Here is a 116,930-nt window from a genome sequence, read left to right on the forward strand (position 1 = left end):
GGGGGCAGCCCGCAAGTGTCGCCATGCTTCCGGCGCCAACATAGCACGTCCACAACTTCCTAACCTGTACGTCTTTTGGAATGTGGGAGGAAACCGGAGCACCTGGAGGAAACCCACGCAGACATGGGGAGAACATACAAACTCCTTACAGACAGTGGCCGGATTTGAACCAGAGTCGCTGGTGCTGTAAAGCATTATGCTAACCACTGAAAAGTACATGCTGTAAGGCATTTATGCCACAGATGGTGATAAAGGAGAATGCAATAAATTTAAAATTACCAATAAATGTTGTAATGTAAAGAGATATTTCAAAACATTGCTGAGTGAGGGGGTAAGAAGCATATAGGAACAACTTCCACTATATCCTGATGAGCAGGAACAATACCTTAAATTGTGCAGAATTAGAAGTGGTTAGAAGACTAGGAGATAATGGGAGAAGGAGATTATGTTCCAGGAGAAGGAGATTATGTTCATACATTCATAGAGTTGTAGAGCACAGAAATGGGTCCTTTGGCCCACCATGTCCATGCTGACCTTTTTGCCCATCTACACGAATCCCATTTGACCTTATCATTCTACGTTTTGCCTATTTAAGTGTCTGTCTAAATGTTTTTTATACGTAGTAATTATACCTGATTCCAACATCTCCTCTGGCAGCATGTTCCAGATATCAACCATTACGTATAAAAAACTTACCCCTCAAATCCCCTCTGAAACTCCTTCCTCTCACCTTAAACCTGTACCCTCTTGATACAGTTACCATAGCAAAAAGATCTTGACTATCTATCCTATCTATGCCCCTCATGAACTAATATACTTCTATCAGGTCACTCCTCAGCCTGTTTTGCTCCACGGAAGACATGCCCAGCCTATCCAAACACCCCCCATAACTAAAGTCCTTCAATCCAGGTGAATCTCCTCTGCACTCCCTCCAGCGCAATCACTTTGTTCATATAGTGTGGCAACCAAAATGACACACAATACTCCAAGTGCGGACTAACCAGTGCTTTGTAAAGTTGCAGGTAAAGAGACATCTGGCAAGTGGGAGGCTTTTAAAAGTGAGATAGGGAGAGTTCAGGGCCAACATGTTCCTGTTAAAATGCAGGGCAAGGCTGGCAGGATTAGGGAACTCTAGTTGATGAGGGATATTGAGGTCAGGAAAAAGGAGGTTTAGGCAGTTGGGATCAAGCAAATCTCTTGAGGAGTTTAAGGGATGTAGGAGTATATTGAAGAGGGAAATCAGGAGAGCAAAAAGACAATACAAGAAAGCACTGTCAGATAAGGTAAAGGAGAATCCTAAGAGAGTCTATAAGTACAATGAGAGCAAAAGGGTAACTAGGTAGAGAATATGGTCCCTTAAGGACCAATGTGGTCATCTATGTGTGGAACCACAGGAAATGGACATGGTCTTAAATGAATACTTATCTATGGAGAAAATCGTGAAAGCTAGGGAATTCAGGGAAGAGAATAGTGATGTCTTGAAACATATCAACATTACAAAAGAGGAAGTGCTGATAGCCTTAAAGCACACAAAGGTGGATAAATCCCTGGGGCCTGACCAAGTGTATCCTAGGACATTGAGGGAAGGTAGGGAAGAAGTTGCTGGGGCCCTCTCAGCAACTCCTCACCTTAAATGCATGCCCTTCTGGTACTGGATTGCTCAATAATTGGAAAAAGATATTGCTTGTCCACCCTATCTATGCCCCTCATAATTTTATACACTTCCAACAGATCACCCCTCAGCCTCTGCTGCTCCAGAGAAAAGAGCCCAAGTTTGTCCAGCCTCTCCGGATAGCACATGCCCTCTAGTCCAGGCAGAATCCTAGTAAACCTTCTCTGCACCCTCGCTAAAGGCTCGCCATCCTTCCTATAGTGAGGTAACCAGAATCGTACGCAATACTCTAAATGCGGCCTAACCAGAGTTCTACAGAGATGCAGCATAACTTCTTGACTCAATACCTCGATTAATGAAAGCAAGCATTCCATAAGCTTCTTAACCACCCTATCTACCTGTGTAGCCACTTTCAATGAGCCCTGGACTTGCACCCCAAGGTCTCTCTGCGCTTCAACACTGGTCAGTGCTTTGAGTACAAAAGTTAGGACGTCATGTTACAACTGTACAAGATATTGGTGAGAACACATTTGGAGTATTGTGTGCAGTGCTGGCCGCATAGCTATAGGAAGGATGTCTTAAAGCTGGAAATGGTGCAGAAAAGATTCACAAGGATGTTACTGGGATGGAGAGCTTGAGTTATAGAGAGAGACTGGATAGGCTGGGGCTTTTTTCCCTGGAGCGTAGGAGGCTGATGGTGATCTTACAGAGGTATATAAAATCATGAGGGGCACAGATAAGGTGAATGATCACGGTCTTTTTCCCAGAGCAGGGGAGTCTAAAACTAGAGAGCATAGATATGGGGTGAGAGAGGAAAGATTTAAAGGAGACCTGAGGGGCAACTTCTTTACACTTGTAGGATGAACTGCCAGAGGAATTTGTAGAGGCAGATGGAATTATGACATTTAAAAGGCATTTAGAGAGGTACATGGATAGAAAAGATTTAGGGGGATATGGGGCAAACACAGGCAAATGTGACTAGCTTAGGTATGCAATTTGGTTGGCATGGATGAGTTGGGCCAAAGGACCTTTTTCTGTGCTGTATAACTCAATTACTCTGTGTCCCCCTCCCCACCACTATAACCCTATTCCTTTTACAACTTTTTGTTTTTTGCAATTTGCTTACATATCTATTCCTCTAATTCCTGATGTCCACTGGAAGGCCTATGGTATAATAACAGCAAAATGATTGCCCTTCTCTTTTACCTAAGTTCTATCTATATGGCCTCTTTGGCCAATCCCTCCAGGATATCCTCTCCACATACTGCTGTGCTACTCTCCTTAATCAACAGTGCAACACTCCCTCCTCTTTTGCATTTCCCTCTGTCATGCCTGAAATTTCTGTACCCCGGAACATTAAGCTGCCGATCCTGTCCTCACTCTTCTATTTCTGTGATTAAAATAATATCAAATTCCATATGCTGATCCAATATCGTAATTCCATGCGTTGATCAGAGAAATCAAACTGTCTATCTGTGGCAACTTTTCCTGGAAGTTGATAATACAGTCTGGGACCAGATCAGAGCACTTGGAGTACACATATCTTGGTTGAACACCACAACTAGTGCACTGGAAGAAGACAAGGGATAAAGAGATTGGTTTCTTTCCTCCCACAAACCCATCCTACCTTCCTGACTTGGCAAAGTGAAATGGAGAAAACAGACAGACACCCAAGTAAAACGAAGGAACAAAGTGAAATGGCAGGTGCCGAGAAGGATCAGAGACAAAATCAGAATACCAGGAGAGAGTGTGGCTGTAGGAAAGGTACATAATACAGACATGATGGAAAGCACTTCATGGGCAGGCAAAGTAGACAATATGCAAACCATCAGAGAACTGGGAGAAAAAAGAAGTAATAGGGATCATCCTTCTGAAACATGAAGAAAGAATGGCCCAGATTTACAGAATAGTGTGTTATGATGTGTATGAGGAGCCAGTTGGTAATGGAGCACAGCAATGATTTCCCAAAGGAATACATGAGCAGGTGGTTTCCTGATGCTTATTCGAAATCTGAATGATGGAAAAGATTCAAGGATTTAAAGAAAACATTGAGAACCTTCTGGAACAAAACACCTGCAGCTGCAATGGCACTAACTGAGTCTGATAGAAATTCTGATGCTGTATACTTCAAGACTGAAGCGCAGTCAAGAAAGTTACTCAAATTTAGTGAAAGCAGAATACCTGAATATGAAACTTCAAAGAAGCTGTGAAGAGTAGCAGCAAAAGTAAATCCAATGATAAGAATACAATTCAGAGTATGGAGATAAATTTCACAGCCAAGGTAGTAGGGATAGTCCAGGGAATTACAGACCGGTGAGCCTTACATCTGTGGTGGGCAAGCTGTTGGAAAGGATTCTTAGAGAGAGGATCTATGAGCATTTAGAGAATCATGGACTGATTAGGGACAGACAGCATGGATTTGTGAAGGGAAGATCATGTCTCACAAGCCTGACAGGATTCTTTAAGGAGGTGACCAGGAAGATTGATGAGGGTAGTGTAGTAGATGTCATCTACATGGATTTTAGTAAGGCGTTTGACAAGGTTCCGCATGGTAGGCTTCTTCAGAAGGTCAAGAGGGCATGGGATCCAGGGACGCTTGGGCAAGTGGATTCAGAATTGGCTAGCCTGTAGAAAGCAGAGGGTTGTGGTGGAGGGAGTGCATTCAGGTTGGAGGGCTGTGACTAGTGTTGTCCCACGAGGGTTGGTTCTGGGACCTCTACTTTTCGTGATATTTATTAATGACTTGGATGAGGGGGTAGAAGGGTGGGATAGCAAGTTTGCAGACGACACAAAGGTCGAAGGTGTTGTGGATAGTGTGGAGGACTGTAGGAGATTGCAGAGGGATATTGTTAGGATGCAGAGCTGGGCTGAGAAGTGGCAGATGGAGTTCAATCCGGAGAAGTGTGAGGTGGTACACTTTGGAAGGACAAACTCCAAGGCGGAGTACAAGGTTAACGGTAGGATTCTGGGTAGTGTGGAGGAGCAGAGGGATCTAGGGGTTCATGTCCATAGATCACTGAAAGTTGCCTCACAGGTGGATAGGGTAGTTAAGAAAGCTTATGGGATGTTAGCTTTCATAAGTTGGGGATCAAGTTTAAGAGCCGCAAGGTAATGATGCAGCTCTACAAAACTCTGGTTAGACCACACTTGGAGTATTGTGTTCAGTTCTGGTCGCCTCATTATAGGAAGGATGTGGAAGCATTGGAAAGGGTGCAGAGGAGATTTACCAGGATGCTGCCTGGTTTGGAGAGTATGGATTATGAGAAGAGACTAAGGGAGCTAGGGCTTTACTCTTTGGAGAGAAGGAGGATGAGGGGAGACCTGATAGTGGTGTGCAAAATATTAAGAGGAATAGAGTAGACAGCCAGCGCCTCTTTCCCAAGGCACCAATGCCTTGGGAAAGTAATGGGTTGGAAGTTCAAGGGAGATATCAGAGGGAGGTTTTTCACCTAGAGAGTAGTTGGGGCATGGAGTGTGCTGCCTGGGGTAGTGGTGGAGGCAGGTACACTGGCCAAGTTCAAGAGGTTGTTAGATAAGCATCTGGAGGAATTTAAAATAGGGGGATATGTGGGAGGAAGGGGTTAGGTAGTCTTAATGTAGATAGGTTTAAAGGTCGGCACAACATGGTGGGCCGAAGGGCCTGTATTGTGCTGTATTTGTTCTATGGTTCTATGGTTCCAACCCAGAAAGTGAACAAAGAGTGCAGGTTTCTCAGTAAGAGTCCAAAGGGAAAATATGTCTGCTAGGATGTCAGTGAGTATAAAACTGAAGAGAATCAGATATAAGAGTGAGATCACGAGGAGTGTTCCCTGTAGAGCAAGAGGCAAGCCAGGGTGAAATTGAGATGCAGAATCAAAGAGTTGCCACGGAAGGTTCTGGGAAGATAACACTTCAGCATCACCAGCATCCAGAGCAGATGAATGGAAGGTGCCAGACATATCTGCACTGTTGAGAAGGTCTCTGACGATTAAGATATCTATGATACAGATTTGCCACTGTATGTATGCAGAAGTTCCTGAATATAATAAGATTTACAAGTTCGTGACTGATATATGTTCATTTATTAGTGTGCATAACTTGTTGATGCAAATACGTTCACCTATTTTTATAGTATTTGTTTTCTTTTTAAAGGGGAAGGCAGAGTGGTATATTAGTAATGGCCTGTGATTCATGTACATTAGTTGTTATGTCCAACTGTAAGTTTAAGGTTGGTAGGGTCATTATTATCTCAAGAAACTATGTCACATGGTTAACTGTCACAACACATGTACCATGCTTTAGATTCAGTTGAGAATCTCTGTCACAATAAAGAGATATGTTTCCTTGATATCCTTAGTCTTAGAGTTATGTAACACTCCACAGTACAATACAAGAAGCCAAATAACACTACATCAAGAAATCTTCTCATTCATAATTGCAAAGAAAATTAGGTGGGGTGTAAAACAGGCTGCTGACTCATTATCAGCTCTTTTCCCTGTTGCGAAAGACCAATTTCACCCACAAATAATTAGATGGCAGCATACATCATAATTCCCATGCTATCCTGCAATATGCCTGAAAATTTTGTGAATCCACAAAAAAATCATTAAGAGCTGAAATATTGATGTAAATGTTGATTGCACATTTCTTTGTTACAGGTAACAAAGCTGGGTCCAGCCTGCAATCTCTACAACTCTGTGACATCTGCATCAATATGGACATTACTGACATAACTGCCTATGTTAATCATTTATCCTTTAAGATGTTATCCTTGTTCTGACAACCTATAGGACAAAGATGCAGGGTCAGATCTGATGCAGGACCTTGAACCAAGATGTTGACATACACCTTTTGCCTCCACAGATGCTGCTTGACCCGTTGAGTTCTTTCAGCATTCTGATTTTGTTCCAGATTCCAGCATCTGCAGTCTCTGTCTTCAGGACAAAGAAAATACCTGCAACTAATTTTGACCCTGCTAAGCTTCTAGTAACTCTGAACAGCTGTCTATACATTAAATTTTAATTTTAGTTATTAATGGCAGAATTTCCCATTCTCAGATTTCTGATCATGCAGAAGATTAAGTTTTCAGGATGTGATCATTTGAAAAGCTGATGAATTGATGAAAATCTGCCCCTTTTCACAAAAACTGCTTGAGATGGTTTGGAACACTATTGTACTAACATCAAAGGAAATGATTTGACATGATTTTCTTCATATGATTTCAGGTAAATTACGTACATGAAATGTCAGGTCCATATTATGATCTGCAACATTGTCAAATAGCTTAGAGACAATAAAAATGAAAGATTGCTCCACGAAAAGCTTTCAGGTGGATGTTGGTCCACAATTCCTCCAAGACAGTGGTGCTCATCCAATTCCAGACCTATGTGCATTCCAATTCCTTTCACTTTACTTAGTCATGCCTTCAGCTTTCTGGGCACCAAGCTCTGGAATTCCCTCCTGAAATCTCGTCTTTCTGTCTGTCCTCCTTCAAATCTACATCATAAAATCTACCTAACCAGCAATATATTGCCTATCTCTTCTAATATCTCCTTATATGGCTGAGCTGGGCTGACAACGCTCCAGTAGAGCACAAAGGGATGATATATTAGTATAAACGCGCAAAATCGGTGCAAGTTGTCATTGCTATCAATAGCATCAATAAAAATAGTTGCTACGGAAACAGGGTCAATAGCAATGGGAGTAACAATTGAGTTAATGAAATAGCGCACGTTACAGGAAGGCATATTGAGCATAGCGACAAGCAGATTTTCACTAACGACAAACTCGGCGATTTCACTCTATCACTGCGGAATATTTAAATGGGTATATGTATTTCAGGTTGCATTTTTGTTATAAGGTACACGGCTTTAAATATTCGGTGCAGTTCGATACTGAGTGCCAGGAATGCCCGAAAGGCAGAGATTTCATGATACTGATGCACTTTTAAAATTCACATATTGCCGTTGTTTTTATCCTAGGCTTCCAACGCAGAAGAAGTTACTAATAGACCATTACCTGTAAAACAAAATCACTTTCGATATTAGGAGCAGAATCGCAAATAAAAGTTGGACCTGGGCACTGCCTTGGCGACGGGTGGAGGACGCGGAGCATTGTGGGGTATTGGAGGAGGCTGTTTTGCGGGATGCGCCGCCCCTCCTGTCTTCCCCTGGAGCTGCTTGGGAGGGTCGCACACACATTCACGCAGAGTGCTAGCAGTGCCTGCGGGCGGCAGCAGTAGGCAGGCGGGCACTCCCTCGGTGACACGGGCGGCGCATTGAATGGGGACAATGGAACGGCGGTAGAATGGACAACAATCGCGCTCGTTCCTGAGTGGAACGGGCAACAATCGCGCGCGTTCCACAGTGGAATGGTGCAGGGCGCCGTGTTCGCTTTGCGCACTCGGCAACAGGCGGAGACAATGGAGATACAGCAGATGTGAGTGTGTTGTGCCGCCCGCGGCGTGGGCTCCGCCACCAGGCAGGGCAAGGGGCGGGCAGGCGAGGCGAACAGCCGGGAGAGGTACCGGGAATCCTTGCGTTGGAACAACAGGTGGCTCCTCCAGCCGGGGGAGACCCTGGTTAGGGAGAGACGCGTGGACTTCGGCTGTGAAGGAGCGGGCTTTTAAATGTGAAGGGATCTGGAGGCGAGTGGGGATTGGGGAAGAGTAGGCTGGTTTACTAGTGGAATGGTAATGTGATTGTCTTAAGATTTTTAGGAATTTTGTGTTAAGTGTATGGGAGAAGATGAAGAGAGGTAAAATTGAGGTTAGACTGAAGGGTCAATTCCACTGGAAATTTGATTTTGTATTTGGTTCAGGACACTTCTCCGTGGATGTACAGCAGCCGTTGCTATGGTGAATATTCTGTTGCACATGCATAGTTCTGTTTGTTGGACAGTATGTGAAGGGTTATAAACTAAAATTGGAATCAAATTTGGGATACAGGGTTAAGAATTTAGTTCTTTTTTTTAAAGCCCGCTGTATAACCCGATTTATAAGTGCAACGAAACAATGACGTTTCAATAAGGGCGCACCTTTTTGGGAGAAGATTATTTTTATACAGGACTGTATTATGTGTTTTTATTTGCAATGTTGATATTAGCATTTGAGAATATTATAATTTGATATACCTGGACTTTGAATATTCGCTCTTAATTTCAGTATGATTTGTTTATCCTGTCTTTTTGAGGCATGTTCGAAAGAAACACGTGTACAGCCTGAACTTTGAAGAATTGGTGGAAGCAATTTGAGAAGTTATAATACAGAAAGAATATCGGCATAATTATATCTATTGTATGATTATTTTCCCACCATACCAAACGTTTTATACTTCATGATATAATTTGTTTTGCTACCTACCTATATGCCTATCTTTTTAAAAAAATGTATGGTTAATATCCTATACATTCACAGTTCTGTAATGACCTAGCTTTGATCTCTGAATTGAGTAGTATGATCTTGGCCTCAATTATTGGAGACAGTGGGGAGATTGTGGAAGGGAATGTTCTGAATGATTTATTTTTGTGATCTTCACTTAAGGGCAAAACTGTAGAGTTTTTATTCCTAACTCTGGTCCTTTTAACCTTGGATGGAAGTACTTCTGCATGGATGTTGTCTCATAGGGAATGCAAGACCATCATCATCATCATCATCCTCCTCCTCCTCCTCCTCCTCCTCCTCCACCTTTCACTCCTCCAGTGGTCTGCCAACACTCATCAGTTAGGCTCCATTTGTTTTTCCCAAAAATGGTCATCTTGTGACATGATTAAAGTGGAAGAGAGCAACAAATAGAATTCTGAAAATGTAATTTCTAAAATTCTGTATGTTAGAGATATCTTGTGATCTGAAACAATTCTCCATGGTTACATGGAGATGAGTTTTTTGGACTTTAGGAAGGGAATGAATTTTCATTAAGCATTTTTTAGTTTTATTGGTTGCAATTTGTGTATACCAAGATCAATCTCGTTACTTCACTTTGTGATTTGAAAAAAAATAGCTGAATATGAAAATGAACTCTCATCCCATCCCAATTTAAGAAGAATTTTTCAGGATGTGGATCTGTGTTTGTATGGCTTTTCATGATCTTGCCCACAAGGCTTGGGCTTTTTGTTTTGTCTGGGGGTGGGCGGAAACTGAATGTCTGACTGCTTTCATTCTTCCCTCGCATCTTGGTTGCTAGTTAGTCCCTTAACACCAACACTACTTTCCTTGCCATCTCTTTAAGATTAAATAACTGAAATGTGTCAGCCGGGTATCAAATGTGTAAAAATTCTGTTTTGACAGGAATTACTCCCTTACAAGTCATTGGGAACTGCTTTCTACATTATAGATGTGACTTGATGTTTGCAATTGAAGGGATTTTAACATGCTATTAATTTGGTATGAATTGATTTTGGACATTGATATAAAAGTATCTTAGCTTTGTAATTGGATCCCAATGTAACTTGCAAGTGACCTGAAGCAAGGATATGTTAAGAGTATCCCTGCTACATATAACCAGAATGATCTGTATCTGTACTGGATGCAATAGAAATCCATAGTAGTGTCAAATCACATGGAGTCCATTTGGGTTCATTGTATACAAAGTATTCAACTAATTTAATTTCTGCTATTATAATCTCACTTGCTATTTCAAAATGTTAGGTATGTAGCATAGGACTGGAATACATACAGTGCGTAATTGCAAGATCCAGATGGCAGGAAAACTTGGGTATCTTGGCTGGGCATCATGTTGAGGCTAGTATCAGTAGTATACCTGCAGCCAAATATAGATTTCATTTTAGTGTGACGTGCTTAATGTAACCATTTGTATGCAGAAGAACAAAACCACAGATGGACTGGAGCTTAGAGTTCATATTGGTTGGTTAGGCTTAAATGCCTACATGGCCTTATAGGTAAAGACTCTTCTGAAGGAAGGGTCATTAATTTTTTTTTTCCTCCTAAAAGGAAGTAAGTTTAAAATCTTAAATGATGTTCAGTTGTAAAATTTGAACGTGATTAATTCCATATTAGTGTAATTCTGAGAATATATTCAGAAAAATTATTGGTTGTATTATTGGCAGCACAGTCCAGCAACTAGTAGAGCCGCTACCTCACAGCGCCAAAAACCCAGGTTCAATTCCTGACCTTGGTACTGTCTGTGTGGAGTTTGCACATTCTTCCCATGACTATGGGTTTTCGCTGGATACTCTGGTTTCCTCTTGGATCATTAAAAAAAAGTGAGATTTGGAAGATTAATTGGCTTCTGCAAATCGTGCCTGTGATGCAGGTGAGTGGTAGAACTGGGGGGAGTTGATGAGAATGTGGGGATAATAACAAATGGGATGAGTGTAAATGGCTAGTTGATACTCTGGGCCTGTTTAAGTGCTGCATCTCTGACTTGTGACCTGCTGTTTTTCTTTCTGCTGTTCTCTGTGGACCATTTTTCTGATCTCATGGTTTAATTTCACCCATGTGTTAATATTTTCAACTTCCAATAGCATAAGAACATAAATTGGGGGATGATGATGTTTGCATGTTGTACCTGTTTTACTTTACATGTTCTTTCTCCTTTTTGGCGGCTTGTGGATTTGTCAAGTAGTTTCCTACATTTATGCTTTGAAGTATTTGTATTCAAACTTGACTAATTGACAGAGATCTACCATCTGATTCAGAATGTTGTAGACTCAAACCCACTCCATGACTTGGAGTCATAGAGTTATACAGCACAGAAACTGACCCTTCAGCCCAACTCATCCATGCCGACTAAGATGCCCATCTAAGCTAGTCCCATTTTTGCCTGTGTTTGGCCCATATCCTTTCTAAACACTTCCTATCCATGTACCTGTCCAAACGTTGTTTATATCTTGTTATTGTACTTGCCTCAACCACTTTCTCTGGCAGCTCATTCCATATAGACACCACCCTCTGTGTGAAGAAGTTGTCCTTTGGGTCCCTTTTAAACCTTTCCCCTCTTTTCTTGAATATTCAACATATTGTGAGTCCTTCACTCGTTGTCAACTTTTTTGGCTTGGAATGTTAACCAAGGCTTAATTTGGATCACTGTTTATGTGGAAATAATTCCAAGCCAATGCAATTAAATTAATTTTCATGTTAGCATAACAGTGATCAACAGTGCTCATTGATGCTGTCGGATAAGTGAGACGGTAATGTGAGAATATGTGTATGCAGATAAGCCCAGAAGTCTGAAATTTGTGGACCAAGTCATCCTTTATTTTTTCCCCTTCTCAGTCCATACAATCGTATACCTTGAAATGAGATTTGGCATCAGTGATGTAAGAATGAGATACACCTCAGTACTAACATCGGAGGACGTTTTGTTTCTGCTACCCGTGAGCAGATAATGGAGAGCAAGGAAAGAGACTTAAAAAGCAGGACTTCCTGAGATTACTATCTTTTTATTACTTCCATTGCCATGTGATAACAAGCACAGGAATAAGAAGATAAAGGAAAGTGTGATTGGAGGGAGGGCTTTAGATTTCTGAGAATCAAAAATAAAATGCAGATGCTGGAAATCTGGAACAAAATCAAAAAATGCAGGAAACATTCAAGAGGTTAGGCTGCGTCTGTGGAAAGAGAAGCAGACTAAATGTTTCACGTCAACATCTCTTTGGAATTGGGAAAGGGAAGAAAACAAGTTGTTTTAATTTGCGGAGAAGATGAAGAGAGGAATAGATAGGACAAAAGGAATATATGCGATACGGTGAAGCTAGGTCCAAAAGGCTTAATGGGAACAGTTAGATGATGATTACACTTTTTTTATGTTGCTTATAGTAGAAACGTGGGATGTACCCAGAACCCTGCTATTAGCCACACATAACACAGACAAAGCTGTGTTATCACCATCTAACCGCCCCCCCCCCCCCCCCCCCCCCCCAGCCCACTTTTAGCCTGGCATTTGACCCATCATTAGATATGATATTGCCTTTGGTAGTGATGAGCACATTGAAGAGAAATTGGTCAAAGTTAGAAAAGTAGTAATTGGAATAAAAAGGCAACAGAAACAAAGACAAAAAGCAAAAGCAGTGAAAACATTTGCAACAATATAGATTACATGGCTGCTGGATGGCCAAAGCTGGGATGTGAATGTATAGGGATGGTTGGCATGTAGGAAGGACACGTAAAAAGGAGGTGGATTTGAGTCTTTACTAAGGTACAATATTAGTGTAACATTGAGAAATTATCTTGGCAGAATTGGAACTAGTTTGGTTTGAGCTAAGGAACAGAATAGGGCAGGAAATGTTGATGGGTGTTATTTATAAGCTGCCAAAAGCCTGATCTAATATTGAGCAATGTATGAAGCAGGATATAGAGCAGCTTATTTACAAAAAAAAAGTTCCTTTTAATGTACAGAAATCAAACAGCAAAAGTGGTCCATCTATCACTGACCAGAGCAATTAAAGACAGTATTAATTCCAAGGAAGTGGCTTACAAGAAATTGTAGTAGGCCTGAGGTTTGGGAACATTTTTGAACACTGCAAAGGTGGACCAAGAAACTAATAAAGATTAGGAGAGTAAACTAGCAAAAAAACTTAAAACAGTGTTGTAAGTGTTTCTATAGATGTTTAAAGAGGGAAAAGACCAGCAAATATGGGGCCCTTGCAGGTAGAGATGGGGAATTTATAATGGGAAAGAAGTGTCAAAGGGATTAAACAACCACTCCTCCTGGAAGAAGTTACAAAAAACCTTCCTAGAAGTACCAGAGATCCAAGGACCTAATGTGAATATAGAACTGAAAGGAAAAGGTATTAGTGAAAAAAGCAGAGCTGTGTGAGTGGGTAAGGACATGGTAAATGTAATATAACACAGAAAAATGTGATTACCAGTTTGCATAAAGCAGAAGAGCAGTGATTTTTTTAAATAGTGAAAGATCAGGTAGTGTTGATGTTCAAAAGGACCTGGAGGCCCTTGTACACAACTCATTGATAACTGATATGAAGCAAGTTGTTTTGGGGGGGTGGGTGGGTGTGGTTGGGAGTTGTCACACGTCAGTTGCATAGGCCCTTGGTGAGACTACACCTGGAGTATTGTGTAACATTTTGGTCTAATCTTGCCATGGAGGGCAGTGAAGAATCACTAGACTGGTTCCCACTATGGTGGACTTGCTGTATAGAGAAAGTGAGTAGACTGGGATTGTATACCTCAGACTTTGCAAGAATGAGAGGTGATCTCATTGACACGTAAAGCATTAAAGAGCTTCACAGGCTGGATGTTGGGCTGACTGAGGCCTGGCAGATGGGTCTGGATCCTGGGAATTTTGGTCCTGGAGTAAGAGTGGCCATTTAGGACAGCTATGAAAAGAAATTTCTTCATGCAGTGGTTGGTGAATATTTGGAATTGTCTATCCCAAAGGGCTCTGGAGGAAAATGTAGAAAAATGGTGTTGAGGTAGAACGATAGTGAGGTAAGCTTAAAGGGCCAAATGACCTACTCTTGTATTATGTTCCTATGGAAGGAGAGTGATCTGAAATGTGAGCTCTGTTTCTTCACAGATGTTTCCTAAGTACTGAGTATTTCTAGCATTTTTTATTTTTATTTCCAATTTCTAGCTTCTGAAATATTTTCCTTTTCAGTGGTCAAATTCCATCTTGGCAAGTAAAGATGGTGTAATTTATCTGAGGTGTGATTTATTGTCTATGTCTTTATTTTGTGTATATATATTTTTTAAAAAAATGAGGAAAAACTAAACACATCTTGCAGAAGATGTGGGAAGGGATATGCTTGACTTAATCTTCATTATAACTCCAAATATTGCTTTTGTTATTCCACAAACTGATTTTTTTCTTACTTTTTTTTCACTTTGTCAAGTACAAAAGGACTTGGGTTGGCAATCATATCTTGCTCCTCTGTAATTTGTATGTTTTACTCGATGTACTCTAGTGTGGGCAGTTTGGACAGTGTGGGATGCTTGTAAAATGATGTATGTGAGTGCATCCATTTTCAAGCTGAATATTTGAATTGGCCATTTCTAACATGGTGTTATGATAGTTTAATATTTTGAAGTTGTTGCTTCACTTCTCACACAGATAAATCAATTTTATGTAGAAGTGAGACAAAATAATGATGGTACTTTAAATATTTGCAATTTTGTGGTACTTTTAGTTACAATATAATTTGCAGGTGGCTTTATTTACAAAGCAGGTGCAAATATTCTATACAATATGCTCAAGTTTTGTAGAGAACGAAACAACAGTTTGTTTCAACTGGCTGCCACTTTGACCTGAAGTGGAAAGAAGTAGGGACTGTATCACTTTAAGCAGTACAGAAATGGGGGAAGAGAACGAGGACAGTGTGGTATGGAAGGCAGGACTGATTAAATCATAAAAGGATATTAATGCAAAATAAAAGAATGGTAATAATGAAACAAAACTTGGGGTTATCAGAATATTTGTCAACAACAACTGCGCCCCGCCCAAAAAAAAACTGGGAATAGTGGGTTGCTTGTAAAGTGATGTATGAGTGTCTCTCAGGGTTGAACTCTGTGTTGACCGCTGCAGAGGTTGCATATGGTGCTGTTGCTGGGGCTTTGCAGTGCTTCCTTGCAATAAGTTGGAGTGGGACAGGATTAATGGCAAGCATTTGGAAGTTTGGGTTTACACTTGTGGACTGAACAGAAATGTTCAGCAAAGTGTGATCACCCATTCTTTGTTTAGGGGTGAATTATGATAGAAGATGCAGTAGAAATAGCAGCTTTCATTAAAGATCACTGTTGCTGTCACCATCAAGATTGCCTCAATGGATATCTGTAATAGAAAAGCACTTGATACTGAAACCAACAATATTAAAGAGGAGGGCTTTGTGGTGACTTTTCATGTAGCAAACTGCATCAACACATTAGGCTTTGGTAATAAGTGTAAACCTCACCAAATACTGTATAAATATAGGATTATGCCATTAAAGCAAAAATAAGCTAGTCTGGTATCTTGACAGTCCCACTGGTTTGTGGAAAATTAATCTCTAATCACCCTCTGCTCACTATAACATTGGCCAAGGTTGTGATGGAATTCTTTGATCTTGGTGGGATGCAGTCTGGACTTTGACGAGCTATCGTGAGTGACTGCCACATAATACCAATATTCTTGATACCTGTATCACTTGCTCATTAACTCTATTGATGAGGTGATAGTTAGCTGAAATGGATTTGTCTTGCTTTTTGTGGATTGCATATAACCAGACAATTTTGCATGTTGTCTCATAGACACCAGTGTTATAGTTGTACAGCATGGCTAGAGCCATGATTGGTTTTAAAGTCTTTAGCATTACAGTCAGGATGTTGTCGAGGCCCACGTTCTTTGTTGGGACGGACCCTACTGAATAAGCCGCTTGCTTATTTTGTATCCTTTTCTCGCACCCCATGTCTGAGCATCGCAATAAAGGCCTCTGATATCTCACCTATGGTATCTCCCAAGGTTGTGAAAAAAATTGACAAAGAATAGTTTCTGGGATGAGGGATTACAGTTATTGGAGAGGATAGGTTTATTTTTCTATGAAGAGAAGACCAAGGGCAGATTTGATAGAAGTAAATAAAAATAATGAAAAGAATGGATAGAATGGTGTAAGGCTGCTCCCTTTGGCGGAGGACAAGGATAAAATAAAGGGGAGGAGAAGGAAGAGAGAAACAAATGACTGCAGATGCAGGAATCCAGATGAAAAACATGATGCTGGAGGAACTCATCAGGCCGGGCAGCACCCGTGGAGAAAAGCAGGCGGTCAACGTTTCAGATCAGGACCCTTCTTCAGGACTGAAGATTGACATGAGGAAAAACTTCTGTGTAGTGTGTGTGTGTGTGTGTGTGTGTGTGGCTGGAATCTGTAATGTACCGCCTGCAGATGTGTGCAGACTGATTCCATTGCCACCTGCAAGAAGGACTTGGATAAATATGGTGAAGAAATATTTGCAAGCTATGGATAAAGTGCCAGTGGGTGGAACTAGAGAGTCTCTCTGGGAGAGAGCAAGTGCAGACATGATTGGATAAGTTGCCCCTGTGCTATACCCATTCTGTGATTCTATTATCATACTTCCAACAATCAGAGCTATGTGTTCTGTTGCCCACACCAACCACAGCACAGGCCTGATTTAGGCCCTTGTTCACCAGCCATGGTCCCAAAATGCTCTCCTCTCCAATTCCAACCATTTCCATCTTTTGGGGGTGGGGGCAGGCTAACTCCCAACATCTAATACAAATCCACAGGCTCCCACAGCTTTCTTAATTATACTTTATCCAACCCTGCCCCATGCGCATTCCATTCTATTCTCTCAGACTCTTTGCCTCTTGCATTTGCTGCAATGATGAAACATTCTGCACAAGTGCCTTTCTTTAACTGTGGCTTTCCCCACTAGAGTAGACGGAATCCTTGATTGCATTTCATCTATTTCCCGTGCTTCTGCTCTCAACCCTTCTCCTGGGCAGAGAAAGGACTGCCCTTTAGTACATCGAGGTAGTAAAAAGGAATACAGAATATAGTTTTGCACTTAGTGAGAAAGTTCAGTGCAGGTAAACAAAGTGCAAGGACCATGATGAGCTAGATTGAGATCAAGAGTTCTAGCGTATGAGAGGTCTGTTCAACAGACTGATAACAGTAGGATGAAAGCTGTCTCTGACCCTGGTGGCATGTGCTGTCAAGCTTCTGTATCTTCTGCCTGATTGGGGGCGATGAGGGAGAAGAGAGAATGACCTGTGTGGGAGTGGTCCTTGATAATATTGTCTGTTTTCCTGAGGCAGCAGGAAGCGTAGACAGACAATAGAGGGGAAGCCAGTTTGCCTGATGGACTGGGCTGCGTTCATAACACTTTACAATTTCTTGCTGTCTTGGGCAGAGCAGTTGCCATACCAAGTTGTGATGCAGCCAAATAGGATGCTTTCTCTGGTGTATCTATTTAAAAATTGGTAAGAGTTATCGGGGACATACTGAATTTTCTTAGTCTTCAATGTCAAAGTCGAGTTTATTGTCATATGCACGTCTATGTATGCACAGGGGCAATGAAAAACTTACTTGCAGCACATCACAGGCACATAGCATCAGATAAGCAGCATTCACAAGAACTAAATTAAACATAAACACAATTTTTACAAAGAATACAATTGGAACAAAAATGAAGTCCATTTTAGTGTAAAGTGGTTGTAGTGTTGCTAAACTCTGGTGATTAACGTTGTGCTAGTCGGTTCAAGAATCGAATAGTTGAAGGAAAGTAGCTGTTCTTGAACCTGGTGGTGTAGGACTTCAGGCTTCTGATCTCCTGCCCGATGGTAGCAAAAAGAAGATGGTATGACCCAGATGGTGGGAATCTTTGGATGTTGCCTCATTGAGGCAGTGCCTCCTATAGGTATAATGGTGGGGAGGGATGGGCCTGTGATGTATTGGGCAGAGTCCACTACCCCTTGCAGCTTGTGTTTATGTGAATTTGAATTGCTGTACCAAACCACAATGCAACCAGGAAGTAGAAGCACTGGTGTGCTTTTTTTTGGCCATAGTGCCTACATGGCTGGACAAATGGTTGTTGATATTTATACCCAGGAACTTGAAGCTCTCAACCATCTGCACTTCAGCCCCATTGATACAGCCAGGGGTGTGTACTCCACCCTGCTTTCCTGAATTCAATGACCAGCTCCTTTGTTTTGCTGGGTTTACAGTTTCAAAGCAGAGTTGGGGGAAAGGAATAAGGTGTAAGACAAAGACTACATGGAGACAGGTTAAGACAGATCAAGTGATAAGGAGTATGAGTACTGATCATTAGTGTGACATTTTAAAGAACCAGTGAGAAAGGGACATAAGCATGATAATGGGAAATGATGAAAGAGCTGTTTACCTGAAGTTGGGAAACTCTCTTCGTTCCACAAAGTTGCAAAGTACCTAGACGGAAGATGGAATGATGTTCTTTACTTTGGGCCTGACTCTGGCAGTGTGGGAGCCACAGATAGAATAGGAGTGGAATTGAGAACTCGAGTGGTATGCAATGGGAAGTTCAGGATCACCCTGCAGGGCAGTGCTCTGCAAAGTGATCATTCAGTGTTCAATCACTCCAATGTAGAGGAAGCCACATTTTGAACACAATGCAGTAGACTAGGTCAGAAGATGTGCAGGTGAACTATTGCTGCATCTGTAATGATTGGGTACCTGGATGGTGGAAAGGGAAGTGGTGAATGGATGTGTTGATTTTCCTCCAGTTGTGTGGGGAAGTTGCCTTGGGATGGGGAATGGTGGCTGGGGATGGAAGACCAAAGCAGGGAGTCAAAAGTGAGAGCTCCCTGCAAAATGCAGAAAGGAGAGGGGAAGATGTAACTGGTGGTGGGATCATGTTTGAATTGGCAGAAATTGTGGCTTTGTGGGGTGGAAGATGAGTACTAGAGAGCTCCATCCATCTGTGAGCAGAATGTGTGGGGGAAAATGTGGTTTAGATCTCCACCACTATAGGAGAGGGCATGCCACATTTTGGAAACCCTTCTGCTGCCTGACCTGCAGAGTGTTTTCAAGCTAATTCTTGCCTGTTTCCAATTATCACCTACCACCCCCGGTCTCGCCTTCCCTCTAGCCTCTCTTTATACTGGCCATCTTCCCTCTACTCTCAGAACCTGATGCAGGGTAACCATCCGAAACGTTGACTATCCCTTTGCCTCTGCAGATGCGCTTGACCTGCTGAGTTCCTCCAACAGTTTGTCTTTTGATCTGGAACTTGGGGTTGCCCACTTGAGATGGAAGTATGTTGTACTTTTTCTCTTTCAGAAGGTTGAGTCATTGGTAAAGAAAATGGAAGTAGCATCTTTGAATATATTAAACAAGTTGATTCCTACCTGATAAGTAAGAGGGTGAAAGAATGACACAGATGGGAATGTGAGGTTACAATTGGATCAGCCATTATCTTATTAAAAAGGTGGGGAAAGACTCTGTGGCCAAGTGCCATACTCTTCAACTTTGTATATTTGTAATCCTGGAGAAGGATATTGTGAAATATTAAGAAGAGTCTGAAGTGACCTAGACAACAAACAGTAAATTCTGAAGAGGGCATTTAGGGATTCAGAAGCAGGCAAGGTGTATTTGCAAAGATGTGTTCATTCATGGAATGAATAATACATATCGAGTTTGTTTTTATCACACAAACATTTCAAAATGAAAATATCACCCTTGTGTATGGTGCCAAGTGAGGACAGAATGTTTACTGGGTGTGGATGCACTTCATGGGATGACTGCTTTGGATGAATAAACTGTAGAGGTTGGCTGGAATAGCATGGGAATGATTAATTGTGTGCTTGGGCAGGGAAGGCAGTGGTCTGGAGGTGAAGGTAGCAGTCCTTGAGGGCTGGAGAGGATATGGATTTGGTAGATCTGCACAGGTTGGACATGAAGCCAAGCTTGTGAAATAGTTGCTACAGGCCAGAGGCAGTGGTGTGGCAATCAGCAGTGAGATAGTTTGTTGTGGAGGCCAAGGATGATGCCTTTTGATGTGATTGTTAGCTGGAGGAAATTGGAGCATCAAGGATACCTGATAAGTAGCCCATTGTTGTACTGGAATTTCAGTTAAAGGCAAAATCAACATCAAAATCGACAAGAGATCATGTTAAATAAGGGTGAGGTTGTAATGAGCAGAGTAGACAAGTGAGCCAGTATTTTTGAATTTAGAGGTTATTGAACAAAATTTAGAGTGAACAGTATTGAGGGTAATGTACTCTAGTGGATTAAGGATGGTAATGGACAGAAAACAGTGTTTAGAGCGAATGGGGCTTTTTCATGTTGGGATGTTGTGATTAGTGGTGTTGGAACGGGGATCAGACTGGGGCTCTGGCTGTTTATAACTATGTTAATGATTTGGATGAGGGGATCCTGAGAAATGTATACTAATTGGCAGATTATATACTGCAATGTAGCACTATGGGGCCTGAGGAGAATGCAGCAAGGCTTCAGAGGGATAGAGATGGGTTAAGTGAATGGGCAAGCAATGGCAAAAGGCACAAGTTGAAAAATGAGGTCATCCATCTTTTTGGAGGTGGTTTAAAATTTTAGTGGTGAGAGGTAGAACGGTGGTGTTCAGGGGGACCTTGTATAATAAGCAGGTGTAGCAAATTGTTAGGAAGACAAATAGTATGTTGGCCTTAATTGCAAGAGGATTTGAGTATAAGAGTAGAGATATTCTTGCTGCAATTGTTTTGGGCCCTAGGGAGACCATTGTATAGAGATCTGTTCTGCAGACCTGGGAAGAATGAATTAACATAGAGGAAGTACAATGAATGTTCACCAGATTGATTCATGGTGTTTCTCATAAGAGCTTGAAAGCAGACTGTGCTTATACACTTTAGTAGAATGAAAGATGATTTCATTGAAACCTACGAAATTCTTACAGGGCTTAATAAGGTACATGTAGAGTTAGTTTCCTATGGTTAAGGTGTCTAGAACCAGGGATCACAAAATAAGAACAGACAGGGTTGAGAAGAAGTTTATTCACCCAAAGGAGAGTGAATCTTTGGAATCCTCTACCCAAGAGGGCAACAGAGACTTGGCTGAGTACATTCAAGAATGAGATTGATAGTTTTAGATTGTAATGGATCAAGGGGTGAGGGGTTAATGCAGGGAAGAAGCAGGTGAGTTAAAAGGCCTTACTGAATGTGGAGTTGGCATAAGTAGCTGAATGGCCTACTCTTCCATATTTTTGTGTTCTTCTGCTTCCCTATTAGGAAGATGATTTCTGTGAATGTTATAATCAATGCAGAATGTCAGTGGTGAAATTCTGGGATCTAGCTGATAGCATTTGATATATGTCTTGGATGGAAGAAAAATGGAAAATATTTTAATGATGAAGAATATACTTTTTTTTCTTTGTTAAGGTATGTGTTTTAAAGACTTAGATTCTCTTCCATTTCTTCTACTCCCTGGGCAAAAATTGAAATGTAAAATGAATGCAATTTTAAGTTTTTATATGAACAGTTGGAAAAATCGAAACTAGGAGTACCACATCCAATGAGAATAATATCCATGCAACTAAATCCAAATAATTTGATTTTGAGATAAACATTGATTTTCTTCTTGCCAGGAAGAATGACAGGTTATATTTGTAGAGTGTCTTTAACATTGTAAAGATATCTCAGAGTGATTCAGATAAGTTATCAGACAAAATACAGTATTGAGCCACATAGAAGAATTAGGATACATGACCAAAAGCTTGATCAAAGTGGTGGGCTTTAAAGAACAAACTTGGAGGCTGACAAGCGTGGTCCTTGGGCAGCATGGACATGACCAACAATTGTGAGTAATAAATTTAGGGATGTGCAAGAGGCTGGGAACTAGAGAAGAGCAGTGATGAATTAGAGCTGAGCTGTGCATCACTAACTAATTGTGTAGTTTGCTTCTTATTTTTGGATATCAGTTAACAGGTTTTTGCTGGGCAGTAATGCTGATAAAGCTGACCCATTTTAATAGTTTCAGCTAAATCAAGAAATGAGTAAAAAGGTACTGGTCCTGCACTTGAACCGTTTTTTTTGCACTGGCTTGCCACCATGCATAATTGTAGTTTGTTTGGAATAGGTTTCTGCTATATTATGTAATGTCATTCTTTGATCACGATGCCACCCACTTTTTGGGTGGGGGAGAGGGAGTGTTTAAGGGGCTCTGTTAAGGTAATACCAAGCATTTAATTTTGGTGGCTCAGTTTAATTCTTTTGTTTTGAGTTGTTGAATTTCTCTTTTCATATATTACAGCATCTTGTAAAGTATTTCACTAGCTCTGAAGCACTTGGGAGCTCCTGAGGCACTACGTTAATGCACTTTACATACATTTAAAACATTTCTAGGGACTTTTTTCCCCCAAAGTTAGTCTTTTTTTTACTCTACATGAAAACCTAGCAGTAGCATGGTAGTCATTGAAGATGCATATGATAATCAATTTTAATTGTTTGGCTAATCATGTTGTGCCAAAGCTAACTGAACAGTCATGTTTTACCTGTGAACAGATCTGCTCTGAAACAGATAGTTAATCCTAAATTTTGCTTACAGGTGCACAAAATTATGCCAACATAAACGCCATGATCCAAAGGATGATGTTTCTGAGAAACAGTGTCCAGTTACTGTGAATCCTCGTCATATGAAAAAAGCTTTTAAAGTTATGAATGAACTGAGAAGGTATGAACTAAATTAATCTTCTCCATGGCAGCTTGTCTCTGAATATCCACTGTGGTTCTGGGGGTTGAACCAAATTGTAAAGCCTGTAAAGCAAATTACAATTCTATCATCAGGGAATCTGCTGCCAGGTTTACTCCTTAGTACTGTCATGCAGTCATGGAGATATCTATTTTTACTTGTTCCTTTCCCTCCTTCGTGTTACAGTGGCATCTACTCTGATCTATTGGAGGCCTGGAGCTTAGTGAGGAATTAAGAGAATTAGCTCATTGTATGCCACCTAGTTGTGACATTTGTAATCTGAGCAGTTGTCTAGTTTATAAGAAATACAAAATCCTATGCAGTTTTTAAAAATTCAACATAAACTAGTTTGGTGGTGGTTTTAAAGAGGTTATTATTCCCTTGACAATACATTCTTACAAAACATTTCTGCACCAAAATTAAACAGTTTGCTCCAAACAAACTTCCTTCTACCTTTCTGCGTCGGATGATATCATGATATTCTTCTGTTTCCTACTCCTATGTGCTTATCCAGACTCCTTCTAAAAGCAAATATACACTCACCTTATGGTACCGAGTTTCATGATGTGATGACTCCATGGGGATACACGTTTCTTCTCAGTTTCCTTTTGGATTTATTTGTAATTACCTAATTCCGGTCTTGGCAGTGTGAAATTCTCTTCTTGAGGCCTACACTATTAAATCATTCTGTAAACTCAAAGGATTTCTATTAGTTGACCCCCTCAAATATTCTCCCTTTTGAGCCAACAGGGAGTGAAAAGAGCTCCTGTCTTGATAGGTGTAACCCCTCAGTTTTGATATCATTCTCATGAATTCTATTTATCTGTAATAAGTTTTCACATGTGCATCTTGTTAAACAATCTATGAACTTGCAATGTTCTGTTACTTTTTATTTGTGGGAGAAAAGATTCTGTGGTTTATTGCTCTGAGGGTAGGCGATTCTGAGTTGCACTGAGCAGAAACTTTTCCCTCTGCAGAATTGGTTATTTATATCAATCTTTGCAGTTTTTTTTAATATTCTGCATATTACTTGTTAAATGAAGGCCTGATATTTCTCCACAGAGGATCCTACTTGTGTGTGGTAAAGGGACTATCTCAATGATAATGGAATTCAAGGCAAAGGTTAACTGCATCTTGTATGCATGGTTTTGAGTGGGAGAAAAATAAAAAATCTTGCTGACTCATTGTCAAAATAGATTTCAATGACGTCAGAGGTTTTAATGTTCAGATTCCTACTATTTTTCCCTCAACGCCAACTCTTCAGGAAAATTGGAGTTCTTAATATAACAAAAGAAAAGATGATTCTTCTTGTTACTTAGTAGAACAGTTGGCAAGATCTCAAATTTGTGTCAACTGAGTGTCATGTGGGTGTGCCCTTAATGTTCCAGATGTTGCTATACAATGGCATTTTTCTGGGGTTATAGCAGAGAGACTTGATGTGATTGAAATCCATTTTTTTAAAATATCCTGAAGTACAAGTTTCCCCAATGTCCTGGTTGTGGTATTTTGTAAAATTTGAGAATGCTGGAAACACAGCAGATCAATCAGCATCAGAGAAGAGAGCAACAGAGTTGGTGTTCTTGGTGCTTTGTAAAATACAGCTATCAAGTAGTTACTAAGTCATGTTTCTGCATGCAGAAAATAGAAATAGACTGACATTACCTCATGCAATCTTGTGTTTCATTCATCTTAAATTGTGGGAGAAAAATAATTGCCCTGCCCCCTATTGTATTCTGATAAATTTTTGGCATAATTTTCTCCTTGGAAATATTTTGAGTACAATAATCAATTTCTGTATGTTTAGTTTAATTTCCAGACCAAATTCTGAAAGCCACACATGTGCGTTTTTTCCATGCTTGCTAATTCGTATCCAGGAAGCTGCAGGATGGAGTTGATTATAGCATTGGGTTTAATGTTGAACAGTTTCCTCAATTAACCTCCACTCTGCTTTCTTGCAGTCAGAATCTTTTGTGTGATGTAACACTTGTAGCTGAAGATACTGAGATTCCAGCGCACAGAGTCGTTTTGGCAGCCTGCAGTCCATACTTCCATGCAATGTTTACAGGTATTGTAGCACCAGTAATGGTGTGTTTTGTGTGTGATTTGATATGGTCAGTGACACATAGTATTGTTAATTAGGGGATCCAGTGCTCTAGCTCATGCTTTCCCACAATTGTTCCTTTGCTTTTTCTCTCGTGGTAAAATGTTGATGCCAGAATGGAATTTAAATGTTTCCCCAAAGGGAGGAAATGTTTGAAGACAGATCAATATAAGCAGCTTTGCTGCAGCTTCTAAGGTACTGGCTCAGAAGTAGCAAAGATCACTATTTGATCTCATCTGTGAAGTCCTCCATAATAGATCAACCTGTATGTGCTTTTTGGCTTTCTCTATTCCCCAGCCCAGGAGATGTCAACCATTAGCTAAGAGTAGCCTACTCAATCACACGTTTATTTGTAATATAGAATAATACAATGAGTAACAAGAGTGATGGTAAGGTCGTTTAATTGATTTCAGATATTTTGTTTCTATAATTGCTTGTTGAGAGATCCTCTTCTGAATTACAGAATTAATGATTTTCATTGTGAATGTTGTTTCAAGACATTTGAGTAGTTGTCTTAAGTTCTCAACTCTCAAAGACATGCTCAATTTGTTGCCTGCAGGGTTGGCTGAATTAGTAGCAATGTAGCATAATACTCTTATTCTGAAAGCTGACTCTACTTTAAAGGATCTATTTTGAAACGTGATGGAAAAAAATGCTACTGTCTGCCCAGGTTGTACCCTTGGGGGTTGTATTCCATCTGGGAAATGGAAGAATAATTATATGCACTCTTGGCTATTAAGGAGGCTTTTATTTGCACACAATTTTGCTGCAAAAGGCATGGGTCCAAATAGACACATCTGGAGATGAGAGTTTGCACCAAAACACACATTTTACTGGAGCTGCTGGCTGGAGGAACTCAGTGGGTGGAACAGCATCTGTGGGAGGGAAAGGAATTGTCGACATTTTCAGGTGGACACCCTGCAACAGGACTGAGAGTGGCAAGGGGAAATAGCCAGTATAAAGAGGAGAGGGAGAGTGGTGAGTCGGGAGCCAGAAGGTGATTGGTGGACCATGGAGGGTGAAGGATGATGGGTGGATTGAGCTAGGTAGGGGAGGGGTGATGAGTAGGAACGTGAGGGCTACCAGATTTTGAATCTGGAGTCTTCCTACTTATCACCCTTGCAGCTATATTCCTCACCAGGCTCCAACTGCCTTTGTTTTCTCCATCTGTCTTCCCCTCTCTGACTTGGCTCGATCTGCCTATCATCCTTCACCCCTCCTCAGACCACCAATCACCTCTGGGTCCTGTATCACCACTACCCTTCTCTGCTTTATACAGGCTATCTCCCTTCTCTACTCTTGGTCCTGATACAGGCTTTTGACCCAAAATGTCAAGTGGGGGGGGGGGTGGAATTCCTTTTCTCCCACAGATGCTGCTCAACCCACTGCATTCAAAGTTGAAAGTCAAAGTCAAGTTTATTGTCATATGCACGTACATGTATGCACAGGTGCAATGAAAAACTTACTTGCAGCAGCATCACAGGTACATAAGATCACATAAGCAGCATTCACAAGAAAAACATAAACTAAACATAAACTATGCACAATTTTTACCAAGAAATAACACAATTAGAACAAAAAAAAATCCATTTTAGTGCAAAGTGATCGTAGTGTTGCTAAACTCTAGGGTTGTGCCAGTGTGTTCAAGAACAGAATGGATAAAGGAAAGTTGCTGTTTTTGAACCTGGTAGTGTAGGACTTCAGGCTTCTGTACCTCCTGCTCAATGGTAGCTGTGAAAAGATGGCTTGGCCTGGATAGTGGGGATCTTTGGATGTTGTCTTCGTGAGGCAGCGCCTCCTGTAGATACTATTGATGATGGGGAGGGATGTGCCCGTGATGTATTGGGCAGAGTCCACTACTTTGCAGCTTCTTGCATTGCTGCGCATTTGAATTGCCGTACGAGACCATGATGTAACCAGTCAGGATATTTTCAATAGTATATCTGGAGGAGTTTGTTCGGTGACACCCACAATATTGTGCCTACCTTTAAACCTCGCCTAAGACTTTCTAACCCCTTCCTCCCACATATCCCTTTACTAGATAAGCATATGGAGGAATTTAAAATAATCTCTTGAATTTGACCAATGTACCTGCCTCCACCACTGCCCCAGGCAGCACATTTCATGCCCCAACCACTCTCTGGGTAAAAAAAAACTTTCCTCTGATTTCTCCCATTACTTTCAAGCCATGCCCTCTTGTGCTGAGCATTGGTGCCCTGGGAAAGAGGAGCTGGCTGTCTATCTATTCCTCTTAACATTTTGTATGCCTCTATCATGTCTCCCCTCAGCCGCCTCCTCTCCAATGAGTAAAGCCCTAGCTCACTTAGTCTCTCCTCATAATCCATACTCTCTAATCCAGGCAGCATCCTGGTAAATCTCCTCTGCACCCTTTCCAACGCTTCCATATGCTTTCTATAATGAGGCAACCAGAACTGGACACAGTACTCCAAGTGTGGTCTAACCAGAGTTTTGTAGAGCTGCATCATTACCTCGTGGCTCTTAAACTCTGTCCCCCGACTTATGAAAGCTAACATCCCATAAGCTTTCTTAACTACCCTATCCACCTGTGAGGCAACTTTCAGTGATCTGTGGATATGAACCTCCAGATCCCTCTGCTCCTCTACACTACCCAGAATCCTGCCATTTACCTTGTACTCCACTGTGGAGTTTGTCCTTCCAAAGTGTACTACCTCACACTTCTCTGGATTGAACTCCATCTACCACTTGTCAGCCCAGCTCTGCATCCTATCAATGTCCCTCTGCAATCTTCGACAATACTCTACACTATCCACAACACCACCGACCTTTGTGTCGTCTGCAAACTTGCCAACCCACCTTTCTACCCCCTCATCCAAGTCATTAATAGAAATCACGAAAAGCAGAGGTCCCACAACCAATCCTTGTGGGACACCGCTAGTCACAGCCCTCCAATCTGAATGCACTCCCTCCACCACAACCCTGTGCTTTCTACAGGCAAGCCAAATCTGAATCCACATGGCCAAGCTTCTCTGGATCTCATGCCCTCTGACCTTCTGAAGAAGCCTACCATGTGGAACCTTGTCAAACATGATAAACCTCCTTAACTTTCTTAGAAAGTAAAGATGCTGGTGCACCTTCCTTGTGATTGCATCTATATGCAGGGCCCGGGACAGGTCATCTGATATGTTAGTGCCCAGGAATTTAAAGGTGCTGACTCTCTCCACTCAATGTAGACTGGTGCATGTTCACCCTCCTTCCCCTTCTGAAGTCAACAATCTGCTCTTTCATTTTACCAATGTTGAGTGAGAGAGGGCATTCAACCAGGTGCCCTATCTCACTCTGGTAAGCTGACTCGTCACCCTGTGATTTGTCCAACAACAGTAGGGTCATCAGCAAATTTGTATATAGCATTGGAGCTGTGCTTAGCCACACAGTTGCATGTGTATGGAGAGTAGAGGATGGGGCTAAGCACGCAGCCTTGAGATGCACTTGTGTTGGTGGTCAGCGAGGAGGTGATGTTGTTACCAATCCTCACTGAAGTCTGCCAATGAGGAAGTCGAGTATCCAGTTGCAGAGGGAGGTACAGAGGCCCAGGTCTTGAAGCTTGATGATGAGTTTGGATGGGAGGATTGTGTTGAATGCCAAGCTGTAGTTGATGAATAACAACCTGATTTAAGAGTTCCTGTTGGCCAGAGCAGAGTGAAGAGCTGGAGAAATTGCATCTGCTGTTGACCTATTGTGGTGGTAGGCAAATTGAAGTGGATCCAGGTCATCTCTGAGGCAGGAGTTGATTCATGCCGTAACCAACCTCTTGAAGCACTTGATGTAAGCACTACCAGACTGTAGTCATTAAGGCAGTTTGTCTCCTCCAGCAGTTTGTTTGTTGCTCGAGATGCCAGTATCTGCAGTGTCTTGTGTCTCCACACATTTTACTGCAGAAGCTACATTGGAACAACCAGCCTGGAGTTTGAGCGCACTGATTTCTTGTGTGAATGTAATACAGCACAGAAATATGGTTACTTGTTCACCACGGGGAAAGAAAAATTGAAAGGTGAGCTGTTTCAGGTGACCCTTGTATGTTTGGTGCCTTTTCAGAAATATTTTGTGAGAAGTCCCAGAAGGGAAAAAATGGAGAAAATGTCTTAGCAGTATTTGTTATATTTATGAAGAATGATAGTTTAGGATCATGCACCAATAGCATAGTTGTTTCTCACTAAATAAATGTGGTTGAATATATGCAATTTATTTTATGCAAATTGTTTTTAAGTTACTTGTGGGTTTGGATACTGAAGCCCATTAAGTAACTCTGCTGGTAGTATTTTGGTCACAACGTTGCTGATTCTCAATTTCTCAACTATTTTCCCATTTGGCTCACTTGTTTACGTTATTATTTGGCACTTACTACTGCAGTTTTGTTTTGTCAACTGAATTTTTGTTGTAAAAGTCATAAATGCCAACTAGTTAGTTTAGTGATGTGAATTATGAATAATATAGGAATTTAGGATTGGGTCATCAACGTGTTGGATGTGGAATGACAGATGGATGAAAACACTATTTCAAATAGTTGAACTGTATGCTTATCTTCACTCTTTTTCTGTGTGCTTTTTAAAATCTTGACAAGTAGTCTTCTAACTGATCTTAGATAACTCTTTCTGATGGTTTCTCAAGCAATCATTTAAGTGTGGAGACCACAATTTTCAAGAAGTATGTCAGCTCGGCTATAAGACTTTTTAAATTCAGTTTTGTGTTTAAACTTTTTATTTATACAGCATGTTAACAGGCCCTTCTGACCCAACGAGCCTGCACTGCCCAATTTACACCCATGTTAACCTACTAACCCGTATATCTTTGGAATGTGGGAGGAAATCGGAGCACCTGGAGGAAACTCATGCGGTCATGGGGAGAATGTAGAAACTCCTTACAGACGGCGGCGGGAATTAAATCCTGATTGCTGGCATTGTAATAGCGTTGCACTAACTGCTACGCTACCGTGCTGCCTTCCAGTATGATTTTAATACTTTAAATCCTTCATTTTAATTATCTTTTTCTTTGAATATAATATTCTTAAGATTGCTTTAGTATACGTCCCTTTTGTGGGATGGGATTGGTATTGGTTTATTGGGGAAGAAAGAGCAGCAATATTTGGCCATGTGATACCTTGACCTGGCTCTATCATTGAGCAGGGTCTTGGTGGATCTGATTTTCGCCCTGGCTCCACTTTTCTGCCTTTGCCTTCCCAAGATGCTTAAAAATCTGACTTTCTCAGCCTTGAATATATTCAATGATATAAGCCTCTACAGCTCTTGGGTAGAAAATTTCAAAGATTTGTGATTCTCTTTAAGTTTTTTCCTTGTTGATTAAGTGGATGTTTTGTTTTAAATGTAGATCTCTTGTTGTTAAGTCTCTTTATAATCTCCATTTCTGGTCTTCCTAATTCCAATACCCCTATGTTAACAGTTTCAGGTAAGGGAACACCTGGATCCCTCTACAGCAGCATTCTGTAATCTCCCTCTCTTTAAGAACATGTTGCTTTGCTCTTCCACTAAAGTGGATGACCTAACATTCCCCCACTGTTTACCAATTTTTGTCCACTCACTTAACCCATGTATGTTCCTTTGCATCCTGCTCGCATTTTACTTCCCTGTCTACTTCTGTGTCTTCAATAAATTTGGCTGCAACATTCTCAGTCTAATGAAAATTAAAAATAATCACAGGTGTTGGATGTCTGAAGTAAAAATAGAAATTTTAGAAACATTTCAGCTGGTCAGGCAGCATCTGTGGAATGAGAAATAGAGTTAATGTTTGGGTTGAAGACACGTTACAAGATTTTCATCAAAATTAATAATATAGATGGTAAATAGTTGAGTCCAGCCCAAATTCCTGTGGCACCCTACTTATTACATCTTGCCAACCTGAAAAATGACCTTTTTATCCTGATCAGATCAGCTAACTAACCAAAAACATTCCTCTACCCTTGCTTGTATATTACTGCATATGCCATAAACTCTTGCCTTTGCAATAACCTTTTGTGGCAGATTATCAAATAACTTGTGGAAATCCATATGCACTGCATTTATTGGTTCTCTGTCCATCCTGCCTGTTACACTCTTGAATATCTCTTTTGTGGAAGCATGTATTACGATTTTCTAAATGTCCTTATTAATGAATTCAAGCATTACCCATTAATAAATATCAAGGTAACTGGCTTATAGTTTCCTGTCGTTTGACTTATTTATTACAACCCAGAAGGAGACCATTTGGCCCATGTCTGTGCTGCTCCCAATAGAGCTTTCATGAATGCCATTCCTACTCCTTGTTTGCCTCTAGCACTCTCTTGCATGCCCCTCAACTTCTCGTTGATTTTTTTAATTTATCTGCACTAAGAGATTATTTACCATAGTGGATGACCTATTAGCACACCTTTGCAATGTGAGCACTGCATAAACTTGTGCCCCTGGGAGAACATGCAAACTCCATGCCTTCTGAGAGGGGAAATTACAAAATATTTGTTCAAACCCTCTGCCATTTATTTATTTACCGGTCAGTCTTTTGTATATTTGTAAAGCTATTTTATATTTCTTGTTAGTTTACTCTGAAAGTCTGTTCGCTCTTTCACTCATACTTTCCTGGTTTACAAACTTTTTTTCCCTCCAGTTGTTACATTGTTGAGCAGTGTACAATGGTTAGGGGTCTGTAGACTTCTCCCATCAGGGACTTTCTTCCCTTGCTATTTACCTCCAACTAGATCACTTTTTACTATTGCTTTCATCCTTTAGTAATAGAGTTAACCCCACCTATCTTTCTTTACTGCAAATCCTTCCTAAATGTCAAGCTCCCTGCAATTGAGTTCCCAGCTCTGGTCCCCTTGTAACCAGCTCAATGATGATTATCAGATACACTTATTTTTATTTGTGCCATCAATTCATGAATGAATGTTGTGTGCATTTAGAAAGGGCCTGTAATAATTCCCTTGTTACTATTTTTCTTTGCCTCTGATTCTATTTGCAGCTGTACTTGTATGTTTGTAGATGGCTAGCTAGAACTGGTAATTAATGTCAGTATGATGCAGTAGTTAGTTTGCTTATCCTCCCCATAGTCTCTCTTCCTGTCCATAGATGCTATGATAATCTTGTAACTATTGAGCAAGTGTAAGGGCCGAGATGCCTTCAATTCTACTTTATGGATCCCCACATCGACCTCTCGCCCTCTTTCCACTGACCGTTATAATACTTAATAGGCATGACTGCCTTTTGGAACAAAGTTTCTGGGTATCTTTCTTCCTCCCTGATTCATTAGTGTCCAATCCCAAGCAAAAGTACCTACTGCTTCAGATGCTACTGCCCATCTGGCTGGGTGTGGACCACAGTAATCTCCATCAGCTCCCACATGTTTCAGCCCCAACAACCCCACTTGCCTTGCTATATCTGTTACAATGAATTAAATCTTCCATCTGGCTATTAATTTTATAATTTTTGTCTCATTAATGTAGTTTTATAGTATAAGTTTTGCTTGCACTTCTTGCACTGGATTGTAATTCAGAATGAGTGTTTTATGGTAGAAAGAAACTGCAATGCTCAGTGGCCAATTGTTTTCCTTCCTTTCTGTGATGTTCTGTGATTTTTGTTATTTCATTTCCTAAATTCTTGGGTTGCTGCTTCTGGTATGAGAGTGGTACCCCCCAGAATACTCGATACTTGCTCTGGGAACCAGAGCACGTTGAATCAGCACTAAAAGTGGGTCATTATAGCATTGTATATAGAGAGTTGTGTCACCAGCCCTCCTGCTTCCTCAGGAGGCTAATGAAGTTTGGCATGTCCCCTTTGACCCTCACCAGTTTTTATCGATACACCATGAGAAACATCCCATCCGGATGCATCACAGCTTGGTATGGCAACTGTGATCCGCAAGAAACTGCAGAGAATTGTGGGCACAGCTCAGCACATCACAGAAACCAGCCTCTCCTCCATGGACTGTCTATACTTCTCACTGCCTTGGTAAAGCAGCCAACATGATCAAAGACTCCACCCAGCCCAGACATTATTTCATCTCCCCCCTTCCATTGGGCAGAAGATACAAAAGCCTGAAAATTTGTACCATCAGGCTCAAGGACATTGTCTATCCCGCAGTTATGAGACTATTGAATGGTCTCCTAGTACGATAAGATGCACCCTTGACCTCATAATCTACCTCGTTATGGCCTTGCATCTTGTGTCTGCCTGCATTGTACATTCTCTGTAACTCTACAAGGGAAAACAATAACAGAGTGCAGAATAAACACTTTTTATTCTGCACTCTGTTTTCCCTTGTACTACCTCAATGCACTATTGTAATGAAATGATCTGTATGGGTGGCATGTAAAGAAAGTTTTTCACTGTATGTTGGGACATGTGACAATAATGAACCAATTTACTGCTATTTCCACCATTTTCTGTCCTTTATTTGGGACAAAAAGGCTCTGTTTATATTTTAAAGAAACAGTTGAACCCACAAGTATACTGGTACCTCATTTAGTGCTGCTCTGCTCTTACCCTCTGCAGGCATTCCTGCAACAATGAAATGGTGATTTCATCATCCTATGGCTCAGTGTGGAGTGAGTTGTAGAGGCTGCCTGTGAGGGCTGGTGTTGAGCAGGCTCAGGCGGACAGTGCATCTATTCGGCATTGACATGGGGATCTCATTGCTACACTGGGTGTAGCCGTTGCTCCGTGTGTTGATGAACTGCCCAGACCCGACAATCTCTCTCATCACCTCCTATTGGATGTGATGGAAGTTGCTGTTGCAACCCCCCCCCCAAATTGCACATCCCTTCCCAGCCCAGAGATTTCTCTATGGTAACAAGGTCAACAGTCAATTCCGTGCAGGGTAGAGAATCACACCATGTTTTAAGGCACATCGGCACATAGCCCAGTTGGATTTTTTTCAGGGGTATGTACCTGTGAGTATTTGGGCTACAGAACCAAGAGTACTGCAATGAATCTGTGCTCTTTGGGGTAGCACTAAGTGGGGTATCAGTGTACTTGTTAGTTCAACTGTTTCTTTAAAATATAAATGGGGAGCATTTTTGTCCCAAATAAAAGTAGAAAATGGTAGAAATGTGCACCAGGTCAGGCAGCGTCTGTGGAGAGAGAAAAAGTTAACATTTCGGGTCAAAGACAGAACTGAATATGAATGAGATGCATTTCTCACCACATTCATATTCAGATGAATGAGATGAGAAGTCCCTGAGATGACAGGTTATTTTGGGATTGTGCAATAAGAGTGTTAGTTAATAATATTGTATAGAGTAATCATAACATGATAGGATCTTGCATTAAATTTGAAAGTGATGTACTTGAACACAGAACTGGGGTTTTCAGCTTAAACGAAGGAAATTATGAAGGTATGAGGGGCAGGTTAGCTGAGGCAGATTTGAAAACTACATTAAAAGCGTATGGTAGTGGGCAGGCAATGACTAGTGTTACAAACCAGCAACAAAAGAATCACACCAGGTCATGTATAAGTGTTAAAACTATTTTATTAATAACTACTTGTGATACTAAGAAAAATAAAAGTAAAAATGTTAGATTTTAAACATTAACCCCAAAACTAAACTCGTAGTGTGTGTGTGGCAAATTCCCAAACTCCAAGTCTAGGAATAGTTCTCAAAGTTCAGTTCAGCAAGCCATAAGGTGAAACGTGAGCAAAGCTTTTCCAAAATCACCGTTGACTGAAGACAAAATGTAGAGAGAATATAGAGAGATTACAAAATCCAAATGTTCCACGATGGAACCGATACGACACCTCAGTGACTACTCCACTGCTTTGTTCTAAAGTACCTGCCACCCCGAAAGGCACTCGAGACGTGGCCGTCCACACAAATACCTATTTCCCATTACAAGTTAAAAATCCATACGTGGATTGTAGTGACAGACACAGTTTTTCGTCCATCGATACAGAGACCAGCAGGTCTCCCCACCGCCACTCCCCCTCTTCTCTTCCCCCCACTGACGATTAGTGTGGCCAAATGTGGGTTTCTTGCGGACATGGATAGGAGAATTTACAATTGAGAATAAGGTGGTATGTGTTTTCAGGCTTTTGTACCTCTGCCCGATGAAAGGGGGGAGATGAAAGAATGTCTGGGGTGGGTGGGGTCTTTGATTATGTTGGCTGCTTTACCAAGGCAGAGGAATTAAATAAGTATTTTGTGTCTATCTTCACAGAAGAAAACACAAAACATCCCAGATATTGGAGAACCAATAGTCCACTGCAAATGAGGAAATATTGTTATTAAAGAAATACAACAATTGTAGTTAATAAAGCTGGAAACTGATGGCTTCAGAGAGTAGATGTTCTGGTTAAAATTTTCCAGAACCTGTAGAAATCTTTGAATAGTTCATGTAGATTTTAAGGTAGCAAATGTGACCCCTCCATGTAAGGAAGGAGGGAGATAGAAAATGTGGAATTGTTACTGTTATCCTGACATCAGTAGTTTGTGGGGGGGGGGGGGGGGGCGGGGTGGAGTACTAGAATTTATAATGAAGGATGTAACACTAATTCACTTGGAAAACAATGATTGAGAAGAGGCAATATGGATTTGACTTTTGACTAATTTATTGGTGTTCTTTGAGGGTATAGTTAGTAAAATTGGTGAAAAGGAAACTAGTAGTTGTGATGTATTTGGATTTTTGGAAGGTTTTCAATAAGGTTCCACTCAGGTGGTTATTGAACAAAGTTTGAACACACAGAATTGGGGAAATGTACTAGTGTTGATTGACAATTGGTTAATGCATAGAAAATAAATAATAGGAATAAATGGCTCCTTCTCAAGTTGGCATGTTGTGGGGTATCAGTGGATCAGTGCTTGAACCCCACCTATTTACAATCTATATCAAAGATTTCCTGTAGGGACAAAATGTTACATTTTCAGTTTTAATGAAGCAAAAGTAACTTGGGAGTGTGAGTAGTGATCAGGATGCAAAGAGGCTTTGTAGACAGGCTGAGTAAATGGGCAATACATAAGTACAATCTGAAAAATGGTTTTCACCTCAGAAGAAAAAAAACAGAAATGCTGAGTATTTTTTATAATTTTGGAAATGCTGTTGTCCAGAGGAACCTGGGTGCCATTATGCACTAGTCGCTGAAAGCTAACATGAAGGTGTAGGAAACAGGAAGTTGTTTTGAGAATTCATTGTTTGAGAATTTCAGTACAAGTAAAAATGTCTTAATACAGAGTCTGGTGAGACCACACCTAGAGTTTTGTGCAGAGTTTTTCTCTCTAAAAGAGAATATACTTCCTATAGAAAGAGTAGTGAAGATTCTCCAGACTAGTTCCTGGGATGGTAGGTTTGTAATTCCAAGAGAGATTGATTAGGCTAGGCCTTTTATTCTTCAGAGTTTAAAAGAATAAAAGGTGATCTCATTGAAGCATACAAGACTGAGATACCTGGACAGGGTATATACAGGGCAGATGTTTCCCCAGCCATCTCCTAGGCTAGGGAGTAGTTTTCAAAATGAGGTGTACGTCATTTAGGACTAAAGTGAGGAGAAATTTCTTCAGAAGTTGGTGTCCTTTGTAATTCTCCACCCTGAAGGGGGTGAGAAGGCTTAATCTCAGTTTTGAATGCAATCTATGACTGAGAGATCTCCTTGATTTCTCCAATAACCAGAATATGAATCAAGGAATATGGGGCAAGAAAATGGCCTTGAGGTAGAAGATCACCCTGATCTTGTTGAATGAGGGAATGGGCTTGAGGGGCCAAGTAGCAGCCTTCAGTTTCCATTTGTTTGCTTAAATTAGGTATCAAACTTGTCTACTTGCACTGTTGTAAGATCAGAGAATTAAGTGGATTTCAATTCATGGAACACTGGTATCAGTAGGGAGCTATTATGTTGGGATGAGCTTCACCTGAATCCTGGTGTCCTTGAGGTTTATGGTGAATGGGATAATTAGTGTTGTGGAAACTGCTTTAAATAATGTGGAAGGAGTTTCAGATGAGGGCATATTTATAAAGGACCAGATGATGGTTCAGGGTAGCAATAACCAGAACCTAACAGGAAGGGATGGTGTACACAAACGTGAGAGTGTAGCTGATGGTAAAAAGATAAAATTACAGGGTTTTTGTTTTGAATGCCCTCAACATTCATGAGATGATGGCACAAATGGAAATAAGTGGGTATAATTCCATAACCATTATAGAAATGGTTAAAAACTATATAACTGGGAACTTGGTATTTAGTGGTATTTGACATTTCAGAAGAATAGGCGATCAGGAAAAGCAGGTAGATAGAGGTGGAATTCTATTCCATACGATGTAAGGGCATGATCAGCATCCTCAATGTAATAAAGGATGAGATTAGTACAGGAATGAAAAATGATTGTTGGCTTCCGTTCTGCATTTTAAAACTATCTTGATTACAAAATTTATCTTGTGATGAAAGGGCATTAACCTAAAACATTAACTCTGTTTTTCTTTCCACAGATGCTGCCTGAGCTAAAAATAATTTGCATTTTATGTTTGTATTTCAGATTTCCAGCATCTCCATTTTGCTTCTCTACATTTTGGTGACTTGGTAGATTGGATTCAAAACTGGTTTGGCCATAGGAGACAGGATAGTGGTGGAGGAGTGTTTCTCTGAGTGGAGATCTGTGACCACTGGTGTGTGTTCAAATTAGCTGATTTAGTAAGCTAGCAGATGACGCAAATTGGTGGAGTTGTGGATAGTGAAGAAGGTTGTCAAAGGATACAGCAGGATATAGATCAGTTGGAGATATGGGCAGAGAAATGGCAGATGGAGTTTAATCTAGACAAGTGTGCAGGGTTGCATTTTGGAAGGTCAAATGTAAGGGTAAAGTATACAGTAAATGGCAGGACCCTTGGGAGCGTTGGTGTACAGAGGGTGCAAACCCATAACTCCCTTAAAGTAGCCACACAAGTAAATAGGATGGTAAAGATGGCTTATGACATGCTTGCCTTTATCGGTTAGGGTGCCGAGTATAAAAGTTGGTAAGTTATGTTGCAGCTGTTTAAAACTTTGGTTAGGTGGCATTTGGAGTATTGTGTGCAGTTCTGGGAGCTGCATTACAGGAAGGATGTGGAGGCTTTGGAGAGGGTGCAGAAGAGGTTCACTAGGATGATGCCAGAATTAGAGAGAGTGGCTATAAAGAGAAGTTGGACAAACTTTGTTTGCTCTGGAGTGTTGGAGGTGAAGGGCAACCTGATAGAAGTTATAAAATTATGAGAGGTATAGATAGGGTAGATAATCAGTCTTTTTTTTCCCCCCCACGGTGAAAATGTCAAATAAAAGAGGGCATAGCTTTAAGGAGAGAGGGGAATGTTCAAAAATGTGCAAGGCAAGTTTTGTTTTAAAAAGAGTTTGGTAGATGCCTAGAACGCACTGCCAGGGGTGGGGTGTAGTGGAAGCAGATACAATAGTGATGTTTAAGAGGCATTTGGACAGATGCATGAACGGGCAGGGAACTTTCCAAGTTAAAATCCCAAGTTGCCTATTCTGTTAAAGCAATACTCCATGTAACTTTTGTAACTTTGTGTTAACAAAAGTCGCCTGAATTTATCCTGGTAAAGATTCCAAAGACCTGAGTCAAACACTGACAGTATTTACCAATTTTAGCTAGCCCCTTTCTTAGCTGTGCAATTCCTACTAGCAGGCCGCTTCTTTACTAACACTGGATAAAGCTATAGTTAACGTTGGTTGAGTTAAATGCTAAATGCAAAACTTGGTTAAATCTTATCAGATCTACTCTTAAAGTTATGCACTCACCAAAATCCTAAATTTCACATCCTGTAAAATTGGTATTTTGTGGAACTCTTAAATCTATGCTACTTGGGTGATTAGAAACATCAAAACTTTATAATGGATGTGTAGTCACAAAAACCAACCATTTGTAATTAGTTCCAGTGTAGGAAGGTTAGTTGGTTACAATGTGGTTTGCTGATGGTAAAGGAAGGATGTGCATTAAAGTACATACTTGGATCAGGAAAGAGCAAGGATTCATCTGCATTTTAGCAACTGATAATCAGATCTGAATATTCTCTTGCTACACCAAATAGTATAGCTTTTTTTAATGTAAATTTAACAGTGATACCTGTAACTCATTTGTGGTTTGCATTATTAGGCACCAAGTTATTTTTGAGATTTTGGCCATTTTTGCAGTCGTTGTGAAAATCTTGAATGGTGAGTTTGTGCCAGCTAGCTGAGCATTTTAAATATTGCCTACTACTTTTAAAAGATACCTACCATTGCCATAACAGCAACACAAGTTTTTAAGTTACAGAAAAACTTTATTTTCTGAGGTTAAGCTGTATTTCTTAGTGTATAATGTATAAAAAATGGCCACTGGAAATAACCTTGGTTTGTCATGTTTCTGCACATTGGTGAGAGGTTTAACATGCTGTGATATTTGTGCTTTTGGAATGTTGTTATATTTCCAAAATAAGTAATTTAAAAACAAAGACAAAAATCACTTTTGCCTAGTGATTGTGTATGGAGTGTGTGACATGATATGTACCCAATGATCTTGTGAGCTAAGGAATGGAGGATGAGATAAATGCATCTTTTCCAATATAATGACAGGAGAGAATGTGAAAATTATTTTCAAATTAGCTTGTATGGTTGATAAATTATCCTCACACAAACATCATGAAGAACGTGAACATTTATCTCATCCTCCATGAAGAATGCAGAGTGGACAGCTTCTCAGCCGCAGGTTAAAGTCAATATGATTTATTTACTTTTCCCAGAATTGCTGTACAGCAATCAGCAGTCAGAGATTTAGATACATTTTTTTCTTAACCGTGCTAATTTAGTTGAGGAACCAAAAGATCAATTAACTCAGCACAAACCAGAAATTTCTCTATCTGAATGTTGCAACACCTTGCTGAATAAATATTGTAAAACATCAATGTAGCATCATACTCCCACATCTTCATCCCATCATCCTATTTTTCCCTCCACCCGTGCCCCCCCCCCCCCCCCCCCCAAAGCTTGGAATTTTACAGAAGAGGGAAATATAAACAAATTATTTTCAGCAGAATAGATACAAGTGCTGTAATTGCAATCCTCTTGTTGAGGAAGGAGGTAAATATAACTGCAGGCAAATGAGGAGGATACCTGGAAAAGATGTATTTTTCTAGTTAATCTATTCTGAATGCCCCATGTCCTGAGGAAGTAAAATGCTTTTAATAAAGACAAATTTCATTAAAGTGTGATCTACAAATATGCAATGTAAACAAAGGTGATGAGATGGAAAGCTGAACAAATTTTGATACGTTTTTATTTTTCAGGTGAAATGAGTGAGAGCAAAGCAAAGAGAGTTCGCATTAAGGAAGTGGACAAATGGACATTGAACATCCTTATTGACTATGTTTACACAGCTGAAATTCAGGTTACAGAAGAGAATGTTCAGGTACTTTCAATAGATTGTGCTGTTTTGAAAGCAAACTAACAGTAACCGCAAGAACGGTAGATTTGCATCTTCAAAGGCTTCTGAAATGATTGTTGTTTAATGATAGTAAGGCCTTTGTAATTGCATGGAACAGTATGGCACAGGAACAGGCCCTTTGGCCCCAATATCTGTGCTGACTATGATGCCAATTTAAACTAATCCCATCTGCCTGCACTTGGGCTATATCCCTCCATTCCCTGCCAGTTCATGTGCTTGTCTAAATGCCTCTTAAGTGTTGCTGTCATATCTGTTTCCATCACCTCCCCTGGCAGCTATTCCAGGTACCTACCACTCTGTGTTTATAACTTTAAAAAAAACTTGGCTTGCCAATCTCCTTTTAAACTTTTCCCCTCTCACCTTAAATCTATGCCCTCTTGTATTTCTGAAACAACTTTCAGAAATTCTAGTTAGTTGACAACTAATCCAAAATCTTAAATATTTTTAGGCATATCTGTGTTTGCAATTATAGGTGTATATTAATTTGGGTATGTACATACAGCTATATGACAAAACTTGAACAAGTAATGAAATCTAGATTAAGTTTTAGCTTGGGTATTGTCTCCAAAATCACTAATTGTGCTAAAGTGGAGATATTCTGCTTCATTAGTGGTTTAGTACTAAATGTGTCCAAATCCCAGGTTTGTGCTAAATTAGCTGATTTCTGTTGGGGCAGCAATTGGACAGCATGTCTGAGTGCAGTTGATTGCATGTCAGAGACCTATTTACCATGACAAAGGGTGTTTCAGTGTTGTTTGTGGACTATTCAGCTGTGATTCTCCCCTGGTGGTCAAATGCAGACCACTGTGAGGCAGCTTAACCAGCAGTTTGGTTAAGGAGTCAATTTCTAGAACAGTGATGTTGAATCGGAATTGCTGACCAGCCCCAGGTGATGCTTGAGTAAGATTGTTTTAACCACATGGACATTTTAGTAGAAATCACCTTTCATACATATAGTATGCACATGTTCCCACTAGTGTTATATACGTAAAGTAGTTAACAAAAAATATTACCATTCAATCACCCAGGTAGTAAAGCAGTTATATAGATCAAGAAATAACTCGCATTGCTGCTTCTCTTAGCCAATTTACCAACAAGGAAAAAAAAATCGCAATAAACACTTGTATATAATATACACCTTGTGAACATTGCATGCTCAGTGGTGGTTTTTCATATTCTTCTTATTTACTAATGTAATTGGCTAGATCCAGATTCCTAATTAGCTCTTTGTGGTTAATGTGTTGCTCAACCAGCTGAGAGGTTTAAGACTGATGGATAAGCAGTAAAACATCATAGAATAGCACAACACAGAAATGTTGATGAATGTTTCAGAAAGCAACGCATTTTACCATCCATAAGACCATAAGGTGTAGGAGCAGAATTAGGACTTTCAACCCATCGAGTCTGCTCCACCATTCAATCATGGCTGTTTTTTTTTCTCTCAACTCCATTCTCCTGGCTTCTCCCCGTAACCCTTAACCTCCTTACCAATCAAGAATTGCCCAGTCTCTGCCTTAAGTACACCCAATGACTTGGCCTCCATAGCCCTCTGTGGCAACGAATTCCACAGATTTACCACCCTCTGGCTGAAGAAATCCCTCCTCACCTTGGTTCTAAAGGGGTGTCCCTTTATTCTGAGGCTGTGCCCTCTGATCCTAGACTCTCCTACTAATGGAAATATCCTCTCCACTCTAAACTCCACCATTTCAGTATTAGGTAGGTTTCAATAACCCCCACCCATCCTTATGAACTCCATCGAGTACAGGCCCGGAGCCATCAAACACCACTCGTACATTAAGACTTTCATTACTGGGATCATTCTTGTGAACCTCCTCTGGACCCTCTCCAGGACCAACACATCTTTCCTTAGGGGCTCAAAATTGCTTTCAATATTCCAAATGTGGTCTGACCAACGTCTTTTTATAAAGCCTCAGCAGCCTCTTCCCTGATCTTTTTCCATTTCCCTGCAATTCTTGCGAACAGAATGCAAGAAGTAGAACGTAAGTAGAAATGTGACTACTAAATTGCTATGTCCCTTGATCCTGCTGAGCCATATAATAAGATCATGGCTGAGCCATCTTCTTACCCAACTATCATATTCTGTGATTCATGCACCCCAACCCTGACTGTTCATCCAATTCCCTTCAAATTTCAGGCAGTTGTTTTGGTCGGTATTGTGGTTTGTGATTGTCTTTTTTAACCATTGTTATAAAGCAACATTTGAATTCATGATTCATGGGGGATAAAGAAGGTTTGAAACTTCAATTTCTGTGGATTGCACAAACCCATGGGGTTGCAGTTGTCATGATATTGTTGCCTTTCTCACTTTTCTAGCTCCCCTTCCAGTGTGCCTCTTGTGGTTCCAGCTTGTATACCTGTTGTTGTAGATTAAAGAGAATGATGGGAAATACTCCCTTTGCTGTAGAGATGAAAATGGGGAGGGGGTGGGTGTGCAGCTCATTTTTCAGCTGGATGAAGTTGTAACTGATCAAACAGCTTATTAACTCTGGTAAACTGGTTGGTCCTGCAATGGAAATGTGTGTTAGAAAGTACTGAACTGAGGGAAGGGTTAGAGAAGCTTTTAATATTACAGTAGTTTGGATACTATATGGCAGTCTCTATTATCTTTAGGATAGTGGTGGATCTTGGTGAATAGTCAAAATTCCAGTCTAACTTATCTTTATTAACATTGAGATTTATGTTGTGCAGCTTTGAAACTTCATTACATAAGAATTTTAAACTGGAATGCAGGCTTTTATCCAACAAATACTTGTTTCATGTTTGTATTACTAACCTGATCTGGAAAGCGAGACCTAATCAGTGTTACTACTGATCTGGAAGGTTGGGTCCCATAGAATCTAGGGAGAGCTAGTTGGGTGGATTCAAAATTGGCTCGGAGGTAGGAAGCAGATGGTGGTGGTTGAAGGTTGTTTCTCAGAATGGAGGCTGGTAAATAATGGTGTGCCGCAGGGGTTGGTTTTGGGACCCTTGTTATTTGTATGAATCATTTGGATGCAAATGCACAAGGCTTGATCAGTAAGCTTGTGACATGAGGAGGTATTGATAGTGCAGAAGGTTATCGTAGATTATGGAGGGATCTTGATCTGTTAGGGAAGTGGGCCAAGAAATGGCAAATGGATTTCAATACAGATAAGTGTGAGGTGATGCATTTTGGAAAGTCAAGCCAGCATAGGACTTGTACTGTGAATGGTAGAGTACTAGAGAGTGTAATGGAGCAGAGGGACCTAGGAGTACAAGTGCATAGTTCATTGACAGTGGAGTCACAGGTAGACAAGGTGGTGAAAAAGGCATTTAGCACGCAGGCCTTCATCAGTCCGGGCATTGAGTATAGGAATTGGGACATTGTTGCAGTTGTATAAGTCGTTGGTGAGGCCGCATTTGGAGTACTGTGTACAGTTTTGGTCACCCTGTTATAGGAAAGATGCGGTTAAACTGGAGGGAGTGCAGAAATGACTTGCAAGAATGTTGCCAGGATTAGAATGCCTGAGTTGCTGGGAGGGTTTGGGAGAATGATGGGTGACCTTATAGAAATGTTTAAAATTGAGAAGCATAGATAAGGTGAATGGTAGTAGTCTTTTTCCCAGAGTAGGGAAGTCCAAAACTAGGGGGTGTAGATTTAGGAAGAGAGGGGAAAGACTTGAAAGGGACTTGAGGGTCACCATTTTCACGCAGAGGGTGGTGAGTATATGGAACGAGCTGCCAGAGGAAGTGGTTGAGGCAGGTACAAAGGTATCATTTAAGAAGTACTTGGATGGGTGCATGGAGGGTGGAACTTAGAGGGAATGGACTGAATGCAGGAGATTGGGACTGACTGGGTGGGCACCATAGTTGGTATGGACTGGATGGGTTGAAGGGTCTGTATCTGTGCTGTATTGTTCTATGACTCTAGCATTGCTCACTGTCAGAGTGAAAATGAGAGTTAACTAGTTGGTCAAAAGTAGCAGTGCTTCTCAGATGGAACATGGGTCTGTTTTGGAAGATCATTGCCACCATCAGTCTTATTTCCTGATAATTTGTGCCCATTGGAATCATCCAGTTGGAAGAGTGGATGACACTGAGTAATTTTCTCTTGTCCATTCTGACCACCTGAGTAATAAGCAGGAACAAGAAATTTGGGGTAATTGTGATTGGTGCCACTAACTGTTGTCACTGATGAGCTGAATTGGAAGAGCTGCAGGGGGCTGAAGGTGCAGCACCTGTCCACTTGCCATTCAAAAAATTGTAATGGACGATTCGCTCAAGGAAGTTGCAAAATGGCTGTGAGGCCAAAAACATTCTCAGCTGTAGAAACAAAGCCTTGGTGCTGTTGGAGTGCATTTACAACATGGGCATCTATCTGACTATGTGGAAAATTGCCCAGGGGTGTCCTGTTCACAAAAAAGCAGAAAATATCCAATCAGGCTAATTGCCCAGTCAGGGTGACAGAATGAGTCTATTCTCAATCATCAACCAAATGGTGGAAGATATCACTGACAGTGTTATTGGATTAGTTTGTTGCCATGTACACCAGGGTGCAATGAAATTCCTTGTTTGCATGAAGCTCACACAGTAAACAGTATACATGGCAACAATAAATACAAGAAGTATAAAACAGCCGAATGGTGAAAAGATTGTTGTGCAATCTGGAGTAGTGCAAAAAAGAAATGCTAAAGTGACAATGGAATGACTGAGGGAGGTAAGCATCACTTTCTCTCCAAAATCTTGCTTACTAGTGCCCAGTTTGGGTGTTGGCTCCATCCCACATTATGGCCTTGTTCCAAACTTGGATAAAGGAGATGAATTCCAGAGGCAACGTAAGTGAATGGTTTGATATCTGACATGGAGGTGTGGCATGGAGGAGCCTAGGTAAAACTAATGTTAAGGGAAAAACATTCCCAGCTGTTGGAATCCTATCTCAGCAAAGCAAGATGATTGTGGTTGTTGGTCGGTCATCCCAGTCCCTGCAGGAGTCTCTCATGACCGTGTTCTACACTTACCATCTTCAGCTGCTTCATCAGTGCCTCCCTACCATCAAGTTAGAAGGGAGGGCATACAGCAAGACCTAGGCAACATTCAGGCTTGGGCTGCTTAATTCATTGAGTTCCAAATGGAACTGAATGTTGTGCATTTGTTAGTAAACATCCCCTTTTGACTTTATGATGGATGGGAAGAGTGAGGCTAAGTTAAGCATTGGTCCCTTAGGCAATGTGACTGAGGAATTAGTCATGGAGATAAAGAAATGGCAGAGATTTTGAACAAGTATGTTGTATCTGCTTTCATGGTAGAAGACTCAAAAGCATTTCGAAAGTGAAAAATCTAGTGGCAAGTGGGAGAAGGAACATAAAGCAATAATTATCACTTGTAGGGATATAAGCCAAAAAAAAAACTACTAAAGATTGACAAGTTTCCAGGGTCATGTATCCTATGTTCCTAAAAGAAGTGACTGCAAAGATGGTGAATAAATTGGTTTTGAACTTCCAAATCCCCTAGTTTCTGGAAATGTCCCAATGAACTGAATGAAAATGGGGAAACTGAAAGCCAGATATTTGACATTGGGGAAAATGCTGGAATCTGTTTTTAACAATGGAGTATCAGGGTATCTAGAAAATCATAATACAAACAAGCAATTGGGCAGAGTTAATATGGTTTTATAAAAGGGAAATAGTCTTGGACAAACTTATTAGACATATTTGAGAATATAAACAGGCAGGGTGGATAACAGAGAATGAGTAAGTATAGTGTGTTTGGATTTCCAGTAGGCTTCAAAAAGAAACCAGGTATAAATTTACTGTGCAAGTAAGGGTGGAGCTTGTGGCTTTGGGCATTATATATCTGCATGAATAGAGGTTTAGCTAACTGAGTATTGGGATAAATGGGTGATTTTTCAAGCTGACAAACTGAAACTCGTGGGCTGCTATGGGGATTGGTGTTGGGGTCTCAACTATTTATAATCTATGCTAATGATTTAGATGAAGGCTGAGTGAATTGTACTCAACCTGCTCTTTGAGACATCATAAAGTACAGGAGCAGAATTAGGCCATTCAGCCCATCAAAGTCTGATCTGCCATTCAATCATGGCTGATTTTTGTTTTTCAACCCCATTCTCCTGCCTTCTCCCTGTAACCCTTAACTCCTTTACCAATCAAGAACCTGTCAATCTCTGCCTTAAATACACCCAGTGAGTTGGCCTCAGCTACCCTCCGTGGCTACGAATTCCACAGATTCACCACCCTTTGAAAGCGGAGACGAGGAGGAATTTATTCAGCCAAAGGGACCTCCCTTTATTTTGAGGCTGTGTCCTTGGGATCATGCATCTTTGTAATTCTCCATTCCAGATGTGGTGGAGGCTGAACTATGGAGTATATTCAGGGTTGTGTTACAGATTGGGTTACTACTGGGGAATGTCCCTTTAAGACATAGCACAGTGGTGTGTGTGTGTGTGGCGTGCTTACGTCAACAGAAGATCAGGATGTAATGATATTTTTGGAGCAGTCAGTTAGAGGAGAGAGGGAGAGAGACACCTGCCTGCTGGTCTCTGTATCAATGGATGAAAAACAATAACTGTCTGTTACTACAATCCACATATGGATTTTTGGAATAATCCAGTGGAGTCCACTTTGTCGTTAACCTGTAGAAGGAAACCGGTATTTGTGTGGATGACCACATCAAGAATGGAGATCATCAGTGATTGAGGTGTCGTTTAGGTTCCAAAGTGGAACATTTGGATTTTGTAATTACTCTCTATTTTCTCTCTGTTTTGTCTTCAGTCAACGGTGGCTTTGTAGAAACCTTTGCTCACGTTTCACCTTACGGCTTGCTGAACTGAACTTTGAGAACTATTCCTGGACGTGGAGTTTGGGAATTTGCCACACACACACTTTGAGTTTAGGTTTTGGGGTTAATGTTTAAGATCTAACATCTTTGCTTCTAACACTTTTATTTTTCTTAGTATCATAAGTAGTTATTAATAAAATAGTTTCTAACACTTATACATTGACTTGGTGTGTTTGTTTTGTTGCTGGTACATGACAGTTGAGATGGACAGATTTTGAGTCTGTAGGTGAGCAAGTTAACTATTAAAATATACCAAGACCAGTATAATAATGCTGTAACCTATCAGTGATGGTTCACAAGCCAGACTGACTTTGCATTATTATTGCATTCTGTATTATCTGAATGATTTGGGTAAAATCATGCTGACATTCAGCCGCTCCCCCTTTGAGTCCTGAACTTAGTTGAACCTGCTCCAAATCTTGGAGGTGCTGTAGGAATAATCTAGGCAAGTAACTGTTGTGCATTTTGTAGATATTGTACACAGCAGCCACGACAACAGTGATGGAGGGAAAGAAGGTTTACAGTAGTAGAAGAGGTCCCAATCAAGGAGGACTGGTATATCCAGGATGGCATCAAGCTTCTTGAATTTTGGAGCTGCACTCATCTATGCAAGTGTAGAGTATTTCGTCACACTTGTGACTTGTGCCTTTTATTGATGGTGGAAAGGCTTTGGGATGTCAGGATGTGAGTCACTTGCTGCAGGATACCCAGTCTCAGCCCTGTTGTTGCAGCCACCGTATTTGTGTGGTTAATCCAATGGAATGTCTGGTCAGTGGCGATTCCCGGATATTGGTTGTGAGGAACTTGGTGATGGTAATGCCATTGAATGTCGAGGAAAGGTGGCTGAACTACCTGTTGTTGGAGATTGGTCATTGTCTGGCACTTCTATATGCTGCTGATCTCTCTATGCCTGAACGTTGTCCAGATCTTGCTACATGAAGTGATAAACTTCTACATTTGCTGAAGAGTTGAGAATGGAATTGAACACTAGTCATGAGTGAACATTGCTCCCTCTGACTTTATGATTTCAAAATAAAATACCTCTGGAAAGAGGCTTCTTGTGTGCAGCTCCCAAGGGAATTATCAAACACTCCAGTTTATAACTAGCACAGCTGAAATTTGCAGCTACAGACGCTGCAGTAAGCAAGGTTGTTTCAAGATCTTAAGAACTGCCAGACTGGGGGCTCCAGACCACCCAGGAGTGAGTGCAGCAGCTAGAAGCTCAGGGAAGGTCTCCATTGTCTCAGGAAACATGGCTGCAGGTAAACCTGAAACACAGGGTCCAAAGCACCCCCTGCTTACCATCATCCTGGCTAATGTACAGTCTCTAGAAAATAAAATTTGAAGACCTTGGAGCAAGATTGCAGTACCAGAGGGACATCAGATACTGTTGTGTACAGAGACATGGCTCACCGCCCAGCACTCCGGACACCGTGCTCTAGCCCGAGGGCTTCACCATTCACTGCGGGGGACTGGTCAGCGGCATCAGGTGAAGGTAGAGGCGGCAGTGTTTGCTTCATGATTAACTCATTGTGGTGCACAGATGTGGTGGTTCTGTCTCAATCCTGCTCCCCTGACCTGCAGTCAAGTGTCACCTGTTTTATCTGCCAAGGGAATTCTCCACTGTCATCCTGGTAGTGGTGTACATTTTACACCTGGCAAATGTCAAGCTGGCACTGGAAGAGCTGAGCACCGTGATCAAGTCAAGAGACAGTGCACCCTGATGCCTTCCCAATAATCAGAGGGGGCTTCAACCAGGCCAGCTTGAAGTCTCTGAGAAACTACCACCAACCTATCACCTGCAAAACCAGAGGAGCCAACATGCTCGATCACTGTTACATCACCATCAAGAACACTTAGTGATGTCCCATGCCTGCACTTTGGCAAGTCCGATCACCTGGCTGTACTTTAACTCCTGGCATATGGGCAGAGAGTGAGGACCTCAGCACCAGTGGTGAGGACTGCGAAGGTATGGTCAAAGGAGGTGGAGGAGCATTTACTGCTTTGAATCAGTGGACTGGACCATATTCAGCGATTCATCAGATCTAAATGAATATGCCACAGCTGCCACCAACTTCATCAAGACCTGCGTGGATGAGTGTGTGCCTTCGAGAACATACCAAGTCTTCCCAAACCAGAAGCCCTGGGTGAACCAGGAAATTGGAAATCTGCTGAGGGCTAGATCTGTGGCGTTCAAGACCGGCGATCCAGAACCCTACAAGAAGTTCAGGTACGACCTATCTGGCCATCGTGAGAGTAAAAACGCAATTCCATGTGAAGATAGAGATACAGTCGGATGCATGACAGCTGTGGCTGTGAAGTAATGTGAAACCTAACAGCATAACTGGCAGTGATGCTTCACTCCCCAATGAGCTCAACCCTGATGAGAAAACACCTACACCTGTGCAAATCCCCACAGCATCTGGCGACCCTGTGATCTCTGTCTCAGAGGCTGATGTCAGAACATCCTCCAAGAGGGTGAACTCTCGCAAGGCGTCAGGCCCCGACTGTACTGAAAACCTGTGCCAACCGACTGGCTGGAGTGTTCAAGGACATCTTCAACCTCTCACTGTTGCCGTCGGAGGTTCCCACCTGCTTCAATAGGGCAGCAATCATAACAGTGCCCAAGAAGAGCAGGGTGAGCTGCCTCAACTACTATCGCCAGGTAGCATTCACATCTACTGTGATGAAGTGCTTTGAGAGTTTGGTCATGCCTAGAATTAACTCCTGCCTGAGCAAGGACCTGGGCTTGCTGTGATTTCCCTACTGCCACAACAGGCCTACAGCAGACACAATCTCACTGGCTCTTCACTCTACTTTGGAGCACCCAGACAACAGCAAAGCGTACGTCAGGCTGTGGTCTAGTGTTCAACACTATCATCTCAGTACTAATCAACAAGATTCAAAGCCTGGGTCTCTGTACCTCCCTCTGGAAATAGATCCTTGACTTTCTTATTGGGAGACCATAGTCGGTGCTGATCAGTAATGACATCTCCACACTGACAATCAACACTGATACACCTCAAGGATGCATGCTTAGCCCACTGCACTACTCTCTCTACACTCATGACTGTGTGGCTAGGCACAGTTCAAACACCATCTATAAATTTGCTGATGACACCTCTGTTGTCGGCAGAATCTAAGATGGTGACGAGGAGACGTACAGGAGTGAGATAGATCGGCTGGTTGAATGGTATCACAACAACCTTGCATTCTGTCAGCAAGACTAAGGAATTGATTGTGAACTTCAGGAAGGGGAAGTTGGGAGAACACACACCAGCCCTCATTGAGAGGTCAGCGGTGGAAAAGGTGAGCAGCTTCAAGTTCCTGGGTGTCAACATCTCTGAGGATCTGTCCTGGGCCCAACACATTGATGCAATCATGAAGAAGGCACGCCAGTTGCACTACTTCATTAGGAGTTTGAGGAGATTTAGTATGTCACCAAAGACTGTTACAAATTACTTCAGATGTATGTTGGAGAACGTTGACTGGTTGCATCACCGCCTGCTATGGAGGCTTCAATGTGCAGGATTGAAAGAGGCTGCAGAGGATTGTAGACTCAGCCAGCTCCATCATGGGCACAACCCTCCCCACCATTGAGGACATCCTCAAGAAGGTGGCATCCATCCTTAAGGACCCTCACCATCTGGGGCATGCCTTCTCATTACTACCATCCGGGAAGAGATGCAGGAGCCTGAAGACCCACACTCATCGTTTTAGGAACAGTTCCATGCCCTCTGCCATCAGATTTCTGAATGGTCCATGAACACTGCCTTGTTATTCCTGTTTTGCATTTTTAAAATGTATTTGTCATTTATAGTAACTTTTATGTCTTGCACTGTATTGTTGCCGCAAAACAAATTTCATGACATGTCAGTGACAATTAAACCTGATTCTGATGATGGATGGAAGGCAGGTCAATGGTGAAGCTCCTGAAGATGGTTGGGCCTGTGACACTGCCTTGAAGAGCTCTTGCTGAATTGATCTCCAAGAATCACAACCATCTTCCATTGTGCAAAATATGATCAGAATCACTGTATGCGCTTGATTCTATCAGGGCTCCTTAATGGTCAAATGCTACCTTGATGTCGAGGGCAGTTATTCTTGCATCACCTCTCAAATTCAGCTCTTTGATTCGTGTTTGATAATGCTGTCGATGGTACCTTCCATCAGTTTGCTGCTGATTGAGTTTAGTCTGATTGGGTGGTAATTGGTCAAAGTGGACTTTTGAGTGAACAGAATTATCCCTGGGCAATTTTCTACATTGTTGGGTTGATGTCAGCTTGGTTTGTGGTTCAGCTAGTTCAGTGATGCTGGTCTTCAGAATTACAGGTGGTATGTTTTATGGTCCCATGGCCATTGCTGCATCCAGTGCTCTCAACCATTTCTTTATATCTTGGAATGAATTGACTTTGTTAGTTTCTATTTTCTGTGGTGAGGAACCTGAGATTAATCATTATCCAACACTTGGCTGAATGTGATTGTAAGTGCTTCGGGTTTGCCTTTAGTACTCGTGTTGGGTCCTGCCATCGTTGAAGCTGGGGCTATTGGAGTGCTCTTCCTGTTAACTTTAATAGTCTGCTGCCATTCATAACTAGATATGGTAGGACTGCAGAACTTACTGATCTGTTGCTTGGCTCTGTCTTATGGTGATTTCACACAGTTTATTAGGAAATCAAAATTTAAAATCATGATTTGAGATGGCCGAAGGAAAACCAAAGTCCCCAGAATGTTTCCTCCACATCGCCATTCGTAATCTTCCATGGAGATTAAGTCCAGCAGAAAGGCTCGCATGTAGTCTTGTATTGCAGCTTCACTTGGCCGACAACTCGTCAATTTTAGGTATAACTTTCTGTGCTTCACATTGAAGCATGGTTAACACCTGGCTTGCTAGTAATAGTGAAATGAGAGATGTAAGGTTGCATAGAAGCTTACATTTCTGCTTCTGATGAGCAACAGTGATTCATGGACATCTAATTCTGAGCTGCCAGATCTGTCTGATACCATTCTAATTAGTACTGTTGCACTGCCTCATCACATGATGGAGGGTGTACCCAGTGTTAAAACAGATTATCTCCACATGGATTGCACAGTAGTCTCCTCTGCCAATGCTGTCATAGGGAGATTGATGCGGACAAAGTCAAGAAGGTTTATCCGTCGTGGTGGTTTACTCGCTACCTAGTGCAGACCCAGTCTGGCAGTTTCATCCTTCAGGACTTGGCCAGCTGGGTCTGTGGTGGTCTCACCAAGCAAGTCTCTGAAGGGCATTGAAGTCTCCAATTCATAATAGATTCTGCTTTCAGTGATGCTTCCAAATATTGCTCAACTCTGGTGGAGCACTGATTCCTAAGCTGTGGGGAAGCAACAGGTGATAATTGGGAGCAGCTTCCTTGCTCATGTTTGACCTGATGCCGTGAGACTTTCATGGTGTCAGAGTTATGGATTCAAACTTTGAATCCATAAGTTCAGTCCATTGGATCCATAAGTTGAGGGCTGTAAGGATTACTCCCCTGTGCGAACATCTTTGGCGGGTCTGTTCTGTTAGTGGGAAAGGACTTATCCAGAGATTATAATGGAGAAGACTGACACATTACCTGTTGGGTATAATTGTAGAACAGAACTATATTGGGCTATTGCTGTACTAATTTGTGGGATAGCTGTCAATTTATACCACAATAGGTTTTGAGGATGACTTTGCAACGTTAACTTGGCTGGGCGCAACGTTGGCTTGTCTGAAATTTGGTGGCTTGGTCATTGACAGGTGATCCAATTTGTTCTTTTGCTTTTTGAATGCAATGGTATTGCTACACTGAGTGGTTTGCTACTCTATTTCTGAGGGCAATTAAGAGACAAACACATGGCAGCTTGTCACCATCTTTTCAAAGACAATTTGGTATGTGCAATAAATGCTGGCCCAACTAGCACTACCAGATCATGACATGTACCAAAAAAAAAGAAATAAAAGTGCTGAGTGGGTGTTGCTAGACCATAAGACATAGGAGCAGAAGTAGGCCATTTGGCCCATTGGGGTTTGCTCTATCATTCGATCATGGCTGATTTTATTTTTCCCTCAACCCCATTTCCTGCTGCCTTGTAACCTTTTGAACACCTTTACTAATCAAGACCTATCAACCTCTGCTTTAAATATACCCTATGACTTGGCCTCCACAGCTGTCTGTCTGTCTATGTCAATGAATTCCACAGATTCACCACCCTCTAGAGCAGAGATGAGGAGGAATTTCTTTCACCAAAGAGGCGTCCTTCTATTCTGAGGCTGTGCCCACTGGTGCTAGAGTCTCCCACTACTGGAAGCATCCTCTCCACATCCACTCTATCCAGGCCTTTCAATATTCAGTAGGTTTCAATGAGACAACCTTCCCTCCCACCCGCACCCCACCCCCCAAAAAACCCTTCTAAGTTGTTTGGGCCCAGCACCATCAAAATGCTCCTCATACATTGATCCTGGGAATGAAAGGGTTATTCTTGTAAACCACCTGGACCCTCTCCAATGCCAGCACATCCTTCCTTGGATATGGGCCCAAAACAGCTCTCAATACTCCAAATGTGGTCTGACCAATGCCTTTATAAAGTTTTGGCATAACATCCTTTCCTTTATATTCTAGTCCCTCTCAAAACGAATGCTAACATTTGCATTTGCCTTCCTTACTATGAACTCACCTGCAAGTTAACCGTTGGGGAATTCTGCACTAGGACTCTCAAATCCCTTTATACCTATGATTTCTGAATTCGCTTCCCATTTAGAAAATATCTGCACCTTTATTTCTTCTACCAAATGGGCATGACCACGACATTTCCCTACGCTGTATTCCATCTGCCACTTCTTGGCCATTCTCCAACCTGTCCAAGTCCTTCTGCAGACTCCCTGCTTCCTCAACACTACCTGCCCTTCCACCTATCTTTGTATCATCCACAAACTTGCCACAAAGCCATCAATTCTGTCATCCAGATCATTAACATATAACATGAAAAGTAGGCGACCCAACACTGACCCTGTGGAATACCACTAGTCACTGGCAGCCAACCAGAAAAGGCCCACTTTATTCCCATTCTTTGCCTTCTCCCAGTCAGCCAATTCTCTATCCATGCTAGTACCTTTCCTGTATCTTGTTTAGCAGCTTTGTGTGCAGCACCTGTCAAAGGCCTTCTGAAAATTCAAGTAAACAAATCCACTGACTCTCCTTTTGTCTATCCTGCCTGTTACTTCCTCAAGAATTCCAACAGATTTGTCGGGCAAGATTTCCCCTTAAAGAAACCATGCTGACTTTGGCCTATTATATCATGTAAAGTAGGCCAAGGTCACTTCCAAGTACCCCGAAATCTCATCCTTATTAATGGACTCTAACATCTTACCAACCACTGAAGTCAGGCTAACTGGCCTATAATTTCCTGTCTTCTGCCTCTTCCTCCCTTCTTAAAGAGCAGAGTGACATTTACGATTTTCCAGTCCTCCAGAACCATTCCTGAATCTAGTGATTCTTGAAAGATCACTCCACAACCTCTTCAGCTACCTCTTTCAGATTCCTGGGGTGTAGTCCATCTGGTCCAGGTGACTTATCTACCTTCAGATCTTTCAGCTTCCCAGCACCTTCTCAGTAACAGTGACTACACTCACTCCTGCCCCCTGACTCTCTTGAATTTCTGGCACGTTACTGGTGTCGTCCATAGTGAAGATTGACGCAAAATACTTATTCAGTTCGTCCGCCTTTTTTTTTTGTTCCCCATTACTACCTCTCCAGCATAATTTTCCAGCGGTCCGATGTCCACTCTTGCCTCTCTTACTCTTTATATATCTGAAAAATCTTTTGGTATCCTCTTTTATATTATTGGCTGGCTTACCTTCATATTTCATCTTTATTGCTTTATTAGTTGCCTTCTGTTGGTTTTTAAAAGCTTCCCAATCCTCTAGCTTCCCACTAATTTTTACAATATTATATGCCCTCTTCTGTTTTATGCTTTGACTTCCCTTGTCAGCCATGGTTGCCCCATCCTCCCTTTTTAGAATGCTTTTTCTTTGGGATGAACTGATCCTGTGTCCTCTGGATTACTCCCAGAAAATCCTGCCGTTGTGGCTCTACTGTCATCCCTGCTGGGGTTCCCTTCCAATCAACCTCTGCCAGCTCCTCTCTCATGCCTCTGTAGTTACCATTACTCAACTCTAATACCGATGCATCTGATTTTAGCTTCTTCCTCTCAAACTGCAGGGTGAATTCTATTGTATGATCCCTGCGTCCAAAGGATTCCTTTACCTTAAGCTCCCAAATGAATGAAATCTGGTTCATTGCACAACACCAAATCCAGAATTGTCTTTTCCTAGTGGACTTGACCAAAGTTGCTCTAAAAAGCCATTTCGTAGGCATTTACAAATTCCCTCTCTTGAGATCCAGTACCAACCTAATCTTTGCCAATCTACCTGCATATTGAAATCCCCATGACCACTGTAACATTGCCCTTTTTAAATGTCTTTTCTATCTCCTGTTGTAATTTGTACCCCACATCCTGGCTACTATTCAGAAGCCTGTATACAACTCTGATCAAGGTCTCTTTACCCTTGTAGTTCCTTAACTCTCCACAAGGATTCTACATCTTCTGATCCTATGACACTTCTTGCTAAGGATTGGATTTAATTTTATACCAATAGAACCACCCCATCCTCTCTGCCCACCTACCTGCCTGTCTTTTTTGATAAGATTTGTATCCTTGGATGTTTAGCTCCCAGCAGTGATCTTCTTTCAACCACGACTCTGTGATGCCCACAACGTCATACCTGCCAATTTCTAACTGTTGTAAGTTCATCTACCTTATTTCGTATACTATATGCATTTAAGTATAACACCTTCAGTCCTGTGTTTACCATCCTTCTCAAATTTGTCTCCATGTTGCCTGGTTAAATTCTTATCCATTTCTAAACTTTCTGTCTTGTTCTTTATTCTGGAGACTTCAGTAACCTCTCTTGCACTCTCCTTCACTTTTACTTTATCCATACTTTTCCAATCTGTTGAACCTACCCCCTCTACAATTTAGTTTAAAACCCTATCCACAGCCCTAGTTATGCGATTCGCTGGGATCCTGGTCTCAACATGATTCAGGTGGAGCCTGTGCCATAGGATAGCTCCCTCTTTTCCCAATACTGGTGCCAATGTCCCACAAATTCAAACCCACTTCTTCCACACCAATCTTTGAGCCACACACTTAACTCTCTCATCTTATTGACCCTGTGCCAATTTGCACGTGGCTCAGGTAGCAATTCAGAGATTATTACCTTTTTTGGTTCTGCTTTTTAATTTAGTCCTTAGCTGCTCAAACTCCCTCGGCAGAACTTCTTTCCTTGTTCTTCCTACATCATTGGTACCCACAAGGACCACGACAATTGGATCTTTCCCCTCCCATTCCAAATTCCTCTGCAGGTCAGATGAGATGTCCCGAACCTGGGCACCAGGCAGGCAACACAGCCTTTGGGTCTCTCGATCCTTGTGACAAAGAATTGTCTATTCTCCTGACTATACTATCCCCAACTACAACTACATTTCTCTTCTCTCCCCCCTCCTGGATGGCTCCCTGAACCATGGTGCCGCTATTCAGTTGCTCATCCTTCCAACAACTCCCACTCTCATCTGCACAGGGAGCAAGAATCTCAGACCTGTTGGACAAGCTCAATGGCTGAGGCTCCTCCAGCTGTACCTCTTGGATGCCCCTACCTGCCTCACTCGGTCACACCCTCCTTGTCCCTGACCACAAACCGAATTTGAAGTAGTTAATCTAATGGATGTGACTGCCTCCTGAAACAATGTCCAGGTAACTCTCCCCCTCCCTGATGCATCACCGTGTTTGAAGCTCAGATTCCAGGTCATCAACTTTGAGCTCTAGTTCCTTGAGCAACCAACATTTGTTGCAGATGCGTTCACTGGGAACGACAATGGGGTCCACCAGCTCTCACATCATTTAGCTGCAACACATCACCTGATCCTGCATCCGTATTTAATTAGTTGTAATTTGGTGTCTTTTATTTAACTACTATTTCAAAAAAAAACCTTGCTTGTTCTTACTTGGTACTCACCTGTGCCTTCTCACCAAAGCCTCAGATTCCCACTCCTACACTGGTCCACTCTATCAATGGCTGATCAATTAGATGCCATGTGGCTCCTACAGCAGTGCCCTGTCTTGCTGGGGAAAGCAAGACAACCTGCACTGGTGTGTCTGCTTCTCTGCTACTATGCCTGTCAGACCTGATATAGGATTGGAGTCTTTGTTTAATTATTCCTCAGTTTTTTTATGTAGTCTTAAATAATTTTGAATTTTTTTATTTACAGCAATTTTAACAGATTTAGAAATAAACAATCCTGACTTTGATTGAAGACCAAGCTTTACACTCTGTCTTTGAGTTCTCTGCCATACACTGCTCAAGGTCTGGTTGACATGAGTCCTTGCTGTGCCTCAACAACACTTCCCAAGGTGTGGAGGGTCAGTAGGTGTGAGTGGGAGGAAATCATAGGCAATGAGCCTGGAGTGCAGGCTGAGTCTGACTTGATTCAGCCTGTTATCCTTTTGTAAGGTTCCTGTTTTTCTTGTGAAAGTGCAGCTTTGAATGTCGTAATACTTCCCTTTTCCAGTCTCTTATTTCTGATTGCAAGCACATAGCCATAAAAAGTAACACTTCAGGTTATGTGATGTCATGGGTTGTACTCTTGTATACGGATATTTTGTGTGCACTGTACAAAGTGGTCCTTCTTATGTGAAGATAAATGTGTGATTGTTTGGCAGAGAGCAGAGGATTCTCTTGGTAACCTGGCTGATGTTTCTCTCTCAGCCAACACGACCAATAATTCGATTAACCTATTCCTGCTGTAGAAACCCTTCTACACAAAATATTGCTGCTGCCCTTGTTAGATCACTGAATTTCAATGTAATAGACTGTGGAAGATGTTGCTATGTAAACAAGTTTTTCCCCTCGTTCATTGCCAATGGATTCAGTAGCGTTCATTTCTAGGATAGCTCTACACTGAGCTCAGTTCCGCTACAATTCTTGCCTGAAGGCCAGGTATGTACACATCCCATAAGGGTCACAACATAGCCAAATAGTTGAATTTTCTCTGCATGAGATCCCTCTGTGATTTTCAATTGCTTGAGCATGCTCTGAAGATTGGTCTGGCTTCAAGTTATTGCAAATGTTTCTTTATCCAATTGCTGTAGGATGTAGCTTTGTGGAAAGCTCATTTGATGTCCAACTGTTTCTTTTGTCCTCTGTATTGACTTGCAAAGTAATTGTAAGTATGTGATTTTTTTTTGATGTTTGTATTGCCGGTAGTAAAGAAGGACATTCTGATGCTTGGGTAGTTGGTAGTGAAGAATTTTTTTTGCAGGCTTTTGTTCGCATCTGATGAGTGGGTGAGGGTATCTAGTGCAGACAATTCATACTTTGTCGGTTTGTCAGTTAGTGAATTTGAGATTATGACAGCAGGACTGTTGGATGTGTGGCTGTGTATAGTGGGCGAGGAGGAAATAACACCTGCCCTTTTGGAGGAGTTGAGGTTAAGGGATGCATAGTAATGAGCACTGTGTTGTGTGGATCTGTATTGACAGTATACAAAAGTTGTTCAATGTGATGGTTGCTTTGACATTCAGCACAAAGGATTTGTTCTTCTGGCAGCATGGAACATTCTGTAAGTCTGTATTGCAGTGTTCTGGATGTTCTGTGAAGTTACTGATTGAAGCCGGTGTTCAAAATGAGCCTTTGAGTCTTTCTGTTGACTTGAAATCTCCACAAAAGGTTATGAATGGCCATGTGGAAGAAACATCCCAGTGATTTTTGTTTTCTTTTCACAAATGCTTTGTGGCCTGTGTTTACGGATATTCCTCCAGCAGCTGTTGCAAGATGTAATTTTAAATTTTCATTTCCTTATGATCCAAGTGAGACTGATTTATTTTTTTTAACATGGTTGAAGCTTCTAATAGCCAGTGCTTCAGTGTTCTAAAACATCTAAATCCAATTCCAGTACTATGTATCAAGATTGCTAATCATCAGCTAGTTAATCCAGATCTTTGGTTTGATCTGTGTAGAAAAGCCATTTCGAAATGGTAGGGCTAATATTCTGTGTGCTTTCTAGATGTTTTAAAAACAATCCTTTAAATGCTAGAAATACTTGTCAGGCCAGGCAGTGCATATGTGGAAGGATGATCTGTGAATTTCTGAAGAAAGGTCATTAACCTGAAACATTAACTCTGTATCTCTCTCCATAGACACTGTCTGAATAAGTATTTCTCGCATTGTCTGTTTTTACTAGAGCCTTTCACTAATTGAGTGACTTGCTTATGGCACTCTTGGAGCTATATGCTAATGTAAATCTTAAATTTCATGAAAAAAATGGAAAAATTTGCTGGAGGTGGGGTATTACAGGGATGAAGGTTGAGTGCAGGGGAAAGAAGGGGAGTGTCAGAAGTTTTTTTTGGAAGAGAAAGAATTTTCTGCAATTGTCTTCCCCTTTTCTCTACCTGCTGAAAGCAGGGACTCTGCCAATGGCCTCTGGGAAATTGTGCAAGTGTGGTCTGAGTGATTTGTCAGCAGATCTTGCTGGATCAACCAAAAGAGGAAAAAGGATATAGATTCCAAGGTTTACCATGTCTTTAGTTGTGCATTTGTGGAATTTTCGGTTCTTATTTTAAGTTCCAGCACCCGCAGTGTTTCATTTAAAAAGAAATATTTGGCCAGTTGTGACTTGGAAACATGGCAATGTGACATGACTATTCTTGCATTTGGGAGCACGAGGTCTCACTTTGTTCTTTGTTCTCCTTCTTAGATGGGTTGCTGGTATATTACTGTATCGTCACAGTTTCTGACCTGGCTAAGATTTGTCAGCAACACAAACTGAGAATTGTACTTATGACCTAGTGATTTATAATACTTATCCATTGTACTGCTTTCTGCCTTGTAACAGTGAGCTGCTGTGATGCAATGAATAACTATTACTTGATGAACAGTCTAACACCTCTTGCTCCGCCATCGAATTCTTTTTATGTGATCCTTTGGAATTAAGACCGACCTGCAAACTCTCCCACTGAAGGGCATCGCTCCTTCTGCCACATATGCACGGCTTCTGTGTGCTTCTGATACAGATCAGTGAATTTCAAAACACTTCGACTGCTTTTTCTCCACTTTAAGCAGTCATGTGCCAAATCTTTTTTCCTCAGGATGCTAATTTTTTTTGAAGGCTTTGAGCACAGTCTGCCTGGTAATCTCAGAATAGTGTTTCTGGAGTTTGATATCGGTCATGCTAATGATGTGGCCTGACCAAAGGAGTCAACTGAATGTAATTAGGACCTCAGTAGTGGGATATTGGCCCAGGAGAGAGAGAACACTGATGTTTGAAGGTTTTTGCAGTTTCTTTCAAGTGTCTTCAGGTACTTGCTGCAGGCAATCCAGGTCTCAGAAGCATGTGAATGCAACGTTCACTGGCCTACTAGACCATGAGATTTGTGCTAAATCTTTATCTTCAAACACACTTATCCTCAATTGAACAGAGACTTCACTGGTATATTAACATGTGCCTTAGCTGAGAGGTGACTCCTGAGATATGAGAAGTGGTCTACATTTTTCTGGATCTTGGCACGAACTTTTTATTGTCAGAGGACAGTGTTGTGCAGCAAGGGCAGGTTGCCGGAGGACCTTTTGGTCTTGCAGGCGTTGAGTGCAAGGCTCATGAATGTTTCGGTGGATAAGTCAACAATAGCTTGGTGTGCAGCTTAAATGCTTAAGTCTGCAGGGTTAGGTGCATTTTGGTTTTGGCGTGAAACTCTAAAGTGCTGCTATCCTACAGCATGTGTATAGAAAGCAATCAAGCTCGTCAATTGTCACACATTTTATTGGACATGCCAAATTTTGTAGCATTTACTATTTCATACACTTCAGTAGTTCTAGTTCCTCGGAAAATTCTTTTTTTAAAACAAAAAAACAGCTAATTTCAAAAGGATCTTTTAAGATTTCACCAAATAAATTCATGAAAAGTGCATTCAATATTCATCGTAATTGTGTTTATTGTCTATTTTTAGCACTCTTGTGGTATGATGTTTCCCTGTCAAAATCTATGGTTATTTAAATTACCCTCATGTCTAAAGACAGATTGAAATGTGTTACTATTCTTTTAACAGGTGTTGCTTCCAGCAGCAGGGCTACTGCAGTTACAAGATGTTAGAAAGAGCTGTTGTGATTTCCTGGAGTCCCCAGCTTCACCCAACCAATTGTTTAGGAATTCGAGCTTTTGCTGATATGCATGCTTGCACTGACTCTTGAACCAAGCCAACACGTATGCAGGCAAGTGCTGACCAAAAGAGCTTAATTTCTTTTAAGCACAGTAAGTGACTGGTAACTAAACTTGTGATGTGTATCATTTGTGGAGGTTTTTTTTTGCATATTCTACATGTCAGAGAATGCCAGGGCTGTAAAGCAAAGTTTAGTTGTCAGCTGAATGGGGTATTTACTGTAACCATAAATTGAAAGTTGAATCAAAAAACTCCTTTCCCTCTTATTTTTCCCATTATAATTTCCCCAGTTCTTTAAGTGATAATCTTCTATTACTTTGCCCAAGTTGCTGACTTTTCATCAGCCTAAGCATTAATTTCTCACTCTGCATGTCCTTTAACTGACGTTACCCTCTCTAGAAATCAAGCATGGAACCTTTAGTAGCCACTCGGTGACCCACTGCGAGAAGCTCTGAGGACATGCTGTGTTTGCTTTATTGGTTGTTCTACTGAAAGGCCTAAACAATTTTATTTTGCTTCTCAGGCTTTAATTCAAAACTGTCCCAATTCATAGTATGGAAGTATCTTTTTTGTAAAGGAGCAATTTCTGCATTACAGGTATTTGCTAACTAAAGTGATGCCTAGTTTAATACAAATCACTGTTTCCTAAACTAGTGGCTGGGGAGAGAGATTTCAATTGGCAATGTGTTAAAAGAAATTGCCTAGCAACTGGATTATCCTATCTTTGAGAGATGCAAGTACAATTGAGTCTGTGGTAAATGGAAACTTGAAAGTGGTGTGTTGCTCTGATTTTGGGACTACAAATGAGGGTGTTATTTTATTTAGAGTAATAGTTTTAAAAGGTTATAGTTTATTATAAATAGGAATTATAGCAAATAGGTTGAATTATTTTTGCAGTGGTGTAATACTTTGTTTATGAATATCACTACAGCTAATCTATTTGCTGTTGCAAAAATGTTTGTTGAAGATGTATCTTTTTAAACAGCATATTGATGCAATCCCCCTAACACCCCCCCCCCCCATCACCTTGGCAACCAGCAGATATTGCAGGAAAAGCTATCCAATTGTTGGTGCAGTTTTCCATTGTCAGCTAGATGCAAATTAGTTCATAATAGATTAATAGTCCTCTGATTTATTTTGTTTGACTGAGTTGGTTTACTTACTATGCTACCACCTCACAATTATCATTTTTATCTTTCATTTTTTTTGCATGACTGATTTGCCTTGTGTTTTTAGATCCACATTATTCTCTGGCTAATCTTAGTAGTCCATATGCCTTTCATTTTTTATATAGCTTTCCCTGTTAGACCAATTCAATTTATTCATGTTGAAAGTCTAATAGGAAGAACCAAGTATTTGTAATACACAAAACCTGCATGTGGAAAAGGATTTAATGAGGCAAGAATTTCTGTATCTGGATAGACTCTGCAATTTTCACCATGTCCCTTTTTGTTTGATTAAAATTCCCTTTGACTATAGAATTAATATTAAGAGAATGCAGGCATATAAATTATTTTTGTGGTGCTCATGTTTTATACAGTATCTATTTTTGTTCTAATAAGCTTTGAAATGCATTAACTTTTTATTGTGAAATGGTAATAAGTCATGCCATAATTATTTGTTGTCCCATGCTACTTAGAAAAGGTTATTAAATAACTGCTGCAGGAAATGTGTTACAGGCTTATAATTTTGGTTTATTGAGGAGTAAATAACATTTTCTAAAATAATCTGATTATTTCAATGTTTTGTATTCTAAACATTGAACTGTTCACTAAATGTAAATGTTGTCATAAGGGAATCAGTGGTCCAAGTATTAATTAGTCTAAAGAAACTAAAGTTGGCAGTTTCATAGAAAGTCTCCAAGCAGCTGGTGTGATCTTTGGCAAAATGGATCATACTGGTGCATTGCAGACAGCTTTTTGCAGTAAGAGCTGGTACGCTTTGGTATAGATGGAACTTTTGTCCTGCTCGTAATCATTCTGTAAATGACTTGGAGATGTCAAAATTCATATGTTAAGTTTAAGCATCAAAATCATGCTTTTGGGAAGAAGTGGGAAAAGAATAATTGAAAGATCTGGTTAATTGAAAGATTTCTTCCTTCCTGTTTATAAGATCACAGGTATTTATATCTCCATCTACACTTTGATAGGTTTGGATAAGTCAGTTATAAATGCACTTTAAAACGTATATGCCAAGAAATTCCAGTGAACTGATTCAACCTTTGCTATGGGGATGGGGGGAATTAGACTAGACTAGCTTTGTTTGATGGGGAGTGGGGATTTATCCAGCAATGTTTATTGGGGGTTGGGGGGGTGGTGTTGGAACTGAAAGTTGGGACAAGTATGAAGACAAAAGAATCTGGAACAATGAACAGAATGCTAGAAGTACAACTTCTGTGGAGGAAAAAGATGCAAGTCAACATTTCGGATTTAGACGCTGTAGCAGGACTGAGAGGGAAGATTGCCATTATGGGGAATGGAATAGAGGCTGGTAGGTGATAGTTGGGGGTGGAAAAAGTGAACAAAGGGAGAAGAAAACTAGGTGGGTGGGTGAATGTGTGTGGGAGGAGGACACCATTGGTGTGGGTTACCTGAAGTTGGAAAAATCGATGTTCATTGGGTTGTAAACTACAAAAGCAGAATGTAACATATTCTTCCAATTTGGCCTCAGCAATGGGGGTATGAGTATGTTGTCACCTGGAGGGATTGTAATCAGAATTTGACTAGTTAGATTGTGGATTGAAAGTAGCATGTGAGCAGTTGGGTTTGAGGAATCAGGCCTGTGGGGTTTCAATGGAGGGGTTAATCTTGAGATTAGCAATAGGTTTTAGACTGAAGGAGGTGAGAGCAGGCAGAAGAATTTTAGGGGGTTGGTGCAGTTAGGGTTTGCCAAGGATGTCAACAGGACTGGAAAACTAATGAGGGAAGATTGGAAAAGTTGAATAGTTTTCCTCCTCTTTGGAAGAAAAGAGGCTGAAAGAAGATTTAATTGAGGTATATAACATTACAGTAGGTCTGGAGAAATAGGAAGGACCAATTTTCCTTAGTTGGGTTAAAAGCCAAAGGACCATATATTTAAAGTAATTGTTAGAAGTAGTAGAAAGGAGATTCCGAAAAAATGTTTCACCCAGAGAATGTTTTGAATCTGGAGGCAGGAAACCCTTGGATGTGTGTTTTGAAGAACTGTGACCTGTAGGGCTACTGGCTTGGTGTTGGAATCTGGGACTAGTTTGAGTAGGTCTTTTTAAATGGGTGCAGAGATCGTGGGCTCAGTGGCCTCCTTTTTGAATCTTAAATTTTTGATATTTCTCAAAAGTGTCAGGTTTCACAGAAATTCTGGATTGTGTGAATTAAACTGCATGTGATCAACTGGTATTATAATTCTTTGCCACATGCAATAAGAAATACTCCATGTGGAGTTGGAGGCTTTGCTTTTTCAGTTGAGTGATGCTTGAAGCATCAACCTTTCACGAGATGACTCGTAACCTGGGTCAATCTTTGTCAGTATATGTTCTCGTGGGTTAAGATTAATACTACTTGTATCATGTGTCACTTGGCTTCAAGTGTTAGTTAATGGAATAAACATTAACAAAGTCACTGACTCCACCTTGTTATCACAGGACTACAGCAGAGATTGCTTAACATATTTTTGAACATGGATGTTGTACTTGCTGGTTTGCCAGCATTTTAATCAGCATTAAGTCATAGAAAGATACACCACTTAAGCAGGCCCTTTGTCCTACCAAGTCCATGCCAACCATCAACACCCATTTCCACTAATCCTTCATTAATACCATTTTTTTTATTCTACCCACATTTTTTTATCAATATCTCCAGATTCTATCACAAGCTTACACACTAGGGGCAATTCATGGTGGACAGTTCACCTAGCAACCCACACATTTTTGGGATGTGGGAGGAAACTAGGTCACCCAGAGGAAACTCGTGTGGTTAAGGTTCCACACAGACTCACCAGAGGTAAGGATTGAACCCAGGTTTCTGGAGCTGTGAGGCAGCGGCTTTACCAGCTGTGCCACTGTGCTTCCAAAAGAATTTTTTTTCCCTTGGGAAGCAAGATTGATATCCAGATAATGAGATCAATAAGCAGTAGAATTCAGCTACTGGTAGAGTATTTTATTGATGAGTGACCTTGTCGAAATGGTATTTAATTGTGCAAGAGTGCAACAATAAGCACATGGCTTTCAATTAATAACGCCACAAATCAGATAATCGATTAAGAAAAATGTCAAATGTCATAGTTAAAGATCAATATGAGGGTTGTTAGTCCTGCAATGGTCTTACAAATTAAGTAGATGGTTTATAATCTTGTCAGATTTGACCTCTTGGTGAGCTTTGGATTTTTCATCATTGCCACTTCTAAGATTATCAGTAGCCTTGCCTGACTGGTATGCTCCTGATGCTCTCATGAATGTATCCTTTCCCTGTAAACTTGAATATTCTGACACTCTTGTCCAGCCACTCTCATTCTACACTCCATAAACTTAAAAGTTGTCCAAATCTCTGCTGCCTATGTTTAAAACACATCAAGTTCCTTTTGCTGTCATCTGATGCTGCTAACCCACATTGGGCCCTGATTAACAACGCCAAATTTTAAAATTCTCTTTTTTCCCCCAAATCATTCCTTTGGTCTGTCCCTCTGTATCCTTGGAATATCTTCCAATTGCATAATCCTTGGGGATGCCTGTACTCCCAAGTTGGATCTTGATCATTACTAAATTAAATTGCCTAGGAGTTAAGTTCTGCTATCTTCTATATAAACCTAGTCACCCTTTTTCTTTCTTTCAAATTGCCTTTGACTAAGCTTTTGGTCATCAATCCTAATGTTTCCTTATGTGGCATAATTTTTTGTTTAATAATGCTTCTCTGAAATGTTTTGGTATATTAATATTGATTTTAAAAATGGAAATCATTGCCATTTATTTGCACCTCTTGCCACTGAACTGTTTGAAGACCCATTGCCTGGTTGGATTCATTCCCTCTACCCCAACCAACCAAGTGGTTGAAATGAACAAAAAAGATGAAAGAAATGCTATTATAACTAAAATGCCTGAGTCCACCCCAGGAAATCTAATGTATTAGAGATGAGTGGAGGAAGGAAGTACTATGTCAAGTTGCACTCCATCTTGGTTTGCAGCTGTATGTAGTTACAAATCTTGTGAAAATGAGATTTTAAGGACTTAATGTGTTATTTTTGTTTCCTGGCACAAACTGTATATGGCAGCACCTTATTTGTGTAAATCAAATCAGGAAGAAATATTAAGCATGCATTCTTTGAAGCAATCTTGCATTGTTCTTAAACATCCTTTAAATGAGTGTGGAAAAACATCTTAAAGTAGTATTGCAAGAACTTAGCAGCGTGACTTTATTTTTGACCTCACTTGTCTAAGGAGTCCTTACAAGTATTTGGTTCTGTTGAGATAATCATAGTTTCAAAAAGTCCTTGCTGTTTTAAAACTAATATAACCTGTAGAATAACATTTTTTTTATTTTAACTTTGTTTTTGTTTGAACAGAGCAGCACTTCTCGGAGGTTGTGCTAGGAGAGGAATTCCTCAACCTTGGTATAGATCAAGTATGCAGTCTGATAGCCAGTGATATGCTCACAATCTCTTCAGAAGAAAAGGTAAAATGGCAAGAAATAATATTGCAATGAGATTTGGAAGTGTTTAAAGCCAAGTCCTTGCCTTTAACGATGGTTGGTGGGAATCCATTCCGGGTTTTTGTGTTTATTCCAGCAGGTAGATATGGAGAATGGCAAAAACTTCGGGCTAGTTATTTGTCATATTTTCCAAAAAGAGAATACAAATCTTCTATCTTCTGCCTGTTTGTAACTAATTAATCACATGCCTGTCTATAACTAATTAATCTATAGTTTTTATTTAGAATTCCCTTTTTGGAATATGTTTCTCCTTTTCCACTTTATCTTCCATGTGAACCTAGAAAAGCATTTAAAAATACATCAGTGGTAGCTATAACAATGTTGAATTCTTTTTCATTTAACTCTATACATTGAAGCTTCAAGTAGAAGGGAATGAAGGGAGAATAAAAAGAGGGGTGATAATAATGAAATTGAAATTTGGAAGAGCTGCTAACCTCTATTCCAGAGATAAGGCTGAAAAAAAAAATTAGCTGCAAACTGCAAAGTACATGGCAGAGACAGACAAAAATTTGGGTTACAGATATGAACTGTGTGTGTCTGGACAGTCTGCAGTAACTTTTGAGATAATAAGAGTGCAATTTCACATCCCTTCTCCTTCAACCACCAGCAGCCTGATTGCTGCCTCCTAGAAGATGTAATGTGGGAGCTTCAGGGCTTGGTTATAGTTGGTTCATTTCAAAATTATGACTTAATAATTGTAAAATGTTTTTGATGCATAAATATACATTTTGATTTCCATTACAAGCAAATTGAATGTCCCTTGGTTATGTTGTATGACCATTTTTTGTATTTTCCTGTGGGACTTCGTTTGCACATTTGGTTCACACTGTCAACATGTTAATAATCTAGTATCAGATTTGCTAAATGGTTCACATTTTTAATTTATTCTACAAATCTCAATTTCTATAATTTTTGGATGTTTCTACTTTTGGAATGCTGATACCTGATATTTCAGAACAGCGAAGATGTTGGCAACAATGCAGTTTTAGTTTTGGACAAGTTACAATGCATTGAATATTAATTGTACATGACAAATTGTATTCTTGGACTGGCCATGTACAACACTATGGGAGGTGAATGGTGTATAAAAGCTGTGGGGTGCATCTCTGATCAATTGGGAAATGGTTACACTTGCACTCATTGGATTGCATGTCTTGAACATCAGAAATCAGTGCATGAGTAGGATGATATTTTCCTCCCAAAAGTTATTAAAAGGTCATTAATTGCTGGTATGTTGCAACTTCAGCAGCCTACTAATGTTTCTACTCCCACCACCCCCCCCCCCCCCCCCCCCCCCCCCCAAATCGCACACGCAGTACCTTAGTTTTTTTTTATGTTGGCTTTTAATAGCAGTCATGTTTTGCCACCATGATCGGGCAAGAAGAGAGTGGTAGGTGCCTGGAACATGCTGCCCAGGGTGGTGGTGGTGGAAGCAAATACAATAGCAACATTTTAAGTGACATTTAGACAGGCATATCAACAGACAGGGAATGGGGGAGATAGAAATCATGTGGAGGCAAGAGGGATTAGTGAGATTGGTATCATCATGGCACGGACATTGTGGGTCAAACGGCCTGTTTCTGTACTGTTCTATGTTGGATCTTCATCCATGTCCCCCGGCTCCACACACTGATTGCTTCCTTGGCCTCTAAGGGAACCTTCTCTTTTCCTGGTAGCCCCCTTGTTCCTAATGTATTTATAAAATGCCTTGGGATTCTCCTTAATTTTGTCTGCCAGTGATATTTCATGGCCCCTCTTCGCCCTCTTAATTTCTTTTTAAGTACTGTGCTACACTCTATACACCAAGGCTGTCTCCTGGTTTTGTCGAGTATATCTGCTTTATGGGTTTTTCATCCAACCTTCAATTTCCCTCGTCATCCAGGGTTACCTAGCTGTAAAACAGTTTGGAATACCTTGAGGTTATTCTTTGTGCCATACAACTGCTACACTTTTTCTCTAACGTGGCACCATGTGCAGGGCAGAGGCTGAATATCTTGTGATGATGCCTTGCCTGTGATGTTCTCTAAACTTCATCTGCAAAACTCAAATCAAGAGCCTTGGAATATTCTTGACTTGATTGAGGAGTTCTAAGTTCATGACACGAAACTTCACCTGTTGAATACCTTTTTGTCATTGGATTCAATAATCACCATCTTGTGCTATTGATGTGGTTGCTTTGGTTAAATTTCTGGTCAGTGGTGACACTGCAAATATTCTTAATTGGAGATGTGATCATGGTGTAGTTCTTAGTGCATCCTGCACAATGTACATCAGTAACTCATCAAATTTATTTCAGCAGCATCTCCTTCCAGGCAATCGGGACCTTTTGAGGAGAGTGGCAGCAATATTATGATATGATTTTGTCTTCAAGTCAAATGTTATTCTGAAATGAGTGACTGCCATGGAATTTCTTGCCTCTTTTTCTGTTAATCAGCATCATTGCCAGAAGAATTGTAGTGTTTCATAGAGAAGACCCTGCAATCTCTCCAGTGTAAAATGAGGTGCATTGTGTGTGAGAAGAATTGATGATTGTTTTATACGTCAAAATGCTTTTACTTGTTGCTGCTTTTTTATAAAGCACAATAATAGTACTCTGGGATAATTTTCCTTTGTACCAACTGCCTCTGATTAAAATGTTTTTTTTAAGTTAGATTGTCCATGTGTCACGTGATGCTATGGAAGGGAGCAGTGGTGAGCAGAAAACAAGCGCTCAGCTTTATTTTTGGTTGACTTTCAATTTCAATTGAAAGTCACTCTTAATGTTGAAAGCTAGAATTGATTATTGCTTTAAAGAGCAAAATTGGGTAAAATTGTAACCACACTTCAGTCTGTGCTGTAAAAACTGTGCTGAATACGTGCCAGAAAGTTTAGATTATCCCTTTCATAACCTCTGGGGCAGATAATGTGAATTGTGCAGAACCTGGCAAGGAAACCAACTGATGTTTCATGCCTTGTTTGCCTTTCATGCATAAAGGAAACTCTTCCTACAAATTGCTGCTGACAACCAAGCAAAGGGAACATACCAGGATGTCAAATGAAAATGTTTTTCTTTCTTTTTGGAGAAGTGGCCTTTAAGACTCTTGGTGCTTATTTTGGAACAAGATGGCTATTTTTGTGTCCATATGGGAGGGGAAAGAAAGAAGAAAGGTGGGATTAAGTTCTTGAGTAAGTAGACAATAAAAGAAAATAGGACTTCGATAGCTTTCATTATTAGCAACAGTGCAAGGGGCACAACTTTCTTCTCCTTGGGTAAAAAAGAAACACTTGCCTTTCATCTACCTTTTCTCAGAAGTGCTTCACACCCAGATATGGTTACTATGGAATGTGGGCAACAGTACTGATAACCTGCATGTGGCAAGCTCCCACAATATGATAATGACCTTTTTTGAAATGTTCATTGAGGGATAAACATTGGCCAGGATACTGGGGATAATTTGTTTTTCCACAATGGTGCAATAGCAGAAAATGCACAGCAGATACCTGTGGAGAACATGGGTAAGTTGGTAATTTAAACACTTCATTAAAAGCCAAAAATTAAGAGTGAACGTGCATTTAAGTAGAATTGGGACAAAGGGCTGCAGCTGACCCTGAAGCAGAAGTTTTTGTGGAATATACACAAAGCAAAGGAGGTGGCTAGAAGGCTGAAGTAACCTGTACATCGGATCATGCAAATTATTTTGGGAAAGTGGATGATATGATGAAAAATGCAGAGTCGGAGCTGGAAAGGTAGGGAAGGAAATAGTTTGGGATGACGGATAAAAGGCAGCAATGATGAAATTGCCAAACTGACTGGATTGGGCTAATTGGAAACGGCAGAGCCCAATGGTGGAAAGAAGACAAGTAGGGAATGGGATTTAAAAAGGAAGAGTTTAAAAATAAAAGTCCTAACTTTCATGCAAAGAGGAAAAGAATGTGGCAATAAAGCTGTAAGCAATATTTGAGAGACTTGCCAGCTAGGTTTCGGTGCTTGCAACTGCATCGTTCTCAGCAACATGATAAATCAACACAACACTGCAAATATTGCCACAGATGCACAGGCAAAAACCATGACAACAGAAATAAGCAGGATGTGCTTATCATAAATCTAAACCCAGCGAAGGTTATGCATATTCTGGTTCATTGTTTATTTAATAAAATGACTAGTATTTTTAAAACTTGACTGAGGTTTAATGTGATGTATTATCATTTGAGGGATCCAGAAATAGACCTTTGTGAAGACAGAGTGTTAATTGCAGTACCTTAAAAAAATAATCTGTGAGTCATGATTTTTCTCTGTTCAATTCTGGCCAGTCTTCCAAATATTTCAACTGTTTAGTAAGGTAAGGGAGATTGAAGCTAAAGGGCATTGGGAATTATCTAGCAAAATGAACTAAGGCATGAGAGCTGAAAAATGTATCATTTTATAAAGAGTTGAAAATATTACAGCAAAACTTTAGTTATTTATACCCTCTGCCATTTTGTGTTGAGAAATATTATCATAGTAATATCATACATAGTGCATGTCTAGAACCTGGTGGACTCGAGAACAACAGTGCTGCAGTGCGTAATTGGGAAAACACATTCTCTTTCCATTGGTTAACTGAACCACTGAATGTACTGATGAAAAACCGTACAGGTATGGCTACAATTTTAAATTGGTAATAAAGATTATACCATTTTAAACACTAATGGTCAAAACAGAAAATGCTAGAAATACTCAGGAGGTCAGGCAGCATCTGTGAGTACTTGCTTTTTAACATCTCCTAATTCTGATGAAAGTCATTGATGTGAAAGTTTTCCCTCTGCAGTTGCTACCGACATGAATATTTCCAACATTTTCTGTTAATTCAGATATCCAACTCTTGGATCTAATCTGGGTATACTGTCTTGCGTCTTAAATAGCAGTGAACAATAAATTTAATGAAAAAAAAATTGTACATATGTTGTTCCATTCTTGTTTGGAGTAATTGTTGGATTCCTCTTGAATGGTTTCAAGATGGAAGCAAATCAAAAATGGTCATCAACTCTTAAAAATGCCCTTGGTTTAGAATACATGGAATAGAAGCAAATCTTGAGTGTAACAGAAAACCCATTTCTATTTCCTTTGTCACATGAGGTAGAGCAATTTGATAATGCCATGTTTGTATTAATCCAACTCTGGCAATGGAATATGTAATCTGGAAGGACAATGTTACGCCTTCTAAACAGGTTTTGTCCAGTGAGGTTAAAAAATGTGAGGACTTGTGAATGGTGTCTTAATCCTTAGCTCAATGTATATTTTTATGGTATTAATGCAACCAACTGAGTACTTGTGACAACAAATTTGGCAGATGGCTATACACTGAAATACTCTTAGATTTGATATCTTTGAATTTCAGTAATATTGATTTCTGCACAAATGGCAATTTACCAATTTAACTGCAGAGGCATTCATATACACATGCTTTGTGATTGAACAAAACAAATTGACCAGTTTACTAGATGCCAAGCCTGCAAAAGGATAAAAGGGACAGTTTTAGCAGTGATTTTTCTGTTTGTGATTTTAAAATGGCAGCAATGTACAGGTAGCTAAAGTATTGAATGTAAATTTTCTAGTTGCACAATGATTATCAAATTGTCATTGCTTTAGCAATTCTGCTCAATTGATGGCAAGTGGAACAGGGATATCCATGTGAGGGATTTTTTTGCACCATAAATGAATCTTAAGCTGAAATGAAAGATCAGCATATGGAGTTAAATATCCTACAACAACCTAGCATAGGCTAGGTTCATGAAGTAATTTGCCTTTGCTCTGCAAGCATGATTTTTGTGAAGTGTGGTGTAGGTTGGTTGCCCTGTAGAGCTGCTAATTAGTAATTTGTTGTAGGCTGAAGTTGCTATAGCAACCCAGCGGCTGTCAGAATATTAATATTGTGTAGTACACTTACCTATTCAGCTATAAAAAGTTGAATCTATTTATCAATTTAACCTGGTATTCAAAAGGAGATAGCTGATTTACAATACTGATTTATCGATTTATTTAGTTCTTGAAATGTATATTTTTGAAGCATAAGTAAATTGACTGTTGGTTCTATCCTCTTGTATAACTGATAGAGGAATCTTTGCACTTGTGATTGGTTGATAAATGTACAATTCTGACCTCCAGGTATAAGAGATCACCCTGTTGCTTGATTCAACATTGATTGTGAAACTTTGCTTGGAGTGAGACATGATATCATTTGTATGTTTGAATGTAAATGTTTGTAAATATTTGAACAAATTCCAAAACCCCAGTTTGATTTTTAAACAGCAGTATCATATTCAAACTAGGGTAATTTGTTTGTACATTGTTATTAAAATCAAATTGCTTTTGACATCTTGTGTACACACAGATCTTGATAGCTTTTCCCAATAATTTTGAACTGGTAAGCTGATATATATAATTCTTGTTTGCCAAGATCTAAACCTAATATTCGGGTAATGTTTATAATGACAATAACTTGTGTCCTAATAAATGACTGGACATGTACTATTGTTGTATTCTAAGAAGCCATCATAATGTTTATAATGACAATAACTTGTGTCCTAATAAATGACTGGACATGTACTATTGTTGTATTCTAAGAAGCCATCATAATGTTTATAATGACAATAACTTGTGTCCTAATAAATGACTGGACATGTACTATTGTTGTATTCTAAGAAGCCATCATTGTCCAGGAAATGATCTAATACATCCGATATTAGTACCATTAAAAGTCAGCAAAGTTTGTTTCATGTCATGGTAGATGTTATTTTATTCTATTTTGACGAAAGTTGAGGGATGTATACCTCCAGTGAATGAGTGAGTTTTGCATAGTTAGATGTACATCCAATGCACTAGGATCTAAAAGAAAATCTGGTTTGGTCCAAACAGACTCCAGAATGTACTTTTCCATTCAATGAGATCTTGCATATATTTCCCATCTGACTTCAATATCTTTTGATTCTCTTAGTGTACACTTCATTGCATTGCTTTGAATACACTCAGTGATCATTCATGGGCTATTGTTGTAGAAAATGAGAAAGGTTTATTACCTGTGAGCAAAGAAACTTTTCACCTTGATCCTGAATGCCACTTCCATGTCCTGAGACTACGTGCCTAGTTTAGGACTCTTCAGTCAGAAAAAAGACTCTCCATATCTGCTCTGACAAACCCTCCCATAACTTCCAAATTCTAAATTTTAGTGAAATGAATTTGCTGTGAAATGTTTGAGAAATATGGTGGCATAGGCCAACAGCACAAAACATCTTGGTTGGTGTGAATTTAACGTGATGGCATTGGATCATAAAATAGCCGCTGTGCTAGGAAAACTGTTTTATGCGTTGGAGGCATTCTTTGGTTGAATTAAAGCCAATTGCTGCTGCCGTGTGGAGAGAGCTGATTTGGCAGATAATTGTGCTCTGCTATCTTTGGAATGCTTGATATTAGTGGGTTCCCAAAATGGAAAATATTCCATGTTCTATTTAAAACAACAACTTGGATACACAACTCTCCGTTCCTCCCATGTGATTTGCATGCATTATCAAAAGCAGGGCTCAGTATTTGCTGCATCCTGCCAACTAGGGAACATTACCATTTTTACAATTCTCCCCTACCTTCCAACTAGTTAACAACCAGTATGGTCCCTTTGCCTAAGCAATTGACTTACTACATTTTAGTTGTGTTAAAACTGTATTCTGAGTTATCATAATGCTGTTTTCAAAGATGCTGTACAGGTTGCAATCTTTAATTGCTAGGCTCCCAGAACAGTGTTGTTGGGTTTCCCTGTGAAACACCACCTGGTGTCAGTTTCAATGCCTGCAATTGCATTCATCTATTGCAAGCTCCTGCAGTTGCCAGTACTTAGTCTAGCAGCTGTGTCCTCAGCAACCAGTCACTTAAAGGAGTATACTGTATATACTATAACAAGCATTTATTCAGCTAGAGTGCTGATGCAAAAAGACTACATATTGAATTGATAGTGCTCCTGGGAGTCAGAGACACCTGGCCAGGTTCGTGAAGAACAGTACCCACAGAAGCCATATTCTTTGTCTAGGGCTGGGGGTAAATTGGGGGCGGGGGCTAGAGAGAGTATTGGCACTGGACCAACACTGCAACTACAGCCAGACATTGCCAGTGAAATCTCTAAGCAGTACATGAGAATACTTAGAGCAAGCCAGCATGCAGGTAGATCTCTGTGGCTGTTCCTGTGGGCTCTGTAATTATGGGTGTATAATAGCAGGTAACAAAGTAAAATGTGGCAGAGATCAGTGTCAGTAGCCTGGTATAACTCTGGACCAGAAAACTAGTAATGACATTTTCCTCCACATTGCAAAACAGTCCAGTGTGGGTACCAATATTTGAAGTGCCAGGAGTTAACAGTTCTTTGAGGACAAGAATACACTTTTATTGTTGACCTTTTAATTGGTACAGTTTCAGGGCAGTGGGGTTAGCAAAATATAGTTGTTTTGTGAGTAAATAAAAACTTGTTTCTTGGGGTTATCAAATGATGAGAGATTAAGCAATTTGGCCAATACTGTCTAGAATTTAGAAGAATGAAAGGAGATCTCATTAAAATGTACAATATTCTTAAGGAGATTGACAGGGCAGATAAGGAATTGATAATTCCACCCCCCCCCCCCCAGCTGGTTTGTCTAGGACCAGTGACCAATCTTAAACTAAAGGGCTGGCTATTCAGGATAGAGATGAGAAGACATTTCTTCACCCAGATAAATCCTTTCCTCATTGCCTTCCACCTGGTGAAGATGGTGATGGATGTGTGGTGGCAAGAAGCACCTGATGGTTATTAACACCAAGTCAACATGAGATGAATGTTTTCTGCAATGGTGGATGAATTGGGCAGTAGCAATTTTGGGATTTTGCTACATTAAAATTTGAAGCCCACTTACAGGAGGTGATCTGTCCTGGATCAGAGAAAATATGTCTCGAAGATAAGTGAAGCAATTGGAGAAAAGACTGCATTGTCATACTAATGTTGTTAATTCAATCAGGTTTTTGAAGCAGCCATTGCCTGGGTAAAGCATGATAAAGAACCTCGACAGGAGCATATGGCACGACTGATGGAGCATGTTCGGCTACCCCTTCTTACACGTGAATATCTGGTGCAGGTAATGTTGCTGTCGTTAAGGCTAGGGTCATTGTGCATTTAGTTTTTAAAGTGATATAATTGGTGTAGTAATATGTTTTGATTCTTGCATATTGTTTATCATTAAAAACACAAGAAGGATAAAATCAAATGGATAACCTAGTATTGACCCATGCTCTTAATTCATGTGAAGCTAAGTTGCACTTGGCCCAGTTGACCTTGCAATGTCATCCTTACAAACATTGTGGGACATGTCTAAATTAGGAGAACTGTTGCACAGATTAGTGAGGCAAACATCCTGATGTGGTCATACTTGCAGAATTGCACCTTATTAGAAACATAGCAGATGCCTCCATCCTAATCACTGGATACCCTACCCAGGGGCAGCACTGACCCACCCAGTGTAGTAGATACAGGTGGGAAGATGTAACCCTGGAAGTCCTCCAAAGTTGACTTGAAACTTATAGTCTCATGGCATCTGAATCACACTGATAAGGAAACACTTTCATTACCATTATTGTCCTCTATCAGCTGACAAATCAGTGCTCCTCCATGTTGAACAAGACTTGCAAGAAGCACTGAAAGTAACGGTACTACAGAATGTATTCTGGGTGGCACCTTCACTATCCATCACCCTGAGTGGATGTAGCTGCCGGGACTGTTGCAGGTTCTGATGCAATCAGTGCAAGAGATGTGAACCTACTCGACCTCCTCCTTTCCATTCCATCTCTTTGAGATGCATCTTCTATGCCTACATTGCTGCTAATTATGATCTACGCAGTCCTTGTGGACACTGTTTCACTTTCTCACCCTGGGTTACTGCCATATTTAGCACAAGATTTGTGGTACTAGGAATAGAACAGGATGGATCTGGCGGGTCAAAAATGGACATCCTTGTGGACCGTAAGCAGCGACATAAATACATTCTACCACAATCTATAAGATCATGGCCTGGCATATCTTTCACTCTGCCATTACTCTCAAGGCAGCATGAGAAGCAGCAGGCATACAATAAATGAAATGAAGTTGGTAAAGTTGCAACACAAGACTACAAATGTGTGAATAGCAAAAATAGCATGCTGACAGAGCTATGTAATCCCAGACCCAACTGATCAAATCTGACCTAAGCACTGCAGTCCTGCTACATTTGTGAGTCTTGACAGCTAAAAAATGAGGATGCTCCAAGAACATTCCATCCTCAACAATGATGAGGCCCAGCTTACGAGTGCTGAAGACAAGGTGGAAGCATTTCCCACTACGTTCAGCAGTGGGGGATTTTGTGGCGAGTTGCTGAGTCCGATGGAGATTGGTTAAGTGGAGGGATTTACTGTATTAGGATGGTCACCAGTGGGTGGGAGGTGGTTTGCTGATTTGGGGCTTATTGAAAGGTGGGATGAGTTAGATGGAAGTCGCTGAGTGGAGAAGCATGTTTGCTGAAGTTGGTCCTGTGACTGGGTCTCTGGTTATGAGATCAGGGCCTGGGTGTCATCACATTTGGTCATTTAGATCAGTGAAAGGGGGTGGGGGGCGGGGGGGGGGGGTGAAGAGGGAATGTTGAACCAGGGTCATGAGCTTCAGTTGGGAATTTAAACCTGAAAGAGTAGGTGAGTAACTAAATCATGTGAACCTACTTGTTTCAGAAGGCCTCCTTTACACTGCAACTGTAGAGAAAACAGCACCATTAAAATGTAGTTGGGCTGTGCATGCCCAATCATGGCAGTGCTTTGGAACCTCATGGGTGAATTTTTCATTGCAACACCCTAAGCATACGTTAGATGGGGGATGACATCATTGCTTGCATGCTTGATTGTAAAAATATATCATCAGTGCAAATACATTTTGTGGCTAGAAAGTCCTGGCTTCAAGTGGGGAATGATCTACAGCCTGGGAACTAGAAAGACAGAGAATTTGTAATCTGGATAAATGAACTGAGGTTATACAGCTGATCGTTAATTCGACAAGAATTGTAGGAGAGAATGTCAGGTTTGTGTATCGGCCAGTATCAGACGTACTTGGTTTAATTAGTTGCACTGAAATATGTGTACCTCTGGTAGGTGGCTCAGTAGAGAACAACCAGCGATGACCTCCTCACTGGTCTGCTCGTCTCCCATTTCTGTGCCAGGACATTGAAACAGAGAAGGCAGAGACAAGCTGGAGACTGGTTGCTGCTGCAAATAACTCCCCATTCTTGTTGGGTTCAGTGGCAAGTCTGCAGTGGAGCAGGACAGTCAGATGTCTCCAGGATATCTCCAGCTTGTCTCTGACATGTCCGTGTTTGGCATAAGTAGTGTCACCCAGTCACCCATTCCTTTGGATGAAGGTCACCAACTGTGATTGTAAAGATAAGTGATTTTGTTTTTGCTTTATTTACTATTATGTTTTGAATTGCTTTTTAATAGTTTTCCTTATTTTTAATCATTTTCAAAGTGTACTTAAATCTATTTGAACTGATTTTGAAAGTCCCTGATTATCAGGATCTGCTGTCAGAAGTCTAGTTGCAGCTCACAACTTGCTCCTCAAAGTTAATTGGCACTGCAGACCTGCAAAGGATGAATGTAGTTGTAGAAAAAACACAGCCCAAGCACAATCTGGCCAATTGAAATTAAACTTCTGTAACTGCTATGTCATCTTTCAGATAATACCTAGAAACTAAGCATGAAGGCAAAGGAAAGAAACAAAAATTTAAGTAAGAATTTAAAAAAAACTGAGGTTTGTAGTAGAACTACAGTGTTCTAATTCTCTGTCAGGCTGTAATGTTGAATTTGATCAGACTTTAATTTTGTTTTCTGATAAAATTACTGTTATTGGGATAGAAGAAATATGCTGAATTTTATTAAAAGTATTGATGTGACATTGTTAATGATTTTATTTAACAGAGAGTAGAAGAGGAAGCCCTGGTCAAAAATAATAATGCATGCAAAGATTATCTCATTGAAGCTATGAAGTATCACTTGCTTCCTGCTGACCAACGTGCATTGATGAAAACAACCAGAACAAGATTAAGAACACCAGCTAGTGTTCCAAAGGTAAAAAGGTTCTCAGTATTGTAGTTGTGCAGTCACACACAGCTGTTGCTACATCCACACTATTCTGACCAGATTTTATAATATCCTTGCTTCCAAGTCCCTTTTTATTTACTCTAGCCATAAGTGTGTCAGACAAATGCCATCTTTTTTGAGTATAATACATAGGAATTATCTAGGAGTGAATCAAATAGTAATACTGTAGATTGCCCGATTGGGTAAATTGATGATATAACTGCTTGCATCTTCTATTACAGAAAGCCATATAAATTTTTGTGACAAAATCAGGCAGGATATTAAGGCAAGTTTCATTAATAACCATTTAGACTACATATCAAAATAATGTAACCTATTGTGTTTTCCTCATTCTAACAATTGACTGGGAGTATTTTTTTTCTCTTTTTTTCCCTCCTTTGCTTTTTGAATAACTGCATGAGTTCAGTTGAGGGAAGAGCACATATGCACAGTATGGGTGTATTGTTTTCCTTACAAATGTAATATAATTATTATTTCTTCTACAACTTGGGAAGTAATGCAGAACCTTAAATGGATGTGCTTCCAATTTCAGGTGCTGGTAGTGGTTGGTGGTCAGGCACCTAAAGCTATTCGTAGTGTGGAATGTTATGATTTTGCAGAGGAACGTTGGTACCAAGTTGCTGAACTTCCTTCACGAAGATGCAGAGCAGGTAAATGTATATTGATTAGATCATGAATAACAGGTATATCCATTGCTATGCATGATCTAATCTTCAGATATAAAATGTATCTAGTGATGCCCCAAAAAGTGACTGACCTTTGACCAAGCTTTCATTCCCCAGTCCTATTATCAGCTGGTATGTCTTGATGTTAGAGTTGATGTCTGGTCTGCATCTTGGGGCCTCTTTCACAAAGTGTCAAATAAATCTAAGTTGTAGAAACAGGAGTTGTGTAAACACTGGCATCTGGAGAACCGATTCATCTTTTGGCTTCTTAGCTGAGAAATTTTGAAGCAAGATTTTTAATGACCTTAGAAAGAAATATTTGTATTTGCATGATGACTTACCATTTCAAATATTCCAAAATGCTTTGCATACAGATATTAATGTTATATCATATCTCATCAAATGTTGGAGGGAGAACATCTCTGTTAATGTAATGCTTCCTCTGTAATGAACTGAAGTATCAGTGTAGATCCAGTTTAAGATTGAACCTATAACTTGTAACTTGGAATTGTACACTCAAAACCAGGTTTTAAGGCAGTTTGTAGAGAGGTCTTGTATTAAATTAATGATATAGCTGTGCTGGGAGTGCCTGGTACTGGATGCTGGAAATTAGAATATATATTGTGTTCTGAAGAATAAAATTAATAGGAAAGTTCACAAATCTCCTGAAATTGGGGTGTTTAAATAATCAAAATGAATTGAAATTATTCAAATTATGGAAAGCCCAGTTATGTTCCTGTGAAGAGCCTTGTCACTGCTGTACGTAACGGATGTGTTGCATTCATTCTCTCACCTTTTATTAGTTGTAACAAAAATAGCTAAGTAAATGTGTATTTGCGTAGCTTCATTATTACCATTGTTTATTTTTGAAATACCTAATAATGGAATAATACAGAAGACTTTCATTTATACAGTACATTTCATATACCTACCATAATATCCCAAACAGGTACAATTTTACAGGGCTTTGGTGAGGTGACACCCAGAGTACAATTGACTGTTTTGGCTAGTTTATTTAAGGAAGGATATACTTGCTTTGGAGAAGGTGAAACAAAAGTTCTTACAGCATCAGAGGTTAGGATTGAACTTGGGTCACTGGTGCTGTGAGGCAGTATTTCTTCTAGCTGAACCACTGTGCTGCTTGATCAAGCTATAAATTAGTTGACTTGATATAAATGACCTGACGTTGTCAGTCCTGCCTGAGTGATGGCATCTTGGAAGGTTACGAGCTCATTGGATTATTGAGGGAGCACTGGACTGTCACCTGTGTCATCTTTTGATTAAAATGTCTCTTCTAATTCCCTTTTGAATCACGTTAAAGATCCCATTGCACTCATGTGAAGAAGAGCAGGGGCTTCCTAGTCAATATTTCTCTCTCATCCAAGATCACTGAGATTTAGGTGGTCATTATCTCATTGCTGTTTGTGCAACAAATGTTTGTGCGTACAAATTAATTGCCTCATTTGCCGCATTATACAGTGACTACACTTCAGAAGTACTTTGTTGGCTGTAAAACCTTAAGCACCTTGGGTAATGCAACTTTACTTTGGTTAGAAGATGCAAGGCTCCAACACAGTAGTGTATGTGGAGGTTGACTCTGGAACATTAAGTGATACATGGTAGAAACATTGATTAGATTTTAAATTAAATTTATTCAGTGCTGTAGTGGAGAGTCTGGGTGTATCTCCTGATTATTTTTGTAGTACATTTGAAAGTTGGGTGGCAGGGTGTGCATTAAGTAATCACTGGGAATTACAGTTCTGTGAACAGACATGGGGCCAGATCTTGCAGAAACCTGTCTTGTTAGATTTCAGCTCAGAGTTTGTATTGAACCACATCCAAGCTGATAAAACAGTGAAGTATCATGATCTGCGGTAAATGACAAGTTTATGAATTAGGAAAGATGCAAAAGAACAATAAAGAAGGAAATGGGACAAATTGAAATCAAATGATGTACAGAAAGAGAAATAGACATTGAAAGAAAAAGTTAGAAAAAGATTCAGTTTTATAAATCATTAGCAGTAGGAATTGGACACCAAGGTTTTGGCTTTTCCTTTCTGAGCCATAACTTTCTGCATCAAATTTAATTACTATTACATTTTGCATCAAGGACCTGAAGTTATTTGAGGTTGATGGTGAACTGGCTAATGGTGGAGTGGAACAAATAGTCGAGCAATTTTAGGTGATATGCAACTTGGTGGATATCGCTACTTTCAAATTAGCTGAGCAATTTAAATATAGCATAAATTATACATCAATGCATAATTTAAATGTTGATGTTTTGCTGGTAACTCTGTTCTATTATCTTTTTAAACCTTTTTGAGAATGGCGTAGTCAACAGTTAGTCAGGAGTATTTTCTTAGTATGACTCACTGTTGAAAGAAATATTTGCAAGATAAACTTGGAAAAGCTGAGATCTATCCTGCAGTATTCCTTTTAATGCCCTGTTCTTGGATTTTGTGATAATCAGGCTTCCTGTACTCATCAAACCTATTTACATCTGCAATGCAAAACTAAGTTATTCCATAAGTATACTTAATTTGATAAACTACTGAAATAGGAAGCCAAAATGTCTCTAATTTTATATTCCATTAACCAAAGTTTACAGAATGATGAAGTTGGTTAACTTCTTCAATCTCCCCAGATTTATATCAAACTACATAGGGATTTGTAGAGGGATACAGCACAGAAACAAGCCCTTCGCCCCACTAATACATGCCAACCACAAACCATCCATATGTCACAACAAAAGACAAGGTTTCCTGATCAGTACCAGTAATGTCTGTACAAAGAACAATTAAGAAAAAAAAGGACAGAAGTTAATGTTTTTCATGCAGCCATTCATGTAGAGCTACGATAAACCTGTTGAATTAAACATTGCATTTTAGTTTTAGTGAAATTATGATCAATGACGTGAATTGCATTTTCATCCTTGTCCTTATTCTCTGCAGGTGTTATGTGTATGGGTGGGCTGGTTTATGCTGTTGGAGGTTTTAATGGCTCACTAAGAGTAAGAACCGTTGATTCGTATGACCCAGTCAAAGACCAGTGGTTCAACAATGCTAACATGCAGGACAGACGGAGCACTCTGGGAGCTGCAGTACTGAATGGAATGCTGTACGCGGTTGGAGGATTTGATGGAAGTACAGGTATGTCGAAATATACGATGTATTAATGGATGGGTGAGTTTTCAATCTATGTAGCTTGTTGGCCTATTAGTTAAAGGTCTGTCCTTTTATTAAACAAAGATACTACAAGCCATATACTCTCTGTGTGTATATATGTATGTATAATATATCTATCTGTGTGTGTGTATATATGTGTGTGTATATATATGTATATAATATAAAAATATAATTTAACTAAAAGCCTCTACTTTCAGCTTGAGAAACATTTATATCATTGAGTCACACTCACAAATTGCATGGTATTATGTTTTAGTGACACACTTGCAGCACGTATTCTTGCTTTTTACAGTCAACCCAAATAATTCCATTATGTGCCCAATTTGGAGTGTAATTGTTGGTAGTCCCATTGTAGATGTGTGGAGGTGAAAAAGAGTGGATCTTGGTTAGGGCTGGGCGTGGGGAATGGAGGAGGATTGCTAAAACAAATTAATGATGGTAAACGGAAATGTTAAAATTTGGGAGCAAGTCGGAAGCAGAAATCCACCAGGAGCTAAATTAGAGTGAAATGGAAAAATCAGCAGATTATAAATAATAAAAAAAAATAAAGGTAGCTAAATAGTGAATAAAAGCATGCTAGTTTGGTACATTTATTACTTAGTTCTTTGCACCTGGTTATCAAGAAGTTCATTGGACAACTTGGTGCGATTTATTTATTTATTCTGACTTTGATTTTATCTCCTCTCTGGATCAGGTTATAACTCTTGTTTCTTATTGTAGAAAATATTAAGATTGTTTAGTAGTGGGGAAAATAAAACATAACAGGATTTATTACTTGGTCCAAAGCTAAGCCATACAAATCACAAAGGTTCAGATTGTGCTGAATTAACTTTCCCCAGATGAACTTGGTAAATTGGTTTATTATTGTAACATGTACTGAGGTACAGTGGAAAAACTAGTCTTGCATACCATTCATACAGATCAATTCATTACAACAGTATGAGGTAAAACAATAAACAGAATGCAGAATAAAGTGCAACAGTTACAGAGAAAATGTAGGGCAGGTAGACAATAAGGTGCAAGGTCACAACGAGGTAGATTGTGAGGTCAAGAGTCATACTAGGGAACCATTCAATAGTCTTAGAACAGCAGGATAGAAGCTGGTGGTTCTAGGATGGGGAAAGAGAAAGTCCATCTGAGTTTCTGCTAACCATTCACTGATGCCCTTCTAAAAAGGGAAGGAATGTGAACGACCGATGAAGGCAAGATTCAATGCTCTAATACAGCTTGCTGATACTGATTTTCTAGAATAGCTACAAGTTACCTGCCCAAGAACTGCAAGACTATGTTTGTTAATATCGTTAAAAGATATGGGTGCAGGAGGGAATATTTTTAAAAATAGGGAATGAGTGGAGGGTTAAGTTGAGCATTTGGATAGGAATTGAAATATCACATTAAAGACCTAGTTTAGGTTTAATGACAAATTGGAAGTTTTCTTCATTTTTGTTCCCCTCCTAATTTTTGAAACTGGATGATCTATTGAATTCCATTCCACAGTTTACTATGCAAGGATTATGAGCTCATAACTTCTAGGTTGCTTGTCCAATACCGTGCCTTCTGGGCTGCTGATTCAGATATAGATTTCTTTTAGCTATGTTGATTGACATTTTCTGTTAATTATATTCAAACAATACATTCTGATATCAGTAAGCTGAATGCCTATTTTACAAGCATATAATGTTGCTGTATTTTACAGGTTTGTCATCTGTGGAGGTGTATAATGCCAAAGCGAATGAGTGGTTTCATGTAGCTCCAATGAACACCAGAAGAAGCAGTGTTGGTGTAGGTGTTGTAGGAGGTATGCACTGCTGAACCTGTTTTGTGCAGTAAATTTAAAAATCCATTGTACATGTCCTTTCATGTTTTGACATTAATGCATATTATGATGAATAATACAGGACAGTGAATTGATGGAATAAAAAACAGAAAATGCTGGAAACATTCAGGAGGTTAGACAGCATTTTCTGTTTTATTTCAGATTTCCAGCATCTGCATTTTTTAAAGATTTTCATTTATTAGTGAATTGATGGTTCTCACTCAAGGACCTAATACATTGATTTTTCTCACTGAGATTATGAATTATAGTTGTCTGGAGGCCAGTTTCCTTTAAAAGTACTAAAAGCTGGTACCAGCTGGGTATTCTTGTGTTGCTTTTCAGTATTTTAATCTTAGTTGTTTTGCTTGGAAGCTAAATTACAAATAGTTAATAATATCTGTATCACAGGAGTGTTGTTTAATTCACTTACCTGGTAATGAACTGCATTGCTAGTATTTGTCATAATAATTAAACTATAGCGTTAGTTGTTATTCCATACCAGAAGCTACTGGTTCTGCTGAAATGGGTGACAAGCTATGAAAGCACTTTAGTGAAAGAATTGGTTTCAGATGTATCCTGAAAAGAAGGAGAAAGTTTGCAACCTCCTGGTTAATGGTATTTAATAGGTTCTTGAAACATTTGCTCTTTTTTGGTATAAGTTTTGGTGCTTTAGAATTTTTCTTTTCCTTTATGCTATTTGTCTCAGCCCAAAGTCAGTGATCAACAAAAGATAATTTAGTTAAATATTAGTTCATAGTTGGATGTAGGGATTTTGTTTTCCTCTCCCTTCCTTCTTCCCACCTGCCCCTTTCCCCTTCACTCCCTATGAAAACCATTTACTACTTGTCATACAGTCATAGTTTTTGAACACCTTTATCTCTAAATCACTTTACTGTTGGTTATGAGCAAGCTATTGAATGGAGGCATTTCAAGAGACCCTCATCAAATGATCACTAGATTTCCACATGTGAGGACTTCAACAACAACAACTTTCAGTTTTTATAATGCCTTTAACACAGTAAAATGTCCCAATGGCTTCACGAGCTTCATTCAACAAAATATGATGCTGATCCATACCCAGAGACATTTGGGAAAGATAACCAAAACATTGCCACAGAGGTTTTGATGAGAAACTTGGAGTTGTGGAGACTAAGAGTTTGTGATGGAATTCTAGATTTCAAGACCTCAGTGATGTGCAAGAGAAGATCTGGATGAGTTTACTATCTCAAGACTGGGGGAGATTATAAACATGGATAGCAATCCAGTATTGGAGCTCTAAACATAATTACTGCATGAACTGATATCCACTAATTCGACATAAAGACTTCCGGATTCATTTGGATCTGATGCTCTCTGCTTAGCATTGGGGAAAATATCATATATAGAACATCAGAAGGTGTTTAATATCTTTCTACAACATGGGTTGAATCATACTCCTCTTATGCTGACCATTACATAGAAAGTCGCCAGCAAGTTCCTCTTTGTGGGTCATTTTATCAATGATTTTTAAGCCTGTGAATTACAACGAAAAGGCAGAGATGAGGTGGATGTCAGATGCTTGAGCATCTGTCCTCCTGCTGGACTCAGCACAAATTGTCTTGAACTGGGCCTCTGGATTTGCTTTGAATCCAGCCCTGAATGGGAGATGGCCTTGATTGAAAAGGTAAGTAGCTTATTTTCCTTTTATTTTGCTGTATTCTTAATTAATTTTCTCTACTTTAAAGTATTTTCAAATAAATTGTTTTTGTGTAGTTTTTATGTTTTAAATTATTTAAATCTATTTGAACTATTTTTAGATGACTTTATTGAAACATGTCAAACCATCTAAAAGGCTTTCACATCAGGGAGATGTCAAAAAAACTATGCAGCTCACAGTCTGGCTACAGAACTGAGACCTTGTAGTTATTTGGAATCACAGCCATGTGAAATGTGGCCATGAGGGAAGATGGGGGTGGGGAGGGGCAATGCCAGATGCTGCACAATCCAGCGCTATACCTGATCTGTGAGAATTAATATTATACATCATCCAAGAATATTTAGCATCTTTTAAGATGGTCCCATTTTTCCCAGTAATAGTATTTCTGGATGTATGTAAAACAAAAAAAATAATATGTAGTCCTTTAATCAAGTTTTTGAATTTTGTTTTTATTAGGTGTGCTATACGCTGTTGGTGGCTATGATGGAGCATCACGACAATGTCTTAGCTCTGTGGAGGCCTACAACTCTGCCAAAAATGAATGGGCTTATATTGCAGAAATGAGCACACGACGCAGTGGAGCAGGTGGGAAACAAGGAAAATACAAACAACACTTGGTTTTTGATATTTTAAGGAGAAAGAAATGCAGGACTATGGGCAAAGATCAGCACTTTGGCGAGTTAGCACAATGGGATGAAAAATTTCTGTTCTCTTTCATTCTGAGCCCATTAAAGGCAGAAACTTGTCCCTTTTTATTGATATTTAATTTCTGCAGTCCGACAATGTAGAAATGTCTTCATGGTATCACAGAATGGTTACAGCATGGAAGAAAGCTGTTGAGTCTGTACCACCTCTGTATAAGAGCAGTCTCACTGATACTAATCCTCTGACCTCTTTCCCCATGCCCTGTAAATTTTTTTCAGATACTTCTCCATCTCCCTTTTGAACATTACAATTGAATCTGCTACTATCCCTACTAGCACATTCCAGACCATAACTACTTGCCTCATATACAAGTTTTCCCTTGTCACTCATTATTTTTGCCGATTATGGTTACTATTTGTAACTTGGTTCTTGATCCTTCTGCCAATGGAAACTGTTCTTTTTGTCTACTGTCTCTACCCTTCGTGATTTTAAATATCTCACTTGGATCCCTTGCAGCTGCCTCCTTCAAGGAGAACAACCCCAGATTCTCTTAATTTGTCTCTTGTCCCTGAAATAATTTGGGGGAAAATGTTTCTGCAGTCTCTAAAGCCTGTACCTTTTCTATAGTGTGGAGTCCAGAACTGGACACAATAACGTGGTTCTGACCAAACTGGTGTTTTTTCAAGGTTTATGACTTCCTTGCTGTTGTACTTAAAAAGACCAAGATCTTGTTTGTTCTTTTAACCACTTTCTTAAGCTGCCTTGCCACTTCCAATGAACTAAACGCATATTACCAAGACCTCTCTGTTTTTGTACTCCTTTTAGAAATATGCCTTTTGCTTTATATTGCAACTACCCCTTGTTCTTCCTACCAAAATACAACAATTGGTGTTAAATCTCGGTGTTAAATTTAATCTTTCACCTATTTTCCCATTCCACCAACCTGCCATTGAAGTCTTTTAATCCCCTCCTCCTCAGATCACCAGCACTTGGTTTTGTGTTTGCTGCAGATTCAGAAATTACACCCTGTACAGGCAAGCCCATGTCATTAATATATTAAGAAAAACAATATTGTTGTTTGAAACTGCAGAACTGCAAAAGGTGCAGGCCTGTGAGAAGTACGGGGGCAGGTGTGGGAAAAGAGATGATTCTGCGCAGCTTAGCCCAATACTAATTTGTGAGAGTTAGTATTATTTCTTTGTGAACTGTGCTGTTTACTGTTCGTGGTTAGGATGGGGCATTACAATGTCTTGCTCCATCAATGTACAGACCCACTGTACACTTCCCTCTAGTCTGAGAAACATCCTTCTGCTTCTAGTGTTTCGTACTAACTAACTAGATCCAAGCTGCTGCAACCTCTTTTATTCTGTGAGCTTCTACCTTGATGATGCCTATCGTGTGGCACTTTATCAATGCCATTTGGAAGTGTGTGTGTGTGTATATAGAGAGAGAGGGGGAGAGAATAGAGAGAGAGAGAGAGGGATAGAATAGGGAATAGAGAGAGATGTATAGATACCACCTTTGTTGCATTTCCCTCATTGATCCTCTTTGTTCCTTCATCAAAACTCCAAGTTAGTTCGACACGATATGTCTTTGACAGATTTGTGTAACTGACAACTAATTATGTCCCTTATTATTGTTTCATGAACTCTCCCCACTCGCAAGTTGGCTTGACAGGTATGTAGTTAGAGGGTTTACACCTGTACTTTTTTTTGAACAAAGGTCTAATATTTTAAATTTTTCAGTCTTCAGATACCACACCTGAATATATTCATTTTTTGAAACATTATGGCAATTCTCTCTCAGCAACCTAGGATTTATTCCAGCTAGATTAGATGATTTATCAATGTGCCCTTAACCTTTCTAAACCTCTATCAATTTTTAGCCCATCCGGTGACCCAACTCCCTTTTCCTTTGCTGAAACACTGGCAGCCACCTTCCTTTTGTAAAGACTGTTCAAATATTCTCCAGCCATTTTTCTGTCTTTGAGTAGATTTCATTTTTGATCTTTGATTGTCCCCTTACAATATCTTTCTCATTTGTTTGCCTATAGATTATTTTGGGATTCTCTTTTATGTTTGCTGTCAATCGTTTTTTTTTCATGCTCTTTCTTTGACCCTTTTATTTTGTTTCTTTTTCTCTCTGAACTTTCCGTAACTAGTTAGTGCATATTAACAACCTGGGAATCAATGTGCTTTTTTTTTTGGTTTAAAAAAAGAGTAGAGCCTTTTTTAAGTCATGCAAGGAGTTGAGGCTTTAATTTCCCTACCCTTCTTCCTCATAGAAATGTACAGTGGCATGCAAAAGTTCGGGCACCCTGGTCAAAATTTCTGTTACTGTGAATAGCTAAGCGAGTAAAAGATGACCTGATTTCCAAAAGGCATAAAGTTAAAGAGAGCACATTTTTTTAATATTTTAAGCAAGGTTACTTTTTTATTTCCTTTTGTTTTAGTTTCAAAATAACAAAGGAAAAGGGCCCGAAGCAAAAGTTTGGGCACCCTGCATGGTCAGTACTTAGTAACACCCCCTTTGGCAAGTATCACAGCTTGTAAACGCTTTCTGCAGACAGCTAAGAGTCTTTCAATTCTTGTTTGGGGGATTTTCGCCCATTCTTCCTTGCAAAAGGCTTCTAGTTCTGTGAGATTCTTTGGCCGTCTTGCATGCACTGCTCTTTTGTGGTCTATCCACAGATTTTCGATGATGTTTAGGTCAGGGGACTGTGAGGGACATGGCAAAACCTTCGGCTTGTGCCTCTTGAGGTAGTCCGTTGTGGATTTTGAGATGTGTTTAGGATCATTATCCTGTTGTAGAAGCCATCCTCCTTTCATCTTCAGCTTTTTTTACAGACAGTGTGCTGTTTGCTTCCAGAATTTGCTGGTATTTAATTGAATTCATTCTTCCCTCTACCAGTGAAACGTTCCCCGTGCCACTGGCTACAACACAAGCCCAAAGCATAATCGATCCATCCCCGTGCTTAACAGTTGGAGAGGTGTTCTTTTCATGAAATTCTGCACCCTTTTTTCTTCAAACATACCTTTGCTCATTGCAGCCAAAAAGTTCTATTTTATCTTCATCAGTCCACAGGACTTGTTTCCAAAATGCATCAGGCTTGTTTAGATGTTCCTTTGCAAACTTCTGATGCTGAATTTTGTGGTGAGGATGCAGGAAAGTTTGGAGAAAAAAGGGTGCAGAATTTCATGAAAAAACACCTCTCCAACTGTTAAGCACAGGGGTGGATCGATCATGCTTTGGGCTTGTGTTGCAGCCAGTGGCACGGGGAATGTTTCACTGGTAGAGGGAAGAATGAATTCAATTAAGTACTAGCAAATTCTGGAAGCAAACATCACACTGTCTGTTTTCTAAAAAAAAGCTGAAGTTGGAAAGAGAGAGGCTTCTACAACAGGATAATGATCCTAAACACACCTCAAAATCCACAGTGGACTACTTCAAGAGGCACAAGCTGAAGGTTTTGCCATGGCCCTCACAGTCCCCCGACCTAAACATCATCGCAAATCTGTGGATAGACCTCAAAAGAGCAGTGCATGCAAGATGGCCCAAGAATCTCACAGAACTAGAAGCCTTTTGCAAGGAAGAATGGGTGAAAATCCCCCCCAGCAAGAATGAAAAGACTCTTAGCTGGCTACAGAAAGTGTTTACAAGCTGTGATACTTGCCAAAGGGGGTGTTACTAAGTACTGACCATGTAGGGTGCCCAAACTTTTGCTTCGGGCCCTTTTCCTTTTTTGTTATTTTGAAACTGTAAAAGATGGAAATAAAAAAAAGTAATCTTGCTTAAAATATTAAAGAAATGTGTCATCTTTAACTTTATGCCTTTTGGAAATCAGGTCATTTACTTGTTTAGCTATTCACAGTAACAGAAATTTTGACCAGGGATGCCCAAACTTTTGCATGCCGCTGTGCCTACACTGTAGGTACTGTTATGTTTGCTCTTCATCAAGAGACAAACTTGGTGTGGGTTTAATATCTGAACATTTATTAAAACAACAACAGACAGACTGGCTTGCTTTCCCGCTTTTTCACCAGCCACCTCCTGTTTCCCCCATGTGACCCCTTGCATTGCCAACTGGGAACTGTGGTTGTTTATTTTAACTACATAATAACACATTTTCCCCCTTTAAAGAAAAAAAACAAACACAATACTTTGTCCTTAAAAACCTGCCAAGAACCCTTGTCCACTCAGCAGCTTTCAATCAGTCTGAGGTGGTTTAATGGTCCTTTTTGGTCTGGTACTTATTTTCGCAGGTGTGTTGCTTTCATTTGCTGCATTGGTGTTTTTCTGGGAACTCTGGTCCACGTGTTCATTTTCTCCATATGCTGGCCTCTTTGGTGTACTGACAGGGGATGGGTCACAGCCATGGGTTGGAGCTTGTGGTTGTAGATCCACGAGGTTCCTCCCCAGAGGTGTCCCTCACTCCGTCTGGCTCTGGTATGAATGTGGATTTACTTCCTCTTGCACAAATCCTTGCATGGGCCATTTGCCAGAATCATGATCTCGGATTCGCACTTGATCCACCGGCTTCAGGACTGGTCGGCTTTTCACTGTCTTGTTATTCTGTTTCTGTTTTTCTTTCCCTTCCTCCTTGGCCTGTTTGACCTTGTTTGCTCCTTCAGGTGTCAACAGGCTTTCATGTATTGGAAGGTTAGTGCGTATGTGTCGACCCATCAGCATTTGGGCTGGTGAAAGGCCGTTCTGCAGTGGCGCACTTCTGTAAATCATTAGACTTCTGTGGAAATCCTCTTGTCCATCTTGCGCTTTCTTCATGAGACCCTTCACCACCTTAACTGAACTCTCTGCTAGGCCATTAGATTTTGGATGATGTGGGCTTGAGGTTATATGTCGAAACCCCCCAAACATTGGCAAAGGATTCAAATTCACAGCTCAAATTGTGGACCATTGTCTGATACTACTTCAAATGGAACTCCGTGCCTCGCAAACACAGCTTTCAGGAACGTGATAATTGCTTTGCTGGACGTTGATTGCAGTGTCGCAACCTCTGGGTAATTGGAAAAGTACTCTGTTACAACAATATGGCTCTTAATATGGCTCTTCCCATTAGTCAAACAAATCCACTCCAACTCTGAAATACGGCCTGTCTGGTACAGGGTGTGGTGTAAGTGGTTCTGCTTGCTGCTTTGCTCTGTAGGTAAGGCATATTTCACATGAAGGAGTGGTCTGGCTCATGCCTTGTTCATTCTTGGCCAGTACATCACTTCACATGTTCTACGTTTACATTTTTCCTCTCCAAGGTGCCCTTCTTGTATCTTCTGGAGCATCTCCTTGTGTAGTGACACTGGAATCACAAACCTGTTCCCTTCGAAGACCATATCTTTCACTACTGACGGTTCAGCTCTGCATGCCCAATAATCCGGAATACACATTGGACAGTTATCGTTTGCTGCTGACCATCCTTTCTGTATTGTATCCTTGAGTACTTTCATTGCTTCATCTGCCTCTCCTGCTTTCCTAATCTGCTCTGTTCTATCTGGAGTTACTGGAAGAGAGGTGACAATCATGTCAACATAGGCCTGTATATCTGCATTAAGCTGTTGCTCTTTTCTGTCTTGTTGACTGCTTGAGACAGCATATCAGCAGCAAACGTATATTTTCCCGGAGTGTAGATTATCTTCACATCATATTTCTGCAGCCTTATCAACATGTGCTGTATCCTCATGGGACAGTCATTCAGTGGTTTGGACATAATTGAGACCAATGTCTTATGGCCTGTCTCCACTTCAATAGCTTGCCCATAGATGTACTGATGGAACCTTTCACATGCATATGTAGTGGCGAGAAGCTCTCTCTATTTGTGCATAGTTGGCTTCCGCACTTGTTAAAGCCCTTGATGCATAGATCACAAGATAAGGGAGCAGAAGTAGCCCATTGAGTCTGCTCCAAAGAAAAGGAGAAAAAGAAAAAAGAAATGAGAAATTGGTTGGGGGGGGGGGGTTGGAGGTCTGCTCCATGAGCAAAAAAAAACTATTCTAAGCCCAATTTCCGGCCTTATCCCCCATATCCCTTGATACCTTGACTAATTAGATATCTATCTAGCTCCTCCTCAAACACCTCCACTGCTGTACGTGGCAAGGAATTCCATAAATTCACTACCTCTGGCTAAAGAAATTTCTCCTCATCTCTGTTTTAAACCTGTACCCTCTAATTCTTAGATTGTGCCCTCTGGTCCTGGACTCACCCACCAAGGGAAGCAGCTTGGCCACATCTACTCTGTCCAGTCCTTTCAACATTTTAAATGTTTCTGAGGACCCCTCTCATTCTTCTGTACTCCAATGAGTATGGTTCAAGAGCCAACAAATGCTCATCATATGTAAGCCCTTTCATTCCGGGAATCATCCACGTAAATCTCCTCTGAACCCCCTCCAACATCAGCATGTCCTTCCTAAGATATGGGGCCCAAAACTGTACACAGTATTCCAAATGAGTCCTCACCAGTGCCCCGTAGAGCCTCATTAACACTTCCTTATTTTTATACACTATACCTTGAAATGAATGCAGACATAGCATTTGCTTTCTTTACCACCGATCCGACCTGGTGGTTAACCTTTAGGGTATCCTGCATGAGTACCCCCAAGTCCCTTTGTACTTCTGTACTTTGAATTTCCTTCCCTTCCAGATAATAATCTGTCCGTTTATTTCTGTTTCCAAAGTGTACAACTGCATATTTCTCAACATTGAATCTCATCTGCCATTTCCTTGCCCATTTTCCTAAACTATCTAGGTCTCTCTGCAACCTTTTTGTCTCCTCAATACTCTCTACTCCTCCACCAATCTTGGTGTCATCCGCAAACTTAGCCACAAAGCCATTCACTCCATCATCCAAATTGTTAATGTACAGGGTAAAAAGAAGCGGCCCCAACACTGACCCCTGCGGAAAACCCCTAGTAACTGGTAGCCAACCAGAAAAGGATCCTTTTATTCCCACCCTTTGCTTTCTGCCTACCAGGCAATGCTCCACCCATTCTGTTACCCTACCTGTAATTCCATGACCTCTCATCTTATTAATCAGTCTCTTGTGTGGCACCTTGTCGATGGCCTTCTGAAAGTCTAAATACACAACATTTTCCGCCTCTCCTTTATCCACCCTACCTGAGATTTCTTCAAAAAACTCCAATAGGTTGGTCAGGCAGGATCTTCCCTTCACGAAACCATGTTGGCTTGGGCCTATCTTGCCTTGCACCTCTAGGTGCAAGCCAAGACAAAATCTAACCTCATTCTTGAGGATCAATTCTAATAACTTTCCCATCACCGACGTCAGACTAATAGGTCTGTAATTTCCTTTATGCTGCCTCCTGCCTTTCTTATACAGCGGAACTACATTTGCAACCCTCCAGTCCTCTGGAACCATGCTGGAGTCGATCGATTCCTGGAAAATTATCACCAATGCCTCCGCTATCTCTAAAGCCACCTCCTTCAGAACCCAGGGATGCACCTCATCCGGTCTGGGAGACTTATCAGTCTTTAGTCCATTTAGCTTTCCTAGCACCTTCACTCTAGTAATCTTAACTGAACTCAGTTCCATTTCTTGAGACCCCTGACTATCTGGTATATTGCTGATGTCCTCCACAGTGAAGACCGATGCAAAATACTCATTTAGTTCCTCTGCCATCTCTTTATCGTCTATTATAGTCTCTCCTGCACCATTATCGATTGGTCCTATATCAACCCCTGTCTCTCTTTTACTCCTTATATATTTAAAAAAAACTCTTAATATCCTTTCGAATGTTATCTGCCAACTTCCTTTGTAAAGTTTGTAAAGTTATAAAGAGTTTGTAGAGAGTACCTCTGTGGTGGTCCCACTCGAAAATCGGTATCTCATTTTAGATTCCGTTGGAGAGGATGACCCGACAGAGGAAGACCACCGCAGCCGGGACTTTGACACCATGCCTGGTGCTGTGGTCCAGCGGGGAAAGAGTAATGCAGTGGTTATTGGGGATTCTATAGTGAGGGGAATGGATAACAGATTCTGTGAAACTGACAATGAATCCTGGATGGTGTGTTGCCTCCCTGGTGCCAGGGTACGGGATGTCACGGACCGGCTCCAGAATATTCTGAGGGAAGAGGGTGATCAGCCAGAAGTCTTGGTACATGTAGGTACCAATGACATAGGTAGAAAAAGAAGAGGTCCTGAAGGAGGAATACAAGGAGTTAGGAAGAAAGTTGAGAAGTAGGACCTCTAAGGTGGTAATTTCAGGATTACTACCTGTGCCACATGCTAATGGAAGTAAGAATAGAAAGATCTGGCAAATGAATGTGTGGCTGAGTGACTGGTGCAGGGGGCAGGGCTTCAGATTTCTGGATCATTGGGACCTTTTTTTTGGGGGAGGCATGACCTATTCACTAAGGATGGGTTACACCTAAACTCCAAAGGGTCCAGTATCCTGGAGGGAATGTTTAATTTAGCTGTTGGGGAAGGTTTAAGCTAATCTGGCAGGGGGATGGAAACCAGGATGTTAGGATACAAGATGTTAGGATAAGGGAGGAGGTTTATAGAAACAAGTCTAAGACAGTGTACAGTGAGGATGGCAAGAAGGACAGGCAGGTGAAAAGTCAGGATAATTTGCTGAACAATAGAAGTACAACAAAATCAATAGCAGATACTGGACTAAATGTACCATACTTGCGTGCACGTAGCATTAGGAATAAAGTAGATGACCTAGTGGCACAATTACAGATTAATAAATACGACATTGTGGCAATCACCGAGTTATGGCTTTATGATGGATGTGATTGGGAAGTAAATGTCCAGGGGTACACAGTGTATAGGAAGGATAGGTGGGTAGGCAGAGGGGGTGGTGTGGCCATGATGGTTAATGATATAAAATCAATAGAAAGGAAGGACATTTGGTCAGAAGAGGTGGAATCCTTCTGGGTGGAGCTAAGAAATAGCACGGGTAAAAGGACAATAGTACCAGTTATATATAGGCCCCCTATTAGCAGTCAGGAAGTAGACTATAAGTTGCAGTTAGAAATAGAAGCAGTGTGTCAGAGTGACAACGTTAAGAAAATTTAAGGGGGATTTTAACATGAAGGTGGACTGGGAAATCCAGCAAGGCAGTAGATCTTAGGAGAGAGAGTTTGTGGAATGTCTACGGGATGGCTTTTTGGAGCAACTTGTTGATGAGCCCACCAGGGGATTGGGTGCTGTGTAACGAATCGGAGGTGATTAGGGAACTAAAGGTAAAGGAACCATTAGGAATTAGTGAACACAATATGATTGAGCTTAATTTCAAATTTGAGAAGGAGAAGCTGATAACTGGTGTATTGATATTTCAGTGGAACAAAGGATATTACAGTGGCATGAGAGAGGAGCTGGCCCAAATTGATTGGAAGTGTAAGCTAGCTGGAGGGACAGTGGAGCAGAAATGGATGGAATTTCTACAAGAAATAAGGAAAATGCAGGATAGATATATTCCAAGAAAAAAGGTTTTGAATGGAAAAAAAGGCACAAATGTGGATAACGAGAGAGGTGAAGGCTAAAATAAAAGCAAAAGGGAGGGCATACAAGGAAACAAAAATTAGTGGGAAAACAGAAGACTGGGAAACTTTTTAAAAACCTGCAGAAAGAAACTAAAAGTCATTAGGAAAGAAAAGATGAATTTACAAACTCTTTATAACTTCTGTCTATTTCTTGCTCGCTCTCCCTAATCAGCTGAAGGTCATCAAGCAGCTGCTCCAAACTCTCAACACGTTCCTTGAGGAGCTGCATCTCGGTGCACTTTGTGCAGATGTAGTTATCGGGGAGGCTGGTAGTCTCCCAGGGTCCCCACATCTGGCACTCCCAATATAAGACCAACCCCAGATGCATACTGCTATAGTACTGTCCAATACTATACTACTGATATAAATAAACTAATAACTTACCCCCTCTCTAAATCTCGCCTCTTACCCGGTCTCGCCAAAGCCCAAACCACTCTGCTCCCTCTCACTCCGCTGCCCACTCCATCATGCTGCTGCAGTAGTACTGATCCAAGGCCGTGCTGGGACGCATCAGCTGATATCCTGATACTCTTTTCCGGATCATAAAACTTCAGCACGGGCTCTTCAGTTAGGACCCTTTTCAATGTCTAGAAACACTCTTCTTGCTCATGAGACCAAATCCATTCATTCTGTTGCTCAAGGAGTGACCTAAGTGGTTTTGACACTGTTGACAGTCGAGGGATGAATTAGCCAGGTAAGTCACCATCCCTAAGAAACGTCTCACCACCTTTGTTTTGGGGCCTCTCCATGTTTTCTATGGCTGACGTCCTTGGGTCAGGCTTCACTCCCTCTTCAAAGATGACATCTCCTATGAAGGTCAGTGTCTTAACACCAAACTCACATTTCTCTTTATTTAATTTCAAATTGACATTCCTTGTGACGTCAAGCACTTGTCTCAGTCGAGTATTGTGTTCCTCCTTGGTGGACCCCCAGACAATGATGTCATCCATCATGGTCTCGACACCAGGTATGTCCTCAAAAATCATGTGGATGGTTTTATGGTAGACTTCTGGTGTGGACAGGATCCCATATGGCAGCCGAAGACAGTGATATCTTCCCTGTGCTGTGTTAAAAGTACGCAGTCTCAAACTTGCCTCATCAAGTTTCATCTGCCAAAACACAGATGATGCATCAAGCTTGCTAAATCGTTTGGCACTTGAAAACCTGGACATGATCTCCTCCCGTGTTGGCAATTTAAAATGCTCTCTCTTGATGGCTTTATTAAGATCTCTTGGGTTTAGACATATCTGCAATGCTCCATTTTTCTTTTGCACAATAACCAGTGAACTCAACCAATCTGTTGGTTCTTCAATTTTCTGTATGACATTCATCCATTCCATGTGTGCTAATTCTTGGTTAAGTTTATCTCTAAGTTGAAACGGAACTTTCCTGCATGCATAGACAACAGGAGCCACTGCCTCATCTATGTGAATTTTGTGTACACCGGGTAAGCATCTGAGCCCCTCAAAGACATCTGCATACTCTTCCATGAGTGTTATGTGGTCATCTTTGGTATGTGAAGCTACTATGAAAACTCTTTTCACTAGGTTGAGCTTTTCACATGCACTCAGACCTAATATTGGCTGTACTCTCTTTTCTACAATCAGTAGCTGTGATTTTAAGTGCTGCCCTTTGTGCTTAAAGGTCACCATACAGTCCCCTTTTACTGGAACTTTCTCTCCTATGTAGCCTGTCATTTTTAACTTCACAGGGTAAATCTTACTCTTTACTATGAGAGTCTTATAATCATTAATGGATGATAGATTCACCTGAGCTCTAGTGTCAAGCTTGAATGGAATTAGTCTCATTCACAGTTACTGGAACAATCCATTCTGTTTTACCAGCAGCCACAGTCTGTACAGAATCCACAAAGAATTCCTCCATTTTCTCATCAACCGTGTGCACCTTTCTCTTGTTAGCCCCAGCTTTGCAGCACTTTGCAAAGTGATTCTTCTTCCCACAGCTATTGCAGGACTTCCCATAAGCAGAACACATCTTTGGAATGTGTCTATCTCCACATCTGCTGCATTTGCTGTGTGAGCCTTTTTGCTTTGCTGTTGCTTTCAGAAATGCCTTGGGAGCTGCTTCTCTGTTTTCACAGCATGTATTGTTGTGTCTGCTCTGTACAGCTCCTTAGCTTGTGCTCGTATGGTTTCTGCTGACCTGCACATATTCACCACCTTTTCCAGGGTCAAATCTTTTTCACGCAACAGTCTTTCTCTGAGTCCGTTATTTGGAATTCCACAAACTATTTTGTCTTTAACTAGTGAGTTTCTCAAATCTCCAAATTCACGAGACTTACTCAGTATGTGAAGTATTGGTCGAAGCTAACACTTTGTTTCTGGTGACAGGAAAAAAATTTGTATCTCTCAAATGTGATGTTTTTACTTGACATATAGTACTCCTCAAATTTTTCCATCAAAGTACCCAACTCAAAAGCTGTCTCATCACTTTGAAAGCTGTTATAGATGTCCAAAGCATCTTCGCCAATCACGTGCAGAAAAATACGCTTTCAATTTTTCATTGTTCCTTCCCGCTCCACTAGCATCTACGTAAATATATGTTGAATCACTGTTTGAAGCGTTTCCAATTATCAGCTAGATTGCCAGTAAACTGCATAGGCTTGGGAGGACTTAGCTTATCCATAACGGGAACTCTCGGCCTCTCACCTGAATCTCTTGGCAAATCCGGTGACTGCTGAACTTCTGTCTTTTTACAGCTTCTCTTTTGTACTCTGAGTCTCTTTCTCAATTGCACACAGTATTCATTTACTTTCCTTGTTCAGACCTCACACCAACTATTGACACCATGTTATGTTGTCTCTTCATCAAGAGACACACTTGGCGTGGGTTTAACATCTGAACATTTATTACAACAACAACAACAACAACAGACTGGCTTGCTTTGCCACTCTTTCACCAGACACTTCCTGTTCCCCCATGTGACCCCTTGTATTGCCTACTGGGAACTGTAGTTCTTTATTATAACTACATAACAACACATAATAACACAGGTACACTTGTAGGTACAATGTATCTAATGTCTCCACCTTAAAGGTCACCAGTTGTTCAATTACAGTTTTGTCTGATCTGAGTTTGGTTTCTCCAGTGTAGAGGCCACATTTTGTGCACCATACGCACTTCCAATCATCTGGAAAGATTCTTGTGTCCTGAGATGGTGGAAGAGGTGAAAGGACAAGTGTTGAATCTTTAATTGTATGGGAAATTATTGTCAGAGGGATGTGATTGATGGAAATGAGCAAGTCGGAGTCACAGAGGGAATAGTGGCTTCAGACTGCTCAAAGGGGAGTGAATGGAAAGGTGTGTCTGCTGGTAGAATCTCATTTGAGGATGGTGGAAATTACAAATTATGATCTATTGAATGTGGAGGCTGGTAAGATGGAAGCTGAGGACAAGGGGAACCATATCCTTGCTGTGGCTGGGAGGAGAGTTGGCCAGAACAGAATTGGAGGAAATATCTCCACTTTGTCCAATTTCTCTGGCTCCATTGTTTTCTTATCAGATGTTTCACACCAGCACTTCTGAGATGTCTTCCTCTTCCCTTCATTGTGGCTGCTCTCAATCATGGTTGACAGGGTTCTCAACCACAAAGCGGAGATATCACAGAAAGCAGAGTGAGACAAGGTGTAGTCAAGGTAGCTGCAGGGGTTGGAGGTCTTATAATGTATATTGGTAGTTAAATTTTCCCCTGAGATTAAGATGGAAAAGTCAAGGAAAGGAAGTGTCAGTAATGGAATGTGCAGAAGTGAATTCAGTCCCAAGTAGGACTGAAAGAAGGGCTGTTGCATGTGTTCCCTAAAGAGGCTCTCATAGCTTGGGCCCATGTGAGTCCTGCAGTGCTACACCTTTGATTTGGAGAAAATGCTTAGAGTGAAAGAGAAATTGTTCAATGTAAGAATGTCCAACAAAACTCAGTTGTTAACTTGAGGGACAACAACTAATTTTCCTGTAATATTAACTGTGTTCTCTCTCCACAGATGCTACCTGATATGTAGAATATTTCCAGCATTCTCTTTTATTTCAGATTTCTGGCAGTTGCTGTGTTCTGTATCTCATGGTTCCAGCACTTTTTTTAAATTAACTTCTCTTTTGTCCTCATTCATCTCACTTTACATACCTCCAGACCGAGGTTAACAAGTACTCAATACGCCCTTTTAGGAGGGATCAATAGTATTTCTGTCACCTGTTAGGGACATGCGCTTTGATCTCTTGACTCCTCCCCTTCTTGCAACTTAAAACTTGCTTTTTTTTAAAAAAAAATCTTTTTTCCAGCTTTGATGAAAGGTCAAATTCTGTTTCTCCACAAATGCTGCTTGGCCTGCTGAGGTTCTGTAGTATTTTATGTTTTTATTTCAGATTTCCAGTATCTGCTGCTTTTTTTTTTGCTTTTCAGGCTGTTTTGATGTTTTCTGGAATATAATAGTCCTGCTTATTTGTAATGGTTTAAAAAAAAGTTATTCAGATAAACGATGCCAAATTTATTACTGTGACCAAATACATCTATGCATTTTGTCAATTATGTTTAGAACTAGCTTTAAATGTGGTAGTGGTGGCAGGAGGACTCTCAGAAGTGTTCTTGCTTCCCGTCATTTCCACCCTTCCCTGGTCCTTTGAGTCATCTAAGAAAGCCTAATTCAGGGCTGTTGTGGTTCTACTGGCAAGTGCAGGAATAGGGGAGCAATATTTTAAGCAATTCAAAGGCATTTGGATCTTTGTTTTTCTGCAGGTGTGGGAGTTTTAAATGGTTTACTCTACGCTGTTGGAGGTCACGATGGCCCACTGGTGAGGAAAAGTGTAGAAATGTATGATGTCTCTTCAAATACCTGGAAGCAGGTTGCCGACATGAATATGTGCAGAAGAAATGCAGGTAGGAATGGTTAAATGAAAGATTGTATGTTTTTGTGTACCAGGTGCAGGAGTGATCTTGATCAAGAGTGATCTTTCTCTCCATTACCTCTGACAGGTGTTTGTGCTGTAAATGGTCTATTGTATGTAGCTGGTGGAGATGATGGTTCATGTAACCTCGCATCTGTGGAATATTACAACCCAGCATTAGATAAATGGATACTTCTACCACAATGTATGAGCACTGGAAGAAGTTATGCAGGTAAAAATCTCACTTGCTGATTTTTCTTTTCTGAATTTATAAAGCCATATTTTCCACACCTCATCAGTTTTAATTTCATTTGCCAGCTTGATTTGTCCTTTGCACAAATTGATTCACTTGTGCCCAACTGCAGTAAGTTCTTCCTCATAGAGGTTCATTGGAGCATTTCATCTTTCAAATCTACAATATACAATACCAGAATTACTTTTACAAATCAATATTTTTCATTATTCATTAACCAGGAAAAACAAGGGAATAAACAATCTGGAAAAATTCTAGGAAGTCATAAGTAGAAGTTTAGATGCAAGTTTCCATCTTTGTTGGACCTCTAACTTTTGGGTACATAAATGTGGGCAAAATTAAGATTTCAATAAGAATATTATACATTGTGGATAAATTTAATGAGCTATTGCTTTTTAATTGAGGGTGACAGTAATTGATACAGTCATCATCTACCATCTATTGCAGGAATCGGTTTTGATGAAATACTGCCATGATCATTGCAGCAGGTTATTGGGAAATTCATTGGACAATTTGGGCATGATTATTTATTCTGATTTTTTTTTTATATATACCTGTTTTCTTTTTTGGAACATGTCACTCCAACTTAATTTCTTATTGTGACTTAAGAGAGGAAATAACTGCAACAAGATTGCATCATCATTGTTCCGTGGCCCAAATTAGTAAGACGTGTTTAATTCTAATGGAACGACAGCTATTTCTTACGGTCCTGAAGAAGGGTCCTGACCCGAAACGTTGACCTCCTGCTTTTTTCCACAGATGCTGCCTGGCCTGCTGAGTTCCTCCAGCATAGTCGTGTTTTTCATCTAGATTCCAGCATCTGCAGTCCTTTTGCTTCTCTAGCTATTTCTTTAACAATAGCATCACAATTTTTCCAGCAAAAAAAACTTTTTTTATTTACTCTTCTCAGTAAAGAACTAGGAAATGCCAATTGGATCAGTGATTGATTTTACATTGCAATTGCATACCATGTAAGAAATGCATGCATTGAATTTCTCATGCATCTCATTTCCTATGGGAAATTTACAAACATCATCTAAGAAATTAATCAAATTCAAGCTTTATTCAAGTAATTAGAGTCTGGCTGTCCTTTGAAGCTAGCACATAACCTTCAGGCAACACCCCTGTACTTACATACACAGACAGAAATTTCAAGCAAACAGGCAGCAGACCTGTGTTAAATGTGCTGTAAATACATAACTCTGTGAATTTGTTCACAACAGAATAATACTCTTCCTGACAACAGCCAACAAAAAGGCTTTGTAAATCGCCTTCCATGCAGAAAACATATCAAAGTACTTCACAGAAAGTACATGCAGATAACAGTGGACTACATGGGGCTGGCAGAACAAGTAGGAGTAGGTCTTAAGGTGCATCCTAAAGAGAAGAGAAAATGTTTTGTGGTGGAATTTTCAGAGCAACAGAGTTGGCAGTTTGCCTCGAGCTGCCAATAATTTGACAATGTGACAATAATCAGGAGGTATAAGCCAGAATTGAAGGAGTGCAGACATTGCAATAGATTCTGGGCCAGAGAAGGCATTTAAGCACGGGACAAATGTAATTTAGTAAGCACAGGGATAATGCAAATGAGATTTGGTACATATTAGGATATAGAACAATGTTTTAGATGATGTGAAGGATGTGGAAGATGGAAGTGATGGAAAATCCATCTCTGGATGATATATTTACTCAGCTAAATCTTGTATTTAAAGAAATAATGTAAATTTAAGGGGGGGGGGAAATTTGACAAATTCAACAGAAGTCAACAAGAAGTTTTGCTCCATTATTATCTGGTGCATCTAGAAATCAGTTTAGCTGTAATGTTATTCCAATGGACAAAACAGTCAAACAATATTCACTATATGACTTTCACATAGGTATACTGCCATAAAAACGAAACCACCCTAGCTTTGAGCCATCCTTCACAGGAAAACAAGGGAACCATAATCAGAAAAAAAAGCTATAACTCTCACTCCATGCTCTGTGCAATAAGAATAGGTTCATAATAGGCAGTCCTTCGGTATTGAGGATGACTGACTTCCACTCCAGTTTTGTCATTTCTGAGGGGACTGACAAGGCCAGTGTGGAAGCGGCAAACTGTCCCACAAATGGGGTAGGAGGTGCTTGATGGGGTCGGTGGGTTAGTTTGCTCCTTCAGCCATTTACACAAGACTTCTCAAATTTCTTAATGCTATCCCAAATGCTCCTTTTCTACTTTGAATGGTCGTGGGTCAGGGATTCCCAAGAGTCAGTAGGGATATTGCACTTTATTTTAAAGGAGCACATACTTGAACCTTTACCTCTGTCCATCTGGTAATCTCTCCTGTTACAGAGCTCCGATGTATCTGATTCAGGACTCTGGTGTTAGGAATGTGAATAGTGTGGCCTGTCAAACAGCCTATTGAGGGTAACTGTGGCCTCAATGTCAGGGATGTAGACCTTGGAGAGGACTCTGACATTGGTTTCTTTATCCTTCCAGTGAATTTGGAGAATGTTACTGAGACACCTTTGGTATTTTTCCATTGTCTTGAGGTGCCTGCTATAGTTTGGGCCTCAACCACTTAAGAGGACAAAGATCATTGCTGCCCAGTGGACTGACTTTTGTGCCGGGTCTGAGGTCTTAATCTTCAAACACCCTTTTCCTTAATCAACCAAAGTCTGTTCTGGTGCATTGAAGGAAGTGGTAAATTTAATCACTGCTGTCTGCTTTCACTGAAAGTTGGCTCCAGAGATATGGGAAGGAGTCCATGTTTTCCAGGATCTTGGCATGAATCTTTGTTGGAGGGCAGTGTTGTACAGTGGGGAGAATTTGCCAGCAGACCTTTGTCTTGCAAACCTTGAGTGTAAGGTCTATATTGTTATGTGCTTCTGCGAATGAGTCAACAAAGGTTTGGAGCTTGGCCATTGAGCAAGCACAAACTCACAACCTCAAACCTTGCTCATGGACTACCCTCAAAGCAATGAAAGAGAATGATCCCTACAAAATCCTCAATTGATTGGTAGATTAGGTGACACCAATGCCTAGCTTTCTCCAGTCTGATAATCAGGTGGGTGGAGGAGCTGTTAGTTAAAATTGCAGCAGACATGGAATGGTAACACATTTATAGGGTCAGCAAAATTTGAGAAGGATTTTCTGTATTCCCTCATTGTTGACAGAGTTGAAGACATTTGTGAGGTTACAGTGGGGATTAGTGCTGTTGTCTAAATTATTCTTGATTTTTGCCTTTAAGGATGAATACATTTAATATTTATTATGAGGAAAGTTTTTTGAAAGTGTTTCAGAGTTTTTAAAATGTTTGAGGAATTTATCCTGAATTTGGGCTGTCTAATTCATGCTTCTGCATTGTACAGAATTCCTCTTTTTGGTATTGATTCATTCCTACTTTTCTTTGGCTCTTGGGTTACTTGGGTTGTTGTCATGAAAAGTGGTATTGTAAGAATTCAGGGTACAACACTAAGCCGAAATTACAGAAGGACATAAGCCATGTATTTTACAGCTAGTAGGGCTGGACAATAATTGCTGGCCACACTAGCAACAATCATACCTTGGTAATTTTTTAAAGTGCTAATGCATTTTCCTTGCCTGAAGGAATGAATTTTCCAGGTGTTTCCTTACCCTAGTTTAGAGTCTCACTTGTCGTTCATGGTTATGGATGATTTCTGAGATGTTTGTGAAATCTTCTGTTTTGCTCCTGCAAATGTCTTCATACATAATCAACCTTTTCTTCTTTTTAGGTGTTACAGTAATTGACAAACCTTTATGACTAAAGTATGCTGGATATGGTGAATTCTGGATTCTTCATTGAAATGGTACTTCATGAAGTAGCTCAACTTTTTAGCACTTCTTTGCTAATGATTACATTAGAAGCAAGCATTTAAAGCAATGTGGAAAAGGACAGACAACCATGTCTTGTCAGCAAGAACAGAAGATTATGATGATTGCACTTGATAGAAGCACTACATGGAAAGGGACTACATTACAGCTATTAGTAAGTAGTGTTGGAATGGAGCCTTGATGTATAGGATTTGAAATTTTAAAAGCTGCTATAGAAATACTGACTTTTGCCAGTCAAGATGAATTTGAGCATTGTGTCAAAGAAACCAACATATTGTTATGGATATTACAGGTTATGTCTTCACAAATTTTGTGAAAAGGAATCGGAGTAATGGTTACAATTGTGTTATGGCAAATAAGTTGCTTCCATATGCCTGAATATGGAGGCTGACATGTAAGGTGCCAACAGATACATTTGGGTTCCAGGACCATAATTTTGTCTACGTATGCTGTTGGCACAGCACTTCAAGACTTGATTAAATATTTTAATTTATTTTTGATTTGGTACTGAGAAAATGCCAGTTGAGAGTAGTAGTATTTGTAGGTAATGAGAGTTTAACACCAAGTTATCATGTGGAGAAAAACAAAGACTGTACCAAAACTTTTAAATGCAGTTTGGATTTTAAAATACATCATTCAATTAATGTAAATGCAGGAAAAAATTGAAATGTATAATTTGTTCTGTTTTATTAAATCATGTCCACATTTTGATGCATTCCTACATTTCTGTAACTCTTGATTTACTTAGTGGTTCTTGGCATGAAGAGTAGTGTTGCAAGTTTATATTACTAAATTTGTGTGCATTTTCCTTGAATTGCATGTAGTATTGCCAATGTGCAGTATATTTATGTACTGGTTACATTTTGCTGCTGTTTATTTTGTGGTAACACTTGCCAGTTTTGATTCGTATTTGCATAAATACTATAAGGAATATGAACACTGAATTTGTTTGGGGAGGAAAACTGTTCCTGCATTTGACTAAAACTGTTTAAATAAAACTTTCTATTGTGTTTGATTGTAAATTTTATCATTTTTTTGTCGAAAGACTGTCATATACGTATATCTGGAATTTAAAAGGTATTAGGATTAGCACCTGTTTAAATTAGGTGAGATGGATTTGATATAAGCTTGCCAGACATTTATTTGAAGTTTTATTGATGGTATGTAATCTGTTTTGCATATAATGTTATGACATCTGCTAGAAAACACCTTTTTTAATCTGCATTGTTTTCATTTTGTCATCCACATCTGAGACCTTTGAGAAGTTTGTTTCAAACAATAGGGAAAATTCATATCGGTAAGGTTTTTATGTGTCCCTTAGCCACTTTCCAAAGAGACACCTTTCATTCAAATCTGAAGAACTTTGGCTAATTGCCATTTTTATCTCCAATTATTTAAATTTAATGGGGTCTTTTTCACAGAACGTGGAACAGTACAGAACATGGAACAAGCCCTTTGGCCCATGATGTTTGTGTCGACCATGATGCCAAATTAAACTAATCCCATCTGCCTGCTATATCGCTCTATTCCCTGCCTGTTCATGTGCATGTTTGAATGCTTTTTAAACATTTGCAATCATATCTCTGCTTTCACCATTTCCCCTGGCAGTGTGTTGCAGGTACCTACCATGGTCTCTGGGGTGGTGGGTGACTGATTTATCTACCCTATCTATGCCTCTCATAACTTTATATACAGTGGCATGCAAAAGTTTGGGCACCCCTGGTCAAAATTTCTATTACTGTGAATAGCTAAGCGAGTAAAAGATGACCTGATTTCCAAAAGGCATAAAGTTAAAGATGACACATTTCTTTAATATTTTAAGCAAGATTACTTTTTTATTTCCATCTTTTACAGTTTCAAAATAACAAAAAAGGAAAAGGGCCCAAAGCAAAAGTTTGGGCACCCTGCATGGTCAGTACTTAGTAACACCCCCTTTGGCAAGTATCACAGCTTGTAAATGCTTTCTGCAGGCAGCTAAGAGTCTTTCAATTCTTGTTTGGGGGATTTTCGCCCATTCTTCCTTGCAAAAGGTTTCTAGTTCTGTGAGGTTCTTGGGCCGTCTTGCATGCACTGCTCTTTTGAGGTCTATCCACAGATTTGTGATGATGTTTAGGTCAGGGGACTGTGAGGGCCATGGCAAAACCTTCAGGTTGTGCCTCTTGAGGTAGTCCATTATGGATTTTGAGATGTGTTTAGGATCATTATCCTGTTGTAGAAGCCATCCTCTTTTCACCTTTAGCCTTTTTACAGACAGTGTGATGTTTGCTTCCAGAATTTGCTGGTATTTAATCGAATTCATTCTTCCCTCTACCAGTGAAATGTTCCCTGTGCCACTGGCTGCAACACAAGCCCAAAGCATAATCGATCCATCCCCGTGCTTAACAGTTGGAGAGGTGTTCTTTTCATGAAATTCTGCACCCTTTTTTCTCCAAACATACCTTTTGCTCATTGTGACCAAAAAGTTCTATTTTATCTTCATCAGTCCACAGGACTTGTTTCCAAAATGCATCAGGCTTGTTTAGATGTTCCTTTGCAAACTTCTGATGCTGAATTTTGTGGTGAGGATGCAGGAAAGTTTGGAGACTTGTTTTGTAATTTTGAAACTGTATATTAAAAAAAAGGAAATAAAAAAAGTAATCTTGCTTAAAGATGACACATTTCTTTAATATTTTAACTTTATGCCTTTTGGAAATCAGGTCACCTTTTACACGCTTAGCTATTCACAGTAACAGAAATTTTGACCAGGGGTGTCCAAACTTTTGCATGCCACTGTACTTCTATCAGGTCTCCTCTTAGTCTCTGATGCTCCAAAGAAAACAATCCCAGTTTATCCAACCTCTCCTTGTAGCTAATATTCTCTAATCCAGGTGAAGCTCTTCTGCACCCTCTTCAAAGACTCCACATCCTACCTGTAATGTGGCAATCAGAACTGCACACTATACTCCAACTGTGATCAAAACAAAGTATTAATCTTTCTACAAATCAAAACTATAGCATTGGGCCCTAGCTCTGCCTGTCTATTCCTTGGCTATGTTGAATAGTCCTTGTTCCAAACCTACTCTGACACCATTCCAGCCCTGATGTAGGTTCTTGACCCAAAATGATAATTATCCCTTTGCTGGAGGAAATCAGCGAGTTAGGCAGCATCCGTGGAGGCAGTGTTGTTTTTGCTTCAGATTACAGCATCTGCAGTCTGTAAAAGTTGTCCCTCAACTTTTATAGCTGCAGTGTGACTTACCAGCTTTTATACTCAATGCCCTGACTAATGAAGGCAAATATGCCATATGCTTTCTTTTTTCCACTCTATTCATTTGTGCTGCCACATTCAGGGAGCTATGGATTTGCACTCCAAGATCCCTCTGTACATCAATGCTGCTAAGGGCCCTGCCATTTGCTGTATACATTCCTCTTGCATTTGACCTCCCTTAGTGCAACGTCTTACACTTGTTTGGATTAAACTCCATCTGCTGTTTTCCTAAATAAATCTCCAATATAAATGTTGGCTTTATAGATTAAAAATCATTAACAGATTAAATGTTTTATTACTTAACATGGGATACTGCAGATGCACTTATTAGATTACCCAGTTTGTCACAGCATTAACTATAGGATATCTGCTGAGAGTTATTTTCCCTTTTACTTATCCCCATGCCTATCTAAAATGGTTAATTTGGCATCTGTACAAACTGAATGTGTGCTGTTGCTTAAAACTGAGATTATGATGCAGTTTTAAACTGACTTTAAAAATTTATTTACTTTAAGAAAAAATATACATAAGCAGAAAGGAATGCTGGTTGTCCAATTCTATGTGTATTATACAAATTGAAGTTAACTTTAAACAGTTTTGTAATTTTGAATTAAGCAATGGATTAAACTACATTAAAACAGGAATTTAGTGTTTTGTAATTGAATTCAGATGATTTGTGATTGTAAATTAGTGGAGTCCTAGAATGATACAGCCCCACAGGAAGAACCCATTCAGCTGACTATTCCTGTGCTTGGTTTTTGGTAAGGATAGCCCATTACTTCCATGCCTCTACACGTTCCTGATGGTCTGTAATTTATTTCTTCCAGTATTTATATAATTCTCTTATTAGAATCACTGGGGTTGAAGATGTTTCTTAGATTATGGCAACTTGCTCTGTGTGTGTGTGTGGGGGGTGGAGAATGTTTTCTCATGTCACCTGTGGTTCTTTACCTGGTCCTCTATATACCAACCCACCTGCAAGTCAAAACATTGTCCCCTTAATTAATCTATCAAAACCCTTCTTAAAATTTGATAGATTTGTTTAAATTTATCTGAACCTTCTCTGCACTGTAAACTAATCCATCTGCTTTGCTGAATTGCTCATGGAATGGGAGTAGTTGCATGCATGTACAATGGAGTTTGAATTCTGGATGCAGTGGTATTTCTGTACCCTGTATTTGAACTGCTTCAGAAAATAAAATGAAATGAAGACTGAACTACACTGAAGAGGGGGGAAAAAAAATGGGAATTTTTGATAACTGTCCAGCATAGAAGATATCCAAGTCAAAGGAGGGGAAAACTGAGACTACGAGACAAGTAAGCAGGAAAAAATGATGGAATGTGGAAGAGCACGCAAGGTAATATAATAATGATGTTGGAGGAATTTAGTTATTGGTTAAATGCCCTTTTGTATGGTATTTTTAAGTAGGTAACTGATTTTTGGGATTGAATTTTTGTAGCACTTTTTATTTTCAAACCTATTCTGTGTGTTTAATGCCACCTCCATTTTAAACCTTGAGATACATAGGAATGTGAAGAGCAGTATTGAAAACATTGAAGAAAAATGTACTAGACTTACCTGGGAGGATATTAAACTGTTGACTTGAGAGCTGTCCTGAAATATAGTTGCATTATGGAATGTAATCTTCACCTTGTTGGCAAGGGGGGAGACTGGGCTTTGATTTAAGGGAAGTTTCTGGGATACCAAGCAGTGAAATTTTTATTGTAGGGTCTGACAGCAATGGGGATGTAGGAAAAGGGAGGAAGAAGAGAAGAAAGCATTGAGAGCGAGAAATGGTACTGCAGTATTATTAGAAGTGGAAGGGACGTGTATAAACTGCAAGCATGCATTAAGCTTTTGTCATAGTGCAGGGATTGGTGGTGGTGAATGATTTTTGACTGGGGAAGGTGTGGAAGAAAATTCCTGGGTTTGGTAGAACTTTGGGCAAGCAGTAATCAAATATGTAGCAGGAGGAAGACACGGTAGTGTAGCGATTAGCGTAACACTATTACAGTGCCAGTGACCCAGGTTCAATTCAGGCTGCTGTCTGTAAGGAGTTTGTACAGTTCTCCCCGTGTCTGCGTGGGTTTCCTCCGGTTTCCTCCCACATTCCAAAGATGTACAGGTTAGGAAGTTGTGAGCATGCTATGTTGGCGCCGGCAGCATGGCGACACTTGCGGGCTGCCCCCAGAACACTACACAAAAGATGTATTTCACTGTGTGTTTCGACGTACATGTGACTAATAAAGATACCTTGTAAAGTATTTTGAGATTTTACTATATTTGGGGTGAGAGGTTCAGTGCAGCAGAATCGAAAAATGCTGAGTTCAGAGAACATTTAGCAGTAGAGCTTCTGATTTTACAGCACTGACTGACATGGTTTGGGAATGTGAAACAAAAAATGTTGGAAATACTCATCAGGCTGCATCTGTAGGAAGAGAAGCAGAATTAACCTTTCAGGTTGGAGACCCTTCATCAGAAGTAGTTTTGGAGTGTGCAGTTTACAAATATGAGGTTAAAGGCTGGTTATAGTAGGAAGGAGGTCTAAAGCATTTTAAGTCCATGCAAACTGCTGCATCCTCAGCTTTTTCCCCTCCAAGTTCCTTAAATGTAATTTACCTACCCAGATTCATGCCCATCTTAGCCAGTTGTGCTTGTTTGAATCTCTCCAATTGGGTTTCTACCCCCGCCATAATTTTGATCAAAACCACCAATTACATCCTTGCTATAAGTGACAGAATAATCCATCTCTCCTTGTCCTTAACTGTCCTGTGTCTTTGACATGATGATAGACTACAAAATACTCATACAATTCCTTCCAACACTTTCAAGACGGACTGTAACTCGCACGCCTGTTTGCATAGTTCCTTATCCAGTCATGACCAGAAAGTTATCTGCAATGGCTTCCTGTGCTTGCACATTATCTTTGACATCTCAAAGGATATATCATTGGTCCCCTCCTTTTCCTTCTGCTTGCTGGCCTTCGGCAATGTCATCCAAAAACATTGTCAGCTTCCACTTGTCTCCTGATGGCACCTAGCTTTACTTCAGCTTCACTATTTCTAGATTGTCTGTCTAGAAATCTAGACTTTGGTCTCCTAGTCATTGACTCTATCCCTTTCCCTGATGACTTTAAAATGGTATCAACTTTGCCATCTTGTTTGACCCTGAATTGAGTTTTGGTTATTGTATTTGTGACATTACTATGATTTGAATGGACCAACTACAATCCTGTCTCGTTTGCGTAAAACCCTCATCCATGCCCTTTTACCTCCCATACTTCACCAGTTCAATGAAGTCTATCATGTCCTGCCTTAGCCTATCTCTCTTTGCCCACCGCCCCCACCCCCCAAATTTTCTGATCCAAAACTCTGCAGTCTGTCGTTTATCTTGTCACACATCTCCCTTGTGTTTGCTGACCTACCCTGCTGCCTGCTAAGCAAAACCTATGTTTTAAAATCTTTGTGCTACCACATTTGTGCTTTGGTCAACATATATTGAAGTTTTAATGTAGAGAATGTACCTGGTTTGTTTTCAGTATCTTGTTAAAACCTATCAATTCAGCCAATTAATCCATCAATATAATGGAAAGCATTTAATCTATTAAGAGTTAAAGGTTAAGCACTATATAAGAAATTAAGCTGTATATAACACCTTATTTTCTGTAAAAAGATTTGTCTAACCTTTCAGTACTATAATTCCAAGCAAACTCATCTCCAAACTCTGAGACCCAGGACTCAACACCTCCCTTTGCAACTGGATCCTGGACTTCCTGACCACAGACCGCAATCAGTAAGGATAGGGAGCAACACCTCCACCATGATTATTCTCAATGTTGGTGCCCCACAAGGCTGCGTTCTCAGACCCCTACTCTACTCCCTACACACTCATGACTGTGTGGCCAGATTCTGCTCTAACTCCATATACGTGTTTGCAGATCATACCACTGTAATGGGCCGTATTTCAAATAATGATGAGTTAGAGTACAGAAAAAAGAGAGAGCCCAGTGACATGGTGTCATGACAACAACCTTTCCCTCAATGTCAGCAAAACAAAAGAGATGGTCATTGACTTCAGGAAGGACGGCAGCACACATGCTTCTGTTTACATCAATGGTACTGAGTCCAAGAGGGTTGAGAGCTCCTGATTCCCAGGAGTGAGCGTCACTAATAGCCTGTCCTAATCCAACCATATCAATGCCATGGCCAAGAAGGCTCACCTGTGCTTCTACTTTCTCAGGAGGCTAAAGAAATTTGGCATGTCCCCTTTGACACTCACCAATTTTTATCAATGCACCATAGAAAGCATCCTATCTGGATGCATCACGGTTTGGTATGGCAACTGCTTTGCCCGGGACAAGAAACTATAGATAGGACACAGCTCAGCACATCACGGAAACCAGCCTCCCCTCCATGGACTCTGTGTCTACACTTCTCTCTGCCTCGTTAAAGCAGCCAGCATATTCAAAGACCCCCACCCACCCTGGATATTCTCTCTCTTTCTCCCCCCCCCCCCCCCCATTGGGCAGAAGATACAAAAGCCTGAAAGCACGTACCACCAGGTTCAAGGACAGCTTCCATCCTGCTGTCATGAGAATATTGAATGGTTCCCTAGTATGATAAGATGGACTCTTGACCTCACAATCTACCTCATTATGACCTTGCACCTTATTGTCTACCTGCACTGCACTTTCTCTGTAACTGTAAACTTTAGTTTGCAGAGAAACACAACAGACTGCAGATGCTGGAATCTGGAGCAACAAGCAATCTGTTGGGGGAACTCAGCGGGTCCAGCAGCCTCTGTGGGAGGAAAGAAATTGTCAACATTTCGGGTCAAAACCCTGCATCAGGTCTGAGAGTGGAGAGGCAAGATGGCCAGCTTTGAGAAGAGAAGGGGAGTGGCAAGAAAGGATTCCGAGGCGATTGGTGGACTGAGGAGGAGTGTAAGATGATGGGCAGGTAGGGGAGATGAGTGGAACTGGAAGACTGGCAGGTGAATGATAGATGGAGAAAGACAGAGAAAGGAAAAAGAAAAAAAACAACAAATGGAGCAAGGTTGGGGGAGGGGAGTGTGAAGATAAGAGACCGCTGCTGGAGGGAGATGAGCAGGAACACAAAGCACGACCAGAACTGGATTTGGATGAGTAAAGGAGGTAAGAATGGGAACCATTAGAGGAGAAGGAAGAGGTGAATGACAGTTGGTACCTGATTTGGGGGGGGGGGGGGGGGGAACCAGTATGTGAACTGGTTGGATGGAGCCAGGAGGAGTAAGGGGACAAAGATGGGTGGGGGGTGGAGGTGGGAGAGAACTGAAGGATCAGAAGGAGGGTGGGGGGAATGGAGGGGAAAAAAGAGGGGCGTTTACCTAAAATTGGAAAACTCAATATCCATGTCATTGGGTTGTCGACTTACCCAGGCAGAATACAAGGTGTTACTCCAGTTTGTGTTAAGCTTCACCCTGGTAGTAGAGAAGACCAAGGATGAACAGGTCGGTGTGGGAATGGGAAGGGGAGTTGAAATGATCTGCAACTGGGAGCTCGGGATGGCCATTGCGGACTGAGCATGGGTATTCTGCGAAATGGTTGCTGAGTCTGCACTTGGTCTCGCCGATATAGAAGAGGTTACATCAGGAGCACCGACTGCAGTAAGACAAGGATGGAGGAGATGCATGTGAACCTTTGCCTCACTTGGAAGGACTGTTTAGGTCCCTGGATAGTTGTGAGGGAGGAGTTGTAAGGAAAAGTTTTCATATACTGTGAGGGCAGGGGAAAGTGCCACAAGTAAGGGGAGGATGGGTGTGGAGTGATGAGCGGACCGGGGCACTCAGATGGAGTGGTCTCTGCGGAAGGCAGAAAGAGGTGGGGAGGAGAAGATGTGGCTGGTGGTGGGATCTTATTACATCTGGCGGAAATGATGAAGGATGATGCTCTCAATGTAGATGCTCATAGGGTGAAAGGTAAGGACCAGGGGAACTCCCTCCTGTCTGGTAGGAGGTGGGGTGAGAGCAGAAATACGAGAAACAGAGGAGATGTGAGATCGGGCTCCATCAACCACAGCAGAAGAGAACCCTCATTTCCTGGAAAAGGATATTTCAGATGTCCTGGAACAGAAAGCCTCATCTTAAGAGCAGATGCCATGGAGATGGAGAAACTGGGGGAAAGGAATAGCATCTTTACCAGAGACAGTGGGAAGAGGTGTGGTCCAAGTAGTTTGGTGGGGGGGGGGGGGCTAGTGTGGGTTACCTGAAAATGGAAAATTCAATGTTCATATCATTGGGTTGTAGGCTACCCAAGTGGAATATGAAGTGCTTTTGTTCGATCGTTGTATGTACTATGCTTGGATTTCCAGAAGACATTTGATGAGATGCCACATCAAAAGTTCGCAAGATGCAGAGAGTGGTGTGTCTCATAAATCAGTGCTGGGGCCTCAACTCTTTATAATTAATGCAAATGACTTGGATGAGGGCTCTGAAGATAATGATTGCTCAGTACACTGATGACAAAAAGGTAGGTGAGAATACAATAAGGAGTGGTACACCTTAATCCCTTGAGCCTGCCACCACCATTCAATATGATCATGGATATTCTGTCCAAGGCCTCAACTCCTCCTCCTTTGTACCAGTTCCACATATTTTTGCAAATTTCCTATCCTTCAAAAATGTATCTACCTTCTCTTTAAGTGCCTCTTAAAACCCTCTGGGGTCCAATTCCAGAAATTCACCAACCTGTGTAAGAAGAAATTCCCAAGCACCTCAGTTTTAAGTGCCTGTTCCCTTATTCAAGACACTCCCACCTTTGGAAATATTTCAGCATTTACTCTGTCATGCCCCCTTTGCATCTTGTATGTTTAAATAACTTGGAAGATGTGAGGTAACTGGAAAGAGACATAGGTTAACTGAGAGGGCAAAGTTCTGGCAATGGAGAATAGCGTGGGGAAAATATGAAATTATCCATCTTGGCAGGAAAAAAGATGAAGCAAATTATTTATATAGTGAGAATTTGCAGGGCTCCGAAATGCAGATGATCTAAATGTTGGAGTGCCTGTTTCACAAAAAAGTAATATGCAGGGGATGCAAGTCATTAGCAAAGCTAACAGAATGTGATAATTTATGTTGAGGGAAATTGAAGCAGTAAGGATATGTTTCAGTTATACAGAGCACCAGTGAGATCATATCCTGTGTACTAGGCATGGCATTGTTCTCCTTATTTAAGGAAGGATATTATTGTATTAGAATCAGCACAGAGGATTTACTAGACTAACATCTAGAATTGGTGGGTTGTCTTATGAGGAAAGGTTGGACAAACTAGGCTTGCATTTGCTAAATTTAGATGATTAAAAGGTGACTGATCAAAATACTTATGATCCTGAGGGGATTTGATAGAATGGTTATAGCAAGGCTATTTCATCTAGGTACATTGCAGCCTTTGTGTCTTAATATTGAATTCACCAATTTTAGATAACCAACCTTTTTGTGTTGGAACTGGCCGGTTCTGACGTAAGGTCATCCACCTGTGACATTACTCTCTATGGCTATTTTCCATTTTTTTATTCACACTTCCAATAATTGTATATTTCACAGTTCCAACGCTTGCTTTCATTTTCTTTCTCTCTCTCACCAGATGAAGGATTGTTGCCCCAATATATTAATTCTGTTTCTCTTTCCACAGGTGCCAGCAGTCCTGCTGAAGATTTACAGCATTTTGTTTTTGTTTGTTTATAGCTCAATTAATCATCTTTAAAATCTGAACTAGATATACGGCCGGAAAGGCTGCATAGGAGTTTGAAACCTGGGCTGGTGGCTAGAACGTGGACGCAAATCAGCCATGGCCTCATTCATAAACTGCTGAATGGATTGTTATGTTCCAAACCCAGAGGGGAATCAAGTCATCCTAGATCCCAATGGGCTGTCTAAGAACTATGGGAACCTAAGCTGATGCCTTTGAGTTAAATTCTCGATCTATACCAAAATGGGCAGATGCCAGAAATCTGACGTAAAATCAGGAATTGGTGCAAATACGT

The 116,930-nt window shown here is 40.4% G+C and overlaps 1 protein-coding gene across 1 annotated transcript; it reads left to right on the forward strand.

The window, feature by feature from the left end:
• Positions 1-7,778: 7,778 nt before the first annotated feature.
• On the forward strand, positions 7,779-107,384 carry klhl2 (kelch-like family member 2). Its single transcript, XM_052041286.1, is given in 17 exon segments — positions 7,779-8,029; positions 22,571-22,696; positions 24,673-24,779; positions 40,076-40,197; positions 61,228-61,299; positions 61,301-61,361; positions 61,364-61,390; positions 66,871-66,980; positions 76,008-76,124; positions 78,979-79,128; positions 79,694-79,811; positions 82,778-82,975; positions 84,708-84,809; positions 86,980-87,108; positions 101,428-101,568; positions 101,665-101,808; positions 105,565-107,384. Coding segments are annotated over 17 exon segments (1,821 nt in total). The 5' UTR covers positions 7,779-7,961; the 3' UTR covers positions 105,594-107,384.
• The last annotated feature ends 9,546 nt before the right edge of the window (positions 107,385-116,930 follow it).

The sequence above is a fragment of the Pristis pectinata genome, chromosome 2, assembly GCF_009764475.1.
Source record: "Pristis pectinata isolate sPriPec2 chromosome 2, sPriPec2.1.pri, whole genome shotgun sequence".
NCBI classification, from domain to species: Eukaryota; Metazoa; Chordata; class Chondrichthyes; order Rhinopristiformes; family Pristidae; genus Pristis; species Pristis pectinata.